Source organism: Furipterus horrens, unplaced genomic scaffold (genome assembly GCF_987537825.1).
Source record: "Furipterus horrens unplaced genomic scaffold, mFurHor1.1.pri manual_scaffold_8, whole genome shotgun sequence".
NCBI lineage: Eukaryota > Metazoa > Chordata > Mammalia > Chiroptera > Furipteridae > Furipterus > Furipterus horrens.
In genome coordinates this window covers 18963424-19085319 of record NW_028327178.1, presented here as the reverse complement: position 1 = coordinate 19085319, position 121896 = coordinate 18963424, and the positions used below count along the sequence as shown (strand labels likewise).

The window sequence follows — 121896 nt, the reverse complement described above, 5'->3', positions numbered from 1 at the left end:
TCAGAAAAATGGTTTTTGTAAATATTTTCTTCCATTCTGAAAGTTGCCTTTTCATTTTGCTGATCATTTCTTTTGTTGTGCAGAAGCTTTATCATTTGATATAGTTCCGCTTACTGTTTTTTGGGTTTTTTTTTGTTTGTTTGTTTTGTTTATTTTGCTTTTATTGCTTCTGCATTTAGTGCCATATTAAAAAAAAAAAATCATTGCCAAGACTGATGTCATAATTTTTTCCCATGCTTTCTTCTAGGAATTTTTAAGTTTCAGGTCTTACATTTAAGTCCTTAATTCATTTCAAGTTAGTTTTTGTGAGTGATGTAAGATAAGGGCCCAATTTCGTTCTTTTGCATGTGAATATCCAGTTTTTCAACATCACACTAAAGAGAGTATTCTTGGTTCTCCTGTCAAATATTAGTTGATTAAAAAATTATTTCTTAATGTGGGTCTTGGTTAGAAGAGTTTGAAAGCCAGTGGTCATATGATGGAGTCTTCAGAAAAAAATCATATTAAATGTGCAAATAAGGCAAAATAGAGTACAGCATGTCCTTGCAATGTTATACTTGAGTGATGTTTAAGAGGACTAGAGCTTATTCAATAAGGGTTTTCTGCAAGGACAGAAATGTTCTATATTTGTGTTGTCCAATATATTAGCCATTAGCTACACATGACAATTCAATACTTGAAATGTGGCTAGTCTGACTGAAGAACTGAATTTTTAACTTCACTTAATTTAATTAGTTAAAATTAGATGTAAATGGCCAAAAGGCGAGGAATGTATCTATATACATCACAAAAGAAAATTTCAAAAGTTATGCTTTGATTCCCCTGTAGAATTTTAACCAGTTTTATATCTAACCTAGCAATTTTATTCTAACATTGTCTTCTTAAAATACCCAGTTCCTCAAACTGTTCTTTAACCAAGTTTTGCCATCTCACGGACTCCCTCAATGAGTTAGGTAAAATCTTTGACATATATCTGTTCACATCAGTCACGTTTTTAACTTTTTGAAAATCATGTCAATAATAGAATGAGCCTGTTTCTACAACTATAAACTGGGAAAATTAATAACTTCTCCATAGGGTGTTAGAATTAAATTAGATAACCACATAAATCACATAGTACATTAACTGGTTCTATAGCTGCTTAATAACTTATAGCTATTATTACTAATAAGAGAATGGTCAACAATTTCAAATGGTGCTAAGTTAAAATAAGATAAAGAGTGAAAAAAATCTATAATTGGATTTCAGAATTAGGAAGTTACTGGTGACTTTAGCAAAAACAGCTTCAAAGGAGTAGGTCCAGAATCAGCTGAGAAAAGAATGGGAAGTGAGTGAAGACAGGACAGCTAGTCTTTTAGAAAGTTTGAAGTGACTGGGAGAGAGGTGATTCAATTCAACAATTATGAGAGCTTTTTTTTTTCTCTCTTTTTTTCAGATTGAGAAGACATAAATATTTTTGTATCCTGAGGGGAGAGAATAAGTGATGAAGGCTGAAGATAATGAAGAAGGAATGATTTAGAATAGGGTTCACAGCAAGAGACAGAAGGGAAAGCCATTGAAGACACAGAGTAGTTAATACACGAAGAAAATGGAGCAGAGGTAATTGTCAAGTCCATATTTGCCTATTTCTAATGAGAGTAGGTCTGATGTGGAAGGAATTGGAGGAGAAGGGAAAGTTTCATGCACAATTTGCATCCCAGAATGCCCCTAACAAGAACAACAAAAAAGTCCACAGGATTTTTTCAGCCTAAATGGACCACGTATAGGCAATTTCAAAGTAAAGCAGGAACTTCAAACCTTTACTATAATGGGGCGGGAGAGGAGGCCCTAGAGAAGAATGGATGTCAAAAGTACAGTCTTGGAAACATAAGCATTAAATCACAAAGGCCTGAACAACTGCCGAAGTGAAGGCCAAATTCTGTGGCATATAAACTTGAGTTACCTTTCATTTTAGAGACAGAATTCAGAGAACCGAAACAATTGCAGCCACTGCCCCAAGTCCTGCCGATCATCCCCTTTAGGTTTCTTGATTGGCCGGTATTATGCAAACGCTCTGGATTAAACATGCTAATTTTAACATTGATTGGCATGATAAAGAATCCATATGTGCCCCGTGATAGGCTGACCTGTCTAGGCTCTGGCCAATCCTGAAAGGGGCGGGCTAGTTAAGCGTCAGGTTTCCTCGAGCTACTTTTCTTGGATGTATTTACCAGTCGATCAGCAAGTGGCTTCTTTTCTCCCTTCTCTCCCGCCGTAACACAGTGTCTGATGGAGCTTTCTTACCAGGCCCTAAAAGTCACGCATCAGGCACGGGAAGCGGTAAGGAAAGCAAATTAAAAAAGAAAAATTTGGGTCAGGAACTCCTCTCCCCTTGTTGCTACAGGCAGATTTGTGTGTCGCCCGTTGCTATGATGACAGAGTCTGCCACCAGAGTGGCGCAAGCGCATGGAGGGCCTCTCGGTCCCATTGATCTCGTCCTGCTGCCGGATTTGAGGTTATCACAGAAAGCTGATGAGTCTGGGACAGAGGCGAGTTTGGGAGTTTGGGAGTGACTACGGTTTTGATGAAAGGGAAGGCAGAGCCGGTTTTTGATGGAGGAAATGGGGTGTCGCGGGGGAGGTATTGTTAGGCTGAGTCTCCATGGGTGAGTGGGTTTGGGGAGTGGTCGGTCAAAATGAAGATTGTTGAAAGGCAGGACAGTGTGATCTGAGAATTGTGGTACTGGATTCTGGTCATGATTCTCCACTACAAGGACGGGGAACTTTAGGAATTCCACTTTCGGGCTTCAGCTACTCCATTTGAAAGTAAGGTAACAGGGCTGTACTCCTTTTCACACGAAGATTACATGAACTTCACAGACGTAGTGTTTTCCTCTTGTCTGTATCATCTGCTAACTACCCAGCAATATATTTTACAGCCACGAACATGAACTGAGGACATACTCAATGCTAGGGGCTGGGGAAGTAAAATCAATGCTTGTGGGGTAGGGGAAAGATAAACTAAATTAGAGTAAAAAAATATATATATACTGCTATTTGGGCCCCACCTCCAGAGATTCTGATTTACTGGTTTGGGATGGAACCTGTGCATTGATTTTTTTTTTGAAATTTCAGCAGGTGATTACAATGTGTAGCCGATGTTATGAACCACTTCTCTAGTGTCTCTTACCTTAAAAACAAGCAAAAAACTAAAACTAATAATACAAAAAATATAACTTTCTGTTTGACTTCCTTCCCCTCTTCTCCCCCTTTCCAACAACAACCTCTCTTTCTCTTCAACTTCAGGAGAGGGTTGTTGACTACACTCTCTGTTACTACTTCCTCATTTCTGGATTGTACTTAAACCCATTCCAATCTGAGCTTCAGAACCTCTTAGATTGGTTTTTAATAAAGCAGATTCCTGGACCTCACTGAGACTTACTGAATTAGAAACACTCTGGGATGGGATCTTGAAAATTGCACTGTAAACACACAATCCAGGTTCTTGTTCTGTAGGATCTGAATTTGCCCTTTTTGGTCAGCCTGCTTCCCAGACTTGACCAAGTGACTCTCCTTTATGCCATGTGTAGAGATCACCACACCACCTTCGTCCTAGGAAATTATAATGGAATTTTCCGTTGATTCCTTCCCCCTCCCCAAATAGACTCTGGCAAGTTTCTTTTCTGACTAGTAAACTAATCATGCTTTAGCAGTGCTTCTCAGTCTTTTACGTACGCACAAACACTGGGATGTTTTGAAAATTTAGGTTCTGAGCCAGTAGTACCAGGGTGCAGGGGTGTGTGTATTCATAAGCTCCTGTGTAATACTGATGCTACTGCTGATCTTTGGGTAGTCAAGATCAGGGAATGGAGAATTTTCCCCTATTCCACTTTAAATTTAGTGTTTAATTAAAATTAAGACTACAGTAGTCCCTCTATCGCGGTTCACTTATCGCAGCCTCACTGTATTGTGGGATTTTTAAAAATATTGTATTTAATTATTTAGCACAGATTTTTCGCTATATCGTGGGATTTTGTGGTACTGTATAGGTATGTTGTTAAAATTACGTAGGTTTAAGAGTGTAGAATAAATGTAAGGTTCCTACTTCCCCGGGGGGTCTAGAACATAATACCCGCGATAAGTGAGGGAATGTATATTCAATCTGAAAAACCTCTGCTACCTTTTTCCAACTTGCATGTAAAATCCTCTGGAATGTGCTAAGGGCAAGGAAGCTCCGAGGAACCATTGCCCTGATGTTTTTAATTTGATCACACAACTAAAACAAACAGTAATTGGTATCAATGCATAGGATGGTATTGGGAAAGCCATAATTGACCCATACATTTATGTGTATACACAAAATAATCCTGAAACAAAGTTACTTGCATTTATTCTCTGTGCCATTATATGTACTTTTCAGAAGTTGTGACTGCCTATGTGAAACTTTTATATTTAAAAATATCTAATATAAGCATTAGCTAATTAATTAAGTGGTTGACTAGGTTTTTAAATGAGTGTTGTTAAATATCTTAGCTTTTATTAATTGCATGGGCCTGTATAAAAAGAAAGCCCAGAGTAATTGAAAATGTAATTACATCAATGTTTTCCTTCAAATAACTAAGGCTTATTAAACTTGAAATGTTCAAACATTTAAGCGTCTATTGAAATACCAATAGCTATAAACAATATGCAGTTCTAAATACTAATTAAACAAACTCTAAATCACCATAAAGCTAAACTGAATTTTAAGTAACTCATGTTTTAAGTGCTATGCTCTTACATAAGGAACATTAACCACTTCGGTACTGACCACGGCTTCAGGCTTGCGGGTATCATTTAAAATGCTGTGGCTGCTGTTGACCACGTTCTTTCTGTACTTGGACCAAGACAGGCAGACTGATCAGATAACCTGGAACACTTTGATAATGTCACATTCCTACTCTTGGAGATTTGTTCTTTTTTAAACCACTAACTGAGAATATTTCGAAACGAATTTGGGCAGATCCAGTCAAGATGGCGGCGTAGGCAGACATGGCTCACCTCTTTGCACAACCACAGCAAAATTATGAGTAAAATATAGAATAACCATCAGTCAGAACTTTCAGAAATCGAGTTGAATGGAAGTCTGACAACTATGGGATTCAAGAAACCACATCCAATAAGATGAGTAGGAGAGGCCCAGACACGGAACTGGTTGGTCCCTCACCCACATGTGGTAGATAAAAATTTGGGAGGGCTATCTCAGGAGTGAGGAGTCCCAGCCCCACACCAGGCCTCCCAGCCTAGGGTTCCAGTGCCAGGAAGTTAAGTCTCCACAACTTCTGGCTGCAAAAACCAGTAGGGATAGAATTGGTGGAAGAAACTGGTAGAGCCCCAAGCAGTTCCTCTTAAAGAACCCACACACGGACTCACCTACTCAGATCACTTCCTCTGAGCTCCAGCACTGGGGTAGCAGCTTGAAAGGCACCAGCAGCATAAAGGGAGAAACTGAAGTGTCTGGCATCAAGGCGAGCACAGGCCATTGTCTCTTATCGAAACCCTCCCTCCACAGAAATGGCAAGCTGGTGCCATATCTGGGATGCCATCAACCTGGCTAACACTGTGTGACCCACCTTGGAGATCCGCAGAAACTCTGCCCCACCCAGCTTACAGGTCCACCCAAGCTGTTTTTCCATAGGAATGGCTGGTCTTGGCTCATGCTTCACAACTTTCTAAATCCTACCAAACAAGCAACAGCTGGCCTTAGTGAGCTCCAGCTCTGGTACTAGCATCAGCCAGCTTAGATTCACAGCTTTGATTCACCTGGGAATCTCCAAGCCCAGCATAAGTAGCAGCCATCTCAGATTGCTTTATAGCTCAGGCATGGTGCCTTAGGAAAAACACAGGTGTGGGCTGACCTTGGCTTGCCCCACCTGAGAAACCCCGGGGCCAGCACACCCAGTGGACTGCTAAAGACCCTGCCCCAGCACAGCTGGTCCTCCATGGAGAGCGGAGGTTGGTGGTCAGTAGTCACAGCCAGTCCTTGTGTAACAGAACTCCTGGGCTGCTCCGATTGAAACAGAACCCACGGGCTGTTTAGTTAGGGGCCCGATTGCCCGCCGCCAGAATTATAACTCTCAATACCAGAGTTTGGTGAAAAGAAAAAAAAATTGTTTATTTGCACATAGTTCTGCCTCCCCCTCCCAGACCTGGCCAGTCTTAGGAAAGTCAGAAACACCATTTCCCTACTTCCTAGGCACAGTTCAGCTTTACCAGTAGCTGCCAATCACTCAGTTCTGATTGGGGAGTTCCTTTCTGTGCTGTGGTGCCCTCCAGCTCTCAATGCAGAACCGCCTGGATTCTCAGCCTCCTTGTAAACTGCCTTCTTCCTGCAAACTGCGTGGCAAGAGCTTCTTCTTAAAGCAGCCTGGAGACCTCTTCTCCAAGCCACATGGAGGGAGCCCACGAGAGCCAGGGCCAGAGAGAGAGCAAGCCCCAGAGAGCCAGAGCGAGCTAAAATGTCCGCAGCTGCTTATCTTTTCCCATACTGCGTCCCCTGACCCAGAGGGTGTTGCAAACACAGTTCTCACCATTCACAGAACCCTACATAGGTTCTGTAGGCTCCTTCCGTACCATCCCACAGTCCAAGATCCCTCCCATCTTCCTGAACCTTGGAAGTAAAGCGGATCTTTTTGCAACAAAGTTTCCAGCCGCTAGCCCCAGGCATGCAAGGGCATCCTGAAAGCTGCTTCCTTTTCCCTATCTCCCAGCTGCAAACTCTGGGATTTGTTTTTGGACTCCCCTGTTTCTGTAACACTTGCAGCTGACTGGGCTGTGTAAATCCCTCCCATTGATCTGCCAACAGCAACCAAGGCTAAATTACAAGAGGAGGGTATACTCAGCCCACATGAAAAGTGTCCCTGAAGTACCCAATTTGGGTAATAGGGGAGGTTGTGCCACTGGATCCTACAGGACACTGATTACCTTAGGCCATACTACCAAGACACAGAGTCAAAGCAGCTCTGCCCAATACACAGAAACAAGCAGAGGGAGGCTGACAAATTAAGGAGGCAAAGAAATATGGCCCAAGTGAAAGAACAGAACAAAACCCCAGAAAAAGAACTAAATGAAACAGAGATAGCCAGCCTATCAGATGCCAATTTCAAAACACTGGTGATCAGGATGCTCAGAGAAATGATTCAGTATGGTACAAAATAAAGGAAGAAGTAAAGGTTATACAAAGTGAAATAAAGAAAAATATTCAGGGAACCAACAGTGATGGGAAGGAAGCTGGGATTGAAATCAATGATTTGGAACAAAGGAAGAAATAAACATTCACCCAGAACAGAAATAGAAACAAAAATTGAAAAAAATGAGGAGAGGATTAGGAACCTCTGGGACAACTTTAAATGTACCAACATCTGAATTATAGGGATGCCAGAAGGAGAAGAGGAAGAGCGAGAAACTGAAAACTTACTTGAAAAGATAATGAAAGAAAACTTTCCTAATTTGGTGAAAGAAATAGACATACATGTCCAGGAAGCACAGAGTCCCAAACAAGTTGGACCCAAGGAGGACCGCACCAAGACACATCATAATTAAAATGCCAAAGGTTAAAGATAAAGAGAGAATCTTAAAAGCAGCAAGAGAAAAGAAGAGAGTTACCTACAAAGGAGTTCCCATAAGACTATCAGCTGATTTCTCAAAAGAAACTTTGCAGGCAAGAAGGGGTTGGCAAGAAATATTCAAAGTGATGAAAAGTAAGAACCTTCAACCAAGATTACTTTATCCAGCAAAGTTATCATTTAGAATGGAAGGGCAGATAAAGTGCTTCCGAGACAAAGTAAAGCTAAAGGAATTCATCATCACCAAGCCAGTATTACATGAAATGTTAAAGGGACTTATTTAAGAAAAAGAAGATCAAAACGATGAACATTAAAATGACAATAAACTCACAACTATCAACAACTGAATCTAAAAAATTAAAACAGAAACAAAAACAAACTAAGCAAACAACCAGAACAGGAACAGAATCATAGGTATGGGGATCATTTGCAGGATTATCAGCTGGGAGGGGGAATTTAGAAGTATATTGTTTGCACATAGGAAGCCTAATAACATCTTTTTGACACTGTTTTCTAGTTTAATTACATAGTGTTCGTACAATAATATTCTAAGTGATTTCAATCCTTTGACATTTGTTGAGAATTGTCTTATGGCTCACTGTACAGTTAAGTTTATTAATTGTGTTGTTCAAGTCTTTTATTTTTCACACTTTTTTCTTGTTTTATCCATTCCTGAGGAAGACATATAAAATTCACTGTGATTGTACTTTTTGTCTATTTCTCCTTTTGCTTTTGCCAATTTTTGCTTTATTTATTTCCATGCAATGTTATTAGGTACATAGAAATTTAAGATTGCTATTTTAAATTAATTTGTGTGTTTGATGTGAGATGGGGTTTAAGCTTAATTTTCTTCGGAAGAGGGTAATCTAGTCTCTCTAGCAACTTTTTACAAAATTTGAATTACATAGGCAACTTTGTAAAAATATAAAATTACCATGAATTTGTAGGTCTATTTCTGAATTCTTTGTTCTGCTCTACTGATATACTTACCTGTCTGCATGCCAACATCAAACTATCTTAATTATTGTGGCTTTATATTAAGCCTTGAAAATTGATAGTGCAAATAGTCTGATTTAGCTCTTTGTCAATACTGTCTTGGTTATTCTAAATTTTCACATAAATTTGAGAATCAGATTTTCAGTTTATTGAAAATGGCCTGCCGAGCTTTTTGATAAAATTGCATTGAATCTATGGATCCATCTGCGGGAGAATTAATATCTTAATATTGATTTTCCAAGTCATAAACACTCTATCTTCTTCAATTTTTCTTAGCTATATTTTGTCATTTTAACAGATATTGTATTAGCTTGCTATTGCTGCCATAACAAAATACCAGACTGGTTGGCTTAAGCAACAGAAATTTATTTTCTCATGGTTTTGGAAGCTAGAAGTCCAAGATCAAGGTGTCAGTAGGTTTGGTTTCTTCTGAGGCTTCACTCTTTGACTTGCAAATGGCCACTTTCTTCCTGTGTTGTTCGTCATATGGTCTTTCCTATACTGGAGAACATCCCTGGTGTCTCTTTGTGTGTCCAAATTTCCTCTTATGAGGACACAGTCAGATTGGATTAGAGCCTCATTTTAACGTAATCACCTCCTAAAAGTCCTATCTCCGACATTCCTATATATTCACGGTTAGGGCTTCAGTGTATGAACTGAACACAATTCAGCCCACAAAAGTCTTAAACGTCTTATGTTAAATTTGTTCCTCTTTGATTTTTATATGCTATTGTAAATGGTATTGGTTAAAATAGTTTCTCTAAAGTTTATGTCCGATAGTTCCAATATCTTGAGTCCCCGGTAAATGTTTCAATGGTCATTATTACTGATGTTTCTCATTATGTTATTCTTATCTTAGACTGTGCAGAGGGGTGTAGCTGATAATTTGTTTTTATAAATAATTTGAGATGAAGGGGGCTGTTATCTGTCTGTAGAGATGATTTAGGTTTGCTTCTACCTTGTGCCTGCAGCGGGGGTACTAGTAAGTCAGGAATATCTTCATCCAGTTTCAGAAACTGAGATCTTTTTCTAGGCCACATAGAGAATGGGAAACTGAACTAAGGCAACTTAACTTCTCTCTGTCCTCATTCCTAGGACTGAGCCCTTCATAGGTTTTATGTATGGTTCCCTAAGAGTCCCCTATCCTGCTGGGTTCTGAACTACAAATTTTGTACTTGTAGCGCCTTGAGATTTTCCAAATGCACTACTAGCATCTTAGCCTCTTAGAGGCAGGAAAATGTCCTTGGGAAAAAGTGGCTTCAAATGCCAGTATCATGTGTGTGCATTAATGAATACACACACAACACACACACATGCAGGTATATCTGGAGGATAAAAATCCTATAATTGAAATAGATGTATCAAAGAGTTTGTACATATGCATATTTGACATATGTGCATACGCAACTGAACCAGAGTACATATTCATATATCCTCCGGATCCTTTTCTATGCTTGTATATATACATACATGCACACACACTCTCGAGGCAGGGAGGCAGTGGCTGTGGCACATGGATTCACAGGTACAACACTTGGAAACTCCAGGAGTCAGTTGTCTTATTTATTGAGTTGAGCAATCTATATTTCCCCCCTGGTTTTGGGTTTTAAAGATACCCCAAGTCTTGGAATATATCAGATCTAAGAATTTCTGACCATAATGATTGTGAACAATATTCTCAGTAGTATACATTGACAGTTCACATAATACTTGATTAGTTACAGAGTAATACATCAAGTTGAAAGAAATGATAGGTATCAAACACAATAAATAAAATAAGCACACCACATTGCCACCACCCAGCTACACTAAGGGTGAACCTTAGCACCTATCCATGTAGCTGTCCAGATCCTTTTCTGTGTGGTGTATACACACACGGGCACACACACACTCCCAACTGCTGTGGCACAAAGGTTCTCAGGTGCAACACTTGAAAACTACAGGTGTCACAGTCCAAAAGTTCCCACGAAGCCAAAGATTCTGGTCTCCCGTGGAAGTGCCATTCCCTCACCCTCACTGTCCTTGCACTCCTTCAAAATTCTTTCTCCAAGGCAAGTCTTCCATTCATTGTCAGGAGGATCTGTTCTTGATGTCTTTAATGGTCTTGGCCATCATTGGGGCAACCTGCTTCACAAGCTTCCTGCTGCTGCTGACCACCTGAGCCAGGTGGGCCCTGGTGGTGCCTGTGCAGTAAGAAGCCTGCTTCCTTGCAATGTTAGAGGGAGCATGCCTGCTTGTTGTGGTCTATGGGGCTTGTATGATCTTGAATTTTTCCTGGACAGCTGCTGCTCCTCTTTCAAACTAGTTGAAAAAGACCATCTTTGCTTGTCGGTCCTTGGGCTCATTGGTACGTGCAGATCTGATCTTCAGTATCAGCGCTTGTAGTCGCTGTTCTCGGACATCCTGAAGCCGCCATGACTCGTGTTCTCTCGGCCTTTCTTTCTTAAAGTTGTGGCGACAATGCATTTTCCACAGTTGGTCTGTTTCTTCAGCTAGTACACGATTGTACTTCTCTAGGTGACATAGCTGATCGGGTGTGCAACTCTCCAAAATAGGTTCCAGAACCGAATACGGAACTCCTCCCACTCGACAGAGTAAGCTGATGTTGTTTCCAAGGACCTGGATACACTGCTGGCGCAAGGTCATCATTTCGCGGAGATGGGCCCACTTGGAACCAGAGAACACCCGCATCTTAGAGTTTGTTCTGAGCCCGGTAAACCCAGCTTCTCCCTCTTCCGGAGGTGAAGGCAGTGCTCTTTGCTTCGGCTGGGAGGAGGACAACCATTCAAAGCCAGAAAGTAAACGGTAACTGGGCTGCACCCCGAGCAACGGGAGGTCTGGGAACATGGATGACCCATCAGTGGGGACCTTCTTGAGGTCGGCCCCAGCTGCTGCAGATGGCTGCAGCTTCTCTGACTTCTCTGTGTTTGCCTTAGGTAATTCCTGAACCAAGCCTAGGTTTTCACTAGGGCGTCTAGAATCCTTTTTCTTCAGCTTGCAGTCTTCACATTCTTCTTTTTCTTGCCCCAAGGCTGGTCATAGGAGAGGTATGCCTCGAAAGACATGGTGGGCGGCTCAAACTCCTCCTCCACACCTGCCTCCTCCATTTCAGCCATGGAGCCCGCTGGCTTCCCACCCAACGGAGAAGTGTTGACTTTCCCTTCTGCAGCCTTGAGGTTGTTAGCAGCCTCCCCTTCCGCCTTGGACAGCAGGCCCCCTGTCCCCTCTGTGGTGTCGAAGCCGTCTAGACGCTGCTTGTCTTTTAGTCCGCTTTTTCGGGGGGGGGTGGGGGGGGTTGTCCGGAGCCACCTCCGATGGAGGCGACAACTTCTGGAAGCGGCAGCCCTCTCTTTCCTTTCCTGCCATGGCACTCTCTTGGGGCAGAGGCCTTGGGCGCTTTTCTCTGGAGAAGACCGGGTGTGATCTCTGGCTGATCAAAGCGGAGGACTTCCCCTGTCCTTTGGCACCCAGCCGAGGGTTGTCCTTGTGGGAAAGTGGGTGCTCCTCACTTAGACTCATAGCCCCTTTCCCCTGGAGAGCCGCGAGGCGTCGTTCTTTGCCAAGCTGTCATCTCTCCCGAGCGGCTGCAAGGCAGCCTTCTTCGGGCCACTCGCGGGCCCCGTGGGTCTGGGCCGCGCGCCCCCCAGACATCTGATGGATACCTGCTGCCACAGGAAGGGACTGGCCGCCAGAAGAGGCAGCTGGTGAAACTCGGGGGCCGGTCCTCTCTTCTCTCCTCTCCCGAAAGTGGGGACCTTGGTTGGGCCTCTGGAGCGGGGAAGGCGCGCGGAGCTTCCCCTGCTGGCGCTCAGAGCTGCGCCGTTGGCCGCGGGGTGCTCGGTGGTCGCCCTCCACCTCCTCCTCCCGAAGGGAGACGTGGGGCCTTCAGGACCCGCTCTCCTCCTAGACCCTCTCGTCCGCCCCCGTGCTCCCTTAAATGCGAACCAGCTTCTGGCGCTGGGCTGCCGCATCCCTGCCAAGGCTTCTGATACGCTGTCGATGGGGCAGGCGACAGTTTTGCCGGCCCGTCTTGGCCAGAACCGCTACTAGAGAGTGAGTGCGCAGAGATCTCTCCTTAAATCTCCAGCTTCAAAGGGGCGGGGTCGGCTCCAGGGCGCCCAGGAAAACTGAGGCCTAGAGAGGGGACAGGGAGGGATCCAATTAATTTGCATATGCAGGTCGCATAACAGGAAGAGGGGAAGCTGGAATTTAAGAGGTTTAGGTCCAGTGTGAGGTACCCTTCTGAAGAGGGTGAGGAGTGGAAGCCTGGGGAAGGAAAGGGGTCTGAGGTCTAACAGCTTAGCCCCAGGAGGGCAGTAAGTGTCCCTGCACCTGGTTTTCCCGCAGAGCACTGTCTGATAAAGACATCAATCCATTCTTTTGGAATGAATGACTGAATGGCCGTTTCCTCTGATCATCTGAACATCAGAAGTAGGGCCTGACTCAGGTCAGCCCTGGACACTCCAAGTATCCTTGAAGGGACTTACTCTCACTCTATGAAAACTCAGTTTCATTAATACTATGATTACTGCCCCAAAGAACAACTTCATAGTCTTAACTGACAAGGTCAGCACTGACTCCATCTGTTGATTAGATAAGGACTTACTAGATCCTACGCAGATCTCCAGGAATGTACCTCACCTGACCCCTTTGTCCAAATTAGGAAACCTCAGTGGTTGCTCGTCCTTGATACTTCATATGTAAATTTTTTATTTCTTGAACAATTCTATAGGTATACCTTGTTCAACAATTCTATAGGTATACCTTTGTTCAACTTTTCCTTCAGGTTTTCCAGTTGTCTTAACATTATTTATTCAGCAGTCTATACTTCCTCCATCATTCTTTGTTTTAAAGATATCCCAAGTCTTAGAATTAATGCAATCTGAGAATTCCTAAAAGTTATTGTTTTCAATAGTCTCAGTAGTATCAATTGGTTTTAATATTGCACGATTACTCAGAGTTATAAATCAATTTTAAGGAAAGGATATATAACAAACACAATAAGTAAAATAAAAACACCACATTCCCACAACCCAGATATGCTGAGATGTTAACCAGGGGTGAACCTTAGTGTATATACTATGTATCCTTCCAAATCCTTTTTCATGTATGTATATACACACACATGTACACACACTGTATGTTTTATCCAAATGAAACCATACCATAATACCATTCTTTAACCAATTAGTTCTCTAACCAGCATCCAATCCAGGATCATGCATTGTATCTGGTGTTTGTATCCTGTATGTTTCTTTGAATTAGTACAGATTTTTTCAGCCCCTATGGCCTCTTTTTTTATTTTATTTTTAACGACCCTGACTTTTTCAAGACATCTTGAAAATTGTTCTGCAGAACCTCTCCCTTTCTTGATTTGTCTGATTACTTCTTTGAGGTCTCAGTTGCTGCCTATCCTGACTGAACTGGACGTTGATTTAAAGTCCTGATGGATTTAAGTTAATCCCTTTAATTTACCTGCCAGCTGATGCTGAGGCCCTCAGGAGACCATGATATTGCTTTACCGTGGTGGCAGTCCGATCTCTGCAACGTGCGGCTCTGTTGCTACTAGAAAGCTGTATGTGTGAGCATGGCATAGAATGGAAAGTCCCCGGTGTTCCAGTGGATTTTATACCTTTCTGAAATTTCAAATTCTGTAACTAGGTTATACTCAGAATCAACAACAAATGCCCCTCTTCATGGAACACTGTTGCTGAGCACAGTTGAACAGTCCTTACTTTGTATCAAATACAATAAATGACTTCCTGGATCTGCAGATTCTCCTTTTGATTGGTGTAGTGCTTTTTCAACTTATGCAGAATTTAAAACTTAGGAAGTTTCCTGGTAGAAACAGGAGGTAATCAGGAAACAAACAAAAAGCAAATTAGAACCTACGGGTATATATACTCAAGCTTTTAAGTGAATATTAGATGCAGGGACTGTAAAATAGAACTACAATAAAAACATTTGAAAGAAGAAATGTGTCCTTTTTAACTGTTTGTTTTTGAGATGGAAAGCTTAATGCAAAATTTGGATCTTATTACAGAAATTGAAATGAGCTCATGCAAATTAATCTCCATTGCACCCGTAAAAAAGAAATTAAAAGCACTAATGTTGCATGTGGTGTATATACAGTAACATTTCCTAAATATCTTCTGGGTCTAAAGCTAGGAATGATATTCAATGCTTCCTTTTCCTCAGGCTACAGTATCATAGATTCAATTTTGAATCTGATAATGGAGGTATTTTTTGTTGCACAATAACCCACAAAGGAAATGAAGGAAGAAGAAAACAGACAGATTATTGAAGCAGAGACAAATGAGATACCTTGGTAAATGTTCACTTCTGGGCCTCCTTTCCTTGGTAGACAGGAATTAATTGAGCATCTAATTGTATCCATTTCAGGAGCACACCATCTTTACAGGTTAAATTGACCATTTGTTGGTGGCCCATTCTTAGTTTTTTAACTGAGTAGATAATTTTCTGTGCTAATTTGAATGGCATGAGTAGAAAGATATTATAGATCTGGCCAACTTTACACTTTTAATTAACAAATTTATAAGACCACATTCTACATTTCAAGTAACAGCACATCTTAAATATGTAACACTAGGTACTTGTAAAGTGTTTTTCTTATCTCTTTCCTTATTAAATTCTCGATTTCCATCAAGCTTGTTTCAAAGAAAAAGTCTCATTATTATTTCAAGGCCTGGAGACTTCAAGTACATGCTGTCTCACAATCTGCATTGTAAGAAAGCCATTTTTTGAAGCAGTCTCATTACCAAACAGAATTCTAGATCACTAAGCCAAAGGATGTCTCTCAATTTTCATCATCTGCCATAGATATCAGGACTATTTGTCAAACTTTGTGATTCCAGCAAAAACAAAACAAAACAAACAAACAAAAAACCCTGGAAAGACTCATGACTGGAGTTGCAACAGCTACCATTTTCTAGGAATGTAATCAAAACCCTGCATAAGCCTCTCTGATAGGCTATTTATATTCTTTGAAGAATATGGTCAACATTGCTCAGATCAGCTTAGGATCCAGAGATCTCTTCATCCCAAGAATTAGAGCTTTGCCTTCCTACCCTGATCTATTGTGAGATCACTATGTCAGTGGTTCACGCTTCAAACAAGTCTCCAGTGCCTTACCCGTATGGTTCAGTTGGTTGGACGTCATTCTGCAAAGCATAAAGGTCACAGGTTCAATTCCTGATCAGGGCATCTGCTTGGGAGAGGCAAACAATAGATGCTTCTCTCTCAAGGCAACCAATAATGTTTCTCTTTCACATCAATATTTTCTCCCTCCCTTCTCCTCTCTCAAAAAACAAAAATAAAAACAAAAACAAGCAAACAAACAAAAAACCACCAAAAAGAGGCTCTCCAGGAATTCTAAAAGGAATTTGAAGAAGACAATTCTGCCAAATGCTTCAGCTCAAGTATTGTTAGGGCTGCTGTGAAACCTAAGGGCCTGCCTCTGGGTAGTGGACAATAAGATTCCCAGCTTTCTCTGCCTTTGTGTATATACAGTATTTTTGTTCATATTATCACTGATTCTTTTTTTTTTTGCCACCTAACTGTTTGGTGTTTAGCTCATTCAATGCTGCCTGATTTTTTAAAAAACCTTTATGTCTCTTCACTTTGCTGTCATAGATTTTTTTTAAAGACTGGTAACCACGGTTGTTTGATTTTGGCAAATTTGGCACACAGGTTTCTTTTTTTGTTGTTGTTGTTTTTTTCTGTTTCATTTTTTTATTTTTCAAATTAAAATGGCTTCTCTCTGGCCTAGAGTGAATGTGCGGGGGTGGGGGTGGAGACTGATGAGGGAGGGGTTAGTTAGTACAGGGGAGGGATTCATGGAGCCAATTCATCGGCCTAGAAACAGAAGACTTGGATTCTGCTTCCAAATCTTTGCAGGCTTTTGAGCAAATCTCTTAACTTTTCTAGACCTCAGGTTTCTGGGACTCAGTGATCTCCAGGTACCTTCTAGGTCCTAAAATTCTGAAACAAAACTCCAAGCATGAGTTTGAGAATTTGTAGATTTAAAAACATATACCATCAGTCTTATTACTGCTTGTTTAATATGAAGTTATATTTTTATTTTGCAAACTTGATTTGTACTGAATTTGTAATGATTGTCATCTTACAGAACTAATAATTTGGAACCACCTAAATTTCATGAACTGCTTCCCCTCCTAATACACTAGATGGCACTATAGGCAAGGCGAATCAAACGACCAAAAAAAAAAAAGGAAAAAAAATTTTGACTATCAATGCAAAGGAGATAGGCCTTCACCAAGAAAGAGTTGTGTCAACATCTTCAGAAAGATAAATGAAAACTGCCAGTGTAGAACATCTTAGTATCAGGATAATGTCATTTTTACAGTGGCTTTCAATTTTTTTATTGTGCTCAATTAACAAGGATGTCTTAGATTGAGATCCAGAACACATACATACGGACAAACACAACAAGTTTCAAGAAGTAATGGTAAGCCTTCTTACCTGCTATGCATTCTGTGATAATTCTATTGCTGCTTGTACCCCATTAATGATTTCATGATCTGTATTTCAAAAACAAACAATTATCTATCAAGAAATACCAGACCCTACTCAGCACTTGGCACCATGCCAGGCACTGTGGGCAACAAAGAAATCCATAAGGATACTTCTGTTTACTGGGAAAGGGAAGAGTTAATTACCTTGTGGGATATTAGACAGCAACCCTGTACCACACTGAAATTATGCCCACAGACTAAAAATCAGTGGAAAAAGATATTTTAAGTGAAGATTTTATGGAATAGCTACTAAGCCTTTACTTTGATATGAACTTTTGTTGGGAAAATTACATACTGTGGAACAAAAGTAGTTACATAAAGTAAATGTATATTCTGTTCATAATATGTTTTTTTAAAGATACATACATAGTTGGTAAAACCATAAAGAAAAAAAGGGATAATTAACATAAAAGTCAGGATGGTAGTTACCTCTGGTGGGAAGGAGGGAAAATCATATGAAAGGAACATAAGAGGGAGTTTCTAAGATACTGAGGGTGATCTAGGGCTTAATCAGGGTGGTATTCATTATTATTATTAAAAATAAATGGAAGTTCCCTACACTCTTCTGTAGAATTATTTATTTTATAATAATTTATTATAAATTATAATTTTATTATTTTATAATAAAAATAGCAAAGATTACTGTAATTGCTTTGTGATTCTTTTTTTAAAGTATAATTTATTGATTATATTGTTACAATAGTTTCAATTTTTTCCCCTTTGCTCCCCTCCGCCCAGTACCCTCCCTCCCCCAGCAATCCCACCCCCTCTAGTTCATGTCCATGGGTTGTGCATACAAGCTCTCTGGCTTCACCCTTTCCCATATTCTTCTTCTTTTTTAAAAAAAAAATGATTAATTAATTATTTAACTAATCTTTTATAACAAAAAATAACAATCCCCCCGTCTCAGACTTAAGACCCTTTATGATCTTATAAAGGACAATGGGCAAAGGTCTCGTGCTCCTCTAGCTGCTTCAAGCTGGGCATGGTGGTTGTCCTACCTACCCTTGGGTCCAGAAATGCCTAGTAAGAGTTGGGGTGTGGAGGGGAGGGTGGCCTTCCCACATGGGGAAGGATCCCACATGGGCACAGTCAGTTGGCTGTCCCTGGTCAACGACGTGCTTGGTTTAACAGGCTGGCATCCTTGTTGTATTCTCAGCAACACCGTTGAGTCTCAGGAGGCAGCAATGCAGACAGGATTAAGTGAGGCCTATATGTGCAGACAATCACCCTGGTTCAATTTTGCTGCTTTGTGATTCTTTATATCTTCTTGGTGATTTGTTTTTCGAAGTTTGTTAACCCTCCTTGGCTAATGGGGTCTCTTCAAGGACAGAAGTTGAAAAGTACCCAATGTCATTTTTTAAGAATAGGCTGTTATACACTTTTAAGGCCCTTCTAATGTTATCTGGTCTGTCCTTGAATATGAATTTGGATATTAGGAATAGTCAAATCTGCTAATAAAATGTTATTAAATTGAATAACTTTAAATAACAACAAATGACAGGATTATCCAACAGCAGGTAGTTGATTAAGTTATGGTTCATTCTCTGCAGTTATTTGAAGTCATGTTTTAGAAGAATTTTTAATGGCTTGGAACAATACAGGGATGGGCAAAAGTAGCTTTATAGTTATCCATATATTATGACTCTTACCAAGGCTTTATTAACTTAGAAGAGTGTCACAATGGCGCAATGCACTTAGATACAATCTCTTAAGTGCTTCAGTTGCCAGCCTTCCTTATTTACACATTCTTATAGTTTGCTTGCTATACTCAAGCACACTTTTCCACAAAGTTTTTTATTGTCATCAATAAATCTACTTTTTCCCACCCCTGTATTTACAAAGTGTTTTTAAGGAAAAAGAAAACTACAGGTTAGCAAGACACACAAGAATGGTCTTTTGTAAGAAGACTGAAAGAATGTGAATAAAATGTTTTGGTTTTTTCTTATGCCTTTATGCATTGTCCCAAATTTCTACATTGGTTACATACTGTTTTTGTAAATGTGGATTGAAGTAAAACTATGGTCATTAATCTACATTGAGGACAATATAAATGGAGGAATTTCAGAAATGTGTTGAGCAATGGAATAAAAACATGGCGTGCCAACTCCATTTAAATATATTAGGTCTAATATATTTGTTTAGAAATTAGTCACTACTTTAAAAAATAGACATTATTTTTTAGAGGAGTTTTAGGTTCATAGCAAAATTGGTCAGAAAATACACAGGAATCCCTACTACTCAGCCATAAAAAAGAATAAAATGTTAGCCTTTGTGACAGTATGGATGGACCTGGAGAACATTATGCTAAGTGAAATAAGCCAGTGAGAGAAAGACAAATACCATATGATTTCACTCATACGTGGAATCTAATGAACAAAGTGAACTAACAAGGAAAATGGGGGCAGACTCATAGATGAAGAGCAGGATGCCAGCTGGTGGGGGGCTTGGTGTTGGGGAAGAGGGACTGAGCAAAATGGAACAACAGTGTGGTGATTGCTGGGGGGCGGGGGTATAAGGGGACTAAATGGTATTGAAAAAATAAAGATTAAATAAAATACAAAACAAAAAGAAAAAGGAAAAGAAAGAAAATACACAGGATTCCTATATGCCCCCTGCCCCAATACATGCACAAGTCTCCCCAGTATAAACATTCTGCACCAGATGAACCCACACTGACACGTCATTATCACCCAAAGCCCACAGTGTACATTAGAGTTCACATTTCCTGTTGCACATTCTATGGATTTTGACAAATGTGTAATGATGTGTATCCTCCATTATAGTATCATATAGAATAAAATCACCTACAATCCTCTGTGCTCTACCTCCCTCCCTCCCCGCTAACCTCTGGTCGCCACTGGTTTTTTTTAATTGTCTTCATAGGTTTGCATTTTCCAGCATGTCATATAGTTGGAATCATACAGTATGTATCTTTTTCAGACTGGCTTCTTTCACTTAATACTACACATCTAAGTTTCCTCAATGTCTTTTTATGGCTTGATAGATCATTTCTTTTCAGCACTGATTAATATGCCATTGTATAGATATACAGTACAACAGCTTATTTGTCAGTGTGCAGGTTTCTCTCTAGACATACAAACTCTTTTGGGTAACTACCATGCAGTGTACTTGCTAGACCCTATGTTAAGCGAATGTTTAGTTTTGTAAGAAACCACCAAACTGTCTCCAAAGTGGCTGTACCATTTTGTATTTCATCCAGCAATGAAAGTTCTATATCCTCACTAGCATTTGATGTTGTTAGTGTTTCAGTTTTTCACCATTGCAATCACTGTATAGTGGTACCTTGTTGTTGTTTTAATTTGCCATTCCCTAATGGCATGATGTTGAGCATCTTCTCATCTGTTTATTTGCCATTATATTTTCTTTTGTGAGGTGTCTGTTTATGCCTTTTGTCCATTTTTAATTGGGTTGGTTGTTTTCTTATTGTTGAGTTTTAAGAGGTCTATGTACATTTTGGGTAACAGTCCTTTATCAGATATGTCTTTTATAAATATTTTCTCCTAGTCTAAGTCACTACTTTTCATGTTATATATTTTATTACTTTAAGAATTAGTATAATTTTTCCTTTAATATAATTTTCCCCTAGAGTTCTGAGAGCCCTGATTTATTTACAGAGTGGAGCAGAGGTAGGTTTACAGTTGTTCACATGGAAAATAATACAATATAAATACTAATACAAGAATAAACTGTTCTGCATACTCACACCTGTAAACCTACTTTTCCCCACTCTATATTTTAGACTAAATTCAGAGCAAAACATTTAACTGACAACAACAAAAAGTGCAATAAGTGAAATGCAGATTACTTTTTTTTAAAAGCAGTAACTGCTGTTTGAATGGCAGAAAATATCATAAATTTTGGTTGAACTAGTGGTACTTCCTATGCTTCCTTCACAAGCTCTTTAAAACACAGATTGCTTTATTTGCTGTTGTAGCAACTGAATAAAAACTTATCCCTTTAAGAAAAAATAAAATCCAAAACTATCTGAATCAATTTTGTTGAATACTTTTAAAACCTTCTATCTGCCAATTTAAACAACAAATATTGACTATAACTGAACCTCTTCATTATGACTTTGAATCATAAGAAAATAGTGCTTTCAAAAAACAAGACCAAGATGTTGTAGAAAAGAGACAATCAGAGAATAAGAAGAAACTCTTGGAAATTAAAAAAAAATATTACTGTCTAAATAAATTTTGTAGAATGGTTCAAAGACAAGGCCAAGGAAATTGCCCTGAAAATAGACACAGAGACAAAGAAATAGAACACTGGGGGGGGGGGGGGGGGGCAGGATCTTAAAAAGTTCAATCTGGAATATCTGCCATTCAGTTAGTATAAAGTTTAAAAAAATAAACTGGAAAAAAATAGGGGAGTAATTTACCAAAGAAATTTTCCAAGAACAAAAGCATGGGAAGTCCAACCTGACAATGGTCAGTACTGTGAATGGAGAAAGACTGGAACCAAGAAAGTTGTATAATTTCAGGACACCAAAGTTAAAAATAAGACCCTAAAGTCTTCCTGGGAAGAAAAGACACATTACGTGCATAGAATCAGGAATAGAATAGCAATGTTATGCCCCTTCAAACTGTCAAGTTTAAAGTAGAATAAAGACATTTTCAGGCACACAAATTCTCAACCAGCTTTATCTCCATGTACTTTTTTTACTCAAGAGGATGTGTGATACTAAACCAAGTGAGTAAACAGGAAAGGAGAAGATTCCATTTCTAGGGGATCCAATGCAGGAGAAGTTTCAAAGGGAAACCCCCTGATGAGCACCCATCCTAAGAGTCAACAGTCTGGAGTGGAATGGCAAGGGGAGGGAGGATTGTAAATGGCATGTTACTTGATGTGTTTGATGAAAAGGAATATGATATAAGGAGTCTTTAGAGGTGTGTTGGTGTTTGAAAATTAGCAATAGGTATATAGAAAAGTAAACAAATTTTTAAAATGAGGCAATTATTCATTCCAAAAAATAAGGTTGTACAGAAATAGAAAAGTAACCGTAGTACTTTTTGACTCAGCAGAGAACATAATTTACATGGTCATAATAATCTAATCACCAAATATTGATATAACTGTGAGGGGAAGGGAGGCTGAGAAGTGTGTAAAACAGCTTACTCCTCATCCACCTTAACAGGAAGTGAACAGTTAATGTCTAATATTCATATATCACAAAACAGTGATATATTTAGAAACATGGAGGTAAATATGGGAAGAAACAACTACAGTAACTAAAGCTGTTGCCTTAGGGAGTGAGGGGTGGGGTAGGGTAGTGGAGCTGGACAGACTATCATTTTTCTTTAAAAATTTATAGCATGGCATTATTCAACCTTAAAAAAGAAGAAAAAAAATTTTTTATTGTTTTTCTATTACAGTTGTCCTATTTTTTCTCCCACTGCTCCCCCCTACTCCACCCACCCCCCTTCCCACATTCAATCCCCATTCTGTTGTCCATGTCCATGGGTCATTCATACTAGTTTCTTGACTAGACTCTTCCCCTTCTTTTCCCCCTTTTCCCCCTTTCCCCTCCCCCCTGGTCACTGTCAGTCTGTTTCTTGTTTACCTTCCTCTGGTTCTATTTTAAAAGAGGAAAGTTTTGACACACACTACAACATGAATGAACCTCAATGACATGCTGAATGAAATAAGCCAACACAAAAGGACAAATACTATATGCGCCCACTTATATGAAGTATCTAGAACAGGCTAATTCATAGAGACAGAGGGCAGAGTGGTGGTTGCCAGGGGTTAAGAGAATGGGGATGGGAGTTATGGTTTAATGCATATGGAGTTGCAGTTGGGGAAGATGAAAAGGTTCTGAAGATGGATGATAGGGACAGTTGTGCAACAGTTTGGATGTACTTAATGCCACCACCTAAACTGTACACTTAAAATGGTTAAAATGGTCGTTCGTTACACATATTTTATTATTCTTCAATTAAAAAGCAACATAAAAAGAAAAGTTATAGTACTATTTGATTTTTTAGAAAGCTTTGGATGCCTTGAAAAGTTTTTCTATGTGTCATGAGTGTGTGTTTGTACATACATTTCATGACATAATTTGGGCCACTCAGGGGCTTTTTTTGCTTTTATCCAGTTCTTACCTGTGTTGTACTTAAAAAATATGTTAGGGAAGTTATTTTCAAATAAGGGAAATATTACTGAAAGTATTCTATGAATATATTTCAGGGAAATCTAAGGTACCAGATAACTAAATGCAGCACATTAACACTGTGAATAAACGTAAAATTTCATCCAGTTTGAATAAAGATATTATTCAGGAATTTCCCTTTTGTGGCCTCTGCTACTCTATTTTAAATGCTTGGCTGTGCAGTCACCCCCGAGGGGTTTATTGGAACTCATCTTCATTTTGGTGCAGGGACTGGGTGGGACTCTGAGTGAATTTAAGATGTATCAGCAGGTAAGTACCTGTGATGTACTCAGAGCTGATTTCTGGCTCATGAGTTTATTGTTACCATCACTTTCCTTAACCTGGTCCAAATAGGACTAGGTATATTTCTTGCTTCGCAGTTATAAGCAATAAAATTATCTTGGCAGTAAGAAGTTAACTAGTAAAGTCCAACTTAATTTAATTCATGGTACCTTCAGTTTATAATTAAGAAGTCTGCTCCAAGAAGAAAATAACAATGGGACACAACTTTGTATCCTGAGAAACAGCAAACTGTCTTCCAGCCTTGAAGTCATGCTTCTCGGTTTTGAAGGCACTTTTACCTTCAAGAATTTCTTGCTATGAAAGGAGTGTTATATCTCATTGTCCTCCCATCTTAACTTTTCTTTTTTTGTTCTCAGTGCGAGATGAGGTCAGAAGCACGACGAAAAAATCTTCTAATTTTGATTCTGCATTACTTAACACAAGAAGGGTAGGTTACGTTACAAATGTTTACAGAGATGATTCCTCTCTTTTTCAGATCTCCACTTTTCCAGATGCACCCTTTTAAAAACAATTAATAGACTGTATTTTTAAAGAGTGGTTTAATATTTACGGAAAAGTTGAGCAGAAAGTACGGAGTTCCCATAAGCTGGCAACCCCCCACCCTGCCCAGTCTCCCCTGTTATTAATATCTTACATTCACGTGGTACATTTGTGACAATTGATGAACCAGTACTGTATATTGGTATATTATCATTAGCTAAAGGCCGTAGTTCACATCAGGGTTCCCTCTGGTTCTGCAGTTCTCTGGGTTTTGACAAATGCATGTCAAGTGTCCACCACTGCAACATCACACAGAATCGCTTCACTGCCCTAAAAGGCCCCTGTGCTCTACCTGCCCCTCCCTGTCCCTAGCAACCTGGACACACACTTTTCTTGCCTCATTTACTTAGATATTTTTCGCATTATGCATTTGCAAATGTTATTAACAAAACTACCCAGTTTGTGCGATACACACCTTTTCCCGTTCAGGTTTGAAGGTAGCGTAGGCCTTTCAGATGAGCTTCCCAGGGTCCCACTGCCGGCCATGCACACAGAAATAATGATCTTAATCTTCAGTTTTTCTTCCTTCAAAATAAAGATATTACATTTACCCGAATGAACTATGTTCAGCCCTTTTCTGTACAATGCCCATCCTATAACTTGCAGGGAATTTGGCTACTTACCTGTTACTGTCAAAAGAGTTTACTGTGCATTAACAAAGCATGCATTACTCCTTTCTGCCATGAGATGGCCCCTTTCATCTCAAATCAATGAAAATTCTACTTAGAGTTGATCATTTTCCCTGAAACCTGCTGGGAAAGGGACTTACGAGTGGATTATCAAGATGAAAAGTGAACTACAGTGCAGGTAATTTTTTAAGGACATATCAGTGTCAGAAAAATAGACTAGCCTTTAACAAAATACTAAGAATTCAGCAAAGAGGATACATTATTGTGGATTTGAATAAACAGAAAGTTTTGTAAAGAAGGTGATGTGAGCTGGTCTTTATTTTAAAAAAATTTATTTTTCAATTACAGATGGCATACAATGGAAGATGTGTAGAATAGCAATAGACAGATGTGAAGGACAAGGACATGCTAGGCTGGGGATCAGAAGAAGGGGCATAGCATAATTGGAACAATTAGGGAAAAATGAGGGAGAACTGGTAAGGTCAGACAGTGGAAGTTCGTGGATACAGGCCCTTGCAACACTACACATGCATTTTCCTCGGGATTTAATGCGTTAACAGCCTTCCCGCCTCTCCTGCGGCATCTCGCTCATTACAGCTCACTCCTCTTTCTGAAGTCCTGTCCTGTCACTGTTGGTTAAAAACCTTTAGTGGCTTCTGCCAACCTTGTCAGATTCAGAACTCATTCAAGCTCAAGTAGTATAACAGGGACACACAGAAGCAGTTTTGTTCCCCTGATCAATTAGTTTAGGAAACATGGGACCTGCCATCATCTATAATAAATTTTTTTAAGTCAAAATCCTATGATCCTGGAGTTTTGAATATACTGTCGTGTCAGTAAAGACTACAAGCAATTTACAGTATATGTTTCCATCTTCCTTTCTTTGCTTCACAAGTGCATATATGTAAGTGTATGTGTACTTAGTCATATGTGTATTTAGTCATCAAAAATGTATGGAAAGATGAAGAGCATGTTGAAAGTCATTATCTCTGAGTAGTGAAATTTTCTTTAGGCTTATCTGTATTTTCTAGTTTTTCCTTTAAGTGTTATATATTACTTTATACTAAACAGAAGTTATTAATGAGAAATGGATTTCATTCTCTCTGTAAAATGGGGATTAAGACATAGTGTAGAAGACCGGCGAGCTGTCAGTGAGTGTGAAGCTCACTGACTAGAGCCAGTTAAAGTTTGCAAGTTCTTTAAAATTAGCAAGGTCATTGGAAATAATCATAGCAACATCATTTAAGAAAGTTCAGTCTTCCAGCTGGCCTGAATCTGGGGCAGGGAAGAGAGCATTAAAAAAAAAGTTTTCTCCTTCTACCTTCCAGGTTCAAGTCAAACAGAAAGTACTCTCATCTGGGCAGGAATTCTCAACCTAAGCTTCTTGGATAAACCCCTGAAATTGAATGTGAATTTATGCCTATTTACACATGTGTACAGTTTCCAGGAGAGAGCTCTTGCTTTTAAAAAGAAGTTAAGAACTAAGATTAAGACCTGGAGAGTCTTACCACTTTCAGAGGATTGTGAGGCAGGGCATTTGTGTTTATTGCTAAGACAGCTTAAGTCGGACAGCTTTACAACTGAACTGTTAAAAATGACAGTGAAGAACCCATGGTAAAGATGCGACATATGTCCAGAAGTAGTCATGTGTGACTGGTGAAAAAGTTACCAGAAATAATACATCCAAGTGAATGACATCTTCTCATACTAAATTTCCTTGGTGATGTTGATCAACATATCATTGGAATTTTCTTCAGAGTTCATGTCATATTCTTTTGAATTGCTTCAGTGATGGCAAATCTTGCCTGTTGGGGCTGAATTTGGGTTTTGTCAATTGCCAAATGTTACCGAATATAAATAAAGATGTTGGGCAAATACTCACTTTTGGCTACAATGAGTAAAGGTAAATCACAAGACATTTTCTTAGTTGACTTACTTCTGTGAATTAGCACTTACAAAAACAATGACCATATGGACTTTTAATGCCTGTTTGCTTTTATTCTTTCTACTCAAAGTTAATTTATTTGTTTGTTGTTTTTCTTTTCTTCTGTGAAATGGCCAGATACATCGATGCAGCTAATGCTTTGGAGCAAGAAACTAAACTGGGGTTACGACGCTTTGAAGTTTGTGACAACATTGATCTTGAAACTATTTTGATGGACTATGAGAGCTATTATTTTATAAAATTTCAGAAATACCCCAAAATCGTCAAAAAGGCATCAGACACAGGTACATGGCTATTTTGTATAAGTAAAACTTTATTTCATCTTTTAAGATTAGCATTTTTCCCTCATTTTATTCCCAGATAGATGGTGCCTCTTCTGCTGCACTGAAATGACAGACCAGAAAGATCCTGTAGTTTCTCTTTGATCCAGTGCAAACAATTTAAATATGAGCCTGTGGACATGAACATTCCTTTAATTATGTTGGCATTTGTTTGAACAACGTGTGTTTTAGGATAATGAAAGCAAAATCCCGTTGTATCACAAGTACTTTTTTTCTCAATTCCAGTTTACATTCAATATTATTTTGTATTGGTTTCAGGTATACAGCACAGTGGTTAGACAATCATATACTTTACAGGTACTTTTTAGAAGGCCAACATTACTTTCATTTCTTTAGAAATAGAAAGAGCTGTTAGAAGAGGATAAATGACAGAAGACTCTTTTCTTGTTAGGAAGACCTATTATCTATCTTGAAAATAACATGAAAATGAATATTGGTGAAGCTAATAGCTCATGTATAGATAATGAAATGCTTTTGAAAGCCATCAATCCAGATAATGATCAATATTTTGCGAAGACCCGTATAGGTAAGCAGTCAAGGAGGCTGGCTGGAGGAAAGATCTAAAGTAAGGGCCCTATGTTTTGTAGTAACATTGGCTTAGAAGTCTGTAAGTGGGGGAAGTAATTATAAACCAAGGGAGATCATTGTCCTGTTTACAAGGCACTTGTTAAGCCACAGACTTTAACATTTCATGTGGGGACCAGGAAACCAAGAGGAACGTCAATTAAAAATAGCCGGGGCCAAATCTCAAAGCTGGAAGGGGTCCGAGAGGGAGGTGTTTTATCTGAGCCCCCTTCCAGTGCAGGGTTCAGAGCTCGGAGTTCTTGGCTGGTGGATCTGGGTCTTGGCAAAGAAAGCACTGATTCGTAGCCACTGGATCACCAGAACTATTATTTAAATTTCTAAATCGATAGTGCTGACCTAGGCTGGAAACGTGTCCCCCTGGGATTTGGACATTACGTCTCTATGTTAGGTAAACTGGCAGAGGACGACTGATAAGCGTTCCCTGCCAGACTCATGGAGTCTTCTTGGTGCCCACAGACCATAGTAAAATATTGTCAAGTTCATGGAAACCTAGGGAAAGGATATAAAGCTAGCCCATATTGGAGTTGTCCCTAGATCCATGGTCTCCAACAGGTTTAATATCTGAGCCCTTTGGGGTCTTTCTCTGTGTGGAAATGTCCAGGAAGCCTGGGCTTCTTCCTCTTCACTAGTCATTTCACTTCTCTCTAGATAAGAGTAGTTTAGAGTCTTAAAGTTCCAAAAGACTGTAACATAAACTTAAAAATTAAATTATTTCCTTTTCAACTAAAATCTGTTTTGTCACAGCAGAAAATAATTTACCATCAAGAAGTGGAGGGAAGACCAGAAGGTAAAGTGAATGGTAATTCATCTTGATCAACTCAACTCTAGGAGTTTGTGGGACCCTTTCCAGAAGATTCTCCAATGTGGCTCCATGACTGTCTACCAGCAATACCAGGCTATGGTCGTGTGAATTTGGTGGGCCCAGCCATGTGTTCCCCTCATGTTACAGATGTCCGGGATGTGGGCCAATGTCTGTCAGTTCTCCTGGTTTTACTGCCAATAATTACACCCACTGATGCTGTCTTTCTAGGCTATGTGGTATGAAAAGAATGGACCTCAGAGATGAAAAGACCTGGCTTCACTTCCAGGCTCTACTTCTTACAAGCTAGGAGCAGGTTTCTGAAACGTAGTGAGTTCCCAGCCCATAGTGAGCACCCAAGAAATATTATTTTCCCTTTTTAAATCGATTCATACCTGAGTTTCTTTGTGCTCGCCCATGTCCTCACCTGTATGAAGAGAATCAGGTCTTTCTTTTCCTTTCCTTTTCTGACACTCACCTTATATTCCTTTCTCTAGCTTCACAAATCCAAGTCTCATTTGGGGCTTGAAGCATTGGATGGAGCCCCTCTGTCTCCTGACCCTTCTTGGTAGACATGGGGTCCCACCACCCTTGCCTCAGTGTCTTCTACATTCCCTTCTTCCTACTCCTGACCCACACCCATTGTCGGAGCCTCTTCAGAAATGGCCAGTGCAAGGGCACAGCTGCCCAGGATGGCACAGCTTTGGGGCATGAAGGGCTGTAGATTTCTGCTATTATAATAAGACCCAAACCTCAGGGGAAGGTTGAAGTGGGGTTCCAGTAGGGGCCTTTCAACCATTCAGTCAGTGAATAAAATTTCTTTAAATCTTAGAATGCAATTGAAGAAAACAGAGATTACAGTCACAAGCAACTCATTAGACCTTCAGGAGGTATGAGTTCCATGTGCCCTGCTAAGTTCCCTGCTCTTGTAACTCCAGCCTAAGAAGGAAAAGGCAAGACATCTCACAGGGCAAGTGGGCATTGCTTATCAAATAGCCATGAAGCCCCATATGTGTCATGATGATACAGTAATACTCTGCCTGAGGCTACCTTTGCTTTGCACTGTTCTTTACGAACAGTTTCATTGTTTTAACCAGAGTGTTATTCTTTTATTTATAGTTTCCATAAAGCTAGTCAGACTGGTAATAAATAACTACTTGTGAATAAAATCAGCCAGAAGCATTTTATGAGGCCAGCTTTGGGGAACGCATTTGGATTCTGATTATTTTTCAGCCACACATTCATGCTTGGAATTTGCTCAGCATTTCTTACCCGGCAGAACATCCTGTGAGTGAATGCCATTGGAGGGCTTTGCTTCCCTTTTCGGATAGAGCTTAATGGCTTGGGGTTCCTTCGCCTCTTCTCTGAGTAGATATTTGTACTGGTAAACATGAAGGTTGGTTGGCAAATGGCTGGAGTCCGGAAGAATAACTAGGAAAATAATGAATGGTGCTTTTTTACAATTTTATACTCAAAGATAGTTATTGAAATGAGAGGTTTTGTCATGAAACTGACTATTAACAAATAAAAGTGTCTTTTTCTAATTCTTGCATCTCACATCGGAGAGCAAACTCCCCTTTTAGAGATTTGCAGCTGACCCAAAGGAGGAAAGGTTCTTGAATGTTTGAATGACAGAATTAGGATGCCAAAAAATCTTGACAGTTTGGGAGATAGGCCCACAATAACAAGATGAAATTTAATGAAATACGGTTTAAGCTCTTACCATCTACTCACAACAAACAGCTCCTCCATTACAGAATCAGAGACCTAGGAATCTTCATGAACTGCAGATGCCTTGTGAGTCAACAGTGTGGTGTGATTGCTAACGTGGTCTCGGCTCTCCTCAATAGAAATAGTGCCCAGAAAGGAGGAGGTGACTTGACTCTGGTCAGAAGACAGTGTAAAAAGGGAAAGGTGACCAGAATAGTAAGAATCTAGAAGCCAGATGGCCTTAGGAATGATTGGAGCAACTGGGAATGTTTAGCTTGAAGAACAGAAAACTTGGGGTGGGGGAGGTCCCTAAACAATGCAGTAGCTGTCTTCATTTTCTAAAGAGGGATTGGACTTCCTTTGCAAATTCCATAGGGCACACCTAGAGTTGGTGGGTGTCTAAAGTTAAAACGGGGTGAATTTGGTTCCATATTAGGAAGAATTTTACAATTGTTAGAGCCGATTGGAGATTAATCGCATGTTAGTGCACTTGTCTTTGGTCATGTTAAAGCAAATCTGTGAGTCAGTTGCCTCCAGTAGGAAATCACAGTGGAAAAATAGACTCCCAGGTCCCTGACAGCCCTACACAGGTGTAGAGGCAAGTTTAACTTTGTGTATATATATTAAATTAATGCTGTTCACAAGGGTTTGCACTTGTGAAATATTTGGTATTCATTTCATAGATATTTCATTGTTGTACCAGCAAAAGGCCTGAGGGACAGACATTCTTATTCTTAATTTACAGATAAAAAACAGGTGCCCTGAGAAATTGGCAGTTGTTTACCTCTCATGACATTCTTCCCCATAGGCCCAACAGTAGGGCCACCATGTTTGAACATTGGTGTGGATGGTCTTGCTGGCCAAATAGCTAGTGTTTAGTTTAGATGTGGCAACTTTTATTTTTTTCCTCACAAAGAAATGGATTTGAAACAGCAGCTTTCTGAGACCATTTAGAACACGGGGAGAAAAACATCTAGAAATACCCCCTGCAAATGCATCTCACATGTAAGGACATGAGAATAGACATAACCAAACAATTGATGATGTGGGCATTCATGCTCTGCCCCCAAGCAGGTCCTGCTTCTCTCTGTACTTATGTACAATGTTGATACAGTCAAATGCACTGGCAGCCCACCAGCAGGGTCCCTTCCCAGTCAATACCTCTCATCTCCACCTCAGTTAGCCCCTATTCTGACATTGTTTTGCCCAAAGTACACAATTCTGGTGAAAATCTGTGACAACAGAGATGAGGTAAGGTTGCTTTTCTTCCATGAGCACCTTTTGGTGTTTTGTTTTTTTTTAAAAATCCTCACCTGAGGATATGTTTACTGATTTTTAGAGAGAGAAGTGGGGGAGAGAGAGAGAGATAGATATGTGAGAGAGAAACATTGATTCCCTCCCATATGTGCCCCTCTTTGGGGATCAAACCTGCAACCTAGGTGTGTGCCTGACCAGAGATCAAACCCACAGCCTTTCTGGTGTATGGGGTGACGCTCTAACCAGCTGAGCCACCTGGCCAGGGCCCCTTTTGCTGCTTATTGTACACAGTGTGATGGGAGGTATTTCAGGTAGGCAGGGTACACCCGCGCACTGGATGGAGGCATGGACAAATCCGTGGGATTCCTCCCTCCCTCCCTTCCTTCCTTCTTTCCTCCCTTCCTCCCTTTCCTTTATCATTGTATCTTTTCCATGACCATTCCTGGGCTTTCTAATGCTCGTTAATTTGAGTGCAGGATTCCTTCAACTCCTGTACATTTCCCTGGTCTGAGTGCTGCTCTTTAAAAAAGGGGGAAAGAAACAATGGAAGGGTGTTTGTAAAGCTTTGTGTTCTTGGGGAAATAAAGCTATTTACTGAAGCGCTAAAGCCAGGGAGCATGAAAGGGAAATGAAGAGAGTGAGTTGGGGCGGGGGGAGGGGCTCCAGGAGGAGGTGGGCCCTCTAGCCCAGTCTTGGAGGAACCCAGTGGATAGACTGAGCAAGTCAGGGCTTGGATGGACAGGATAGGGGGATGATGCACATGGAAGGGCCCTGTTGTGGCGCACCTGCCTGTCCTTCAAGAACTCTCTTCAAGTGCGCTCCACGAATTGTTCAGTTACCTCAAACTAAGTGGTTAGAATAATTTCCTTCAAGGTCTTTGTTTCCTCTCCTAGGGTGATGAGTGACAGTTGTCAGAATCTTCCCAAGATCAGTCACCTGCGACCACGGTCCAAAACCACGGTGGGGAAGCCAGGGGAAGCCAAACTCCTCCATAAGGAGCACCGTAAACAGGTTGGGATGGCTTTGCTTGGTGTTGGTAAAATTGCAGGTAACTGAGAAATAGCCCCAAGAAAATAGTCACATTTTATTTATTTATTTGAGGACCTATGTTTTTTAAATTGCTGTATGACTTCATTAAATTGTACATTTTCCTCCAATTTGCTGGGTTAAAACCACATGCAAATCATTAGTCTTCCTAATGTTTCTTAATTTTCGTGGGGTGGTTCTTTCCTCCCTCAGCCTTTCCCCTGGTCTGAGTGCTGGGTGACAGACCTCGAAGAGTGAGCCCTGGCCCAGCCAGAGCAGGAGGGCCTGGCTGTTGCAGAGTTTGATCCTCCCATTTGAGGGACCTGTAGTTGGCAGGTCTTCCTGTCCTGAAGCACATACCTGGGTTCCTAAATATAGGCCAGGCGTAGTCCTGGGTGTGGCTGGGCTTCAGAGTCTCCTATTGGGTTTTTCCAAAATGCACATGGTTGGTCCCCACCTCAGACCTTCACACTGGGCTTTCTTGGAGAGGAGATGGGCAATGAGAGGAGAGAGGCCAGCAGGCAAGTGGAACCAACAGCTCCTGATTCAGGAAATCTGGGCCTAGAACCTCCTGTTTCAGAACAAAACATATCAGGTTTCAAAGGGAAAACAATAGAAATTATGAAACAGAATCAACGTCAAAGATGTCTGGTGGGATAGAAGAAATAATCACTCACTCAGTTGGTCAGAGTGGGTCAAAAGGAATCTCTCACCCTCAAAGAGGTGGGCCGGTCTGGCCCTTGCAGTCTGACCCAGGCGGGAGGGAAGTGGAGGAGCAGCAGGGTAAGTCCCATAGGAGCTGGCAACTCTGCTGCCTCTCCAAACTCAGCCACCCCTGGGCACAAAAGACAAGCCTGGGAGGAAAGACAAGCCAGTCAGTGGGGATGGACTGAGGTCCAGCTGTTTCTTCCATTGGAAAAGCTGATCGGAACCCCTGGCTTCAAAGGCCAGCTCTTTCCATGGCACAGCAGATAATTAATTCCTCTTGGGCTGCACAGAAGTGGCTGAATTACACATCGGTTTCCCATTTACAGAGCTGATTTCTAGCATTTGATTCAGGATGATGGAATAGGCAGCTACAACCAGCATCTCTATATCGCTTTCCACAGCATACTTCTTGTCTTCCTCTTTTTTTAGGAGGTTGTCAATAACACTTCCATGGACAGCACTGACTTTGGCTTAAGTGTATCAGGAATCAGCAGAGGCAGTACAGAAGAAAACATCTGTCCACACAAAGTAGGTGGAATGCATAAACCTGACACCGAAAGGGGAATTTTGCTTTTCTTTTTAAAAATGAAAATAAAAACATTATTTTTGTCATGCAGAAAAGTTAATATGTAATGATCAAAGGTTGGCTGTGAGATGAAGTGGGAAAAGCACTGGATAGGATTAGAACCCTGGGGTTCTGGCCTGAATTTTCCTTCTGGATGAATGAACTTGAATGAACTGCCCCATCTCTAAGAAGCTCAGTTTCCTTTTTTGTAAGTCTAGGGGTTTGGAAGAGATGGCTTCTAATGTTCCTTTCAGCGGCATTGGTTTCTTTCCTGAACATCTCAAGTTCATTTGAATGGATGTTTCTGATCAGGTCATAAGGAAGGGACGATTTAACCCAGCACTTAACCTTTGAAAGAATCTGGCTATAAATTCTCTTTCAGCAGAAATATCCTCAGGGTAAAATGTACATGATTTTCTCCCTAGCATTTCAAATGTTTATAAGCTAAATTAGGGTGTATGGCCAGGAGGCTGATCTCCAAAATGTGTCTCTCATTGCCATGTGAGGGTCCCTAGCTTCAGGATTCCCAAGTGCTCTTCCAAATTTACTAGGCGTATTGCTCTTCAAGCTAATTAATGGCTTTGGAGTCAGCTTGCCTAGGCTCAAGCCCCGGCTCAGACCTTCCCAGCTGTGTAACCTTGGGCAAGTTGCTTAATCTCTCCAAGCCTCATTTCTCTCCTCCATAAAATGGAAATCACAGGGCTGCTTTAAATGCCATAATGAATGGAGGGCCCAGTACGGTGCCCAGCACCCAATAAACACTTAATAAATGCCAGCTACAGTTACAGTTGTTTGTTTTTCCACACATCCTTACTTTTCCTTCTTCCTAGAGGGGAGACAAGGTAGCATTGGATGGTGTATGGGAGACAGGTATCTGAGTTTGAATCCTGGCCTGAAGTCACTTGTTAGGGGAGTGGCTCCGGGCAGGTCACTTAACTTCCCTGGCCTTACGTCCACACCTATGAAACTAGAACACCACGCCTGACTAGCAGAAGTGTTATTAGAATTGGAAATAATCAAAAGTACAGATTAGTAGTTACAAAACAGTCATGGGGATATAAAGTGCAGAATAGTAAATATAGTCGATAATATTGTAATAACTATATATGGTGTCAGGTGGGTACTGGAAATATCCAGGACAACACTTTGTAAATTATATAATTGTCTAACCACTATGATGTACACCTAAAATTAGTATAAGATAATATTGAATGTAAACTGTAATTGAAAAAAAATTTTTTAATTAAAAAAAAAAAGAGAATGGGAAATAATCTTCACAAGGTAGTGTGCACACCTATTTTGTGTTAGGTACTCTACTGAGTGATGAAAGTCCATGATGGTAAATAGGAACTAACATTACTCTTGTGCCAATAAGTTCTTCCCATGCGTGGAATGTTTCAAAAGGAAGAGACAACACAGGGGAAATAGATATCTAAGGAGGCAGGTAGCGTGTGTCAGAAAATGAAAAATGCTTGTGAATTTCTATTCAAACCAACTTCATTCTAAAGAACTTATTTACAACTTGTTTTTTTCTAGAGTGCCCCGACCTCAGGAAATTACCTTGTTCATTATTAGTGCAGGTGCTTTTTAAAGCTGCACTTTAAGTTTGCCCTACGCATCAAGGAACATAAATGTGTCTTGGTTTAATGAAGCCGAGCTATTAAAAATAGTCTTCCCTCAAGTTTTAAGGGTGTAAATAACCATTACTCCTTTTCAGGGCCAAATCATTGACTTCCGAGGGCTGCTCACAGACGCTATCAAAGGAGCAACCAGTGAACTTGGCTTGAACAGCTTCGACTGTAACCCAGACCCCTCAGTAAGTGGCTAAAATGTAACATCGATCTTGTAAACTGCCAAGATCCAGAATAACTTTAAAATATAATTTTCAGTCCAGAGAAGCCTTAAGATTGGTTAGAAGGTCATAGCCACCTGCCACCATTTGTGTCACTGTGATCCATGCCCTGCTTTTCTTCCTAAATTACAAAGCAATATTGTAACGTGAGGTTTTGTGTTCCCATCGCCAGCAACGCCTGCTGAAACCTCTGAGTGCATTAATTGGCATGAACAGTGAGATGCGAGAATTGGCAGCTGTGGTGAGCCGGGTAAGATCTGATATTCAATTCACAAATTTACAGAGGTGGATTGGGGCTCTTGGAGCATTGTGGGCTGCTTCTTTTATTAATAACAATAAAATATGATCATTTATTTATAAAGTGCCCCCACTTGCAAAGACTCTCATATTGTTTAGAGGCACAATAATGCATGATAAATAAATTATAGAATCATAAAATTACAATATAAAAAGCCCACCATCTCACTATAGAGGCCAAGAAAACCAGAAGAGAAAAATATTTAGAAAGTAAGGGACAGGTGAAAGGTTTTAAACTGAGCCAGGAGTTAAGGAAAGGAAAGCATCTTAGAGAAGGAAAGAGCATGTCTGCATCTCGTTTAAACAGTCAAAGCCTAGAAATAAAGATGTCAGAAGTCTGATGATTTCGTAAGTGGAAATTCCCATGAAAAACAAGATCAGCGGGAAAGAGCTTATCATCTAGACTAATGACTTTTGAACACTGCCCCCCTCCCCTGCCCCAGAATCTAGGGCAGGGAAGTCTTTTAGTTAATGACACAGACTCTGGAATTGGTTGGCCTGGGTTTGATGTCTAGATCCTTTTCTTTCTGGCTGTGTGACTTTGGACAAGTTCCTTGGGAATAGAAGAGATTCCTGAGTTATGGAGACTTTCTAATTTCCAGCGATCTCATATTTCATGAAAGACTGAGATCTAGTCAAGCTCAGACAAATGTTTCAAATGCTGCAAAAAACTGCAGAGTGATGTAATTCAGGGTTCCCAGCTCTCTTTTCCAGCCCAGCAGTTGTTCATCACATGCCTACTATGTGTCAGGCATGTGCTGGGGGTTGGGACACAATGGTGGACCCACCAACGGAGTCCTTGCGGGCAAGAGTTTCTCGTCCCATGGGCAAGGTGGACTTCGAGAGCACAAAGGCAGTGTTTTGTGCCAAAGCAGAAGGAAAGTGTTAGGGAAGAAGATATCCAGGAAATGGCCACATGAACAAGAGTATAAGATGGATGGGTGGGGGGGACATTCTGGGCAAAGGTACATACTTGTGAAACTCTATCGATTGTGCAGTGTTTCCAGTGAGCCAAGTAAAACGCAAGGAGTTCTGGGGAATGAGGCTGGAGAGAGAGGCCAGGGTTCCCGAGTAAGGGCTCCATGAACAGGCCCCGGGGCTGGGAACCCACCTGTCAGAGTGGGGAATCTTTCAAAGGTGTCCATTGAGAATGAAATATTCAAATGTGCTTTTAGGTAACTTGTTCTAATGACAGTGTGGTGGGTGGATGTTAAAAAAATGGAGAAAGGGAGACTAGCTCTGAAGTTAATACCAGTGAGAGGATGAGGGATTGAGCCAGGCTGTGGTAATTGAGAAGCATAAGAGAGAAAAGTATTTTTTATGGCCATAAAAATCAATATGTAGTCTCATTACTATTTCTGCAAAAGGATAACAAGACTAGTGATGATAGAGTTGTAGAGTGGTAGTGGTCTGAAATGATCCCATCTGGAATTCTTTCTACAGTACCATGGGAGGCAGTCATCCACCCTCTGCTTGATTGCTTACAGTGATGGGGAGCTCACCACTTCATGATGCAGCCCTGTTGTGTTTTGACACATGACATTTGATTGCTATAAGGGAAACCTTCCTATTGGGAAATTAAACACTACCATATGGAACTCAATGTCACCTTTAGAAGAGGGCAAAAAATACTACTATTATCTGTGAGTGGCTGGTGGACATGCAGATACAGACTTTAAAGACATGGTAGTTTTTCCCAAGATCTTGGAAGACTGAGTCCCTTTTCTGTCATCCCATCCAGGAATGGATCATGTATATAATGCATGACCCAAATGACTTGTATGAATAGTATCTTTGATAAAAGTCATCACTTGTGGGGAAGGGAATTGGGAGGGTGGAGGACAGGAGTGGGAGCATACTATCTCACCAGCATTTAAAAAATATAGTTTTATATTTTTGAACTCATGCATGTATTACTTATTTAAAAATTAAGTAAGTATAAAAATAGTTTCTAGATTGTTGTGTAGTCATCAGAATGACTTTTGGAAAGAGTTTTTTTGTTTGTTTGTTTTTTTAAAGCAATATTCTAGATATACAGTTTGCCTGCAACAGCTCCTACTGAGAAAGGCCCCTGAGTGACAGTTCTAAGGCACCTCGTGAAATTGAAGTTTGGAAAGTGTAAATGAGTTATCCGTGAAAGCTACCTTAATTGATTACCTCAGGTGGTTGCTACAGAGCCCTACTATGAAAGGGGAAAACTCACTTTTGCTTGGTTGTTGGCGTCCATGAATTTTGTACAAGCAATTTCTCTTGATGGAAGGAGAGAATGATCACTAGGGAAAAAGAGAAATTGGTTTCAGAGGAGCATTATCTCTTTCATGCAACAAATTAAGGACGTGTTTGCAAGATGAAGGAAAAAGAGAGAGTCCAGGCACTGGCTACAAACTATGTTTTGCCGTAAAAGCTAATGTAATTTGAAGGCATATTCTATAGTTTCTTTGATTATGGTCATAAATCAGCATGCTTTGCTATTGACTGAAGACAGGTATAGTCCATCGTTAGGAGCTCCCCTCCCCACACCCTAAAAGCACCATATTATATTATCAATATCTTCTTCAGGGAAAAATCATTGAATATTCTTATGGCATTCCTTTGGTGAACCAATGCAAACTTACAATGTGCATATATACATATATCAAACATAAAATGTTTTTATCACCAGCTCTTTATGTCCTATTGTAAGTCAAGTATTCTGTGGCTCCTGTGTTTATTACAGCTGTGGAAGAAAACATTAGTTTTAACAAAATGATCAAATGTGCATTGCAGGACATTTATCTCCATAATCCAAACATAAAGTGGAATGACATTATTGGACTCGATGCAGCCAAGCAGTTAGTCAAAGAAGCTGTTGTGTATCCTATAAGGGTAAGGATGGGAAGCCTCTTGGGCATTATTTCTGTTCATTATCAATTGGACAAGCTGTATGTCATACACCCAGCAGGGAGAGACGCACAGGATGATTTTCTGTCTGTAAGTTAAATTTTTGCCTGTGTCACAATACTGTGTCAATACTGGAGTACCAAGGCCATGTCCATTCTAAGAAGCTGAAAAGGCTACATGTGGGTTCAAGGTAGGTATCTGCTCTAAGTGGCAATATTAACTCTAAGACTGTAGTATATATAATTTGTCAGTTCCTAAAGATTGGCTCAGATTAGTCTGCCTCCCTAAAAATAAACTATAGTAGAAATACTTCCTGTAGGAGAAGTCCACTCACTTTGTTTTCATAGATCTGCGTTCCCCTCCATACACACACAAACCCCCATCATCTGGAGCTTCCCTTCTGGCTGGCTGTAAAGACGAGACAACCCCTTCCAGGGCACTGGCCAGTAAAGCTAGCATGTTGTGCTCATTGCTTGCTTCTGACCAGTCTTTGTGCAGAGTGGCTCACTGAACAGGAAGAGAAATGGAAAGCAAGACTCTCAATGTTTGGTTCACAGACATGGTAATGAGAAGATCAGTGTATCACATAGCTATTGCTGTACAACAGACCTCCCCCAAATGTAGTGCCTTTGAAACAACAATCATTTATTTGTTTGCAGTTCTGTGGGTAGGCAGTTTGGACTAGGCTCAGCTGGGCTGGCTCCTCTCTTTTCCAGGTGATATTGGCTGGCCTCATTCACATGTCTGGGGCACGAGCCAGGGTGGCTGGAAAAGACAGAGAGGCTGGGAAAGCTGGAACACACAGGGCAGCTGAGGCCCCCCTCCACATGCCTCTCATCCTCCAGCAGGCAAGCCAAGTCTTGTTCATCCACACGATGGCAGATAGGTCCCAGACAGAAGCAAGAAAGGGCAGGCAGGTTCCAGTCCATGCGTATTTCCCATGTCTCTTCTTATATTCCTCATACTAAACAGTCTTATACTTTCAAGTCTTTTCTTATACTTGCTAATATCCCATTGGCCAAAATCACAAGGTCAAGCCCAGATTCAAATGGTGGAGAAATATGCTCTGCCTCTTGTTGGAAGGAGCTGCAAGTAATTTGTGGCCTTTTTTTGTATTCTTATGCAGTCAGGATTACAACTTCATTGAATAACCTATTTTGAACCACTGAGCCCATACAGCTCCTGATTTTTGGATACTTCTGTTCTAACAAGACAAAATCAATAAATTTGGATTATGTTTCCCCCCTTTTTTCCCTGTGTTAAGAGGTGGATAAGAAATATACTAGCATTCAGAATTAGTAGTTTATTCACCATGCCCTCTGAGTGGCTCTATAGTATAAGACTTCTAGAAAAGATAGAACATCACATTGAAACTCTCTGGATGTGTTACCTCCATGGTATTATAAGCTCTGTATATTAGAGATTTTGACATTAGCATCTGCAAGGTACTGATAACTAGCTATAATTATACTATTATCTTTCCTTTGGTTGTTCCTTACCAACCCTACCCACCCTCTAGATTGTTTGAACTTTAACTAATGGGAGAGACTCACTGAAGGCTATGCATGTCCTGTTTGTGGCTAGTGTCTCATAATGCATTCAGCACTGACTGTTCTCAACCTTTAAATCAGGCTTCATCATAGTGTTATGCTTTCTTCACATACGAGGTCTGTCCAGAAAAAGTCCAGCCATTGTTAATACAACGAGAACAGTTTGCACAAATCAATGTAACCTGGCAGCCAAGGAGAGTGGACTGGAATGCGCATGCATGAACAATAATGATTTCACTGTACTAGTCAGTGGGGACGGTAGATGCTGTTGAGCGAGCAGTTGTACTGTGTGGCTGTTGCATTCAGAATAACTGAGTGAGTAGAGCAATGAGTCTGCATCGAATTTTGCGTTAAGCCTGGACATTCCTATGCAGAAACTATTTGGATGATTCAGAAGGCTGCATCTATGGGCAGCTGGTGACTGGCAGCTTCATTATGACAAGACGCCTGCTAACGTATCACGTCTAGTGCAGTTTTTTGTGAAACATCAAATCATCCAGGTGACTCGGCATCCCTACAGTGCAGATTTGGTGCCCTGCAGTTTCTAGCTTTTCCCAAAACTAAAATCACCTTCGAAAGGGAAGAGATTTCAGACCGTCAATGAGACTGAGTAAAACACTATGGGGCAATTTAGAGAACTGTGTGAGGTCCCAAGGTGTCTAATTTGAAGGGGATTAAGGTGTCATTGTCCTATGTACAATGTTTCTTGTGTCTTTCTCAATTACTGTCTTTATTTTTCATATTACATGGCTGGATACCTTCTGGACAGACCTCATACACCTTTATCGGTTGGTTCTAGTGTTTCTCTTAAAGTTCATACCTGCTAGGTCTTCAGAAGGTTGCCAAATGCTCTGCATATAGAACTTGAGTTGATGGTGAGAATGATGTCGCTCATGCATGTAAGAAATAACTATTGTAATGGAGAGGAAAAGTACCTACACATGCCTTTTCTTTCCTTAAAAAAAAGAAAAAGGCGCTTAAGAAAAGCCACACAACTTAAGCCACGCATTCCTATTGTGTGAAGGTAAAGCTGGGGTATGTAAGATATAGATAGAGGCAGCCAGCCTTAATAAAAGGAAGCCCTGGCTCTCAGAGTTGTGTTGTGTTCTCTCCAGCTTCACTAGCTTGCCTGTGCGAAGGGTGTGACTGACATATTGATACCAAACTCATCACTGTTCCTTGTTCCCACAGTACCCGCAGCTGTTTACAGGAATTCTCTCTCCCTGGAAAGGACTACTGCTCTATGGCCCTCCAGGTAAAGAGATCTTTTTGGTTTGGTCTTGGTATGAAGTGTGCACGCAGAGGATGACTTGCTCTGTCTGTCCTCACATCAGGATGGGGCAAACAAGAGCTTAGGAACTTCCTCCTTTTTTTGCTCATGACACTGACTTCTATTTGTAAGCAGAGAAAGAAAGTTTAAATGCCACACATACATTCTCCACATGTGTTTCTAGGTACAGGAAAGACTTTACTGGCCAAAGCTGTGGCCACAGAATGCAAAACAACCTTCTTTAATATTTCTGCATCTACCATTGTCAGCAAATGGAGAGGGGATTCAGAAAAACTTGTTCGGGTAGGAATTCTTTTTTTCTTTTTTAATATATAGTTGACATACAGTAAATGTCCTATTAGTTTTAGCTGTACATTATAGTGGTTTGATATTTATACATAGTACGAAATGATCCCCACAATAAGTCTAGTTATCATTTATCACCATACAAAGGTATTACAATATTATTGATTCTATTTCCTATGCTGTCTAGTACATTCCCATGACTTATTTATTTTATAACTGGAAGTTTGTACCTCTTAATCTCCTTCTCCTATTTCACCTGCCCCCCCAGATCCTCCCCTCTTTACTAACCACTAGTTTGTCTCATAGATACAGGAATACTTGATTTTGTTTTTTAAGAATAAGTTCTGGCAGAATACAGTGGTACAAAATGATGTTACAGCTTGTTTTTAAGTGATATATTTGTTAGGATTTATCCTGGATCTTGATTATCCAAAGCCCAGGAGATGGACTGACTATTATATGTGGATATTAATTATGCTCCCATCAGCAAAACATGATTTCCCTTCCTTTGGGAATTTGACCAACAGCCCTTTTGTGATTCATGTAACTTAGGAATGAAAGCTGGAAAAAGAATTGTCTCTGAAGTAAGACTATTTTTTCCTTCATTCAAGAAGCATTTACTATTAAGCATGTGCAGTATATTCAGTTAACGTTTATTGAGAGGCTACTACTGTAAGCCTGTACTGTAGTCCCTGTACTAGGTACTCAAAGGAAGAATCGAGAAACTTCAAACTTAATTATTCATTCAGATGCTCTGAGCAATCTTCCTCAATAGCGCTCATAACCTATAGGATTTTTCTCTCCTCAAGAGATTGTTTCCATCTTTACAATAGCTCATTCATAGTCTATGGTATATTTTATATGATAAAATTTTACCTTTTGAGAATACTTGTTTATGATTTATGCCTTGATGTAAGTTGAGTCCTTCTCAGAAACCCTGTTAAACTGTTGCACTTTGTAGAATGACTGATAAGTAATCAGTACTAAGTGAATACAAATATTATATGTTTTCTGAAAAGAAATTAAAATGTTATCCTTAAATTATGTTTCCTTGGATGAGTCATTTTCAAAATATTATAGCTTAATTGGAAGGCATAATAAAATATTTTTAAAGGGTTGATTTACCTAAAGTAAACTTTGATATTGTTCTCAAATTGTTTCAAATGTGTATGTTTTTATAAATTATTACCCCTTCAAGCCTGTAATTCATAGAAATCTATGTTGATGTATTTTATTTCTTTGTTCTTCATTTTGAATCTAACTCACCATATCCAAAGATGAGATTTGAACTTAGCTGATCCTAAAACTGTGGGTTCCTTGTGATTCTAATTAGGATTTTATTAATAAGCTGAAATCCAACTAACTAGAATCCTCACCAGCCTGAAGACTTTTTTTTTAAGTTCCACTTATGTGTGCTGAGGAACAACAAAAGGGTCCCAGAATCCATTTAGATCCATCTTCTGTCATGAAAAGGGCTGTTTAGAACTATGAGCACAAGTCCCTGCAAGGTACTCAAAGATGACATTATATTCCCTGAACAGGACTTGCTTAGACAGAAGAATAAATTCAGATATTTTATGAATATTATCAACAAAGACTAAAACTAAGTGGATTTTTTTGTTTAGTGGTGAATAGCCAGAAAAGTCACTTAGCCAGAACTCTTCCTTCTCTGTGAGCATTTTATTTAACTAAAGTTTTCTTCTACTTCAGTGTTATTTTGTTAGAATTCTAAGAGTAAGGAAATGACTACTCCCCTTACTTTATATTTAAAAGGTAATTAATCTTTTTGAAAAAAAGGTACAAAAGCCTTCTCCCCAGAAGTAACTATTACTATAACATATACCTATATGTTAATATAGATATAAGTAAAATGTTCTATATAAATAAATTTCCTTATAGAACATTTATTTACAGCTATGATAACATCAGCAACTGTATCTTTATCTCTCTTTCTTTTTAAATACAGGTAGGAACATACTACTCATACCCTTCTATACCTTGCAGGGTTTTTTCTCACTTGGACATTGAACCACAGTATTATAGATGAAACGTGTTCTTTTAGATGTCTGAATGGTATTTCATTGCATGGGTGTGTCCCAAAATATATTAAACCAGTCTTTTCTTGATGGACATTTAGGTTGCTTCTAGTCTCTTGCTATCATGAACAAAGCTACAGTGAACAGTCTTATCATACACACAACTTTGCATATGTAGTCATGTAGGGCAATTTCTTTGATGCAGAATTGCTGGGCAAGAGGGAATGGACATCACTGATTGCCCAGCTTACACTCCCACCAGTGGTGAGCATGCTTGCTTCCCCACGCCCTGGCCAACACTGTGGAGTACCCAAATTTTGAAATCTTTGTCAGTCTGATATTGAAAGTAATATTTCAGTGCTCAAATATGCATTTCTTTCATTCTGAATGAATCTGAGCATCTTTCTATAGATTTAGAAGAATTTGTGTTTCTTTTTTTCTGTGAAATGCATTTTTATTTTGGGTATTTAAAAAAGAATTCAAGAGCAAAACAGATAACCTCTGCTAACCTTGAAGGATCTCACCTTCTGCCCTCTCAGAAGCTACTTTATTTCTGACCTCTTGAAAAGATCTTCACCTGCAAAATCTTGGTCATGCTGTCAAGCTCCTTACTATGAAGCTTTCAGATAAAGATAGCCCTTCAGGACCTTCCCCTAAATCAGAGAAGCTTTCCTACCATTTGCTTCTCTTTCTATTACAATTAGGAGTTATTTATAGGGAACCCTTGGGTTATGTTGCTCCCTCCCCTCTTAATGTTCATGCCTCTTAGGAGTTGATGTTATTGAATAGTTGAGTGGTCTCTTTAGCAAATGCATACACCTGTTGGTGCTTACATCTTTCAACACCCCCCAAATGTATGATTTAACTTCCTCCAAGTACTTTTGAAAATTTTAGACTAATGCTTTCAGAGCACTTACCCAGGATCCTGTACACTCTCCATCAGTGGGGAGAGCAGTGGCATGGTCTACACACAGACATAGGATCCAGATGTGGTTCTCCTTCCACGTGGATGTTTGGTCTTGTCTTACCCCTTGGTCTCTCTGCGCCTTAGTGAGCTTCTTAGAAACATGTATGGTTCTGTAATAATAAACAGTTCTAATATTCCATTTTTCACTGGGAAGATTGTTGCCATTGTCATAATCCTTAATATCAGGTATACTTGGGCACTTTTTTTGTGACAAGGTGGTCTCTATAATGTTTAAAAGACATGTGTGATGAGTGTCCCAGCATTGATGCTGTTCTCTCAGTTCCCTAGACTGAGCCAGTTGTCTTGGCCAAACGGAATAGGACTCTGTAAAGGAAAATACTGGCGCATGAGCCTGGATGCATCACAGACGTGAGCAGTTTTCCCTTCGGTGCCAGGGAGACCTGTAAGGGATGACCCGCTACTACTCATGGAAACCTCACCTAGCTTTTTCAGAGCCCTTCCCTTCGTGATGCTTTGCTCATGTTAAGTGACATAGAGAATAAATCCTCTCTGCCTATTAAAAAACCTCTATTCTTTTCTAAATCTCTACTGCTTTCTCCGATCAACCAGTGAAGAATTGTATATGGTGCTCAAGAGATCAGTTTCAGGGTTAAAAAAAAAGGTTTAGTTTTTTATACTCTTTTCATCACCACCACATCTCCCTTTAGAGCTCTTTATTTTGTTTTTATATGGCTGTTCTTTTGCTGCTGGCTTCCCTGTTCTTGTTCAGTCTATAACATTTTATTCTGGAATGAAACATTTTATTCAACCGGGAATTGCCTTCAAGTACATGAGCCTACCACAGTGTTGGAGTGGTATGGGGACTTCACAGAGTGATTTGGGGAGCAGAAAGGGGCAAAATCGTTCAGTCTTTTTCACCCATGACTGGAATTCTACCCTTTTCCAGGCATTCTTCCTTCTGAGCATAACCCGCTCATTGTCCCTAAAGACTTAAGGAAAACTTAAAAATTATTTTACATATTCCTAGGCTTTTGTGTCCCTATGAAATATGTCACTGACAGGGGGTCTGAGGGATTAGCTAAGGGATTGAAAGCTCAGGAACTGTGAGTTTTATCTTAAGACCTCCCATTCAAGATTAGTAACTTTGAGATAACAACTTACTCTGTTCTAATTTTATCAAATGATAAATGGAAATAATTGGACCATCCAACCCCATAGGATATTATTCTAGGGAGAAATAACTGTAATGATTATAAAGTTGTTCGTGAAATAACAGAGTACAGCATAAGTGGTTAATATTGTAGTATGACTTAGCTTGCTCCAAATTAACTGGTTGATTTCATCTCTGCAAGCATCTGAGAACTTTAATTATATGAATTTGAACATGCGGTTGCTTTTCTCGCACCCAGGTGTTATTTGAACTTGCTCGCTATCACGCCCCCTCCACCATCTTCCTGGACGAGCTGGAGTCGGTGATGAGCCAGAGAGGCACGGCCCCTGGGTAATAGACAGGGTTTTTTTGGTCATCACTTCTCCCCTCTTGTAAGTGTGTTTGATGGTCGGAAGCCCATCGACATTTACCAGCAGAATGAGCCTATTAATAAGCCCACAAATTTTCTGCAGACACACGGAAAGGTCTTTAAATTAGATCCTGTTAACTGAATGGCTGATTTAAGTAGTTTTTATAACCGGAGGAAATGTCATCCTCCCTTCCCCCCTTCCCCGCAGAGTGGTTTTCAGGCCTGAAGACCCCCTAGCCCCACAGTCCCAGGCTGCCATAACAGAACAGTCCAGCTGGCTTAAAATAGCCGCCTGCGACCACCTCCTCTGGAGCCAGAGGGGCTGCCTGTGGGGGCCAGAGCTGCAAAGAGCCAAGTCCCAAGAGGGACAGTCCTTGCCAAGGTGTACAAAGCCAGGGAAGCCACTGCTTCTTTGTGACAACAGGTTGTGGCTCAACATGTTTGAATGTAAATATGTCACATACGTTATCTCTAAAGATCGTCTGCTAACGTCCCCAGCAGGAAAGACTGTTCACTTCTCGATCACTTCGCAGACTGTAATAAACTTGCTCTGTGTGTGTATGTTTTAAAAATGCCTTTCTGTCTTTTTTTTTTCAAGTCTCCTTCTATCACCATTTATTCCCCCCATCCCCTCTTCTACCTCGCCCACCCTTCTGATAATCATCATACAGTTGTCTGTGCCTGTTTTTTATTTTTGCTTAATTAATCCCTTCACCCTTTCCACCCAGTCCCACTCTTTGTGTCTTGATCAGAGGGATTTTTCTCTGAAACTTTTTCGGAAACTAGGCTCTTCTGGCTTGAGAAAAACAGGTCTCTGGGAAATCTCAACACAAATGCATTTATTAATGGCCTCTAAGAGTCTATCATTAAGACAGAACTAATAGTAATAAAAAGCAAGTGATTAGCTTGTTGGAAGTATAACTAGAATATAATTTGTGACATTTTACTTATTGAAAACCATTTTCCCAGCAGGAAAAAAACAACCATTACGGTCCATGGGACCCTTGCCATTGATTGAAATGGGATGATTCCATGGCGCAATGGGTGCTGTCAGCCCCGGGCTGGGGCACTTGGTCTCTCCGTATAGCGCCTGACGGGAACCAGCAGCTACACAGGTGCCAGGCTAGGCGCCACCAGACCACCCTAGTGGTCATTCCCTCTGCAGAGTCGCTGGCCGCCTGGTCTGCCTAACCCTGTGACCTACTCGCTCTTACACTTGCTTTGTTGGTCTCTATCCCTGGGTCCCCGAAAACTTTGGTTGAGCTAATTTGGAAACTCTTCATATACTACCCTTGAATGTGCTCCAGGTTTTTCACTGAATGTCTGTTTCTATGTCTGGAACTTAAACTCTACAACTAGAATCTTCAACTTGTCAGGGAATTAGTGCAGGTGCTTAGAAGACTTATTGGGTCCTAATATGTTAAAAGAATAATAATTAGGAGAAAATGTAAGGAGCATAGTTGCTTAAAAACCACATACCTGATTTGGGTTGCCACCATATACATGCAGAGATGAAAAGTTGGATGTCACGTTGTCCAAGTCAGGCATTTTTTTGATTCTTTTATGTCCACCTATGCAAGCGAAGAGGAAGGAGAGCTTGCCAGATGTGGTCAGCATTTGGAGCCACTTTAGATGTTCAGCCCCTGTAGGGAGCTCTTCCTTGGTGGGAAGGTCTTTGGCAGTGGTGATGGGAGCTTGGAGGATGAATGTGCGCAGAAGACTGCCTCCGACTGCTGTGCGAGGAAAGCACAGGTCCCATGTCATTATTTTGCCTCTTATTAAAAGGGAGTGAAACAGATTCCGATTAATAGTGGATCTCTTTTTGGACAGTTTATATCCATACATATATCCATAAGAGATACTTCCCATGAAAGTTGTCTTATGCCTTCAGTATAAATGAAAAGGATTATTTTCAATTATGCCACTTAAAAACGGGTAAACAGTACTGCAGGTGGACAGAGCTGGGCTACATTTAATCTACCAGTGACACCGTCTGCCCTTTTGTCATTTTCTAGTTCGTAGACAACCTCTGGTTTTCTTTTCAATATCATCATTATATTCATTTACTCTTACTCTCTTTGGGAAAATAATACCAAGTGGCTTGTTTTCTCCATCTCTAGTATGAGTGGCTTCTAAGAATGAGACAGGGAGAAGCTTAGCTGTCAGAAGAGAACCTGTCTACAGTCACCGAGTCATTGCTGTGAGTGCTGTCCTTGTCCTGGAAGCAAAGGCTCTGCCCAGGGAGAACCTCACCTCCTTGTCTCTGTCTAGGGGAGAGCATGAAGGAAGCCTTCGGATGAAGACAGAGCTCCTGGTGCAGATGGACGGGCTGGCTCGCTCGGAAGATCTCGTGTTTGTCTTAGCAGCTTCTAACCTGCCCTGGTAAGAGATTCTGAGAGTACATTTTGAGTGTGTTTTCGTGAGCCACTGAGTACAGATGAAGGTATTCTATTGACCTCTTCAGGCAATGCCTCAATGTTCAGTTCCAGCCCTGGAAGATTAATCTGTTCAAGCCCTCAATCCTTGCTATCTGTACTGCGAACAAATCTGCCTTAATCGAAGGAACATAGACCAGGGCTACCACTGACAATATTTAAAATGAACATTTTGAGTTTAAAGACAAGTTATTTAAGATGTTTAAACAGGACTTTGGCAGAGAACTGTAAAATGCTAAAATCTCCAGGTCTCAAAAATATTTCAGAAATAGTATGTTTGGATTTTAACAGTATTAAAATTAAACTTTTTTTAAGTTAGGAGGAAAATCTTTTCTTTAATGTGGCACAGTAAATAGGAAGCTAAATAATCTCTAGTTAAAAATACAATCTACTCCCAGAGTATTTTATTCAAACTGTATCCCAGGGTGTTTAAGAACAATTCTGGAAGTGCTGACTAGGGAAAAACAATAACTACATGGAGTATATTTTTAAAATAATTATAATCTCTTTATAGTTACAAAAATATTCTTGCCTACATTATTTCTTTTGAGATGCAGCTGAGACACAAGACAGCGAGGGACTAAGGTCAAGGGAATTCAATTCACCCAAAGTCAACAGAAAATTTGCAACAAAGCTCAAACTTGTGACACTCTTAGTCACCCCTGTGTTTCCACTTCTGTTTCCACACCAGAGATGAATCTCTTCTGTAGTGCATGCTGATTATCTGGGCTCCCAAAGTGGAGGTCACTGAAAAAACATCATGACATTCATCTGTTATTTTAAATACATTCATAATTTAAACCTGGTTCCACCTCCCCTCAAATGTATAAGATGTTCTCTGAAGTGCTAAGGTGATCAGCCTTTTACATTTTGCAGATACAAGTTATGTATAGACAATATTAAAGTGGGGTTCCAAACACAAAAGTGTCATTTAAATGTGACTGTAGAATCCTTCAGAAAAGAGTCTCTGTTCCTTCATCTTTGGAAACATGGTCTATTATAACACTTATGTCCCAGGGAATGTTGCGTGAAAACTACATTTGCAGCTCTTGGAAGGTCTATGCTCCAGAGAGACCTACGTGTTTTCTGGAGGAATAGAGAACCCTCCTCTCCCAGAGACATCAGGGACTTTGTTGAGAAAGTTATTGTGCTGCCACAATTCCCTAACGTGATCTGTTTTTGGTAAGCCCCAAGTAAAATGGTTCAGAGAGGCAGGAGAAGGAGAAGAAGGAGGAGGAGGAAGAGGAGGAAGAGGAGGAGAAGAAGAAACAGGTGAAGAAGAAGAACAACAAGAAGCAGCAATTAGCAAACAATCAAAAATTAAAGAATTGCCTCTCAAAATGTCAAATGGCAGATACACGCATGCTTTTAAGCTTGGATTCTTTTATATCATAGATTGCTTTGTTACAATGTACCTTGGAACCAATGTGTTCTAACCCATATATCCTTGAGCACTGCTGGGATGTAAAAAAACATTTTATTATGAAAATTTCCAGCCAAAAAAAGCACCATGAACGCACCATTTCCCAGTTTTGGTAACTAACAATCTTGCCCAGTTGATTTCATCTAGTCCTGCCTTCTCCTTTTTTTGCTGAATATATTAAATTATATCCCAGATTTTATTTTTCACATATGAGGGGGGACAAAAAAAACACCCCAGAATTTACTTATTAAAATTCTATATTTATTCTTACATGTTTAAACTTCAGTCACCTTCAAAGTACTCTCCATTTGATGCAATATACCTATAGAGATATTTTTTCCACTGCTCAAAACAGTTTTTGAACTCATCGATTTTGGTGTCTTTTAGTGCTTCTGCCATTTTTTGTTTCACCTTTTCCACATTGGCAAAATGTTTCCCTTTGAGGACTTTTTTTCATCTGGGGAAACAAAAAAAGTCACTTAGGGAGAGATTGGGTGAATAGGGAGGGTGGTGAACGGGGCCATGCTGTTTTTGGTCAAAAACCGCTGAACACTCAGTGCATTGTGGGCAGGTGCACTTGTAAATCACCCATCATGAAATGGGCAAATGCATTGAAGGAGTCTTAAAAGAAATTCACTGAAGCTAAAGGTAGCCTCTCACAACCATGTCAGGTGGTACACTGAAACAGATGGGTTCCTGGAACACTCACCTAGCAGGGAAGCCTGTATTACAAGGGGCCTGCCCTCCAGAAGATAATTACATTTTTATTTGGGTCCCTTCTTGTATACTTAAGTATACATCTTTAAAAAATAAAGACATTTTCTTACATTACCACAATGCCATTATCAACCCCAACAAAATTAATATTAATTACTTAATATCATGTAATACTCAGTTTATATTCAGATTTTCCATAATGTCCCAAGAATGTCTTTTTACAACTGATTTACTGAACTGGTATCTAAACAAGGTTTGCATTTTGTAATTGGTTGTTCTCTTGAGTCTCTTTTAATCCCTCCTCCCCCTGTCTCCCTAATTGCCATCAACTTGACTGCCAGGGAAGTTGTCCTGTAGACTGTCTAAACTTTCTGGATTCGACTCATTGTATCCTCATGGTAGTATTTAGCTTCTTTTCCTTACCCCTATAATTACTCTAGACTGAATGTTAGATGGATTAGACTGAGAATCAATATAATTTTTTGGCAAACATACTTCTTAGGTGATGCTACCTAAATCACATTGCATAGCATCCAGAGAGAGGAAGGTGATGTCCTGTTGTCTAGCTTTGGGTGATGCCAAGATCTATCGATGGACTCAGGTGTACAGTTCCCATCAATGGTTTTCAGCATCTATTCATGATCTTTGCCTGAATCACTTATTTCACTAGAGATATGATTCAATCATTCCTTCTGATTGATAGCTGGGATTATTATCTATAATAGAATTTTCACTCATCCAGTAGGGGTATTTAGTTACCCTGAAATACAGTCCATACTAGAAAAGCAAGATTTTTTTCTCTTTGATTTTTAAAGTCATGAGTTGGTGCCCTCGCAACCTCCGCTGGTAACCAATGAGAGTCCCTTTCTCTTTCCCTTCTCTTCCTACCACTCCGCCCGGATCTAATGACTTGCCAGCTATAGCCTCATCTGCTTTTAAAAAACCTTCATTGAGCTATAACTCACATACCATATAATCACCCATTTCAAGTGTACAGTTCAATCGTTTTAATAGTATTTACATAGTTGTACAACCATCACTACAATCAATTTTAGAACATTTTTCTTTGCCCACTAAAGAAATTCTCTACCCTTTGGCAATCAGCACCCCCCCCCACACACACACACATACACATACACAGCAGTAGGCAACCAGTAATCTATTTTCTAAGATTTGCCTATTCTCATAACTACAACCGGAATCATTATGGAAACTCTATACGTAATTATTTAAGGAACTGCAAAACTGTTTTCCAAAGTGCTGCACTATTTTACATTCCTACTAGCAATGGATGAAGGTCCAACTTCTCCACATCCTCATCAACTCTTGTTATTGTGTTTTTACTTATAGCCATCCTAGTGATAAGAAGTGGTATTTCAGTAGTTTTGATTTGCATTTCTCTGATGACTAATGATATTGAGCATCTTTTCATGTATTTGTTTGTCAATAGCGTATCTTCTTGGGGCAAATGTCTTTTCAAATCCTTTGTCCATTTCCAAATTTGTATTTTCATTACTGAGTTATAAGACCTGTTCTATATATTCTCTTTTATATATATGTAAGTCCTTTATCGGATATATAATGTGTAGATATTTTCTCCCCAGAGAAGGAAAACTCTGACTCCAAAAAACCTCCGCTGCCTTGCGGCATACCTCTTCAGGGGAAAGGCTAAGGGAGTAAACCCCGACAGAAAATCCGGAGCCGGAGTCCCTAAGGCGGTTTGATGTTGTAGTCAACACCGGCAACTCCTGCGGCGCACCTGAAGCCAAGCTGTATTGACTCCGTCTTTCCCTTGGATCCTTCAGCTGCGAAGAGAGGGGGGGTCTGCTGCATGGGCAACAGCAGACCCTCCATATCACCCTGCCCAGGCTCTGTAGCTTCAGCTTCACTGGAGAGGACACTCCAGCGTCATCGCAAGATGTCGATTCAACACGGGAGGAGACAGATACCGTGTCACTCCCGAGTCGGACTGCACAGCCATTCTCGGCGGTGCAGATAGACTCTTAAGAAGCTATACCATCGTCTCTCGAGACGGACGGCTGCCGACGACGACGAGATATTTTCTCCCATTCTGTGGTGATTAGTCAGGCCTGCCTGCCTGCCTCCCTCCCTCCGTTCTTTTCTCTTCCATTCTTTCTCCCTTCTTTCCTTTTTGAACACATTTGCTCCCTTTCTCTTTCTGCTCTTGCTAAACTTCCTGTGTCTGTTCTCCCTGGGCCTGCAACCATTCAGAAGACACTATAACTGGTGATTCTACAGCACCGCTGTTGAACAGAAATATAATGTGAGGCACAATACACTTTATAAATTTCTAGTAGCTACATTAAAAAATATAAAAAGAAACATAAAATTTACTTTAATAATATTGTATTGGACCCAAGAGATCTAAGATATTATCATTCCAATAGGTAATCAATATAAAACTATTGTGATATTTTACTTTATTTTTTTCATAGTAAGTCTTTGAAACCCAGTGTATGTTTTACACTTACAGCTCATTTGCATTTGGACTGGCCAAACTTCAAGTGTCCAGCAGCCACCTGTGGTTGATGGCCACCATAATGGGCAGTGCAGATCCAGAAGATAACTTGTCTTCCCCCATGCTGATGTGGCAGAGATGGATCATGGCCTCCAATAGTCACTTTACTCAAAGTTGAATCTTGAGGTTCTGTTTCTTAGTCTTCCTGCTCTTAGGTGTGATCAAGGCCACGTTTCTTTGTTATTTGCACAAGATGACCCAAGTTCCATTTGTACATTCTGCTCCAGCCCTGCAATCAGCCATTGATTCAGAGCCCTGGTTCCCCTTAATAGGAAATGGTATTTAGAATCACATTCATACAATTAAGGATACTCCCTGCTACTGTATTATCATTATTTCTTAGTCTGCCAATTGGGCAGAGCTAACAAATATATAGTTTTTTAAAAATACTTAATTTCTTGTACATAACATGGGCAATGTGGCTCATAATGGGACAGAGGCATAAAGCTGTATGATAAATGTCTTGTTTCAGTCTTTTTGGTGCTTCTCTCTTCCCTCTTGGGCCCTTGGTAGACAGACCACCTTCTGCTTCTTTTCAGATGGGTCACCGATTCAGTGGTTTAATTTTTAGCTTTCATTCTTTTTTCTAGCTTTAAACCTTATTGACCTTTTGTTTTTCCAAATACAAACTGTAACTGATTTAATTTAAAGGATTTAAACAATTACAATTGTATAAAATAGAAAGTAAAAGTCTCCCATAATCCTCTCCCCTGTCTTTAGAATAATCGCTCTTACTAGTTTGGTGTATATTCTTTTAAAAACTTATTTTTCTAATTATTTAAAAATTTTAATTAAGAACTATTTGATACACATAAATATATATGTAAGTTGTGAAGCATAACACCAAAAGTCATATCCATGAACCCAGCATACCATTTAAGAAATGGAATATTCCCTACATTGATTTTTGTTGGGGGAGTGTTTCAAAAAAATTTTTTTAATTCAATTATACAGTTTACATTCAATATTATTTTGTATTAGTTTCAGGTGTACAGCATAGTACATAGTTTCCAAAAGAGGCAAATAATGGTTTCATATGAGTACTTCCCATTCAAATGTCAGAGTACATGGTTTTTAGTTAAATTCTTTGATTTTATATTTGTATGTTTTCTTTAATTGTGAAAATCTTAGTTCTTAACAACGTTAATATAATTAATATTCATTTTATCCTAATATGTAAGTTTATTTTACATTTGTGTATATGACAGTGTCTCTCAGTAATAATACCAATACTATCATGACTATAACATTTTGATGAGTAAAATGGTACGGATGGAAGAGCTAATTAGTTAGATTTCCTAACCTCAGTACTACTGACATTCTGGGCCAGATAACTCTTTGTCTGGGGGGCTGTCCTAGGCACTGTATGATGCTGAGCAGTATCCCTGGCCTCTCCCCACTAGAGCCACTTGAGATTCACTGGACTAACAGTAGGAATTGACAGACATTATATATATAACTTGTCACATGCTCCACAGCTAAACTCTCAAGGTTTTGTCTTTTTAAGAACTCCATAGAATAACTGAACTTTGTTTACTTACACAAAGGAAACATATGATACAAATTGTTCTGTATCTTGATTTTTTTCTTAATAAAACATTCTGGAAATCTTTCCAAACTAATACAGAAAATTCTTCCTTTCTTTATATCTGCATATGTGCCATTTAATGTATATGGTAATCTATCCCAGTGATCTAGTAATGGGCATTTGGGTTATTCCTACTCTTTTGTTATTGCAAATAGTGCTGCAATGAGTAATGTGCATATATCACTTTATGTATTTGCCAGTGTATCTTTGGGGTAGGTTCCTGGAAATAGAATTGTTAATGTGCATGAAATTATAGTAGAGATCGCCAAATTTCCCTCTATAGAGGTTGTGCATTTTGTATTCCCACTAGTGTCCTGCTTTCACTACTTAACATTATAGTAAGAACATTTCCAATGCTATTAAATAATCTTTGAAAATTGGATTTTGTAATGGCTGCCCAAAATTATCACATGATATACCACAATTTAGTTAATCATTCCTTTCCTGTTGAACATATATGATGCTCCCAACTCTTCTGTTATAAATAACACTGAAACAAACTTCCTTGAAACAAAATCTTTGACAAAAATCTGGTTATTACTTTAGAACACATTTTTAGAAGTGGAATTACTGTATCAAAAAGTACAGATTTTTAAAAAATTCTTTGTTACATATTGCCCAAGTCCTTCTCTGAGGAGGTTGTGTATTTTTATCAAGAATATTGGAACAGACCTTTATATAGACTTCAGAATCTTAGGTGAGGGAATAAATTTATCTGATTCAAGCAGTCTGTCCCTCTGGGGGGAAATAATTAAATCATATCAAACTATGTAAAAACCCAGTCCTAAAGTTCCCAAAGAAATTCTTTATGTTTGGGTAGTGGTAGTTCTCATCTATAGCATCTTTGAGGGCACTAGGCTACCCTTTACTGCTTGCTAACTTATCATTTTCCCTAGACAAACCCATTGTCTCAAAGGGGCCATCATTTTCTCCCTTGTCAGGGGTGAAATGGCATGCAACATCTTTGTTTATTCAGCGCTTCTCCTCCAAGGAGCACCTTCCCTGATCTATAGCATCGCGGAGAGGAGAGAAGAAAGCAAGAAATAACCGCTCATCAGTGTCACTTGATGTGTGCATAGCAATGAGAAGGATAACACGTGTTGCATTGTTAATATTACCACTTAAAGTAACAGTCATGTAAGAAATGTTTAGTGAGCACAGTGAGGGCTAATCTGACCCACCTTGATTGCTGAGTATTCAAAAACTCAGGCCTAGCAGTCTGGAGGGAGACAAAATACTGAACAAGGCCATTAAGGCAATGCTCTCTTTAGAAATCTATTTAATTCGGTGTTGGTTTGTACAAAGAAGGTGTGAAAATTGTATGTGTGGGTCATGTTGAAACTCACCTTTTCCTTGCTATTTGTAAAAGGGCTAGAAATTTCACTACCCCTCTTCTTTTAAAAATATTTAAAAATTTATTTTTAGAGAGAGGGGAAGGAAGCAAGAAGGAGAGGAAGAGAAACATCAACGTGTGGTTGCCTCTCACACACCCCAACTGGGGACCTGGCCCGCAAACTAGGCATGTGCCCTGACTGGGAATCGAACCATTGTCCCTTTGATTCACAGACCAGTGCTCAATACACTGAGCTACACCAGCCAGGGCCTTCACTATCCATCTTAAAAATCAGATATCTGGTATGACCAAACTCTGGATTTAAAACACCCCAAATCCTAGTATTTAGAAAAAAAGCATAACATTGAAGAGATTACTGCACTGAGAATGGGTAGAAATACACCTAAGTAAACCACTTTTTCCCATACGAATTCACTCCTCTGTGGAACAGTATTTCTATAGAAGTGTATGCAAGTGATTGCAGAGCTCAGCAGATGTAACCCCAGGACTGTCCACAAAAACTTCATGCATCCCGTGGGCTCTAGGGTGAAGCTGGGCCCAGCTGGAAATGTAGGTAGAAGCTAGCTTATGCAGGGCTCACTGGGGGAGATGAGGTAACCTCGATGCCTTAGTCATCAGCTCCCCATCAACTATCAAAGAATACTACAACTCCTTAACCTGCTTTTCCTGACTTTGCTATGACCACTCACTTCATGTTGGTTATGCATGTACTGCATAGACCTTGCTTACACAACTTTGCTTTTCTTCAATCATGCTGATAGTTTGAACTATGTTTGAACTATTGAATGAATGAACTAGAATTATGCTAGGTTTCCAGATTTTGTAAAATCTGGAATGCTCTCTATCCCAGGAACCACGTGGTTTAACAGAGAGACAAACAAAGGAGCTGAGGAAGGCTTTGGAAGGTTTGATGCAGGAGCCCAGGTGCTCAGACGCAAGGCTGCAGAGCCCATGTAAACTGTCCAGGTGGCCACTGGGCATAGGCTCAGTGGCCCAGCTTTGAAGTCTATCAGCCTTCTCTGTATCTCACATGTCACTCTTACTGGTTGCTTTTGACTTTTGAGGTGATGGAAGTACCAGATAACCAAAATAAAGAAGACATGAGAACAGAAGAGTCAACAATCAAAGTGTAAGAGCTAAAGGGAGTGTTTTCTGGTTGCCACAAGTTAAATTTTTTTATATAAATATATTGGCATAAAGAATAATTCCTGGGTACATTCCATTTGTCCTTTGTTTCCTCCCTTGTATGCTTATATTATTATTGATGTCATTAAAAGTGCATTCATCAGGCCCTGCTGTCAGAGAGTTGCACTTATTTTGTGCCCACAGGCAGTTTTGAGGTAAATCTCTTGCTTTAGGGCATTAGCTGATCAATACAGACATCTATAGTGAGGGATTGTTTTCCCACCTCCCTCTGCATGAAATCACTTTGGATGGAATTGGGAGGCCAAGAAGAAGGTGCCCCTGCGGACCCTTTCTTCTGCAGTCTCCTGCCTTCTCAGGAGGGGACAATGGGTCCAAGAAAAGGCCTTGGAAAAAATATGGCAATTGATTATCCCAGCTCTGCCATTGTTTTCAGCTTATTCACTCTTCCTTCCTGATTTTCAGTCTAATCTTAAGTCTTATTTTTTCTTTGATATTTACAGGACCAACATTCCTGTACTTGAAGCCCCAAACCTCCCTGTTGTTGTCTTCATTTACTTATGAGTAGGAGTATGTCTTCTTCATTTCTGTATTTTGGAGACTTAGTAGTGACAATACACTTGACAGATGGTTAATATTGCTGAACTAAACTAATTCCTAAAATGTGAGTTTGATTCTTTTCTCTATTGAAAGATCTCCCCCTGCCTTCTCTCCTTTCCTTCTCCGGACTCACCTCATCGTCCCCTCCCACTAACCGAGCCACATCTCTCTGCTCTCTAAATCACCTTTGGACTCATTCAGACACACCCAGGTACTCTACCCATTTCATCTTCTTGGAGACATGTCTTCTAGAACCTTCTTACCAACTCCAGACTGAACTAATTGTCCTCTTCCCTAGTGTATAGAGGAGACCACAGAACCTCACCTCATCATCCTAGAAAGTTCCTTCTCTTTCTGTGCCAGACTGTTTCTCAGATCCCACATGGCCCTTCAGCTTGGTTTACTCTCTCCCTCTGGTCCTCCAGATAAAGGGTACATGGGAGGTAAATTTTTTTAAAGCTTTGCATGTTGAAAATCCTTTTATTCTACCTACCAGCTTAATTAATGGTTCAATCAAGATTTTTCCTCAGAATTTTGAAGGCATTGCTTTATCTTCTTTTAATATCTCATGTTGCTGATGTAAAGTCTGCTTCTTAATCCTTTGTATGTAATTTGTATTTTTCTCTCTGAGAGCTTTTGTGATCCTCTCTTTGTTCCCAAGTTTCATGATATGACTTGGGAGTCTACTTAGCAGTGACTGTGCTGGCAGCAGACAGTGACTGAGGGACAGGCTCCCAAGTCTCATGTTTTGGGTTCAAATTCAGTGCCATCATTCACTAGCTTTCTGACCTCAAGCAAGCTACTCAACCTCTGTGCCTCAGTTTCCTCATTTTAAAATGGAGATAATAATAGTATCTACCTCATAGGGTTGTCATGAGAATTGAGTAAATTAATAGCTGCAAAATGTTTAAAACAGTGGCTACCATTTAGTGTTGTTTAAGCATTATTGTTTATTAATATTCAAATATGAAAAAATCTCTTAGAATTCTGCAGTTTTCTTGGCCCTGTGCTTTGAGTATAAATGTTGTTCTTGAGAGGGGGAATGATTGTACAAGGGAAGAGGTGGCCAAGTCTCTGATGTGAGATGAGTTTCAATAGGGTGAGGCTAATAAAGAAATAGGTAACTTATTGCTGGTAAGGCATCCGTATGAATTCTTGGCTCAGGATTGGAAGAATAACAGGCAAAAAAAAAAAAAAAAAGACACAATCTTTGAAGAACCCTGGTCACTTCAATTTGGAATTAAGATATGCTCCTGGAAGGGTGCTTCCATTTTTCAACTTAAAAGGAAATATCATGACACAGATTCAGAATGACAATAAGAAAAAGGGAAGGATGCTTTGGATCTTCTCAATGTTTTTATGGAAGAGAAATATATGTTGACCATGCTATCATTATTAGTCTTTATTAATGGATAAGGTGGATCAACACATAGGTATTTCCTAATTTCTATGGTAGGAATGCAAACACATGTTATCTTTCATTCTAGGTCCTTGAAATTTTAACATATAAAGAGTTCACAGACTCAAAATGATCTATTGATAATAGGAATGATAATTCAGGATAACTAAAGAGCCCTAGTTAATAAGGGAAAGCTCTACATTAAATAATAATTCCACATAATACATTTAGAATTAAAAAATTTTTAAATCACCATTTTGGATCACTTTTGTGAAAAATCGATTCAAAGACCATTAACAGATGCTGAAACCACTAGTTGAAAGGGGATGGGGAAAGAACTATTCACATAGTGCCAAAGTATTGTACATAGAATACTTACTATTTGCCACGAGGTTTCCTTTACAATGGACAGATATGCTGTCATAAGATAATCCCAGGAATTAAACACCAATCACTAATGGGGAGACAAACGGGTGGATCCCAATATAATAAATATGAACATTGTCATCTATGAATACATTGTCATCTATGAACATACTTGCCAAAAATGTTTATCCTGATTCTAATAATTAAGCTTTCAGATCTGACTTCCATCTTAGAGAACACATGCTAGAGGAACCAGTTTTATGATTCCATGAGGAAAGCATCCAGAATGTGGGACAATCTACAACCTGCTTTCTCTTTTCAAAAAGGGGCCAGAGCAAGGAGACTGGTCCCTTATGAGATTTAAGAGATATAACCATATGTAATGCACAATCCTTGATTGAATTTTGGTTGGAAAAACTATTGATATTTTTGACATAACTGAAGAGATTTTAATGTGGAATGAGTGTTAGACATAAGCCATCAATGCTAATTCTGTCAGGTGTTGTAATAGTATTGTAGCTATATAAGAAAATAAGAAAAAAAATTTTTTTCAGGGCAGGGGGCAGGGGAATCCCAGAAAAAGCATTTAAGGGTAGAATTTCATGATGTAATTTACTTTGAAATAATTTAGCCAGATAAATAGATAGGAAGCAGATATTGCAAAGTATTAACTGTTGTTGAATCAGGATGGCAGGTATGTGGATATTCACTGTTTTTTTCTATTTCTCTATTTGTTTGAACATTTTATATTAAGAAATTTAAGGGTATGGCCTGCAAATGCAAAATGGTGCAAACCTGGCCTGATGGTGTTTTAGGAAGGAGCCTGAGTGTGCCAAGGGGGCGCATTCGCATTGGGCGTCCTGGAAGGAGCATTGGCTCTCTGAATTCACAAGAGCAGTGGAGTGAGATAGTCATTCACTCCTGGATGTATGAGAGTTTGGGAAGAATTAATGTACTTCTCAGAGTGCCCGAGTTATTGTCAGGCATAATTTACTCACTGGCAGGATCAGATTGAATAATTCATGCTACAACTGCAAAGGAAATGCCCCTTGTTTGGTTGTTGTTAGATTATTTTTCCCCAAATTAAGTCACTTAAAATGACCTTCTTTACATAAGCTATTTTTCAATGTATTTTATTTCTTTTTCTTTTTTTAACCAATTCTTTCTCCCAAATAACATGAATTGTCCTGTCCATTCAGGCAAAGATGTAGAGTAGCAGTTAAAATGCAGAATTGCTTCCTGCAGTGCAAAATTATTCTTAAAACTGTACTTGTTGCTGAGGAAGTGAGTTTCTGGCCCCAACCAGTTCCTCTGTTTCGGCCATGATTTCAGGGAGCTGGACTGTGCCATGTTGCGCCGCCTGGAGAAGAGGATTCTGGTCGATCTCCCCAGCCAGGAAGCCAGACAGGCCATGATCCACCACTGGCTGCCCCCGGTGAGCAAGAGCAGAGCTCTGGAGCTGCGCACGGAGCTGGAGTACAGCGTGCTGAGCCGGGTAAGTTGCCTGGAGAGAGGCATCTGGAGGCCGAGCAACCATCACATGAGCCCTAGGCAGGATCTTCTCATGAGCTGTTCAGAGCCTCTTTCTTGAGTTGCTTAGGAAAGACCCAAGCTCCCCAACAATGCAGTGGGCCTCTTCTTTATGAAAGAATGAGCTGTCACTTGGAAATATTCAAGCAGAGAAACAATATGGTATAATAGAAACAGCAAACAGTTTAGACTTGGAGAACCTATGGTCAAATCCTGGCCCAGCCAGCAGCTTACTGACTTGTGTGACCTCAGGGGAATCACTTACTCTCTCAGCCTCAGCTTCTTTTTCTGTAAAATAGGTAACAAAGATGCTGCAAAGAATTACTGTGATGATTAAATGAAAGTTTTTTACAAATACAAAAGCTCTAGGTATATGTCTGTTGTCCTCATTGTCTCTGCTATCATTGCTTCCTCTGAGTAGACATTTAAACTTGATGTTCATTGAGGATCCTCAAAGGCAGCTATGGTCTTATTTAAAAAAACAAACAAACTACATTTGATCTCCTACATTTGATCATCCTTGGATTTGGCACAAGGGCCCCATTAGGCTAACATGGGGGTCCAGTCCTTCACCAACATCTTATAACGCATATTTGGATGGAGTTAGGAAGTTGCTTATTGCTCCCAAGCATTATCTATCTGGGAATCTTTGTGTAGTGTCCATTGGGGGGCGGATACAGAATCTAAACAGGTGCTCTGATCCTGGGTCCTGCCCGTAAGAATGTAATCACCACCACGTTCTGCCTGCTGACCAGTGACTGGTTTGTGGCTGTTTCAGGAGACTGAGGGCTACTCAGGCTCAGACATTAAGCTGGTCTGCAGGGAAGCAGCTATGCGGCCTGTGAGGAAGATCTTCAATGCACTTGAAAATCATCAGTCAGGTAAAGCTGAGATCACAGCAAAGGTGCACTGGGAGGGAAATTTGGTTTAAAAATCCAACTTTCACCAGCAGATGGAGCCTTGCGCCTGTTCCTGGTAGCTCTTTACACTTATCCATGTTCTTGGTCAAATCTTCCTTCCTGCACTCAACTTCTTCCTCTGGTGTTCTGTTTTGGATCAACCTTCCCCCAAGATGATAAACTCCTCAGAGCTCAGGCTTTTATTTCTCTGACATACTATGATGTTGGGCTGGATCCACTGTGGCACTATATAAACATTAAATAAAACTTTGATGATACATTTGAGTCACATATTTTTCTCTGGGCTTCAGGGGCTGAGTTGTACATTAAAGAACTTTTTTTCAAGCCCTCTTTTAGCCTTGCCTTTTCTGCATTAACCATTAAGAATGCTGCATTATGCATTGTCTTGAAGGAAGGTCTATTAGCATTTCAAGAGCATTGATCACCCTAAGGTCGATTGTTTTGCTGTTACTGTTGTTTCTATCTAGAGAGCAGCGACTTACCTGGGATCCAGCTGGACACAGTAACCACTGCCGACTTCTTGGATGTATTAGCTCACACCAAGCCTTCAGCAAAGAATCTGACTCAGAAATACTCAGCCTGGCAAAGTGAGTTCGAGTCTGTGTGAAATCACATTTACTCTGACCTGGCCACAAAAGCAACCACAGAGGCCTTCTGGTTTATTGTCATAAGTGGAAGAACATTAATGATTGGAATAAGAAAGGAGAAAATTATTCCTCAAGACTGAATTAATTTGGACAACTGTATTGCTTTGATTTGGAAATATGAGATATTTTCATTAATTTTTCATATTGGTGTCAGCAAAATATTAAAGATTTCAATTACAGGTATATGTGCTATTAGGTCATGCAATGGAGTTTTCTTACAATTAGACTCCATAAAATTTTGATGAACAATTATTTGCAGTGTTTCTCATTTACAACTGGTGTTTTCATTTTAAAGAAAAAGATATAGTTAGGGAAACTGTTGGAATGCACAGAATGGTTGTGATTTGGGGAGCCAATTAGAAGCTAAGCTTGACAGACCATCTGACCTGCTGACGGTTCAAAGGTGGATAAGGATGGGAGTGGGAAAGAAAATGTAGAGTCCATTTTTTTGACAGTATTTTGAATCTCATCAGCTCTCCCTAATTCTGACCTCAACCAGTTTTATCAGCAGCACACCCCTACCAGAGTAGGCCTCACTCGGTAATGTCCCTCTATCTGTAGAGGTGACCGTTTTGAGTCTAGAGCTAATGGCGGTGGTGACTAGCATATCACCACCACTACGTACTAGTTTGAGCATTTTGAGTTCTGAACCCTAATTAATGTTTTTTTATCCTCACCTGAGGACATTTTTTCACTGCTTTTAGAGAGAGAGGAAGGGATAGAGGGAAACATTAATGTGAGATAGAAGCACCAATTGGTTGCCTCCCATATGTGCCCAGGCACATCAGAGAAGGAAAACTCTGACTCCAAAAAACCTCCGCTGCCTTGCGGCATACCTCTTCAGGGGAAAGGCTAAGGGAGTAAACCCCGACAGAAAATCCGGAGCCGGAGTCCCTAAGGCGGTTTGACGTTGTAGTCAACACCGGCAACTCCTGCGGCGCACCTGAACCCAAGCTGTATCGACTCCGTCTTTCCCTTGGACCCTTCAGCTGCGAAGAGAGGGGGGGTCTGCTGCATGGGCAACAGCAGACCCTCCATATTACCCTGCCCAGGCTCTGTAGCTTCAGCGTCATCGCATGATGTCGATTCAACACGGGAGGAGACAGATACCATGTCACTCCCAAGTCGGACTGCACAGCCATTCTCGGCGGTGCAGATAGACTCTTAAGAAGCTACACCATCGTCTCTCGAGACGGATGGCTGCCGACGACGACGATATGTGCCCAGACCTGGGATCATATGAGCCTAGACCAGGGACTGAACCCACAACCTAGGTATATGCCCTGTCCAGGAATCAAACCCTCAACCCTTCAGTTACAGGATGATGGTCCACAGTGGCCAGGTCCCTAATAACACTTTTTGACTCTTCACATTTCAATGTGCTGCCCTTCTCTTTCCATAACCACAGCACCTTGATGGATCCAAAGTTTAAAATGGAGTACCCAAGCTTCTAGTCATCCTGAGTCTCCCTTGCTCTTAGGCTCCTCCACGTCTCCTTGAGTTATAAACAGCTAGAAGTATCTCCCTCAGAAACCCACAATCTGAGAAGCATCTACTTTCAAATCCTGATAAATTTTGAAGGCTCCCACTAAGTAATTTCATCCCTATTCCCAAATAGAACTTATCTACAGTGAGTCACCGTCTTTCCTCTTCCTTGCCCCGTGTTCTTCATCCTTGCAAGACAGGCTCCTCCTCCAAAGAAAAACCTCCAGGAAACGGGACATTTTGGATAGCTAAATATTCCAAAGGACTTTACCCTTTTAAACAAAAACAAAGCATTTGGGGTGTGTTATTTTGAGCGAAATATCTTCAAATGCCTCTTAAAATGCAGTCACGGAAAAATGTAGTCAATTTTAAAATATGCCTTATATAACAAATTTGAAATCAACAAAAAGATATTTTATCTTGGGATATGCTAAAAAAATAAAAAAAACTTCTGATCATCAGGTATTACACTATGCCACACTAGCAATACCTAGATGAATGGGTCTCTAAACTAAATGGCCTCAGACTGCTGTACTGTTCAATTTCCAACATCTGCTTCCTGTGCTTTTGGGTTATTTTCTTGGTCAGGCTGCCAGCTTACATTTCTTGTAGCTGTTAGTCCATTTGCTTATGGCTGCTACCATCCTTTCTGATGTTATGAAATCCCAATTAGATGGAACCTCCACTGTTGTTCATTTGCTGTGGTTGGGAAGTAGATGAGTTTGCACTTCATGTGCAGTTACCAGTGAACAGAAGGGGCAGGAGACACTGCATTTGGGCCCCTTTAGTTTATTGCCTGTTCCTGACTCTACTCAGGGTTAAGAGTGGTTATGCCATCCCTCACAGTAAATCAATGCAATCTTCCACTTCTAAACCCCACCTCCCACCAGCCTACTGTGTATTTAACGTACCTCTACTTCCTTTCTCCATTCCTTTTAGGAAGCTCCAAGTTCATCATTCAATCACAATCAGTCCTTCTCTTTCCATTGCAAAGTCTGTCTCCAAATAATTATGCATATTTTCAGATCATGCTTTATTTTAGTGGCTTTTAAAAAAATCAGTTTTATACATTAAAATTTCTTGCTTTAGATGAAAAATGTAGTTCATTCCTCTGCCTTGTCCCTACCACACAAACATGTCTTCCCCTATCATCCCAAAGTTACATGATGATTTTAGTTAGCCCAGTAATATGTATTTCTATGAGAACTGTACATTGTCCACTGCAGAGCCAACTAGTGAATCAGGGTTACATTTTTTTTTGGTTTTGTCTGTTGTTGAATAGCTGCCCCCTCCCCCGTTTCACTTGCTAGTTTTCTAAGTATCTTTTTTTTTTTTTGCAACACATCCTCAGATTTGTCAGGTATCCATCAGTATTATTTTCCAAATGGCCAAATATGAGGTAAATTTTCAATTCCGTCCACATGCTCTCTGGTGCTGGTGTTTTAAGGGGAAGGGAACTGAGGACCTCTTGGTATAAGCAGACATGTACCTAATTCCCATGGTCAGTCCTGTATCATCTCACCTGGCCCCCTACCATGCCCACTGTCCCAAAGACCTTAACTTTCATGGCTTTACTTCTTCAGAAAATAAATCTCCACTCACCCGTCTAGGCTGGGGGTGCTCATCTGGCTGCTCAGAGTAGGAGGGTCTGGGGCCCCAACCACTTTGTTTGCCTGCTTTGAACCAATTCCCTGCTTTTCAACCCTGCCTCACACCTCTCTTCCTCTCCACTTTGCATCTCACAACCTTGCATCTTTGAGGCGGTTCTTTTCTTTGCACTGATTTTAATTATCAACACTATCCACTTACCATCGTCCAAATTTTTGTACCCCCTTATCCATGGATGTCTCCTCTACCATTGTCTTGTGGCCTGTCCTCGTGGATTTATACTTTATTCCTTTCCTCTTATTTTAGTGGGGCTTTGAGAAAGAGACCAACTAACTTCCGTGATTAATCTACTATCTTTAGAATCTCTCTGTTGTTTTCTTTTAAAGCAGATTAAAAGCCTATCGAAGTTTATAGGGGTATAGGAGATTGGTCTGTTAGTTACCCGAGGAAAATTTAATCTAATCCAGCATGAGGTATTTTTTCTAAAGCAGAGTTCACAATTCAAATTCCTTTAGGAACCTGGAACATAGTTAACACGTGAGTCAAGCAAGCTGGGTGTAAGACAACGGGGCTACGGGTAAGTGGAGAGCCCAAACTATTGGAAATGCTGGGACAGTGACTCGGCTCCAGCTGAATGTAGACATTTGGACCTAACACTGCCAGATCTTCCGCTCTTCCTACGAAAACCAGTAATTGATCTTTACTTGAAATACCTGAATCAGATGTTGGCAATAAGATTAACTATCTGCCTCTAGAATTCTGGCTTGTTCCCACACTTCATCTCATCTAAAATAACCCCCTTACTGGCTTTATTCAGCTTCATCACTTCTCAATATCCCTGTTGTAGTAAGTTGTTACATTACATCTGCATAGCCTACTCAAAATTTAACACCACGGTTGTGATACTTTTCTCCCTGCTACTGAATGAAATGGCACAGGCCAAAGCACTTAGCTCACTGGACTTGACCTCTTCTCTGAGAGGACTGATACAACCATCTTGAACTTGCCAGTGCCCTTTGGACTGCTGTTTTTTATATGCATCAATTTACTAACTAGAAGATACACATCTAAGGACCTGCAGCTACACTCTGCTCTCTCTTCCTCAGCGCTTTACCCACAGTGGGCATCCAATAAATAGTTTCATCTTCTCAGGCACACTGGCCAGTGAAATAAATAGGTGTTGTGTATGACGTGAGGTAAGCACTGAAAAAAGTAAGGGATTCAAAAGTTTTGGTTTTAATATAGTTTAAATGACGATAATTTCTGGTGCTCAGGCACCTTGCTCTGGTTGCCTCTTAAAGGCAGCAGCATGCTTTGGGGTAGTGTGCCTTGATGGCTGGCATAATACAAAGTCAGCAAAGGCCTGTGCATTTATGCTGAAAAAGACTTTTGTGATTTATGTCAAAGAAACGCGGTAATGCAAACATGGCTCCATGTAAACAACTGCATATGAAAACGGAGTTCTACTGCTTGAGGCAGTGTTTTAGTGGAACGGATAGTGCAGTTTTTAAAATTCTTCATTACAGATACCCAGACTTCAGTTCCATATTACAGGAACAATGATTAATCCAAAACCAATTGAACATAACCCTGTTTTTCACCTACCTGTACAACATAGTACTATAATATTTAAGTGTGAAATTAAGGGTGAGGTCCCAAGGAAACGTCTGACATGCCACTACTACCCAGGTATTTGATAGAACTGTCACTTCGGGGGAGCTCCTTTTCTTTTCCTAGACATTACAATCAGCTCTGACAGATGGGGGATGGTAGGGAGGTAGAGCTACTGCAAAACTAGCTGGTTCTGGAGGAGTGAGTACAGTGGGCGCAACAACACGTGGCTTCTCCACTGGACGGTGCTCCGTCCTCCTCCACACCTAGCAAGCACCTGGCTCACAGCAGATACTCAATAACCATCTCCTGACAATGGGTGTTCTCTAGTACCCTTTCCAGTCCTAAGATGTCACTTGGTCCTTTTTCTCAGCCCAGAACAGAATTATAGTAAATTTGATGCAAATATTGTCCTTTAGGTTAGTACCATAAGACAGCCCTTAAAATGGGAGGGAATGCAAAATGAAGTCCTTTAGTTTAGTATTTAAATCTCCATGATGCCCAGGAAGACTACCCAGCTGAGCTGGGTATATTTATACTAATCTGAATCTAAACCAAGATTTTTATTTGTCCTCATGAACCTTACTATGGGCAGGTGGTTAGCAAGCCCTATATAATGTTTGTTAAATCAATAAAATATCAAACTGAGATTTTAATGGCCCATAGGGCCAAACCAGAATGCAGGAAAGTAGAGAAGCCATTTTTCTTGGCTGCATGCGTTATGCTCAAGTGATCTCACTCATTCCTGTCACTATTTAATTCCTGACCATCAGCAATGTCTACCTCTTTGTGTTAACACTAACCTGTCTCCAGAGCATCAGACCCATTATTTCCAAGTGTCTAAGGAGGTTTCCCCTATGGCAACAAGTCTAAAATGAATCTTATTTTTCTCCTCCCTCCCGCCAGCTATACCTTCTAGCATTAAATTCTTATATTTACAGCTAGCTTCTTATTGGCTCAGTAACTATCTGAGTGTTTATCTGTGCTGTAGCAGATATTCTTTAAAAAATGAGACAATAGCCCTGTCTGGTGGGGAAGAGACGTGTGAAGCCCTGAGTGTAATCTAACAAGTGCTACGCGGGCTCAAAGGAGGGAACACCTCGTTCCATCCTGCAGCCAGGGTGACATCGCAGACGAGGGATGGAGCATTCATCACGTCTCGTGTGTTCTCCTAGGCTCCTCAAGGCTAAATCCCTTTCTTGCATGCTTATTTCCTAGCCTGGCATGTAGCGCAGAGCAACTAGTAAACAAAGAATCACTGACCAGGCGCCCAGCTATCAGGCCAAAGTTGAATGTGGCCCATCCACCAGGCACCAAGCAGCACTCTCTCTCTGCACGCTAAGCTTTTCTCTCTGTGTGGCTTTGCTCTGAAGGAGTTTCAATGTAGTAGAATCTCTCTCTCTTTTAACTCTCAGGAACTTTCCCCATTGTACAAACTACAGAGATGAATTCTACCAACCCTACCCAGATTGTTAAACATGGACACTCCTACTTACTATAGGAATCATGCATTCAACCCTCACAATAAGCCTATGCAGTGGACACGATCATTATCTCCATTTTACAGACAAGGGCAAGGCGGCATGAGAGGCTGACTTGCCCAGGGTCACAGAGCTAACTATGTGCTGGTTAGGCTCCCAAATTTATGCTCTCTGCCACTCCACTCATCTTCTGATCTGGGCGGGGGTCCTGTCATATCTACCTTTGTACTCCAGGATGTTTAAGGACCAAATTGGAACATCTGCAAAAACAAGAACAGAGCGCTCACCAAACCACCAAAAGGCGAGGAGCTGCCATTTACTTAGTTTTGCTCCCTCCCATCAAAGACCAAGCTGATCTCTAAACAAGCATCGAAACCCGAAGCTCATTAACATCAGTGTGTGCTTCAATAAGGTGAACACTACAATGATGTACAATTACATGCTAATAATTCAATGCCCAAGAGTGCTGTAAAACAATTGCAAAGGCCCAGGATTATCACAGTATGCAAATGCACTTGGAAGATCATTACCTACTTAGTCTGCTTCATTTTGGTGGGTTTAACACAAGAATAATCCATGCTACCAGACGAGATTTCATTTTACAGCTGTAGTAACCAAGTACATAAAAGCCTGAATCTGTCCCAATAGTTTCTAAAAGATTTTTCCCATAGTGTCAGAGGCAAAAATAATGAAATCTTGCAAACGTACAGTTAATAGGACCCTGGTGGACACTAACTTCAAAAATGCATGGTCTGTAAGACATTAAAGGCTTGATTTTAGTTTCTGCACTGTTCCTGTTAATAACAATGTCTAATTAAAACATCTGTAAAATACTGATAGTTTTAATTTTACATAAAATTTCCAAAACAACTGTTACACAGTATAATAGGTATCTGCAATGAATAGGTTATTAATGGAAATATTATTTTAAATTAAAATCAGGTTCTAAATTTAAATTAGTCATCTCTGGCTAATGAAGAGAAAAAGAAGTCACCCGTGCTGGGAATAGTACAGCATACAATTTGGTTTTCAACATCCGTTAAAGCAAATTCACTCAATCACTTGGGCTAAAGGACAATTTATTTTGCTTCTTCGGGCATGTGCTCTACTTGGCAAGTCCGATGGGTTTCACAGCTGAACTCAATATTAAAACTACAGCCTAATGCACCTTTCAACTTGATTCACAATCTGAATCCACCCTCCTAATTTACCAGTGACGAGATAGCAAAGAAGAGGGACTCCCTGCAATAGGTTCTCCCCACCCCCAGTCCTGCTAATCTGATGAATATTTTAAAAAGAATGGCATAAAATCTCAGCTTTCCCTTTCTTTGGGTCTCATCTTCTTTTACAAAATAAACAAAAGAGATGGGCGAGGCTTAGTGGCTGGGTGTATTTCAATACCTTTCTTTCTAATCAATGCACAATAAAAGAGGGCTGCACCATGTCAGCGCTGAGGGGTGTGTCTGCCTATGCTGGCACTGAGTTGGTGAGGGATTCATTCCAGAAGATAAAAAGCTGCGGTTCAAGTTGCTTCTGAGTCACATAATGGTTCACAGCAGATGCTGCAGAATGTGGTCCACAGCATGAGGGAAACTCTCACAAGTTAAGTAAGGAGGTGGGTTAATTTTTTCTTCATCTGCTGCTCGGTATTTCCCTGAAATGAAAGGAAAGCAAGTGAACAAAGGCTATTGCTAGAATGCCACAGTGACCACGCCCCATGGATACCTAGGCCACCACAGAACCACCCTTACAATTACTGAAGAATCGGGGGCTCCGTATCTCCCAAAGCATCTCTCATTGAGGCTTCAGTATACAATGAGAAAATTCAAAGAAATACGACATACAGCATTTTCCCAGGCCCTCTAGCCTTTCACAATGGACAATCAGAGGTACGGGGTCACCTGAAAGCTAAGGCCTGCCTTCAGACCTCCATAGCTGATGAAATCATTTTCTACCCACACCAGCTCTAAAGACAGAAATAGTGAGTAAATCAATCCTTTTAAATGGAAGCCCAGACCCCACAGGGCAGAGGCCTCGTCAGCTCCCGAGGGCGACTGCTGCCAAGCAGAAACCCTGTTAGCCTGGCAAATGAGAGCACCCAGCGTGGGGAGGGACAGTGATGGGTGCTCCTGGGCCAGGCAGGACATGCCACATGTATGGCAGGGCACCAAGAGGCAGGACACCACCTAACTCTCCCCAGACTTTGGCTTTCAAGACCTACAACTGAACTCTCCAATACAGCAGAGGGACCATTCCACACAATGGTCACAGAGAGCTTTTCCAAATGTAAATCAGATGACACATGGTCTCTATTTAAACACTCTTAATGGGTCCCACTACCTTTCAGAAAGATCCTCAAATCCCTATTGTTGCCTAGCAGGCCCTTTGACACCTGGCCCCAGCAGCCCTGTAACTTTAGCTCGTGTGCCTGTCCCAAGGCTGGAGTCCTTGACTGGACCTGGCTCTTCTGAGGACCTGACATTCCCCTTTGTTAGGGACATTCTTCTCGCCTGACTACCGCCCTCAACTTCAGTTCAGACTCCATGTTCCCATCCAAATGAGGCCCCCTCCCTGTTCTTGTCTCTTAGAGCACCTGTCTTTCAACTCCACAATATTGATAACAATTTGTAATTATATATACATATATTTTTGTTTGTTTGTTTAATGTCTGCCTCACACCTAAGACTGTTAAGTTTCTCCGAGAGTGGGGACTAGGCCTGTTACGTTCCCCAATGTACTCCCAGCACCTGACGCAATGACCCGCACACTGTGAGCATTCAACAGTTTTCTGTTTTAAGAATGCAAGGGAAGAAGGAAGGGAGGAAAGAATTGCAAAACGCTGCTTCAGCTGGGCCTGAGGAAGAGGCCAGCTGCCCGACTCTAGCTGCCTCTGTACGGCCCCCTTCGCCTGCTCTCTCATCCCTTTTTCTGTAGCTGTGCTATTTATTTTCCTGTGTTTTCCAGTATTCTCTGCCTAAATGTAGCTCCCTAACAACAGGCCCACCATTTTATACAATTCCTTCTGTTTTCTACAACTATCTCTTTCTTTAAGCGGATTGCCCACACCTTTGCATTGTGGTGAAGATGCTTCTTGTCGTACTGACTGTGAATTCCTACAGGAAAAGAGCCAACATCAAATGTACAAAGGTAATGAACATATACCTCACTTACTTTAGCATCCTCAAGGTACCTTTCCATAGTATGGTCCATGCAGCAAACTACTGCTAGTTTTTTTTTTCAAGCTTAAATCCCTTGAAGTATTAACTCCTTTGCAAGGTTTCTATTTGGTTTCATAGTTAATCACTAAATATTGCTCTATCACCTAATTTCTGCATCCAGTGGTCTAAGGGCAAATGTGTGAAAGTCAAGTTTCTTAGCCAGAATGCATTTGCATAATCTGGCCCAGCAAGTGCGATTTCTACAAAGTACACACTAACACAGTAGTTTACAAATGTGTGATAGTTCTAGTACCTTGCATTCTGTCTGGCATTCAGCCAATGCTCAATAACGGAGTGAATGAAGCAGACCGCCCTCACTCATGCCTGACTCGTTCACTGTGGCAGCCTGTGCTTTCCTGGATGGATAAATGGTGAATGGACAGAGAATACAGGAAGACCATGTCTATGATTATTAGAGAAAGAATAATCCTATCTTTTCTAGGTGAATGTTTTACATGCTGAACACAATTCTAGCGAGGACAAGTCAAAAGTCTTTACTGCCCTGGATGGTATGGCTCAGTGAATTGAGTACAGGCCTGCGAAACAAAGGACTGCCCATTCGATTCCCAGTCAGGGCACATGCCTGGGTTGTGGGCCAGGTCCCCAGTTGGGGGTGTGCAAGAGGCAACCACACACTAATGTTTCTCTCCTTCTTTCCCTCCTTTCCATTCTCTCTAAAAATAAATTTTAAAAAATCTTTATTTAAAAAATGGGTTTTAAAAAAATCTTTATTAACAAATCATCAAGCAAATGTATATTGAGCATCTACAATGTGCTACTCATTAAGAAACAAAATGGCTTGACCAATATAGCTCAGTTGGTTGGGTGCCAGACTGCAAAGCAAAAGGTCACCAGTTCAAATCCTGGGCAGGGCCCCATGCCTGGGTTGCAGGTTCAGTCCCTGGTCAGGGCATGTATGAGAGGCAACCTAGTCATGTTTTTCTCTCTCATATTGATGTTTCCTTCCCTCTCTTTCTCCCTTCCCTCCCCTCTCTCTAAAAAGAAATAATTAAAATCTTTAAAATTTAAAGAAACAGAACTGTTCAAGGCTATACACAAAAGCATTAATTACTGAGTAAGTTAAATTCTTTACAATAATTTTCAGTACTAGGAAACCTAATACTTGTTCTAATGCACCAAATTCAAATTTACCAGTGAAGTAGGCTATCCTGCACCCTTTCAGATATTGGGCTTACTTAGGATTTTTTTGGACCAGAGATGAACAGTTCAAATGGGACTGTTTTGATGAGTTGGACTTAGCAGCTTTACCAGTAATTCATTTTAGATTTGCTTGTGTTATGCTGCTGGTTCTTTTAAGACTACCTGGATGCCTCTGTGATAGTCTGATCACAATCAAGTGCCAGTCAGAAAAGAAGGTAGAGCCAATGGAGACCAGCGGGAGAACTGGGCCTAAAGCTACTGGCATAGGACCAGCTCTGATGCTTAGTGTAAATCCTTAATTATGGAAGCTAAAGAAAGGAAATGTTCATGGGAATAGTAAACAAGGGAAAAAATAGTTATCTAAGGATTTCCTTAATGACCAGAAAATAAAATGGTAAATGACAGGAATTTAAAAGTTAAGATATAGGGAAGAATATTCAGTGTAGTCTTTTTTCTTGAATTTTTCTGATACTTCCTCTTTTCTGCTTATATTAAAAAGCAGTAATGTTCCTGAAAAGGTGGAGATCATTTTGACAGAGAAATTTGAAACAAACAAACAAACAAAAAACACCATTAATTCTAGAGTGACTGGTATCATCTGAAAGGCTCCAGTGGTTCACCCCAAATCCCAGGCAGAAGGGGACTGTGTTCCTGCTATGCTCACAAAGGGTCCTGCCAGTTAGTTCTTACTCAACTGTAGCTACAGCTGTTTCCTTGTTTCTATTTTTTAATTCAAAATAGCTTTTATGCAACTCCACTTTCTTGAACAAATATCATAGGCATGAGTAAATGTACTTTTTCTAAATAATTTCCAAGTGGCAGCTCTTCTGTGACTTTATGTTTAAGTCTTCCCTTTCATGAACAGCCTATTAAATAGTCCTACTACCACTATATGATACCAAGCAAATGAGCTCACAGAGCCATGTATGAACCGTTTATCTGCCATGTGATTTATAAGAGCCCCATGACAATCCCTGAATTCTGGCTCTCAAACATGTGCTACTGCAAGCTCAGCAGGTACCATCTGGGGGCAGGGTGAGGGCAGGGGACCTTTTCATTATATCTGGAAAGGCTCATTAAGTTTCCAATGCAATAGTATTCAACCCCCTCATCAGAGAAGGAAAACTCTGACTCCAAAAAACCTCCGCTGCCTTGCGGCATACCTCTTCAGGGGAAAGGCTAAGGGAGTAAACCCCGACAGAAAATCCGGAGCTGGAGTCCCTAAGGCGGTTTGACGTTGTAGTCAACACCGGCAACTCCTGCGGCGCACCTGAAGCCAAGCTGTATAGACTCCGTCTTTCCCTTGGACCCTTCAGCTGCGAAGAGAGGGGGGGTCTGCTGCATGGGCAACAGCTGACCCTCCATATCACCCTGCCCAGGCTCTGTAGCTTCAGCTTCACTGGAGAGGACACTCCAGCGTCATCGCAAGATGTCGATTCAACACGGGAGGAGACAGATACCGTGTCACTCCCGAGTCGGACTGCACAGCCATTCTCGGCGGTGCAGATAGACTCTTAAGAAGCTACACCATCGTCTCTCGAGACGGACGGCTGCCGATCGATCGAGTATTCAACCCCACACATAGCTCTCATACCTGTTCTTTTCTTACCTTGAAAGAAACTTTAAAACTTACAATGCATATGAGAAAATTGCACAAAATCACACACTGTACTGTGAGAGCTGGAAGTGACCAGTCCAACCCCATCATTCTTAAAGGATCCAAAGAGGTGAGGGACCCTGATCAGAGTCTCATACAGCTAGTCAGTGCCAAGCTGAGGCCAGGATCCCAGACACTAATCAAGTCCACTCTAGTCAGAATACTGTATTAGCTGAGTCCTCCTCATGAAGTTCCTTGCCTTGCCTTAAATTTATTTGAGGAATCACACAGAGTATACCTAATTGTGGTACTGAAAATAGTTCCTAATACAGTAAGTGAAAGAAAAAAATCTGGGGGTGTTTTTTAGAAGTTGTACACAGAACACATAATACAATATACAGATGAGGTATTATGGAACTGTACACCTGAAACCTATAGAATTTTATTAACTAATGTCACCCCAATATATTCAATAAAAAAGAAAATATAAATAAAATTATATTGAAAACAAATTAGTAAAAATAAAAATGCAAACATTAACATAAAGCATCAGATCACTTAGCTGGTCAGTTCCTAAAGAGATCAACTTCATCATCTTATAGCTGGCACACAAAAAAAGATATTTTTATAGAGCAGCATAATCAATGGGCTTTGGTCCATTCCAATGTAGTATATGTATATTTAGAAAATCTTGTAAATGCTAATTGTCAACTGTGTACGGTTACCTCTGGCTAAGTATGAAAGTACCTTGGAACTGTACAGAATGGGCCCTCCTATATTGTCTTTTTTCCCTGTAATCTAAGATGATTTTATTTTTGCTTTTTGGCAGAAAAAGAATTAAAACTGTCCAGTGGGCTTTGCCATTTCTGCAAAAACTTTTCTTTAAGCAATTGTGTATTCTGCCACCCTCTTTCAGAAAAGGCTTACACTGAAGATACGTACCAGTCTTTACTAAGATACCCAGCATGCCAACATTCTGAGCTCCTGCAACATCATCCCTGCAATCCTAGAAAAGCGTAAAGAAAGCATTTAGTATAAGGTCTTCAATTAACTTGACAATAAAATCCTACCAACTGATTTGACTCATTAGGCTGGATGACCAATTGTAACCCCATGGTTTTATCTTTATCTTAAGAGATACTGACTTTTAAAAAAAATCCTCGCCTAAGGATATGTTTATTGATTTGAGAGAGAGAGGAAGAGAGAAAGAGAGAAGCACTGATAGGTTGCCTCACATATGAGCCCCAACCAGGGACCAAACCCACAACCTAGGTATGTGCCCTAACCGGGAAATGAACCCCACAACTTTTCAGTCTATAGGATGACACTCCAACCAACTGAGCCACCCAATAAGGGCCTCATGGTTTTATTTTAAAATGAAAGACAGAAAGATGTAAAAACAGATAAATCCACATGTAATAGTCTGAAGAAGCATACCATTTGGAAAGGGAAGTGTCACAGAGATGGAAGATGTACAAGAATAGTAATTCTAGAATGTAACCAAACACAAAGAGCAGTCACAGTTCTTCAAATTTTGCCACATGACCATTGATCTCCTCTTAAAGCAGATCATCAAAAAAAGCATTCTATCCATTTGGCAGCTTTTAAGGTGAATGATCCAACTGCAGACAGTAAATGAATAGATTCAGAAGATAGCTTTTTTGCTGCCCATGTAACATATTATCCTTCCTTTCCATGCGACAGTCCCGAACAGGTGCAGTCAAGTCAAATCAGCATGCTTAAACAGAGTGTGGCACTGTCTGATACTCACTTAGCATCTGGGAATAACAGAGTAGTTAGAAAAGGAGGTCCTCGTCCCGGCTGGGGGGCTCAGTAGGTTGGACCGTTGTTTCGTAAACTGAAAGGTTGCAGGATCGATCCCCAGTTGGGGTGCATGCAAGAGGTAACCAATCGATTTCTCTCTTTCTTTCTTTCTATCTCTCTCAATGAAAGAAAAAAACAAGGCCTCTGGTGAGCATAAAAAGAAGGAGGTCCTCTTTCCAATTCTGACTCAAGATGGGGATGAATACACTTGGTTAATTGTAATGATAAATGCAAGGTAACAAAACCCAAGGACTGGAAGAAACATCAAGAAAATCAATCCTGCTAACTCCTGTCTATAAGCAGGATTCATTCAGACCATGCCTGAAGAAAGTACTATTTTTTTCCCGTTAAAATCATTAATATTATTCAGTAACAGCCCTTGGAAATGCATTTTAGAATGTCAAAATCTTCATTCAAAGTCTAATTTAAAATCTTTTCTGTTGCATCTCAATTTGCCCTGTTGAAGCAGTGACGGTGGAGGACAGGAAGAGAAGAACGGAGGTGGGAAACACGTGGACAAGGAAAAGGAGGGGAAAGCTGCTACTCTGGGATAACAAACGGCCCTACATGAAGCTGCTATCACATACCCTTCCTGCCTCCCACCTTACCCCAAAACCTGTATCTCCCAGGATAAAGAACTGTGGAGTCTCCAGGCTCAGATTAACTACTGCTTCAAATACACACCTGCCTAGGAAAGTCAGCAAGGGATCTACAGTTTGTCTTAGAAGGAGTCCAGAGCCTCAAGTTCTACTTCCAGCTGTGGCACTAAGTAGCTACGAGAACTTAGGCCATGAGATTTACCTCTCCAGGCTTCAGTTTCCCTCTCATAAATGAGGAGATTTGGATCAGACAATCTTGATGGTCCCTTCCAGCCTAACACGTTATTATTTAAAACTGAAATATAATCCTTGTCCCCTACTTACCACAAAGCAGTGTGCGTTCTAGCTCTTTCTCCCTCGTGGCACACATAGAAAATATTTCTCCAGTACACTGGAGTAAACTGACAAGGTGCTCATGGCCAGAGGTCACCAGCTATGGGCCTTTAACCATCCAGGTTCAGACCTGCCACTCAAAGCGCTGAGGCAATCGATATCTTTAAGCTATTTGTGGCACATTGATTGGGAGGTTCTTCCATAGAGCATATACTAAGAAATCAATAATGGTAGAATTCTTTAGGTATAGGCTGTTCCCTACATAAGTTATATTCGAAAAGTCTAAATTTCTGTAAGTTTCTTTAAAAAGATATATAAAGCATTTAACTTACTTGCATTGAAGGATATTTTGAATTATTTATATCTCATCACACTATGAAGAATGTCAGAAATAATCAAAATTTCTGTTCTTTAGAGGAATACCACTAACTATCTATTGGAAAGCCTGTTTTACAGGCAGCCATTTCTTACCACCTGCTGACATCAGTAGCAGAGTCTGCTTGTGTTTCAAAAAGGTGCTTTGAAGTTGGCTCTTCCCAGCATGACAGGTGAGCTCAGGACATCTCCTAGGCTCTTCTACTTACGTCTCCTATCATGACGGCTTCCTCAGGTTCACAGCCAGTGCCCCGCAGTGCTTCCAAAAAGAATGTTTTCTCCGGTTTTCCCACAACTGTGGCTTTGGTGTCTGTGGCATACTCCAAAGCAGTCACAAAGGGTCCAGGCCCCAGGGCTAAGCCATCCTTCCTCTTGTAATACCTGGCTTTGTGGATTGCTATCAGTGGTGCCCCATCCAGGAGTAACCTAGAGACAGAGAAAACAGAAACGGGCTAAAAGCAAAGCTCTTATGACTGGGAAAGAATGTCAGACTCACAAAGTAGTTTTATTCACATTCACAGAAACAAAGAGTTTCTTATTAACTTTTAATGACTTGCTGTCTTCTAATGAATTTGCTAAGAACTGCTGGGAATTACACTCAAACACACTAAAGAAAGGTGATAGATTATTAAATTTGGGATTGCTTCAACCTTTTACCTTTAGTTTCACTTTACCCAAATCACCAGGGAAAGAATTAAGAGAAGTAAAGCTAAATAAGACACTCACTGGAAGAATCTTAACTTAATGAGGCAAGTTGTTTCAACCTTCCCTAATGGTAAGCAGGAGGCTCTTGAGCCCTTTGCAATACGACACAATTGTTGCTGCAGTGACATATTCAACTGACTCCTAAAACACCTGATTTTCTGTTTCCTCTACTCCAAAACATAAGTTTCTTTCTAATTCAGAAATTTAAAATAGAGCACTTACAAAGACTTTCTGCTTGTGCCTTTCCCTCTTCATTTTACCTTTTGACTGCTTCTGACATTACCTTGCAAATCAGGCCATCTTCCCTGAAGGACAAACCAACAAGATTTTTTTTTGTGGTGTGGCATAGTTTAACCAACAAGGTTTAAGGGCGAGGCTTTACTGCCAATACTCTGTCTTTGTCCTGACATAGGACAAATATCCTCATACCAAACAAAAGAGCACAAAGAGTTTTCCCATTAATTTGATAACCAAACTCTGCATATAGGTAAGGATCTTCATTAGTGACAAAGGCAAACCATAACAAAACAAATCCAAAAAACCCCAACTTCTTAATACTCACCACCCAACCCCAACCCCCAAAATCTACCATCCATCCCAACAGTGCAGCCTGTAGTCACATAGTAGAAACAGTCACACACTTACTATCATCTAATGGAATGCATACGGGACATGATGTATTTTTTAAACTGCTCCTCACCAATGTACTAAATGATCTCACTAGCTTAATTTACTTTAAGTCATCTACTTAGTTAAAATATTTAGTATCCATCGAGGAAGAATTCATCACATCTTACCCTTCACAATTATGAGTAATTAAGCGCTCAACTATGAAACTGCTAAATTATTCTTGTCGGTGGGCATGAAAATGCCTTCCTGTGGGAGATGCAGAATTCAGACATTTATGATTAAATATTTTATTAAGTAAAAACCAATACTGGACTATTACAGAGCCTTACTGTTAGTTACTACAAATTGCTCACAGGACAGGACAGATCCTTCAAATTTATTCACTAATATTAATACAGGCTTATTTCTTCAAGCAGATCTTAAAATCCAACTGTTAGGAAACCTGACAAAGCCACTATGCTGGCCTTAGAGAACCACAGCTGATAGCAATGAGATAATAATGGGTGATTTATCTCTCTCCTCTCTTGTCACCCGCCCCTAATCCCATTTATTTGCTACTCTACCACGGAACTGGAATTCTTTATGCAACAGACCTCAAAATTGCTTTCCACTTATATAGCTCAACTAAAAACTCATTTGATTTGGCTTTGTTAATATTTTATTATGTATTAACTGGGGATAAGACTTATCAGCTTGATTGATGTGTGTACTTAATTCCCAGGCAGTACTTTAGTGCCTTCCCTGAAAGGGCTGAAACTGTGGGTTCCTCTACGTTTCTCTAAATGGAAACTGGTACTACATGAAGTTGGAAAAGATAGGTAACTCTCAGGGAGCGGTTCCTGCTTCTGTCATGCTCTGCACAGCATAAGCTTTACTGAGTCTTTGAAGAGCCAAGGCATATTCAGGATAGACTGAAAAGTAAACATTTTCTAGGACACAGATTAAAAGATCTTTTATAACTTAAAAATATCAAAAACAGAAACCCCCAACACTTGGAGTGTTCTCACACTTACTAGACAGGGCAAGAAAGGGTTGGTTGTTTTGCCACCGGAAAGAATATATCAGAAGGAAATCTGAGAATTTCCTGTCTATATCCAACTATAAGCCCACTGAGGTACAAGAAGCAAGGAAAAAACGACACAGAGAAGGAATGAAGCAAAAATCTCTGACTTTGAATTCTGGGTAGGCAAAGGAAAGAACTGAAAAATCCTCGTGAGGGAGCAGGGCCACAATATAAACATCTTAAGCAAACATCTAGTTCAGTGGTTCTCAACCAGGGATAGTTTTGCTTCCCAGGGCACATTGGACAGTGTCTGGAAGCATTTTTGGTTGTCACAATTGGAGGAAGAGGGGTGCTACTGGCATCTAGTGGGTGGAAGCCAGGGATGCTGCTCAACTTCCTCCAATGGATAGCACTGCCTCTCCCCACTTCCAGCATTTTCTGGTCCCAAATGTAGTATCTACACTTCTTAAAATAGGTAACAGCAAACCATTTCACATTTGTGGGCCTAGGTTTCCTATCAATGAAGGGGTTGAATTAACTACTAGGGTTTTTCAGCCTTAGCACTACTGATATTTTGACAAATTGGACTCCATCAAAATTAAGAACTTCATGTTTTCATACTATTAAGAGAATGAAAATGCAGGGATATTTGCAGGACATATGTCCAACCAAAAACTTGTATATATAATGAATTCCTGCAAATCAGTGAGAAAAATATAATGCAATCAGAAAAGGTAAAATATTTTAATGGGCACACTGCAAAGAAGTTATCCATGGCCATCAAGTACATGAAAAGGTTTCAAGAGCGTTACTCATCAGGGAAATACGAACTGAAACACAGTAAGATATCACTATACACACCAAACAGAACAGCTCCAATTACAGAGACTGGCCAGAGACTGGTGGGAACTTGGAGCAACTGAAACTCTCATTCATAGCCAGTGGGAATATATGACTTGCTATAATGACTTCAGAAAATTGTTTAGCAATATTTACTAAAGCTAAACAAGTACTTATTACCCAGTAATTTCACTACTCTACAGACCCAGGAGAAATGAGCACATATGTCTCCCAAAAGACATGGTGAAAAATGTTCATAGCAGCTTTATTCATAATAGCCAAAACTGGAAACAATTCAAATGCTCATTAACAATAAATAAATAATATGTGGAATAGTCATACAATAGACTACTACACAACAACAAAAATAAAGAAGAAACAGGACAACAAAGTATTGCTACCTGCAGCAACTTGGATAAATCTCAAAAACAGACAAAAATGCTGCAATTATATGATTTCATTAATATGAAGACCAAGAATTGGCAACACTGACAGGAGTCAGAGTAGTGGTTACCTTAAGGAAGGAGAGGTAATGACTGAGACAGGAAGCCTTTTAGGGGGCTGGGAATGTTCTCGGGCTTACACAGGTGTATCTATGTGTAAAATTCTACTGAACTGTCTAATGGCAATTTGTAAACTTTACTGTGCACGTTTTTCCAGGGGGACCAAAAAACCTGGAATTTATTTAAAATTGTGTATTTATTCTTCCATGTTTAAACTTCAATCACCTTCAGAGTACTCTCCAATTGATGCAATACACCTATCAAACTTTTTTTCCATTGCTCAAGATCGGGTAAATAGGGAGGGTGGGGCATGGGGGAGTCATGCTGTTTTTGGTCAAAACCTGCTGGACGCTCAGCATGGTGTGGGCAGGCGTGCTTCTAAATCACCCATCATGAAATGGGCAAATGTGCTGAAAGAGTCTTCAAAAAAATTCACTGAAGCCAAACGCAGCCTCTCACAACGCCAGCTAGTACACTGATACAGATGGGTTCCTAGAACACTCACCTCCCGCGGGAAGCCTATACTACAAGGGGCCTGCCCTCCAGAAGATAGTTACGATTTTGGGGGGGGGGGCCCTCATACATCAATTTAAAAAAACGAGTAACAGAATATATTTATGTAGCTTTTTCACCTGCAACTTTTATTTAGGGTAGCAAGAGTTCCCTTGATCATGTACCAATCTCCTCATATTAAAAAATAAGAGCAGCCCTGGCTGGTGTGGCTCAGTGGATTGAGCACTGGCCTGTGAACCAAAGGGTTGCCAGTTCGATTCCCAGTCAGCGCACATACCTGGGTTGCAGGCCAGGTCCCCAGTTGGGGGCGCACAAGAGGCAACCATAAATTGATGTTTCTCTCCCTCTCTCCCTCCCTTCCCCCATCTCTAAATATAAATAAATAAAATCTTTTAAAAAATAGTTATCTTGCATATACAAATGGAATGCTTTAAATAACTCAAGTTCTTAACTCTTAAAACAATTTCTCACAGTCTGGACTTGAATTAAAAAGACTGCACAGCAGTCAGCCCTTTCAAAATGAATAAAGCCCACAGAAATATTTCTAACTGGAGTCCTGCTACCACACTGTTCTGGAATTCCGCATGCCTAGGGCTCTGGCTCTAAATACTTAGAAAAGATTCAGGAGTTACTGTACAAATGCGGTAATAATTGAGGCTGCTGTTGTTGATCTTTTCTCTCCAATTCTTTCCTTCCCCTTCTAAGGAATTGAATATATTGGAGTAATTAACTTTTAATTTTTTCTTGAGGAGATGGGGGGAAAAAAAAGCAATACAACATTCAACAGAAACCATTTATGGTGGTAAGAACCTTCTCCTGAAAAAAAAAAAAAACACACACACAAGATTTCTGCACATCTTTAAGACTTTTCGAGGATTCTTGTACCTTGTATTTATTCTAGAAAAGAAATAATTAACTTCAAAATTAAGTCATTTCAAAGTTTCAACATATTATTCTAAAGTAGCCTTTCCACATTTTGCATTTAAATGTGAAAGTTGTGATGTTACTTATTTTCAGATAGAACGACTTTTTAATAAGCTCCTCTAGAAGCTGAAGAGCAGTTGCTCTGAATTTATTAGAAAAACTTGAACTTTTCCTAGGTGAAGCAATTCCATGCAGTTTTCACCTCAAAATTCCTTCAATCCAACAAACTATACTTCTGAAAAAATCTTAAGGTACAAACAAATATTGCTTAACAAACATTCTCTGGAAGTTAGTTTTTTTAACCAACAACAGGAAACATATGACTAAAAAACTTAGTGCACTTCTGAAAGTGATATTATGCTCTGGGAATCAAACATGTTTTAGGAGAATGTTTTAGAGTATGGAAAAAACATGCACAATACATTGTTGGATTTTTAAAAAGCAAATTTCCATGTGGCAGATCTCTCTCTCTCTCTCTCTCTCTCTCTCTCTCTCTCTATATATATATATATACAGTCTCATTTTTGTCTAAATATGTATATGCATGGAAACAAATGAGGATTACAGATGATTTTGTTTATTCTCTTTTGTGCACATTTAAAAATTTCCACAATGAAGACATATTACTTTTGTGCTTAGATATTTTTTAATCTTGTTAATGCCAAATTCAGATTAGATTTGTCCAGGTAGCCTTTCTCCTAATAGAAATCATTAAATTTAATTATAATTGATCCTTTACTAAAATGCTCAGGCTTTGGGTTTCTAACTCAGGTCAGAAGAAGACCTTGCTACAAGCTAGTACTACAGCTGAAAAATTGAATAAACTGCAGCAATGGATATGCATTTTAAGGAATCATACAGTATTACTAAGGAAGAAAGCAAATTGATAAAGTATAAAACATGCAAAATCTTACTATACATTGTCTAGAGGTACCTACATACGTGTTACAGTATTTTAAAAAATGCATGCAAATGATAAAACACACAATTCAGAATCCTGATTACCTTTGAATTTTGGGTGATAAAACTGGGAAGGAATGTGCAGGGGATATCAAATTATGTTGATAATTTGTATTTCTTAAACTGCTTGATAAGCATATGGGTGTTTGTTATATTATTATTTGTATCTTTTAGTAGTAGGTAAAAGACAAAAAGACACCTATAGCTCTCAGGATTTAAATGTTTTCTAATCCAAACTCCCAAATCACATCTATTCCTTATAACTAGTTCATACTCTTCTCTAAAATCAGTGTTCTCAATTTCATTCACACATTTAAAACATATTTGCAGCCAGATTGTACTATGTATTTTGGGGAGGTCTACCCATTTGAAACAGTAAATAAAAAGCAGTGTAATGTGGAAGGCTAATGCCTCCACCTGAGGGCAATATACCCCTGAAGCTGGTATTCAAGGCAGCTATGCTATAGTGTTTAAAATCCAATGTTTATTCTCATTATCAACCTGAACAGTAATTTAACTAATCGGTGGTTCATTTGAAATGTCTATATTTGCCACTTAGAATCCAAACAGCTGTAGTCATTGGTTGGAAGGCACAGTCTCTGTGGAGACATCAATATGCAAAGAAGAGCAAGACCTAAGATCCTTCTGTTAACTCTCCCCCCAGCTGTTAAGTGCATTTGTGAAATTAGAGTTGACCTACAAGTGCACTGTAATGCTTTCAAATGTAGTATTTAGAAAAATCAATATGGTTAGGGAAGTGTACTAATTAGACAGCATCCGAGCAATTATAAAGTCAGTATTATGTCAACATACATTTTTATTACCCTGAGTCTAGCACTCATCTAAGACAGAGACCTATTAAATATGTCCTTCCCAAATTACCAGCTAAGATCAATCAATACCTTCTCCTTGAGTTCTGTGATAATTAGTAGGGGTAAATTCGGAAGTAAGACATTATAGTAGGTTCTCTATTTCAAATGAAAACTGATTTTGGTACAGTTGTAAACCTTACTTAAGGAGCAGGTGATATGATATAACATCCCCCTCACTCCAACCCCAGGAAGCCATGGTAGAATAACTGAAGTAGGTGAGGCAAAAGCAATTTAACACCATATGCCCTCAAGTGTATCTTTATGCAATGTGGCACAGCAGTGGACTTCCAGGAAATAACTACAGTAAACAGATACTGAGCAACGATAAAAGCAAGTATGTTCCTTTTAAACAAAGGCTTAACTTTCACAATGACTAAGTCATAGTTTCCATTAACTGAGGCTCTAAAATACACACAAGGAATAAAGGTGCTATTTACGGGAACATAGATTATACACGAGGACAGCCAGTTTCAAGATCAATAGCAAATAATGTGCCCAGATGTGTGAGCCTTGTAGTGAGTTTTAGTTTCCTATAAACATTCTGATTCTAAGACATTACCACCAGGAAATGAAGTCTATAGCAAATATAAGTTAGAATAATTTTTGCAGATATTTGTACTGGTAAGACAATGATGTTTTTATAGCATCCTTGAAGTTAAATACCAACATTTTTAAGCTAGTTCAATGCATCCTTATGTAATATTTTGAACTACTAGTCATAAGTTAAAAGACAAATTATACTGTCCAATGGTCTGACAAGAAGTAAAAAATGAAAAATGAAGAAAATCCAAGGGAAAAAGTCATAATCTCACTCTAGAGTAGATCTGTAGGTAAATTCTGATCCAATTTATCTTAGAAAGTATGAGAACCAGTTTGCAGTCTTCCTTTCGGAAGCAGCAGGAAAAAGTGCATAGCAGTAAAATGCATATACACCTGAAGATTTATAACATGATGTTTTAGTTGTGTTTCCCCAAATTTCAACCAACTGCCATTGGAACATCACCACTTAGATATCCCACATGCCAAACAGCCCCAACCTAAACTTACCGCCTCCTGACCCCCACACAGGGAGTGCTCTCCATCATATGGGCCCAGGTTAGAAAGTTGATGTTCTCCTTGACTTATGGTCCTTTTTCACCTCCTAAACTCAATTATTCATAAAGTCATTGTGACACTACCTAAATCTGGTTTTCTTCATACCTTCTATCCCAGTTCAGACTACCATTATCACTCAGAGAATAATTTCTTTGAAAGTATGGTCAAATGTATCCATTTTTGCCCATAGTCTGGATTGTCAGTGGAGGAAGAATCACATTGACTGTTTTGAGTCCATTAGTCTGGATGCTGTTTTCTGTCAGATATCAGCATAGTTGGTGCAGAATCATGGGAGTGATAATAGAAGATAAAAGTACTAGCTTCAAAATATGTAATTTTACTCTGAATTTCTGCTCCAGAATATTGATTCTATAAACCAAAGAAACCCCAATGATCATCACATTTTAACACATTGATCATTTTTAAAAAACTAAGCAGGGTAGTAATAAATATTATTTGATGTTGATCTTGAAGTGATTTTGAAGATGTCTGTCCTCATGTCTAGGTGGCTAGAAAGTAAAACATGTATAGCCTTCCATGACAAAGACTCAAGATGAGAGATACACAGCTAGAGACTTACCGGAATGCTTGGTTCAGAATTTGATAATGAAAATGTTCTGGTGCCAATCCTATGACCACGGAATTAGGTTCGCTTGTTTGTATTCCTGGGAATGGAAAAAATATTTGATTGTTGAAAAATGCAACTAAGAGTAATGTCACATCTTATTATAAAGCAGTTTTAGTCAATAGAGTATAAACTTTTACTGTAGCAATAATCTGAAGTTTAAGAAATTATCATGCCCTGTGTACTTTGGAAATAGTGTAAGAGATACTTGAAAGAAAAAGGTCTCCTAGTATTTCTGCATATTTCTTTTGCATGGTTTTACAGCTACTCAGTAAGTGGAATATCTGAATTGAAACGTGTAACCTGATGTTCTCAAACAAGTAATTTCTAACTTCAAAATGCTTTACTGATTACAATCAACAAGAACAGCCATGAATTCCCTATGAGCTATCAGATCAATAGCAACTGATGAGGGAATGAAAATCTAAGAGGCAAGGGAAATTAGACACTCTAATTGACACAGTTAACACATTTATGATAAATATGTAATGCACTGTAGGTTCTGCTATTTTCTACACAATGCCTCATCTACTTTTAGTGTCACAATATTACTCTATAATTTAAGCACATTTTAAAGCCTTGGTACCTGATAACAGGACTTCAGACGTGACAACCAAATACATTCAACATCACAGTTATTAAAAGTCTGACTAAAGATTCTTTGGATTATCCATATACCAATTCCTATTTGCCTCTCTTATTGCTTGCTTTTAAGCATTTTTCACTATCAAGTCCACCAAAATGGAAGGGAAACAAATAGGCAGAGTAGATATCCAAGATTTCCAATTTCCTCTCTACCAGTAGCCATGACTACTGAGCAACTGGTTAAAGTTTACTGAAGGAAGAAAACAAAATTGTTGGCTACAGTAGTTAAAGTTCTTCTGTGTTCCTTTTATTATTTCATCTTCCACTAACAAAGATATTCAAAAACAGCAAAGATATTTCTTGCCTTTCAAAAACCCATCTACTTTGGGTATTTTCATGTATTCACTGTATAAGGATGTTTCAAATATTGTCCTGGACTAAATGACAAATATTTCTTCCATACCAGGGACTCTGCTTATATAGGCCAATCCAGGTCACTGCTGATACAACTAGAATCTTTTTTTATCCTCACCCGAGGACATGCTTATTGATTTTAGAGAGGGGAAAGGGAGAGAGAAAGAGAGGGAGAGAAACACTGATATAAGAGAGAAACATTGATTGGCCACCTCTCATTATGTGCCCCGACCTTGGACCCATCCCACAACCTAGCCATATGGCCAGATCAAGAATTAAACCTATGACTTTTTGGTTTATGAAATGACACTCCAACCAACTGAGCCACTCTGGCCAGGGCACAACAGGAATCTTGATCTTCTTCAAATAAAGTCAAAAGAGAAAAACCTGATTAAGATATTGCTTTGTAGTACTTCAACTAACCCAGAAACACAAATATGTATATTGATTATACAGTGTATTTGTCATAATTTTTGGTTTTGCCCAGGTTTTGAATTCCATTTTTATAATCAGGTAATTCACTAGCTCCTAAGGCTCTGGTGAGAGGCAGAGCTCAACCTACCATAACAGAGGCTAAAACCACCAGATACTTACTTTTCCAGCCTCTCTTGCAGCTATGAGTGCTGGCATGAGACAGGCTCTGCCCATCAGAAACACCTACCCAAGGCTTTGAACTGGGAGCTAGTAAAACAAAGAAACAGAGAAAACCTCCACTGGAAAAGGTTATTGTTGCAGCCTCAGATTCTTAGGCAGCAGAGCTGCCTGGAGTATCCAGTCTCCAGTTCCACTGGGGTCAACTGGGTAAGATGCAGAGTTCAAAGCTTAGCAGGGACAATCAATGGCACCTGATCAATTCTGTGACATGATGCTGCACACTCCTAGCTGCAGAACCGCCCCTAAGATTAAGACTCCTGGGTCCCCTTGGCAGTTCTGTGGGCTACCCAAACAGTCTATTTTTCTCTTTGTCACAGAAATTTTTAGAAATAACTAAAAGTAGAAAGACTAGAATAATAAGCCTTGATGTACCTATCACCCAGCTTCAGCAAGCTTATCTATCATTCTCTACATCTTTTTAAACCAATTTTATCTATCATTTTCTACATTTTTTGAAGTCTTTTAAAAGCAAATCTCAAATCATTTATTTCATCCTTTCATATTTCAATATGCATATTTAACTGATACTTTAAAAAGCCATTTTAGCATTGTTATGCCAACAAAGTTAATAGTTTCTTAAAATATCACTCAGTACCTAGTCCACATCTGAATTTCCCCAAATATCTCAAAATGCCTTTTTACATCTAATATGTAACTGGTGTCCAACAAGGGGCACATAGTACATTTGATTGCTATCTGTTCTCATTCTGTAACAGCACTCTGCTTCACTTATTGGAGCGACTCGATCATTAATCCTGGAGAATGTCTCACACTCTGATTCAGCTGATTTCCTATAATATTATTTAATCTGTTTCTCTACCTTATTTTTCCTATATATTTTTAATTAGCTCTAGAGGCTTCATAGATTCACATTCAATTTTAGGCAAGATTATTTCATAGGCAATGTTATAAAACTCCTAATTATGTCACATCTTGAACCACAAAAATTCTGCTTGTTGTAGCAACATACTAGCAATGTTAAGGTTGATCAACAGCTTTAAGTGGTGTCACGGTGATTCCTCCATTTTATAGTTTCCCATCAGCCTTGACATAATGTGTGTAAAATCAATATATTGATGTTGTTGCCTATTTCGTTAGGGCTTCCCAATGGTGATTTTTAAAAATTCTGCTATTCCTTTTGCATTTAGTAGTTGGAATTCTATAAAGAATGTACCCTTATCAAATATTTGGTTACTCTAAAATATAGATCAAAAAGGAAAGGCACGATAAATGCTTATTTCACTCCCTTAATTTTTTAAATTGGTTTTTAGAGACAGAAAGGAAGAGGGAGAGGGAGAAAGAGAGAGAGAGGGTGAGGGGAGTGGGAGAGAGACAATGATTTGTTGTTCCACTTATGCATTCATTGATTGATTCTTGCATGTGCCCTGACTGGGGAATCAAACCTGCACCTTGGTGTATTGGGATCATGCTCTAATCCAGGGGTCCCCAACCCCCAGGGGCGCAGACTGGTACCTGTCCACTACCTGTGGAAAACTCGCCTGAGCTCCGCCTTCTGTATCCGCTCCTTCCTGGAAAAACCTGTCCCTGGTGTCAAAAAGGTTGGGGACCACTGCTCTAACCAACTGTGCTTACTTGGCCAAGTGTGTTTCACTCCTTTAACTTATCAATTTTCAGAATAATAATTTACTACCCTAACAAACTCCAACAGTGACCAAGGAGTTTTGAGGGACTGAGTAGCATATGAATTCATGGCGTTTTATATATACATGTTTGTGTTGTGATCCATTCCAATCATTATTCTTTTTGAAGCTCAAATTATGCCTTCAAATTGGCCCCAGTGTTCTTTAGACATGACCTCATTAGTCTTCAATAGTTTCCTTGCTAACACAATCAGTCATCCCAGACTTATACACCACCTTCCCAGATCTGGAATTAGCCATAACTCCAAGGAACTGAAGTGGAAAATGGTAGTATACCCCACAGTATGTGCACTTGGTTGCCATTGTTTCTAGGCCTTTCCAATGGAAGATCTAGATGATACGTATTTTTCAAGAGAACAAGGAGTTGATAATGATATTTTCAATTAAAAATTAGTCGTCGGCAGCCGTCCGTCTCGAGAGACGATGGTGTAGCTTCTTAAGAGTCTATCTGCACCGCCGAGAATGGCTGTGCAGTCCGACTCGGGAGTGACACAGTATCTGTCTCCTCCCGTGATGAATCGACATCTTGCGATGACGCTGGAGTGTCCTCTCCAGTGAAGCTGAAGCTACAGAGCCTGGGCAGGGTGATATGGAGGGTCTGCTGTTGCCCATGCAGCAGACCCCCCCTCTCTTCGCAGCTGAAGGATCCAAGGGAGAGACGGAGTCAATACAGCTTGGCTTCAGGTGCGCCGCAGGAGTTGCCGGTGTTGACTACAACGTCAAACCGCCTTAGGGACTCCGGCTCCAGATTTTCTGTCGGGGTTTACTCCCTTAGCCTTTCCCCTGAAGAGGTATGCCGCAAGGCAGCGGAGGTTTTTTGGAGTCAGAGTTTTCCTTCTCTGATGTGCCCTGACTGGAAGATCGAACCAGCGACACTTAGCTCGCAGGCCGACGCTCAATCCACTGAGCCAAACCAGCCAAGGTTATGCTCAGACTAATACTGCATAAATTTAACTTTTATCAATCTACTTAATGATCTACACAATCTACTGCCCATCAAGTCAATTCCAAACCATTTTGTCCCACCTTAAATCCTGAAATAAGGCAGAGTATAAATAAATAATGTAAACTACTTGCTGTCCCACAGCTCCCAGTTGGAAAATCTCAATTCCAAGTAGGGCAATCCTAGCCCAGTCCGCTGCAGCTCAGTGGAATAAGTGCCCCCTGCCAGCCAAGTAGGAAAATCCTAACTGTCCCCTCCCTCAAATATTTTATAACTCCTTCCTGACTTCCCTTATTTATTGGAAATTATTAAATACTATGCGCGAAGCCATAACTTGGAGAGAAGGTAAACAAAAAGGACATGCTACTATCCTTGAGTTTTCAATTTACTTTACATATCTTTCATTGATAAAGTCTTCCTTCCCTTCCATCTATCATGTCTTATTTATGCTTTTCCAAAAACTGGTCAAGTTCAGCTCCTTAATAAACCATCCTCCAAATACTACAGCCCTTATCAACCTCCTCAAACAACTAAAGACTAATATACCATCCTTAATTATTTCACATACATTAGTTTCATCTCTGGAACTAAACTGTAATCCAAGTTTAAGACCATGCTATAGTTTTCTGTATATACCATAATAATGAGCATAGGACTGAGAATATTCTAAGAATTAAATAATTACTTTCAATACATTTATATAATTACAACCATAGCTGCTATTAATTATTATACGTCAACTATTTTTGCTATGTGCTTTATATTACACTAATCTTTATCATAACACTGCATACTAGCTGCACTATCTTTGTTCACATAATATTGGGAAACTGCAGCTCAAAGAAGCCTTGTCAAAGTAGTAGTAAAGCTAGATTTGAACTCAAGTATCTATAATCCTCCAAAGGCAATGCTCTTTTGTAGTCTCCCTTAATCATGAGTAGTTGCAACTGAAATAAAACCAGAGAAAGAACAGTAGTTTATCATGCTAGCTAAGTGATCTTTGGCAAGTTATTTATACTCTGTGTCAGTTTCATCTGTAAGAGTCACTGTACCTAACTCATAGGGTTAGGTATCAAATGAATTACTACATGTAAAGCAATTAGAACAGCACATAGTATGCACTATATAACTACTGGCTACTAGTTTTATCATCATAACTCATCCTAATAAAGTCATCAAATATACTTTCTACTTTCATAAGCCTGGTTTATGAGTTTATGGTTTCATACTACCTGTAACATAAATACCAAAGTTAGTGTCGAGTTCAGGAACTTCCAGAACTCAATAATCCAGTCCCAAGATATTTTTTTAATTTACTTCAACTCAAGAAGCACTTACTAAGCATCTACCATATATCAGACTCTTTCCTACTTCCTTGTACCATATCAAACATTTCAATACTTCTCTGTACCATATGAAGAATTACTACTTTCTTGTATATCAAACCTAACATACCCAAATTCAACCTTTATTTTTCCCACCTTATTTTGTTTCCTCCCACTGTTCTCTCACTTGGTACACTAGCCTTATATCTGCCTATCAATCCTTTACTCATTTTTTAAGGCCTACTTCAGTTATTATCTCTACCAGCAAAACTTTTTTCATCTACCCTGGAAATTATAAATGCTCCTGTACCTATAATTCCAAAAAGTTTCACTAATGCCTGCTGGACCATTTACCACATTGTCATAATTATTAAATAATAATAATAATAAAAATTAGTAATACACAGCTTTTAATTAATTAATTAGATTCTTATATTTGTACGTATTCTCACACTTAAAATCTTGGATCTTAACAATACTAGCATAATTACTACTTTGTTTTATCCTATAATATACATATGGCTCAATATTATGTATAATTTAAATATAGCAATACCAGCATTACTAATAACACTAAACTACTGAATGCAGTTTAAGATTTCTTTGCAGTTCTTTTATCATTTATACTACTGTGAACAAATAGTCAAAATACTGTATTCTGAAGTCATCTGAAATAATTATTTTCTCTGAATAGTTATGTCACCAATTTGATATAGAGTTAAGTTCATTTGTTTCAATTTGTTTTTAGTTTTCAGGTGCTGGTTTGTTTTTACTTTTTAATTATCTTTTAAATATGTAAAATATTTACATGGTTCCACAGTCAAAACTATGTAACAAGGTATTTTTAAATAAATCTCCTTTCCTTCTTCCTTCCTCCCCTTTTAGATAACCATTTTTAGTAGTTTTTCATTGATCCCTCTTTTAGCTTCTTTTTACAAATACTGTGTGTGTATGTGTGTGTGTGTGCAACCATTTCCCCCCCATGAAGATCACCCCTTATCAGGGGATAAAATCTTTGTCACTACTCATTTCCCAGCTACAAAGCATTCCATCTTGTGGATATAGCACAATTTAATGAATCACTTCCGATGATCATTCAGGTTGTTTCTAATCTTTTATTATTACCAGTAAGGCTATAATGAACAACCTTGTCCATATGACATTGTGCATTTTTGTAACTGTATCTTGGAGACAGACTTCTACAAATGACAGCACTGCTTCATATGCAATTCTGCTAGCTATTGCCAAATTCCTCTCCACTGGAGTTATACCATTTTATATTCCTGGCGACACCAAGATTCTTTTAGTGAACTTATTTTGTTCAATTGGCTTCTGTTTATTACAAATAATTACTACAAATAATAATTCTTATTGATACAGATAGTACAAGCTGTGAGGTTCTGCTCAACTGTATATCCATGTTGAACTTCCTTAATCATTATTTGTACAGCCATTACATACATGGTTTGTGTTATATTTATACCCATTTTGCTATATTGTTTGATTTCAGTCTGAGTATCATCTACAAAACAATGTGGCAAAGCCTCATAAAACTAGGATATTTTTCCAGAGTCTATTAATTTTTCCAAAGAGAAAACAGTTTTATTTTCTCTTGATTGAAAATATTTCATGGTCACTGCAAATATTTCATACAGTACAGAATGGCACCTATTTTTTAAAAAGGATATCGGATTATCTCATTTAATCAAGTTAATATAGTGACTCATGGATCAAAGATTATAATACTCAAAGTAATTTTAACCTGTGCTTTTCAAAATGTGGGTCATGATCCATTCATAGATAATAAAACTAATTTGGAGGGCTCTAAGCAGCATCAAAATAAAATAAACAATTAAGAAAGCCAAATAGAAAACAGAGTACTTCTTATACAGTAGGAGCGAGTACTGTTTAGCATACATAAACACACATGTACATGTACCAGATTCTCTGTAATGTGTTTCACCTACTGTGGAGCGCAGTCAGAATCTGTTTGAGAAATACCAATTTAGATTCAATAATAGGAGGAAACCTGAATAAATACTTCTAAAATTCAGTTTTAAGAATGATTTTTGAGAAGACACGAAGATCCAGTTTTTAAATCTTTCCAAATTTCCCCTACCTTTGAAATCAGGTAACGCCCGGTCATCAACTAATAGCATCGGCCGGACTTGTTTCTGCTCTACTAAGTTCCTGGCTGCAGTCAGAGAAGTAAATATCTCATCTTCAGAGATATCAAACTCCAATTTCTTCAGCCTTTCCAGTAGGTCCTTCTTGCTCTCTTTGGTTGTATTGGTCACAAACCTAACCATTACAGAAGTACCACGTAACCTGGAAAAGTAAAATTCAGATGTTAACAAGGCAGATTTTACATTCTAGCCCCATAAAATCTAATTTGGTAGCACTTGCCAAAGATCAGAAAATGAAAGTAATGGTTTTTATTACCATAATCTTTTTTTGTTATCTACCCAGAATTGCTTACATATTATCTGCACCCCCTGGGCCAGTTTATTGCCAAAGGCTACAAAGTCAAATTGTAAAAGCTGTGTCTAACCTTTTTGAGAACCTTCTGTACTTTAACTGAATTTTAATGCAGAGTTTTATCAAAGAAGTGAAAAAAAAAACAAAGCTTAGTAACCACTGTACTCACAGAATATAAGAGGTGAAAGCTACCTTAGAGATTATTAGTGTAGTCCTCTCTTCCTCTCTTACAGAGGAGAAGAAAATTGAGGCCTAGGGAGCTAAGTGACTTGCTAATAAGCTTTATACAGCTGGGTAGCAGTAGAGCTGAGGCACGACTTCTAATCCATGTCCTGGTATAGGACCTGATCTCCTATACTAAGAGAACAGAGGACATCTCAAAATGTTTTTTGTTTCTTAGCCAGTTAAACATTGGCTAAACCCTAATGTGTTACTAAATTTATAAGCAGAATCTATCTGGGACATCTCAAACAAACAGTACATTTAAAAAAATGTGTTTTCCCCTTCAACTGCTTATATATACGATTGTCCTGGTTCTGGATCAGCTTTTGGAACTTAAAAGTGGCAGTCAGAGAGAGAATCCATGATAGTCTAGCTTTCTTTAAAAATGAAAATTATTTTCTTGGTCCTACAGTTGTTTAATCCAAAACCTACAAATAATTTTAATTTAGCTACAACTTAAAATTTTACATTAATACTCTAATGCTTTTTATTTTATGCCTGCCCCAAATGGATACAAAGTGTAAAAGTACTCACTGCAATTTAAAATAAGCAAGCACATAAAACAGAAAAGAGATTTTTAAGTATTCACGCAAAGAACATTAACTAAATTTGTATGGTTAAATAGTTCACTGTAATCATGATTGCCTCTATAATATCTAGCTTTTCTGAAAAACACATTAAAATTTGCTGGTTTATATCTCAAAAGAAAGCGATAATTTCAACCTAACTATTATCCTGAAAATGAACAAGTAGAAGTACTAGAATAACCACATCGTTTTTAATGAAGGTTTTTTTAAAAAACTTCTTTTGTACTTTTTATTTTTTACTGGTCCCTCAACTCCCCAGTCTGTTTGTTTCTACAGAAACCAAAACCAGATGGAAACCCACCCCTGCAATTTGTAGGAACCTGCCCCTCTAGAATGGCAGCCTCATAGTTAGAGATACTCAGTGATGCCATTCATTGCTCCACAGAAGCAAAAAGATTTTTTCTTTTGATCCAAAGTAGAAAGCTCATCTTTAGAACAGTAAAAGCTCCTGTCCACATCTTTTCCCAGAGAAAGGCTGACTAACAGACAGTATTAAGGAATCAAGAGTAAGCCCAACTACGCATTTAATATTCTTTTGGCTTTAAATAGCACACTGTCCACCTATAAAATGAACATCACGATGCCTAACTAAACTGACAGCTTCCAAATGATGCCTACCAGATATACAAATAGTCTTTTTATATTTGTTGATTCTCCAAATGGAAAGTAAGTCCCCCGAGAGAACACAAGCAAGGTCTGTCAGTCTTTTATCCTAACACCCAGTACTGGGATACTAGTTACTAGATTTTCTGAAGAACAGCACACTATTGACTATTTTAAGGTGAGAAAATGATAAGCACCACATGCTAAGTATTCCTGACTTTGAAAACTTCTCTAAATTATTTTAGTATGAAGTTGCTTAATACCAAATTATTCGTACTGTTGTACTGATATTTTTTTCAGGACACTCAGAAGCAAACATTCACATTCAGTTTACTTTAACAAGATTTTACTATGTAACCTGGTTTGTATCGAGACATGTTACTTACTCTGGTTGATACATCAGAAATATAAAAGTCTCTACCCTTCTAAGGCATTAAATTTAGTTGACAGAAATAATTCTAAAGTATCAAGTTTCTTAATTAAATTTTATATGAGCAGCTGCACGCTCAATGCTAGATCTTCAGTGAAGGGGGAGTGGGCGGCGCTCTGCCTTTGTGTACGTATGTGTTTCACTTCGAGATTCCTGCATTTGTGATTCTTCCAATGCTATTTACTCTACATTTTAGACTCCTGAGGTTTCATTCACAAAGTTACATTGCTGACTTAGAAAAAGACAAACACACAAAGAACAAAGAGACTAGACCAAAAGGCCAAACCCAATAAAGGTGCAGGGCACAATGTTTGGAAGATATTACAATGCATACATCTTCTAGCTAAATCCAAGGCAGTTTTTGCATATATGGTAAGCTGGTGAAATGCCATCTTAAGGCCATCCATTTAGCTAATGATCTGCCTTGGTAAAATGGCACTTACAAACAAATCTGTCAGCTGAACCTGGAGGATAGCTTGCCTTTTAAGAGCTTCCTGTGCGCCTGGCACAGCTGCGTCTTCAATGTGAAGTGTGCCATTGAGATCTACCAAAACAGCCTTTAATGCACGGCGCGCTGCCATCCTTCATGCCCTAGGAGAGAGCAAACGAAATGAAAGATACAGTTTAGAAAACAATGGACAATTAAAAACTCGGAAGTCTTCAAAAATATCATTTATAACCAAAAAGATACTGTTTAGTTTTAAGCTGTTTCTTTTGGGGGAAAAAATGTTTTTTAAATCAAAATCCAAAATTTGACTCATAAAACTTTCATAATGTTTAGATTTTTAAAAATCTTGAATTAAAATTAGAAAGGGGAAAAAAAGGAGTTAATAAAAACAAGTTACTATCTACTTTCAGGTTTCTTAAAATAACTCCTTAATGTAACAATTTATTCATTTATTTTATTTTTAATATTTTTAATCCTCATCTGAGGATATGTTTATTGATTTTAGAGAGGGTAAAAAAAAAAAACAATCAATGTGAGAGAGAAACATCAATCAGTTGCCTTCCATAAGTGCCCTGACTAGGGATCAAACCCGCAACCTAGGTATGTGCTCTGACTGATGACTGAACCTGAAACCTTTTGGTGTGTGGGATGATGCTCCAACCAACTAAGCCACCCAGCCAGGGCCATTTATTTCATTTTTAAATATGAGAATAATGTACTCTGAAGAAAGGGTGTATGCAAGCACTAAATCATTGGCAAAATCTTTTTCATCTTAGTTATATATAATGAAAATATTCTAATCACTCATCTCCACTATTATATACTAAAATGACATATATGGCCAAGGAGCTAACAGTATTTACAAGTTACTGAGGAGGGAATTTAAGTCATACAGTAATTTTAAAGTCAGGAAACACTGTCCTTACATTAACATGCAAAAGTCCCATTTTGCATATTTTCCTTTTTAAGTTTATTATGTGCTACATCCCACATACGGGGAATGTAAGGTATGGTTTAAAGATAATAAGGGAGTGCGTACAAACAGTACAGAAGCTAAAAAGGATGGGACTTGATTTTTAGTTTTTAAAAACTTACTCATTTTTCCCCGTATTTTTGTCTTTATAATGAAATATTTCAGACATACAAAAAGATATCAAGGATAACATAACCACCTCCTTTACCCATCATTCACTTTTAGAAATAAAACATCACAGATGGAGTTGGAGCCCTCTGTGTATCCTCACTGATCCGATTTCCTTTCTTCCTCTCCCCCAAAAAGCTATTCTCTTGATTCTGATGAGTTGAAAGCTTTGTATTAATGTTATTCTTCCTACTTTAGTGATTGCTTTACCATTCTACATTAGGCATGGAAGATGTATCCATGTTAAAACATATAGCCACTGTTCATTTTCACTCGTCGGCAGCCATCCGTCTCGAGAGACGATGGTGTAGCTTCTTAAGAGTCTATCTGCACCGCCGAGAATGGCTGTGCAGTCCGACTCGGGAGTGACACGGTATCTGTCTCCTCCCGTGTTGAATCGACATCTTGCGATGACGCTGGAGTGTCCTCTCCAGTGAAGCTGAAGCTACAGAGCCTGGGCAGGGTGATATGGAGGGTCTGCTGTTGCCCATGCAGCAGACCCCCCTCTCTTCGTAGCTGAAGGGTCCAAGGGAAAGATGGAGTCAATACAGCTTGGCTTCAGGTGCGCCACAGGAGTTACAGGTGTTGACTACAACGTCAAACCGCCTTAGGGACTCCGGCTCCGGATTTTCTGTCGGGGTTTACTCCCTTAGCCTTTCCCCTGAAGAGGTATGCCGCAAGGCAGCGAAGGTTTTTTGGAGTCAAGAGTTTTCCTTCTCTACATTTTCACTACTGTATAGTATTACATTGTAGGGATATACAGTATATGGAAGCTATTAAAATAAACTGATGAAAAAAACAGAAACAGAGGCATGGCTAATGAAAAAGACTGACAGCTGTCAGAGGGAGGGAAGGGGAACTGAATGAAAGAAGGTGAAGGGATTAGCCAAAGAACATATACTCATAACCCATGGATACAGACAACAGTGTGATTAGAGTCAAAGGAAAAGAGGGGTGGGGGCTGGGTGGAGGTGGGCAAAGAGGGGTGGAAATGGGGACATCTGTAACAGTGTCAATAATAAAAATACCCTCAGCCCCCAAAAAACCATTTGAGATGGTTAATATGTACATAGTGACATGTGCTCTGGTAAAAAATAAAAAAAAAGTTAATGAACTACAGTTGCACACATCATCCAAGATAACTCTCAAAAATCTTCTACCGGACTTCCGGCCAAGATGGAGGCTTAGACGGACACGCTAGGTCTCCCTCTACAACTAGAGAGGAATACAACTACTTCAAAACAAAGGATAACTAGAAATTCCAGAAAATAAAACTACACGGAAGTCCAACATATGAAGTTATAAACCAGCGGTGCCATTTGGGCAGGTAAGAGTTAAAGAGGGCAGTGCTGTTTGCCGTCGCACCTGGACAGCGGCGGGCGGCGGCGAGGAATCCCGCCTGCAGTCAAGCCCCTGGCGGTGCGCGACCCCGGCGAGGAATCCCGGCTGCGGCCAAGCCCCTGGCGGTGTGCGACTCCAGCGCTGGGGAGAGCGGCCGCGGCATCGCCTTGAACAGTGAGGCCCAGGGGGGCGGGAGGACGGATCCCGGTCTCCTAGCTGAATAACTGTGTGAATCCATCTTGGACCCCCGCCCCCAAAGAAAGCACCACAGGGCTGCGAAATAGGTCGCGGACAGGCGCCGGTCGCTGACTTGTGACGCGTACACAGGCACTGCCCCCGACAGCCGGCCCAAGAAAACAAAACGCATCTGTCAAAATGAGGCAGACAACTATAGAAATCCCGGTGGCACAGCTCACCAGGCAACAGATGGAGAACCTGACAGATGAACAGATAAGAAACCTGTCAGAGGCTCAGTTCTGGGCCATTGTTATCAGGTGGCTTACAGAAGTCACAAAAGAGCAGGAAAAAGATAAGAAAGAAGCGAAACTTTCATAACGAAAGGAACAAAACTGCATACGAGATAGATGGTGAGAAAAAAAAATCCAGAGTTCATTTCAACAAACTGGAATATGGAGAAGGAACAAGCAGTCAACCAATGCAGAGAGAGGAAATGGGAAGCAACAATGAGAGGATCAGAAACCTCTGGGACAGCTATAAAAGGCCCAACATAAGAATCATTGGTTTGCCAGAGAATGAGGAAGATGAACTAGAACTTGAAAAATTGAGTGAAAATATAATAAAGGAGAACTTCCCAGACTTGGGGAAGGGAATAGACTTGCAGGTCCAGGAAGCAAGGAGAGTTCCCAAGAGACTGGACCCAGGGAGAACCACCCCAAGACACATTATAATCAAAATGTCAAAAATTAAAGATAAAGAGAGAATCTTAAAAGCAGCAAGAGAGAAGAAAAGAATTATGTACAAAGGGGTTCCAATTAGACTATCAGCTGACTTCTCAAGGGAAACCCTACAGGCAAGAAGAGACTGGCAAGAAATATTCAAAGTAATGAAAATCCAAAACCTACAACCACGAATACTCTATCCAGCGAAATTGTCATTCAGAATAGAAGGACAGAGAAAGTGTTTCCAGGACAAAATAAAACTGAAAGAGTTCATTAGATCCAAACCACTGTTATATGAGATGTTAAAGGGACTGGTTTAAAAAAACAGAAGCTAGGGAGATGAAACAAAGGCAAACTAAATAGGCAACGAGAGTGGAAAAGGAACTGTGGGTACGGGAAGCATATTGGGGGGAGGTCAACAGGGAGGGGGAATGGGGAAAGGGAGGGAGATGATATAGGAATTGGGGATCAAGGTAGGAGGGAATGGAATAGACGGAGAGAGGTTGGGAGGAACTGTATGCACAACTAATGGACATAATCTAAAAGGGGGGGACAACTGGAGGGAGGGGGGCCACCGGGTGGAGGGGAGCAGAGGGAAGGGAAATTGGCACAAATGTAATATTTTAATCAATAAAACACATTAAATCTGAAAAAAAAAATCTTCTAGAGGAAGAAGCCAGTTGCAAGAGACTATATACGGTATGGTCCATATTGCGGCATTAAGATATAGGAAGGGGATAGGAGGAACTGCAAACCAGGAGTGCACAAGGGAGTCTCTAAGGTCTTTTTGACATGGACGTTGAGTACATGAGTGTTTTTTATTTTAATAAAATTATTAAAAACTTATGTGCTTTCCATACTTTTGTGTGAATGACATATTTTGCAACAAAAGTCTTGTTACATTTTAGTCAGTCATTTCTCATACATTGACTATAGTTACAAAAAACTAAATTAGTCCATACAATTTTTATATACTCGTTGTAACAACTATCCCCCAGATATTCTGATTTTTAAACAAATCCTTGGTTCTGTTTGCCTTTTACAATATACCTGATGGGAGGCAAAAAAAAAAAAAAAAAAAAAGAGATATTAAAAGTTCTGGTCAATCAAGATTAAACTGCAAAATCCTCTCTTCTGTAATAGCTTTCATATATTATTCTATTTCTGAACTTTATTGTGACCCTAAAATGAATGACTGCATCAACAATCGCATCAACTACTACCTGCCTGAGAGGGGGAACGACTTGTTAGTCAAAACACTAGATGGTTCCTACAGGCTGTATTTGAATATGTAAGTTAACAAGTAAAGGGTTCTTTAACTTAAAATACACTGTACCACAAGATAAGGCTACACAAAATGAAGACAAAGCATTCTCTTTTACATGCAGAGGAACCCACAATAGCTCCTCTCAAAACCCAAATTTTGTGAGAGACATCTCATATTCAATAAAAAATGTTAACTCTGAAGGTTTTACAAAATACAGACAAGACTGGAAAAACAACAAAATGAGTACACTGCTTAAAAAAAAACTATCCAACTAGAACTAGTAAATGGTCATAAGGAATATCGATCATTTTAATCCTTATTGAAGCAGCCACACAGGCAACAGTGCAGTGGTGAAGGACAAGAACTAAGGAGCTGTACATGCCCGCATTTGAACCTAAACTCACTAGCTGGGTGACCTCGGGCAGTTTTCTTAACCTCGCAGCCTGTTTTTTTACTGCTAAAAAAGAAAGGATAACACCCGCCTCTAATGGTTGATAGGAGGATTAAAGAAAATAAGACATGTATTGTAAACAGTGTTCCACACATAGAAAGGCTGAGTTATGTATGAGGGGAGATGCAAAAACAAACAAAAAAACCAGAATTATCTTCTGGAGGGCAGGCCCCTTGTAGTACATCCTTCACCCCCGCTAGGTGAGTGTTCTAGGAACCCATGTGTATCAGTGTGCCAGATGGCATTGTTGTGAGAGGCTGCATTTGGCTTCAGTGACCTTTTTTCCAAGACTCTTTCAATGTGTTTGCCCATTTCATGGTGGGTGATTTGCAAATGCACCTGCCCACACCACGCTGAGTGTTCAGCAGTTCTGACCAAAAATGGCATGACACTCATGCCCCATCCTCCCTATTTATATGATCTCGCCCTGAACGACTTTTTTGTTTCCCTCGATGAAAAAGCTCTCAAAGGGAAACATTTTACCAATGGGGAAGAGGTGAAACAAAAAAATGGCAAAAAAAAAAAAAAAAGAAGAAGAAGAAGCATGAAAAGACAAAGGAAAAAAAAAAAAGAGGTGAAACAAAAAACTTCTGTACTAAGAGGCATCAAAATTGACCAGTTCAAAAACTGTTTTGAGCAGTGGAAAAACGTCTCCATAGGTGGAGTGCATCATATGCAGAGTACTTTGAAGGTGACTGAGGTTTAAACATGTAATAAATACACAATTTTTAATAAATAAATTCTGGGAGGGTTTGGGTCCCCCCCTTGTATGTGTGGGGGGCAGGGAATAGAGGAAAGGGTACATAATGGATGTGTCAAGGACTGCAAAAATCACAGAATATGATGCAATGTCCTTAAGTATTAGTATAATTTGAGGATTTGAGAAAATTTTTGTACCAAAATAAGGATATATTGTGGCATACAATTCAAAACTTGCATAAATATTTAAGATAAAACGAGATTTCAATAAAAATCTCCTCCTACTAGGTTGGGTCTGTTCAGATTATGTCTCCTAGATCTCCTGGGAGGGGCAGGTAATGATTCTCTTTCCTTCCCTTTATGGTTCCAGTAGAAAAGTCTTACTGCACTCAATAAGTGGTGTTATTATCCAGCTACCCCCCAGTTAAAAATCTTCCAGTGGCTTCCCAATTCCCGCAGGATAAAGTCTGAACAATGAACGGTGGTGTACAAAGCCCGGGTTTACCTCTGACTCATTTGTCTATACTCCCACACCCACGTCCACTGCAGTCAGGCAACAGTCCTATACGTTACCTCCCTCATCGCTGGGCTTTTGTCTGGGTCCATTTTTGCTCCCCGGATCCTACCACTCCTGCCCCCTACACCTCCTTTTCTCTGGCCAACTCCTTCAGCCCCTGGGTCTCAGAGAAGTACCATTTCCTCTGGCGTTCAGAGCCCAGCTCCTTTTCTCCCAGGCCTGGGCCATGGTCCCCCCCAGCATGCTCTTCTCATTGTTAGATTTATCACTGTCCCAATTGTTAAACTCAGTAAAGAAAGGAGCTGTGTTGCTTTTTCCAGTGTAATACTTAGCGCTCAACAAAGACTTATGAATTACTAAACTTAAGAATCTGGGTCTCTACGATTTCTAGAACAAGAACTTTTCGGCACTCAACAGCGATTCCCGCCACTTCCCAGCCGGGACGGGTTTCAAGGGCTGGTCCGGCCCATGTTCCAGGGCCTGGCAAACGCCAGACTGACTGGAAGAGACGCCAGCTTCGAAACACAGTCCTGGGGCCCGTCCCGAGGAACCACATCGCGACATTCCCAGGGCAATCTATGTCACGCGCACGCACGACAGAGCCACGGCCTAGGGGGCGGTCTCCCTGCGGAGGGGTGTGACAGTACTCCCTGAGCGAGCGCAGGGGTTGGTCCATGCCTCGGGGGGGGGGGGTGGCCTAGGGACGCAACCAGTTAAGTCCTTGAGCCCTCCTCGCACAAAGAAATGCAGCCTACAAATAAGCGGGTGGTCGGCAGTCCCAGTGCGGCTCCTCACCCTGCTCCGCTCGCCGTCCTGAGCAAAGACCCCGGCAACAGAAGAGTCAGTACAGCCGCGCCATCAACTGCGTCCTGGCCGTGAGTTCGGAACGCCCAGGGAAGCTTCCCATTGACGCCGGAAATTGGACCCAGGATTGCACCGGAAGTCCCGCCTCTCCTCCTTAATCTCCGCCTCATCCGCCTACGGTTTCTTTCCTTTCATACTCGGACGTCCAGTACTGGGTCTATCTATACCTGCCCCTTCACCGAGAAGTTGTTTTTGAGACCCAGTTCTTCAATGGTGCGGCCTGCTGGGCCAGGAGGAAATACAAAAACCTCTGCCTTTACTCAGTAGCCGCTTCCCATTCCGCAGCACGAAGATTGAAGCGTTTTATTGAGTAATTTTGCAAAATCCCTGTCTTCACTTCCCCATTTCGAGGGGTAACTCAGAAGTCATCTCCTAGATACTTTCCTTGGAACACCCAATCTCTGAGGTTACTTTCTGATTTGCTACTTGAATGGCATCTGGTACTTACTGCTATTAACCACTACCTCAGGTAGCTTTCCTCTTTTCTGCATCAGCTATCCAAAACCTTACACTGTCCTTAACCACCCTGCCTGTCATTAGAGGGGCTACCATAGGCCTTACCTTTCACCTCTAGGGAAGAAGTATCTTGGGATAGAACCACCTCCCTCACTGCTCCCCTCCCACACACGTTGAGAGTCTCTAAGTGTCTCCCTTTCATCCAAATAAACTACTTGAGGGCAGAGATGGTCATCTTAGGCAGGCTCTATGAAGTGACTAAATGAAAAACTTTCTGGAGGAATCTCGAATAAAAGAATATACACCATGGTGGACACATGGAATCCTTTGACAAAACTGCTGTTCTTTCCTTGACTGGAGACTCGTGCTACTAGAACACCATCCAACATTCACTCTGCCCAGAGCTGCAGTCAGCCATGTTGTAACCTATAACCCTTTCTGGTTCCTGGACTAGGGTCCCTTTGCTTTTCCTCCCAGCTGGGTCTGGAGGTGCTTTTTGTCTTATTCATTATTTGTTAAGTCTAAGTTTTCCATGTGAGGACTCGCTTGGTTGAAAGAAAGAGAAGCTGTTCCTAGTTTCCCCTTCGGAGCTAGGAGCCTGTTTTGGACCAGGTTAAAACACCACTGAAGGATTTTAAGCAAGTGGATACTATTAAGGAGTGAAATTTTCCTAAATGCTTACTCCAGCTGCAATATGGAGAGTGGGTGGGAGAGGTGCCACAGTGTGAGACCTGATAAGAAGGTACCGCAGGATTATAAGAGATGCTTAAACTGTGTGGAAACAAAAGCAAAAAAGACAAATTCAAGAGATCTTTAGGTGGTAAAATAGAAATTAGTGATAGATTGAGGGTGAGAGAGAGTAAAGCATCAATATAACTACTAGGTTACAGGTTTGGACAATTGGATAGTATAACAATGGTGTCATTTACTATTGTGTCAGATAATGAAAGAGGACTAATGGCTCCCTCCTGGTCAAAAGGCTCAAATGGCTTTGCTGCCAAATGGCAAAATTAGTACAGAAGGGATGGAACCTCAAAAGGGAGGGGCTGATTTGGGAAAAAGTTGGAGATGTAAAGAAAGCAGTATCAGAACTGAAATAAAACGAGGATTCTAAAACTTATCTTGATCACTGATGCCATTGGACATTGCCCACTGTGTCCACAGAATGTTTTCATAGTATCTGGCATCTCATGACCAATCAGGGGCCAAGGAAAATTTTAGCAAAGAATTCCATTTTGCATGGCATCAAAATTTTATTATTGGTGATAACTGTAAAACTATGCCAATGCCCTGGCTGCTGTGACTCAGTGGATTGAGCATCGGCCTGTGAACCAAGTGTCGCTGGTTTGATTCCCTGTCAGGGCACATGACTAGGTTGCATGTCAGGTCCCCAGTTGGGGGTGTGTGAGAGGCAACCGCACATTGATGTTTCTCTCCCTCTCTTTCTCCTTTCCCCTCTCTCTAAAAACAGATAAAATAAAATGAAAAATAAAAAATAAAATAAACCTTGTTAAAAATTTTTTTAAAAAAACTGTCAATGAAAAAGTGATTAATGTTTCACCAAAAACATTTTACTTCAGGAGACTATCTCCTTGATTGAGCTACATCTAGAATCAAAGTTTAGAGACTTGGAAGAGATATATAGATAACCTGGAACAGACTTCTGATGATCAGTTTTACAATGAAGCAACCCAAAATACCCAAAATAACTGATGTCTTAGGAAGTTTGTCATCTGATAAAAGGTACTGCTCAGCATATAAGAAATACCCTGCCTCCTACTCTTTTTACTCAAATATATTGCTTTTTCTCAAGTCATTTTATGAGTATACACATATGCACACAAGTGATTAAAACACTTAAAGAACACAGATCACTATGCTTACTCTAACACAGGAATTTTCAAGCTATACAAGAGTAAAGTGGAAGCTGAACAATGGGCCTTTGGGCCTGGTCCGTGCTTCAACTAAAAATAAAACTTGCTCTCATCTGTTTTAGATACTGGAGCATTATAGTTGTATTATTGCTTTTTTGAAAGCCTGGTTCTGTTGTTAACAAAGTTTGAAAACCATTGTACTTGATTAAGGATTAGGGTATAAATTTGGTTAATAGCTATAGACTAGAGCCAAGATCCTTCACAATAGGCCAGAGGCATAAATGTGCAGGATCGAAATATAAAGGACCATAAACATCTTGGGAATTTGGAGGTCAGGATGATCACAAATTGTTAGTTCTGAGAGGCTAAGGAGGAGGATGTAGTCAGGCAAGCAGGGCACTTAAATTATGGCCTACTAAAATAAGATACTACAGTTACTAAATCATAAGTGCTCTGGAGAAACCAGGCATAACCTGTGAAAGCTTGCAGGCCTCCCTTCAGGCACCTTAAAATTAGAAATACCTAAGTGGCCTCCAGAGATGAAATACTTAGCTCAGTGCTTTACTTTCCCCAGACTGCTTTGCTACAGGATACTCTGATCCTGCCCTGCTCTGACTGCTCCCCAAATGAGTGTGAACTTAGACAACATATGACACAAAATGAGCATGAAGGTGTGTTCTAATGTCTTACATGAAAATGGCAACAGGACCAGTTCTCTTTTTAAAAAATTCTGTGTAGCTCATAGCCTGTGCTTCTTTGGAATCTATTCAGTGGCTTAAACTCAGACTCATGCATGAGTTCTTTGTAAAGCCAAAAGAGCACTGCCTCTAAGCGTCAAATATGTTACCCACATGAACCAAGTAACCAGCTATGAATCCCTGGCACTTTTCTTTGTTCAATCTACAAGTCTAAGGCTCAGAGATAATCCATCTCTAACTCAGGAATGGCCAACAGGCATCCTGTACTGCTCCAAAGTTTTAGAAGTAGATTAAATCATAGAATAAAAGTTGTTCATGAGTCGTCTTGATATATGTCAGCAATTCAATTCATTGAAGAAAAAAAATACTGTGAGTGTTTACTCTCATGAAATCTGTGCTTAGTGATTTTACAGCAAAGAATACTTATAAGCGTTACACAAAAAGAGATTTTGTTAATACTGACAGGTATATATTAAGGTACAAAAACAAGTACTTGACTTGGAAATTTAACTTTATTTACAAATATCCTATAAACAAAGATGCCATTCTACCCCCTTTAAAATATTACAACTGATAATTTCCATAAAAACCATTTACATAGTTTTAATCTTTCTGCATAAAACTGTATTATAGGGTGAGTAAAATATAGGATTATATAAGACATCAAAACAAAACAAAAAACCTTATCCAGCATGAATGCCCTAGTGACAGAAAGAATTGAGAATCACACCCTTTAATAATCTACTCCAAGAAATGAAAACGTGATAATTTTGGGAGAGGTAAATGCTTCACAATAAAGCCTTCTTACATAGTACAGTTTATAACTGTGATTGTTTAGAATTGCTCTTGTAGGCTAATATTTAAGTGGATTTCAAAAATAAGTGATCACTGTAAAAAGGGCATAGACTTTTCTTTTTCTACTCATATTTTTCTACCAATGTAAATATAGATACTGATCTGGCCTCCTCATTCAGGACAATTACTGAGAAATGCATGAAAAGAACTTAAATTTTAGAATTTGAAAGTCATAGCTGCACAATCACCATGCAACTATGACTTATAAAATTATAATTCTCCCTGAAGTCAGATTGTATTGGTCCTCAATAGTTACTATAAATTTTAATTTTTCATAGCCAAGACAATAGACAAAATATTTAACAAAAGAGTTCAAAATAAAATCATCCCAATTACCTGTTTTTAACTTTATATGTAGTAATTACATTTTGAAATCCTTTAAATTTTATCTGGGAGGATAATCACTCTCCAAGCATCATAGCTGTCACAAGGAACTTCAAAAGTTAAAAAAAATTCATCCCTGAGAAGTGAGAGAAAAAGCTCTAAAAACACAGAAGTGACAGTCCTGCGCCCTTTGAACAATCTTTACCATACCATGTGCTTTTATTAACAGTCAGCAATCAAATGTATTCCAATCCTGGAGACTTACTGCCTCTGATGATCTGATCTTTCTGTAATGAAACTATAAGAGCAACATTTTTAAAAAATAAGATAAATAGGGACTCTGGTTTTATCAGGTTTACATTTTTGTCAAGTCCAAGGACAGCCAGCTAAGAAATGTGTGTTCCAATAAAGACCAAAGTAATAACTTCTGCTGGCATCTCTTCTTCTGAGTCTCCATTTCCCCCAGGGATCTTCAACCAAATAGTAAAAGTAATAGGATTACAATGGAGTTTATTATTATCAATGGCACTGCAAAACAATAAAAAATAAAGTTTGTTACTATGAAGAAAATATCAGAAAAAACTAAGTCACAGTTACTAGCATCCAAGAAGGATGGAAATACCTAGTAATATGTCATCATAAACATGTTGCAAATATTTGTAACAGGAACATTCAAACATGCTAGATCATAAAATCCAGAACTTAATTTAAAGGGGGCTTGTATGACTGGGGATAAGGGTCACATGGTTACAATGATATTAATATGAAAACATGTGTAGATAGTGCTGGTGTAGCTCTGGGAATAGGGAAGCACACCAGCCAGGCAGAAATACTCGTAGTTCCATACAGCTGGCTACCAGTGACACTTGACATTAGAAATACAGTGCAAAGAAGATTCCATAGCTTCATCACTAAATTAAGAATGAACCTCTTATTCTATTCAAAATTGTAATTAAACCAGCTTAAAAAAAAAAAAAAAAAAGAGGAAGACAATGAGACAGAAAGAGACCCTAGTTTTAATCGTTTTCAATAAAAGGTTTTGAACTCTTCTTTATTGAGTTGCTCTAAAATATTTTCTAAGAGAATAGCAGATATGGGACCTTCATTTTTCTCTTGAAAGCCTTATAGGACTCTAATTGACTTTACTACTTGGAAGCAACAGAATTGCAAAAGGCAAGAATATCATTGTCTTTTGACTTTGAGAGGTAACATACAAACAAATTATATCACTGACCATTCCATTTGCATCAGCTAGCTTAGAAAGAAGAAGCAAACTAATAAAGAAACCAATAAAGCCAGGTTAAAGAGAAAAAAAAATCCCACTACAAAGATGGTATGTGATAGTATTCACACTCAGAAGCTTTGCTACTTAAATCAGACCACAAAATTAAAACTTAAGAGTGCACCATTAGTTTTTCTTCTTACCTCTCATTACGGTTCTTACAGATCGAATAAGGTTCATTAGCTGAGATTTAATTCCTGGCTCCTCTCCGAATCCGCCAATTCCCTGGTCTGTTCCCCAGCCAACTGCATAATATAAAAATGATTAGCTGTGTTAAAATTTATTATGCACTCACCTTGCTCCCTCATTAGTCATTTTCTAAAAGATTATCTTGAGCCTGTTAAAGATATAAAATATAAAGTATACGACTTAGAAGTAAAAACACTACTAAGTGAAATACTTTACAGTACATTTTTTACTTTTGATAAGCAACAAAAACTCATTTCATTTCCACTTTGGCTTCATAAAATAAACGACAGTTTAATAAATTATTCCATAGCATTTAATTCAGTAAAGATTACCATTGTAACATCCTGACTGGTGTTCTATTCCTTTTTTTTTTAAGTAATTTTATTGATTATGTTGTTACAGTAGTTCCAATTTTTTCCCTTTTGCTCCCCTCCGCCCAGTATCCCCCTTCCCTCCAGTAATCCCACCCCCCTTAGTTCATGTCCATGGGTCATGCATACAAGTTCTTTGGCTTCACCTTTTCCTATATTATTCTTAATTTCCCCCTGTCTATTTTGTACCAACCGATTATGCTTCTTAATCCCTGCACCATTTCCCCATTTCTCCCCCTCCCCGCTCCCAGCAGATAACCCTCCAAATGATCCCCATACCTATGATTCTATTCCTATTCTGGTTTGCTTACTTGGATTTTGCTTTTATTTTTTAGATTCAGTTGCTTATAGTTGTGAGTTTGTTATCATTTGTTCTACTCCTTTTTTAAACTAACAAAATATGTTTCAAGTCAGAACTGAAAAAGCAGGGCCAAGTTGAATAATAATGAACTCAATTCAGAATGTATAAAACCTAATGTAATTATCAATATAAAGACATTGTAACTGAGATTCACTATCTATATTACATGGTGGAAATTTTAACCCAAACAGCTTGGTTAGGCCTTCAGAGCATGCTCCATCATGCCAGCAGAGGCACATCTTTTTTTTTTCTTCCTTGATCATTCTTCATTTCTCAGTTTTGAGGTGAGGAATTTAGTCCACTATCCCGCTTATTTTCTGTAAATGAGTCTTTTACCTTCTTCTACATCATTTTCCTGATATTATAAATCATTATTTCTTCACCTTTACCTGGTAGTTCTTTTTCTTTCTTTTTTTAATTTTTGCCTGACACATTCTTCTAAAGACTTACATGTCCTCATTTCTATAATGTGTCCTTCTCTTGTCCTCATTTCAGGTTCACCTGTCATATCTCATATGACTACATTTTTAAAATCTCAAATGACTTAATTAATTCCTGACATGTTAACCCTTAAACCTGAAGACAGAGAACAAGTCTTCATTTTATACTAGTATCAGGAAAAAGATTTCACTTTGCTTAATGATTTTTTGTTTTGGTAGCCCCAGCTGACTAATACAGTTTCATGTTTCTTTTGTATCACTCATCATTAGTACTGGATATAATAAATACTTGTCTGAATTTTTAAAAAATGTATGGCTTTTTAAAAACAGCTTCACTGAGATACGATTCACCTTTAAAGCTTTTATCCCAGGCTCAATGAACTATTTGTATAATTATTGAAAAATATCTGTTCCACTGTAAGATATATGAGATACAGACATTGCTACATCATTTCAACCTAGCACACAGTGACTGACCATTTGTTATAAAGAACAAAGAAAATGATCCTGCCTCAAATCTAGGAATTGCCAGCTTCTCCAGCTAATCATTCCTCCTTTTTATTTCATTTTATTTTACTGGATTTACTGGGGTGATAATGATTAACAAAACCATACAAGTTGCAAGTGTACAACTCAATAAGACTTCATCTGCACACCGCATCCTGCGCCCATCTCCCCGAGCACAGTCTCTCTCTGTCCCTCTCCCCTGCCCCTTACCCACCTCCATCTACCTCTCACCCCCTTTCCCTCTGCTGCCACCACACTGTCGTCTGTGTCTACGTGTTATGTATCTATGTTTTCCGGTTAATCCATTTACCTTCTTTTATCTAGTCCTCCAACACACCTCCCCTCTGACAGCTGTCAGTCTGTTCCATGTATCTATGCCTCTGTTTCTATTTTGTTCATCAGTTTATTTTATTCATTGGATTCCACATATGAGTGAAATCGTATGGCACTTGTCTTTCTCTGACTGGCTTATCCAGGTCCATTCACGCTGTTGCAAAAGGTAAGATTGCCCCCACCTTTCTTTTATGGCCAGGTAATATTCCATTGTGTAAAGGTACCCCAGCTTTTTTTATCCCCTCATCTACTGATGGACACTTGGGCTGTTTCTGGTTCTTGGTGATTGTAAATAATGGTGCAGTGTACATAGGGGTGCTTATGTTCTTTCAAATTAGTGTTTCCCACCTCCTGCTGAATGCCAGCTCCTCCAGCTGTGCCTTAGAGCCCGTTCCTTTCCACGTCTCAGAATCCCGAGGCTCCCAATTTACCTCATTTCTCTCTCATATCTTTTATTGCACTCTCACTACTAGATTCTTCCCATTAGCAATTCCTTTTATAACCTTCAATCATTAAAGTTTTGAAACATACTTATCACTATGATTTAATAATTGTTATATGTGCTTTCATCTTTTTCATGCTTGAATATTTTGTTGAGAAGCCCTGGCTGGTTCTCATTGGCACTGAGGAGACATGCTCAAGCCTCCTCTATCTAAAAACAAAACCACACCACAAAACACACCCTGGCACCCCCTTCCAGCTCCCTCTTCTTCATTCCCGCCACCTTACTGATAACGCTGGATAGCCTTGCTGTCTCCATTTTGCCACTTTCCACTTCCTTCTCAACCCATTCCAATACGGATTTTACCTACTGCTGTAAGTGTTTTTGCACAATCACCCATGACCTGACTACCCCGAATCCTTAGGACACTTTTCAGTCCTTACCTTACTTGGCTTCTCAGAATATTCCACTGCCGTACTCTCTCTTCCTCAAACATTCCTTGCCTTCTGGGAAACCCCACTGTTTAAATGTTCCCATTTCTCTGTTTTACTCACTCATCAGTTTCTCCGGTCAGCTCTCCCATCTCTACCTAAACATTAGATACTGGAAGAGATTCAAGGACAGTACTGCTCCCCAATTCCCTTTGTACTTTTCTTTCCCTGAGCACATTTCATCTCTCTGTATGGCTTCTTTATCATCTGTGGTTGACAAACTCAAAGTTCAACCTCCACTGTGGCTTTTGCTCTGTTTTATGGATTTAAGTCCAACTGACTACTCCAACCTCCACTGGCATACCTCAGACATAATCTCAAACTAGGCATGCCCAAAACATATTTCACTCTCTTCACCTTCTTACCTGCCCCCTCCCAATTTTCCTCCAGCACTAACTCGGTTACTACCCTTCATTCAGTTGCTGAAGCCAGAAAACCAAGAGAGATCTTTGACTTTTTCCTTGCTTCCTTGTTCTTCATGTCCAAACAATAAATGTGCCCTTTCTCCCTTTAAATATCTCCTGATTTTTAAGTTTCCTAGGGCTACATAACAAAGATTCACATACTGGGTGGCTCAACACAATAGAAATTCATTTTCTCACAGTTCTGGTGTGCAGAAGTCCAAAATCAAGGTGTTGGTAGAAATGGTTCCCTCTGGGCTCTGAGGGACAGTCTCGTCCGTGCCTGTCTCCTAGCTTCCCCAAGTTAATGGTAATCTTGGTATTGTTTGGCTTGTAGCTGCGTCACTCCAATCTCTGCCTCTACTGCCGCATGGTCTTCTTCCCACTGTGTGTCTGTGTATCTCTGTATGTATCTCTTTCTCTTGATATGGACATCGCATTGGGTAGGGCCCATCCTATTCCAGCGTAACTTCATCTTAACTTGATTACAACTGCAGAGACTCCATTTTCAAATAAGGTCACATTCACAGGTACCAAGGGTTAGGACTTAAGTATATCTTTTGGGGGAGACACAATTCAACCCACAACGTGATCCCTTCCACTTTTCTGAATGTATAGTGGAGAAGAGATGGACTCTTGGGTCAGATTGCTCAGTTTCAGTGCTAGGTCTGCCACTTTCTAACTGTGTGATCTTAGAGAAGTTGCCTACTCTCTTCTGTGCTTAAGGTCCTCCATCTGTAAAGTGGGGATGAAAATGATTTCATAAGGCTGCTGTCAGCGTCATACAAGTTAATATATGGAAAACACTTGATACAGACCCCAGCCCACAGTGTTAAGTATCAGTTGTTATTAGTTTTGTTATGCCCACCCAACTGACAGTACACCACCACCTCTACTCGCCCTGTTTGGAATAGTGCTCCCCCATCCACTTTTCTACTCTTCCAATCTGTTCTCCATACCGTGGCCAGTGGATCTCACAAATAACACAAATCCGGTCATGTCACTGCCTTGCTTAAGACCTTGTTTTCACCTGCCCTAGAGTTTTAACACCTCAACTTCACCCAACGCCTCACCTTGACCTGGATAGGGTTTACTCACTTATCAGACTTGGGGTTAGACACAGTTCTTCCAGGAAGCTTTCAGATTCACAGGTTAAAATTTCACTACACTTCTTTTCCATAATATTCTGTACCTTTGTTATTGTTACTTGCTCAGTTTTATTTACATTAACTTCCAGTAGAAGGGCAGGGTAACTGCTGTAACCTCAGCTCTTACTGCATTGGCTGGGCACATGATTTATGCTCAATAAATCTCTTCTGCAAGAATAAAATCAATTCTGTTCATGGGTTTGGGTTTCAGTGATTCATACAGACGTAATTGGTACAGTGTGGCAAATAATACACATAACGCTGTATCCTGCCTCAATTTTGCATCTCAGCGCAAGGAGCAGCCTGCCCTGGGTGGCATGGAGGTTGCTGGATGGTGAGGTCCCAGTTGGTATAACTTGTGTCTTCATCTTTGTATGACTCTAGCACAGTTCCTGCCACATCGTAGGCGCCAAAAACTGTGCTGAACAAACTTTCTTGGCACGCGGGTGGCTGGATGTCGTGACAAGCCCAACACTTTCCCTTTCCTCTTAACCCCGAAGCCCAGGAAGCCCTCAGGCCCTCCCTCCGTTCATTCACTCAAACACCTAAAATACAAATGACCACGCCCCTCCCTCTTTAGCAGACCACTCAGACCTCAGGGTTTTGACTATTAAAAGCGATCACAGGGAATTGCAGTAAATTACTCAACTAAAGTATTCGCAGGCAGGGGCGGCTCTGGCTCATCTCAGTAGCCCCCTCATTCGCACCCCCAGGGCTCTGCACGCAGTGGGAGTCTGTTTAACGACCTTTATCCCGCTGTTGAGTTCACACCTGGTGAGATGAAAGTGGCTTGGCTTTCCCCCGCAAGGAAGGGATCCAAGAGCCGGGCCCTCGGCCGCTCGTCTGTCCCGGCCCAGCTTGTCCCCTCACGCGGCCCGCCTCGGGTCCGCGCCCCCTGGGCTCTGCCGCTGCCACCTCAGCCCGACCCCGCGACCCTACTCACTGTTCTTGAGGAAACGCTCCTCATGCAGCACCGCGATGGCATTGACGCAGAGCAGGGCAGCCTGCAGTAGCGAGTATAGGGTAAAGGCCATGGTCGCCGGGAGCCACCCCCAGGCCCAACTGATTTGTCCGCAGCCGCCGCAGGGAACGTGGCACCAGTAAGGCCGGCGCCCTCCTACGGCAGCCGATGAGGACCAAAACGCATTTTCCGAGAAGCTCCGCCCCCTGACTGACTAAGCCCCGCCCCACGCTTACATCTGCAAGGCCTGCCTGTTTAGCTGTCTAGACCTGTGCTGTCCAACGCAAGAGCCACCTGTGACTGTTGAACGCTTGAAATGGGGCTGGTACGAACTGTGATGCGAAATACACGCTGTGTTTCAAAGATTAAGGACGAAAACAAGAATGGAAAAAGTCTCCCCCCAAATTCAAAATGTTGATTACACGTTGAAATATTTTCAATATATGCGGTTAATAATTAAATTAACTTTTTAAAAAATGTGGCTGTGAGAATATTGATAATGACATGTGAAGTTTGAATTATATTTCTATTGGGTAGTACTGTGCCAGATGCTCTCAAGAGTTACATGAGATGTTAATATTTCTGTTTTGCAGGTGAAGAAAGGGAGGCTTTGGCAAATTTTTTAAAATTAAAATAAAATAACTTATCTTAAAATTTCTCAGTGAGAATCATTCTTTGCTTGATCAAACTCTAGCCAGACTCCTCTGAGCCCTCTATTAGATCTCAACCTTGGCCTATAGACACTACAGGTTCTCAGCACATTATTTCACCCACTCCCCTTATCCCTACATTAAAAGAATTATTTAAAAAGTTAACATAGTTTCTAACAGTTCAAGGCCATATGCCTGCCCGAGGGAGCTTACAGCTGCCGAAGAATTTACTTCATTCTAGCCAACAGCAGCAAATAAGCCCTTGACCCACCATGTATTAGCACTTACCTAAAGGGCTTAAAATTGTGAAACCTTCCTGTGTCTTTTTGAGATATATATGAATCTCCCACAATTCAAAAGTGTCTTTCTTAAGGATCTGAAGGTCATAACTTTTACAATGTAATCATCAGAAAGGACAGAGCCCCTGTTTCCCAGTCTCTGTGGGAGGGCAGGATCCTGACTGATAATTGCCAGCTAACAGACAGAACTGGCCTAATCAACAGTTACACTGACCACACTTTGTATTTTTCACTTTCCTAACTCTACTGAGCCCCTTCTCTCCTGCCTTTCTACTCCCTCGTTTTCCCTTTATAATGCCCAGTCACCTGTGTACAAATTGAAGTTTAGTTCACACTTGACCCTCTTCCCTATTGTAATAGTATATTACTCATGCTTACTGTCTTTACCATTCTACTTGGCCAAACTTTATCTTGACAGCAACCATAAGAGGTCGAGTCTGATCATATTAAATTTTAGATATTGTTTGAGGGCAAGTACAGTATTCAGAGCAACTAGCTGATATATATATATGTCGTCGTCGGCAGCCGTCCGTCTCGAGAGACGATGGTGTAGCTTCTTAAGAGTCTATCTGCACCGCCGAGAATGGCTGTGCAGTCCGACTCGGGAGTGACATGGTATCTGTCTCCTCCCGTGTTGAATCGACATCTTGCGATGACGCTGGAGTGTCCTCTCCAGTGAAGCTACAAAGCCTGGGCAGGGTGATATGGAGGGTCTGCTGTTGCCCATGCAGCAGACCCCCCCTCTCTTCGCAGCTGAAGGATCCAAGGGGAAAGACAGAGTCAATACAGCTTGGCTTCAGGTGCGCCGCAGGAGTTGCCGGTGTTGACTACAATGTCAAACCGCCTTAGGGACTCCGGCTCCGGATTTTCTGTCGGGGTTTACTCCCTTAGCCTTTCCCCTGAAGAGGTATGCCGCAAGGCAGCGGAGGTTTTTTGGAATCAGACTTTTCCTTCTCTGATGTGCCCTGACTGGAAGATCGAACCAGCGACACTTAGCTCGCAGGCCGACGCTCAATCCACTGAGCCAAACCAGCCAGGGAGGATATATATATGTACAGAGAGAGAGAGAGAGAGAGAGAGAGAGAGAGAGAAATTAGTTAAACTTCCAAGAAGAAATTAAGTTTAAATAGGCCAATTAGTTAATGCCTATAGGGAAAAAGAGATGTATCATTTCCCACAGACGTACATAAACACTATCTCTGAACTTGGCCCTAAGTGCAGTTGAGTAGGGAGAGATGCAGAAAGATAAGTAAAGGGAATAAACAAAATAACAGGATACCATCAAATCCTCCAGTTTTTCAAGGCCCATAGAACTCTAGACACTGTTGATAGTGATGGAAAAGGAAGGTTGCCCCTGTAAGTGGACAGCGAGCACTCCAGGATTTCTTCACTGGACTGGGTGGACAGAGGAGACACCTATGGGGCCTTGTTTGGAAGCTTTGGTTGAGCAGCGAATCACTTTTTATCAGACCATAAATTTACTGAAGAGGTGGGGTAAAGGGGGATGACTGGAGCGTATGGAGATTGATGGAGTGGAGGTGGGACTAAAGGCTCCCACAGTTACCCCTTTTTGTCATCTGCCACTGGGTTACAACTTACATGATCCAATTCTTTTACTGTCAAAAGAAACAGGTTAACCTCTCTGGGCCTCTCTTACTTCATCTATAAAATTAGGTGATTATGATCTCAAGGCTCCTTCAGTCCCCAGAATCTCTAGATCCAGCAAAAGCAGCTTATATAAGATGGTATAAGTACTAGTACTGTGTTATCTAATTCATTATTTTTCAAAAACTTAGGCTTGCAGCCTAAGCTGATAACAGCAGATTATATCCTTTAAAAGAATTATTCTGCTGATGTTCTTACTTCCAAAGATATTCAAAAGCCCAGAATTTAAAAATATATTTTAGAAATAGTTTTCTCAGTTTTTAAAAATCATCCCCTGAACAACAAAAAAAAGAGTGTAAAATACATATTCTACATTTTAGCAGCTTGGAAAAAAAAATTGACTGACTATGGCCTATTTAAAATGGGAACTTGCTGCTTGGTGCTAAGCTTCTGATATGTTTTCATGCATTCATGATAGATATCCTACCAGACACTGCTGTTGAGGATGAAACTTCCTTCAAGTTCAAACACAGGTGTCTCCTTATCATTTGCTTCTTCAAGTTTTGTTTTGCTTTTTGCTCTTCAGGCTATTAGATGGCACACTTGGGCACCTAGGAGCATCTTGCTACAGACTTTCTTTGTGACCACTAATATGGAGTCAATGTTTTCATTCCTTTGACAAGAATCAAAGAATGAGTGCCTTCAATAAAGTTTCTTTAGGCAAGGGTGAGCAATGGTTAAGTTTGTGTGTAGAGTAATCTTTATGTTTGGTCCCTAATTAGATGTGGGAACCCTTCAAGTTAAAATGTCCCAGTTCTTGGACTTACAAGAGATTGCATATTGAACTCAATTTTTTTTACCTTTCTCTGTATCAGTGCCTTTGTCTTATTATTTTACTGATCCTTGACTTTGGGTTCAGTTCTAACCTCATTTGGCCAATAGAATAGGGAGGAAGTGATGCTGTGCCAGCTCTGAACCCAGACCTCGAAAGACTGTACTGTATATGCTTCTGCTTTCTCTCTTGTACCTCTAAGATTGCTGGGGGGCGGGGTAGGGTTGGGGGGGAGCACTTGCCCTGGCTAGTCCTCAGGTTCCAGGATAAGTATCAGAGACACCTGGAACAAAACCAAATGATTCCAGTCAAGCCCAGCCCCAATTAGCAAATTCTCATCCAACCACAGATCTATGAAAATAAATGATTGCTGTTTTAAATCTGTTGAAGTAACAGATTTCTATCTACAGTCACTCCCTTAGTGATCTAATGTATTCTAATGGTTTAAAAACATTTATATATGCTGAAGACCCCCCCACATTTATGTCTTTTACCTAGAACTCACCCATGAACTCTTGGCTGATATTTCCAACTAACTACCTCTTAGGTGTCTAATAGATATCTCAAAGTTACCTTGCCCCAAACTGAATTCCTGATTTCCCTCTGAAATCTACGTGTCCTGTAGTCATCCCACTGAAGTTAATGGGATGCCACTCTATCCTTTCAGTGGGTCCAAGCAAATCCTTGGATTGTCCTTGTCTCTATCTCTTTCTCTCACACCCTGTGTACAATTCATCAGTAAATTCTTTTGACTTGAACTTAAACATACATTCAAATCTGACCACTTCTCACCTTCTCTACATCCAAGCCCTGGTCCATAGATTAATGTAATACCTCCTAACACAGCAGTTCTCAACCTGTGGGTCGTGACCCCTTTGGGGGTCGAATGATCCTTTCACAGGGATCGCCTAAGACCATCGGAAAACACATATATAATTACATATTGTTTTTGTGACTAATCACTATGCTTTAATTATGTTCAATTTGTAACAATGAAAATACATCCTGCATATCAGATATTTACGTTACGATTCATAATAACAGTAGCAAAATTGCAGTTATGAAGTAGCAACAAAAATAATTTTATGGTTGGGGGTCACCACAACATGAGGAACTGTATTAAAGGGTCGCGGCATTAGGAAGGTTGAGAACCACTGTCCTAACAGGTCTCTATAGTTCCTTCTTTATCTCTCTACAGTTTATTCTCCCTGGAGCAGCCCAAGTACTTCTTCAAATCCAAGTAAAGAATGCAATTTGTTTGTTGAGTGAACTGGGTCATTTATCTTGTAGAACTTCCCACATTACTGGATTTTTCTAATTGCATCCCCATGGTCTTGCTTGACTTAAATGCTTTACACAATACCAGAATCATCCGTAAAAAATGAAAACACTTGCTGATTGAAAGAAATAGTCGTTATTTAAAGTGACTGAAAACTTCTACTAACTCAATGGAAAATATCAGATATGTAGTAAAGAAAAAACTTCACAAGTTAAATCTTAGCATAATTCTTCAATAAATGTGTTGTCTGCTCTTTTCATTCATATTTTAAAATTTCAGCATTTTTATTCTTGCATTCATTTAAAGTAGTTCATTAAGGTAAGGATTATACATGTTATTTATTAAAAATTTAGACTCACCTTGAAGGATGATAAAAATGGATTATTGGTTTTAAAATTTTTATCCTAATATATTTTAATAGATATAGTTATCTTATTGTCTGTGTCTGAGATACGAATCAATGATGACTGAGGTATATTTGCTTTTAATCCTGCTATTTACAATAGTGATTTTGAGCTTAAATGGGTTTATGGCAGCAAAATTCAGCCAAATGGGTTCTATTTGAGGTAAGCATTGGACTAAAATTGGAAAATCCCACAAGAAGAACCTCATTCATGTTTATGGATTCATACAAGCTATTCCTGGTATGAAACCCAAATGAAACCATTTGAAAGCTGAAAGCTTGTGCATTATGAAGTGATTCTGGAAATAGGGCTATTGGAAATGGAAAGTTTCTTTAAAAAATAAAAATGAGTCACTGTATCTATTTTTAAACTGATTAATCCTGAATGGCTACATATAGCTGTTTTGTTTTTTTTAATACCACCTGAGTAAATAAAAGCCAAATAAAAAACTAGAGACACAATTTACTCAAATGTATATCATTTTTTCTCTTGTGCATTCATTCATTCATTCTTTTACTCAAGGAGAATTTATTAAGCTTCTCAGATGTGCCTTACATTGTGCAAGTTTTTAGATGAGGTGCAGTAGGTTAAGCACAAATAATCATTAGACATGCTCCTGCTCTCGTAAAAATTATCAGCTAGTAAGAAAGATGACCATGGCCGGGTACTCAGTTGGTTAAAGCATCATCCTGATACATCAAGGTTGCAGTTTCGATCTCCGGTCAGGGCACATACAAGATGCACCCAATGAATGCATACATAAGTGGAACAACAAATGGATGTTTCTCACCCCTCCCTACTTTCTCTCTCTCTCTCTCTCTCTCTCTCTCTCTCTCTCTCTCTCTCTCTCTCTCTCTCTCTCTCTCTCTCTCTCTCTCTCTCAAATCAGTTTATATATAATGAAATGCAACTAGTTACAAAGCAGTAAGTGCTCAGTGATTAAAAGAAAGGGAAAGTATGAACAAAAGATAGTTTAGAACAGAGTCTCCCAAACTTGGCTGAGCATCAGAATCACCTGGGAGCTTTTAAATACACATAATTTTTTTCTAGTTCAAGTTAGTGTATCAAGTACATGTATTTCTTTTTTTTAAATCCTCACCTGGGAATCTTTATTGATTTGAGAGAGAGGGAGAGAAAAAGAGAGAGAGTTATTTTTCCCAAGGTTTTGAAAGAAAATAACTATACCT

At 39.9% G+C, this 121896-nt stretch overlaps 3 protein-coding genes and 1 pseudogene across 4 annotated transcripts; 1 reads left to right on the top strand and 3 right to left on the bottom strand.

The window, feature by feature from the left end:
• Window positions 1-2224: 2224 nt before the first annotated feature.
• Window positions 2225-63470, top strand: KATNAL2 (katanin catalytic subunit A1 like 2). Its single transcript, XM_090285095.1, has 16 exons — window positions 2225-2319; window positions 23968-24038; window positions 26843-27009; window positions 28396-28438; window positions 32311-32428; window positions 33581-33679; window positions 35434-35532; window positions 35741-35818; window positions 38632-38730; window positions 41487-41550; window positions 41750-41868; window positions 46245-46336; window positions 48627-48737; window positions 61252-61414; window positions 62228-62330; window positions 62837-63470. The coding sequence occupies exons 1-16, from the start codon at window positions 2269-2271 to the stop codon at window positions 62974-62976; spliced, it is 1617 nt and encodes a 538-aa protein (XP_090141221.1). The 5' UTR covers window positions 2225-2268; the 3' UTR covers window positions 62977-63470.
• On the bottom strand, window positions 10880-12097 carry LOC150002592 (elongin-A pseudogene; annotated as a pseudogene).
• A 6793-nt stretch (window positions 63471-70263) lies between the features above and the next one.
• HDHD2 (haloacid dehalogenase like hydrolase domain containing 2) lies at window positions 70264-104533 on the bottom strand. Of its 2 annotated transcripts, XM_090285553.1 has the most exons (7): window positions 104439-104533; window positions 97361-97471; window positions 94680-94888; window positions 86934-87018; window positions 78518-78734; window positions 76120-76183; window positions 70264-70855 (listed from the first exon to the last, which is right to left on the bottom strand). In XM_090285553.1, the coding sequence occupies exons 2-7, from the start codon at window positions 97459-97461 to the stop codon at window positions 70752-70754; spliced, it is 780 nt and encodes a 259-aa protein (XP_090141679.1). In that variant the 5' UTR covers window positions 97462-97471; window positions 104439-104533; the 3' UTR covers window positions 70264-70751. The 2 variants fall into 2 exon arrangements, with proteins under 2 accessions (XP_090141679.1, XP_090141677.1); XM_090285551.1 differs by lacking the exon at window positions 104439-104533 and having other exon boundaries at window positions 97324-97372.
• A 3495-nt stretch (window positions 104534-108028) lies between these two features.
• IER3IP1 (immediate early response 3 interacting protein 1) lies at window positions 108029-115801 on the bottom strand. Its single transcript, XM_090285554.1, has 3 exons — window positions 115623-115801; window positions 110140-110241; window positions 108029-109242 (listed from the first exon to the last, which is right to left on the bottom strand). The coding sequence occupies exons 1-3, from the start codon at window positions 115711-115713 to the stop codon at window positions 109187-109189; spliced, it is 249 nt and encodes an 82-aa protein (XP_090141680.1). The 5' UTR covers window positions 115714-115801; the 3' UTR covers window positions 108029-109186.
• Window positions 115802-121896: the final 6095 nt, after the last annotated feature.

Bases quoted from the DNA above. Each gene is read 5' to 3' on its own strand.
- HDHD2 (XM_090285553.1), bottom strand. From the start codon at position 97,461: ATGGCAGCGCGCCGTGCATTAAAGGCTGTTTTGGTAGATCTCAATGGC. The intron at 87,019-94,679 runs GTAGGGGAAATT...TTCCATTCCCAG, and splicing joins GGCGTTACCTGATTTCAAAG to GAATACAAACAAGCGAACCT. The intron at 78,735-86,933 runs GTAAGTCTCTAG...CTCTGTCTCTAG, and splicing joins ATTCTGAACCAAGCATTCCG to GTTACTCCTGGATGGGGCAC.
- KATNAL2 (XM_090285095.1), top strand. From the start codon at position 2,269: ATGGAGCTTTCTTACCAGGCCCTAAAAGTCACGCATCAGGCACGGGAA. The intron at 33,680-35,433 runs GTAGGTGGAATG...ACTCCTTTTCAG, and splicing joins AAAACATCTGTCCACACAAA to GGCCAAATCATTGACTTCCG. The intron at 46,337-48,626 runs GTAATAGACAGG...GTCTCTGTCTAG, and splicing joins CAGAGAGGCACGGCCCCTGG to GGGAGAGCATGAAGGAAGCC.
- IER3IP1 (XM_090285554.1), bottom strand. From the start codon at position 115,713: ATGGCCTTTACCCTATACTCGCTACTGCAGGCTGCCCTGCTCTGCGTC. The intron at 110,242-115,622 runs GTGAGTAGGGTC...TATATTATGCAG, and splicing joins GGAGCGTTTCCTCAAGAACA to TTGGCTGGGGAACAGACCAG. The intron at 109,243-110,139 runs GTAAGAAGAAAA...ATTGTTTTGCAG, and splicing joins TGTAAGAACCGTAATGAGAG to TGCCATTGATAATAATAAAC.